At 39.3% G+C, this 144,179-nt stretch overlaps 4 protein-coding genes and 3 non-coding genes across 14 annotated transcripts; 6 read left to right on the top strand and 1 right to left on the bottom strand.

Annotated features, from left to right (window-relative positions):
- The first annotated feature begins 45,363 nt into the window (after positions 1–45,363).
- Positions 45,364–46,635, top strand: gpr101 (G protein-coupled receptor 101). The gene has a single exon (XM_062999815.1). It carries the CDS (start codon positions 45,364–45,366, stop codon positions 46,633–46,635), a length of 1,272 nt encoding a protein of 423 aa, XP_062855885.1.
- Positions 46,636–48,964: 2,329 nt separating this feature from the next.
- Positions 48,965–65,548, bottom strand: tm9sf5 (transmembrane 9 superfamily protein member 5). The gene is made up of 17 exons (XM_063000474.1): positions 65,340–65,548; positions 64,198–64,265; positions 64,017–64,110; positions 63,274–63,401; positions 60,937–61,066; positions 60,674–60,801; positions 60,089–60,197; positions 59,923–60,002; positions 59,726–59,831; positions 56,959–57,091; positions 56,744–56,863; positions 56,019–56,076; positions 55,774–55,933; positions 54,846–54,997; positions 53,999–54,110; positions 52,679–52,850; positions 48,965–49,946 (listed from the first exon to the last, which is right to left on the bottom strand). The coding sequence occupies exons 1-17, from the start codon at positions 65,469–65,471 to the stop codon at positions 49,879–49,881; spliced, it is 1,950 nt and encodes a 649-aa protein (XP_062856544.1). The 5' UTR covers positions 65,472–65,548; the 3' UTR covers positions 48,965–49,878.
- A 3,836-nt stretch (positions 65,549–69,384) lies between these two features.
- rbmx (RNA binding motif protein X-linked) lies at positions 69,385–78,134 on the top strand. 5 transcript variants are annotated; one of them, XM_063000472.1, is made up of 10 exons: positions 69,385–69,451; positions 73,247–73,359; positions 74,063–74,169; positions 74,351–74,486; positions 74,671–74,778; positions 74,859–74,955; positions 75,534–75,668; positions 75,757–75,854; positions 76,342–77,945; positions 78,025–78,134. In XM_063000472.1, the coding sequence occupies exons 2-9, from the start codon at positions 73,251–73,253 to the stop codon at positions 76,632–76,634; spliced, it is 1,083 nt and encodes a 360-aa protein (XP_062856542.1). In that variant the 5' UTR covers positions 69,385–69,451; positions 73,247–73,250; the 3' UTR covers positions 76,635–77,945; positions 78,025–78,134. The 5 variants fall into 5 exon arrangements, with proteins under 5 accessions (XP_062856542.1, XP_062856541.1, XP_062856543.1 ...); XM_063000471.1 differs by lacking the exon at positions 69,385–69,451 and adding an exon at positions 71,235–71,317; XM_063000473.1 differs by lacking the exon at positions 69,385–69,451 and having other exon boundaries at positions 72,868–73,359; positions 77,852–77,945.
- On the top strand, positions 73,919–73,991 carry LOC134319702 (small nucleolar RNA SNORD61). The gene has a single exon (XR_010013552.1). It is a non-coding gene; the product is annotated as a small nucleolar RNA SNORD61 (small nucleolar RNA).
- On the top strand, positions 74,198–74,270 carry LOC134319701 (small nucleolar RNA SNORD61). Its single transcript, XR_010013551.1, has one exon. It is a non-coding gene; the product is annotated as a small nucleolar RNA SNORD61 (small nucleolar RNA).
- LOC134319703 (small nucleolar RNA SNORD61) lies at positions 74,534–74,605 on the top strand. The gene has a single exon (XR_010013553.1). It is a non-coding gene; the product is annotated as a small nucleolar RNA SNORD61 (small nucleolar RNA).
- Positions 78,135–82,791: 4,657 nt separating the features above from the next.
- Positions 82,792–142,716, top strand: arhgef6 (Rac/Cdc42 guanine nucleotide exchange factor (GEF) 6). 4 transcript variants are annotated; one of them, XM_062999812.1, is made up of 23 exons: positions 82,792–83,025; positions 89,623–89,706; positions 96,680–96,764; positions 106,406–106,518; positions 106,636–106,834; positions 107,903–107,973; positions 108,076–108,170; positions 110,584–110,679; positions 111,486–111,608; positions 120,847–120,985; positions 121,064–121,123; positions 126,335–126,481; positions 126,837–126,923; positions 127,018–127,099; positions 128,462–128,577; positions 130,828–131,010; positions 134,281–134,301; positions 138,404–138,497; positions 138,628–138,714; positions 138,836–138,935; positions 141,654–141,708; positions 141,784–141,938; positions 142,021–142,716. In XM_062999812.1, the coding sequence occupies exons 1-22, from the start codon at positions 82,861–82,863 to the stop codon at positions 141,904–141,906; spliced, it is 2,325 nt and encodes a 774-aa protein (XP_062855882.1). In that variant the 5' UTR covers positions 82,792–82,860; the 3' UTR covers positions 141,907–141,938; positions 142,021–142,716. The 4 variants fall into 4 exon arrangements, with proteins under 4 accessions (XP_062855882.1, XP_062855881.1, XP_062855883.1 ...); XM_062999811.1 differs by having other exon boundaries at positions 141,784–142,716; XM_062999813.1 differs by lacking the exon at positions 134,281–134,301 and having other exon boundaries at positions 141,784–142,716.
- The last annotated feature ends 1,463 nt before the right edge of the window (positions 142,717–144,179 follow it).

Below are 144,179 nucleotides of genomic sequence, written 5' to 3'. Positions count from 1 at the left end.
AATACTGTTTGTTGGCTAGTATAACACTTCAGTTTCAGTTTAACTACATTTTTACTGATCAAGTCGTAATTTCTTGTAAGTATTTAAATCTTTCATTTAATTCAAGAACTTTAAATTATTTCAAATTGTATATTTTCCTACGTGCACAGTTTAATACAATATTTTTTTTAATCAATCTGCTATTGGCGGTTCGAGTGACGTGTCGGTCACACCAGTCGATTCTTCAATTCCAGCTAATTAAAAGAGTCGAGTTTGGAGTTGATTCCTCAAGAACACAAATCAGAACACGCTAGGTGAGCAATAATATGTTTTATCTAATATTATTAGTGTCACGTTAAACATGCGTGTTTATAAATGTGTTAATGATTTAACACAGCTTAATTAAGCATGTGGCATAAGCTATAAGAGTAATCAATATAAGCCCTTTATACTAATTTAATTATTAAATATTTTAAATATTATTTCATTAGTTTGTGTAATTGATTTCTGCTTAGTAAAATATCAGTTATATAGTTATGGAGTATAATAATAATAATAATAATAATAATAATAATAATAATCTTCTTCTTCTTCCTCAGCCTTTGTCCCATTCGGTTGCGGGGTCGGCTCTCGGCGGATCATGATCCGCATTGTTTTTGCACAATTTTTACGCCGGATGCCCTTCCTGACACAACCCTCCCTATTTTATCCGGGCTTGGGACCGGCACTACAATGGTTTGTGCATCTAGCGGCTAGGTATCTATAGGACAATTCAGTGTTTCCAATTAGCCTGGTGGCATGTTTTTGGACTGTGGGATGAAACCGGAGCACCCGAAGGAAACCCACGCGGACACGGGGAGAACATGCAAACCCCGCACAGGAGGACCCGGACCGCCCCACCTGGGGATCAAACCCAGGACCTTCTTGCTGTGAGGCGACAGTGCTACCCACTAAGCCACCGTGCCGCCCTAATAATAATAATAATAATCTTTTACTGTTGTCGTTGTAAATAAAAACATATTTTTTGCAGCCTAATGCAATTATTTGTATTTAGTAAATAAGTGGCATTAATAATGAATGTAGGTTCAGGTTACTTATGATTGCCATGCAATCTAGCTTGTGGCAGAGTTGTTGTTGTTGTTGTTTGGGGGGGGGGGGTAGTGTACTTTTTTTTACTAAACGTTAGCTTTACTGTAGCTGAACTTGACTATAAATCAAGCACACACTTGGTCTGAAAGGGCAGCTTTTCCTTGTGGAGAATTTTTTGGCCACTAATCATAAGTTAAAAAGTATGTTAGAAGCCAGTTCAATTATGTATTTTGTATCCAATGATATAATTGTATAGTAAATTAAGATACATTTCGTTTTAACTTTTAACATTGCTATTGTACATGATTCATAATAACTAAAGCTTGTTTTTTTCCTTTGCTGATAACTAAAGTTTTTCATCCCCAGCCATTAGTAAATAATTACTTTACTATAATAATAACTTTATATTCTGCAAAAAAAAAACATATATTCCTATACTATTTATTTTCTACTACTTTTACCCTTTTCTGCTTTGCTTGGAGTCCTTTATACATTTCTCAAAACTCTAAACACATTTTGCATATTTCAGTATATTCTGAGATCTATTCCATCTGTCATCTAAACCATCAATACTTTGTTCAAAATGAACTATTCACATAAAAATGCCAGATGAAAATAATATCCACAACTCTACAACAAGCCCCGATTTTCATAAATCATGGAGAAATTGAAAGCAGTTGAGAGCCCCTTTTTATGGCAGTTTTTATTCATGCATGAATTCTAGTCTGTTTTGTTTAAAAGCATCTCAGCAAACCCTTGGTAGGCAGATGTGGTCATGTCATACATTCAAATAGTGTTTGTGTTGCTTTTTTTCCTCTTCTGAAAGCAGTGAAACATGCCTTACGATAAGTTAGTGCTGGTCTTGCATACAAAATATAACACCATGAAGGATAGGACAGTATACAAATAAAAACAGAGAGCAGTGATTTAGAATTCGACTTCAAATAAATTTTAAAGTATTTAAATAAAACCAGTACATTGACAATATATTTAAGGTATTATCCTACTGCCATTTGTGTTTTTTCCAGCAGTAATTCTTGCAACATGCTTCTAAAAAGTTCAAGCAATTGAAGGCAAGGTATGCAATCATTCATTTGTACAAACAGAGCATCTAAGAAAGGTCTAGAGCAAGATCTACTTTTTTTAAACCTACTACATGCCTATTATTTTTGTTCTCTCAAAAGGACACTGCATTCAAAACTGCCATGCTTCTACGATGGATACCACCATGTAGGCTCTGGAGTATTTTGAGAGAGAAAATTGTTTCTAAACACTGTTTGTCATCCATGAATGCAATACTGTACAAGCACAATGGAAGACATATTCAGAAATGCCACCAGTTTATCTGGGATTGAGCTCACTAAAAGCACTGATGAAAGTGGAAGTGTGGTATTTTCCAAGCCAAATTAAAAAAAACATCCCCCAGATTGTTGCCAGCCAGAGTCTGTCAAGGTATGGGGGGTGTATTTGGTAAATTCCACATTTGTGAAGACACAATTAATCGTAGAAGGAACACCATATGACCAAAAGTAAACACGCTTCTAACCAAATGCATATGTTCCAGTCAACCCTTGTGCACAAAATCTGACCACTAAGGGTAGCTGAGTATTCCCAACCAGTCAAAAGCTACCCTAAGGCTTAAACATTCCCAAAACTATCACTTATCATTCTATTTTTCTGTTTTACCACTCCTTTATCAGAGAGCCTTGGCCACCCTCCCCCCAGGACATCAAGTCAATCATGTCTGTACATAGATGTCCGACTTGTTTTAGCACCGCTGTGGATTTGAACCCTAGATCCCAACAGTAGTGGGTTAGCGCAAATTGCCACTGCACCACCCTAAAGCAGAGGCATTAGGTTTAATTAGGACACTCACGCTCAAAAGTGAAGCATTTTGTAAAGTGATTTGAGTTAAGTTTAAGGTAAGAAAAAACACAATGATCACTCTAAAAGAGTGCTTTGCAGAGAATTGAGAACCGGTTGGATGGACAATCAACCACACCAATCAATAGATAAGGCTGCTTAGAGTTTGCTAGACAGCATGTAAAAGATTGTATGATAACACAAGACTTCAAAAAGTCGGGGGGAACAAGGCAAGTACCATCACTAAGGTGAAGCATGGTGGTGGTAGCATCATGTTATGATTGGTAAGAATTGAGGGACAGATGACTGCACCCAAATACAGGAATACACTTGAAGAAAACCTCCTCCAGTGTACATGCAAACTCAGACTGGGGCAACAGTTCACCTTTTAATAGCCAAAACAACACTGAAGAGGCTTGTAGCCAAGTCTATGATTGTCCTTCAGTGGCCCAACCGCAGCGTAGACTTAAAGTCCATTGAACAACTTTGGAGGGACATGAAGATAGGAGTTCACAGCCAATTAATCTGAAGAGCTTGAATGAATCTTCCATGAAAAATGGAATAAACTGCCCAAATCCAGGCTAGCAAACTTGTAGAGACAAATAAAAGAAGACTTGCAGCTGCTACCAAAGGGGCTACACAGTGTTAAATAAAGTGTTAAATAACGTTTACAGTTTTTGATTTTTTAATTAAGAAATGTAAAAAAGACTAAAATGTGTTTTCACGTCTTTATTATGGGTGATATACTCTAGTTTTTATCAGTTTATAGACTGTTGGGTAAAAATGGCATTTAAATTCATTTAAAATCAACACACTAAAGTGTGCAATAACAAAAAGTTTAGGACTTTCTTAATCCACTGGATTTGTATCCACCCTAATAAGTGTAAGATCAGCAGATATTAGAAATGCAAACTTTTTATGTGAGCATCTTCAGTAGCCCAGTCATAAAGGGACAGTGTGCTTTTGTTAGTCAGGATTTTGTTTCCTTAGTAATAGAAGTGAATATTATGTGAATTTCACCCGAACCCTCCCTTACTGCTCTCTCTTTTTCATGGAACAAGCCAGGATGGGGGTAAGCTGAGATGATCAGAGATCGGACCCCTACAAGGCACCATGCTTAAACCTGACTCAAAGTGACACCCCGCCCATCATACCCCCTTAATCATCCACACCCCAACCTAACCCCACCCAAACCTCTCTCTTACTGACTTCTTTTTTTTTTTTACCTTTGAACCCATGGCCCCCAAGGTCCATCTTGAGCCTATGGAGTGGCTCACCCCTAGCCACCCCGCTATGACAAATAGCCAACAGTCTGGCAATATGGCACAATATTTCAATTTCCTGCCTAGGCTGTGGTGCTCCAGAGGTTGAGCAGAGTTCAGCAGCACAGTGTGGTGCCAGCAGTAGACCCCAGTGCCCGCGCCTGAGACCCAAACACGAGTTTCCAGCACATTCCACAGGCCCTTTGTGTGTCAGTTAAAACAGCCCGGCTCTGTAGTGTAACAGAGCACAATGATACTCCTCCAAAACGTGTAGCTCAAACCAACCTGATGCTTTAGAGAAAATACACGGCACATATTTAGTAGTATTTCGGGTGGGGGTGGACGGGGGGCTACTACTTTTTTGTTTTGGAGAATACATTTTGAGGTGTTCTCCACATTCAAAAGTAAAAGTTACTTTAACTTCATCAATTTCTTCATTCCATTGTTTAATTTAACACTGCTTTATCCTGGTCAGGGTCATGGTGGATCCGATTAATTGGGCGAGAGGCAGGAAACACCCCAGACAGGTCACCAGTCCATTACGCGCACACACACACACACACACACACTTAGGTCCATTTTAGTACCTCTAGTTGGCCTGACTACACATCTTTGGACTTATGGGAGGTAACCAGAGAACCCAGTAGAAAATCCCAAACAGTCACAGGGAGAACATGCAAACTTTACACAGAATCAAACCCAGGTTCTTCTTGCTGTGAGGCAACAGTGCTACCCACCGAGCCACCTTGCCGCCTCATGTATATCAACAGATCAACAGAAACCATCTTTGTCCTCTTAACGTTTATAATAAAATGTGGTATCCACTGAGCAGCCACACAGTGCAACAATCCTTACAACCCAAACAACACAGCCAAAGATCATAAAGCCCTGGAACATGTGTGACTTTTACATTTGTCAAAAACAATCGCTAGCAAATAAAAATATACGCAGCGAGACGTCTGCCTCTCCAACATCGTGCTCTTTCCGAGCATATTTTGCAATTGGGTTTAAAATAAGCCAAGAATACAAATGGAAACATGAGTGGTGTCTTGAATCACACTGGGATGCATGTCTCGTGTTTTGACAGTGTTATCTGGGTCAGTTATATTCATGAGTATTACTGTGTTACTAGGAAATGTGATTACGCATGTTCATGTTATGTGACAAAACCAGGCTGAGATCCAGTAAGCACACACGCATATTTGCTCATCTATGTGGAATTGAGCATTTCATTTTTCTGCCTGTGGGCTGCAGAGAGGGGGGAAGAGGAGTCTGTTTTCAGTCGCAGCACAGCGATTAGGCAGGGTGGATGTGGGCAGGCACTGAAAAACAGTGCACCCTAGTGGTGGGGAGCGGAATCAAACGTGTGTCGTTCTTTGAAAATGATGTAGCCTAGCAAATTATGACTAAGCACTGTTATTGTACTTATTATGAGGAAGCTTATTCAGTTATAGGGCAGCACAGTGACCCAGATCTCAGATTGGGTGCCACAGTGCAACATACAGTAGTGTCTGACTAAAGCATGAAAGACATGCTAAAGGTAAACGGCATAGTTATTTGTCAGTAAGTATACTACAAAATAGAGTAGAATAGATAATCTATAGTCATATATACATATACAGATGAACAGTACAACGAAATTCTTTCTTCGCATAGCTTGTATGGAAGCTGAAGTCAGAGCGCAGGGTCAGCAGGGTTAGTGTGTGTTGTGCTGGTATGAGTGGATCGGACACAGAAACGCTGCTGGAGTTTTTAAATACCATGTCCACTCACTGTCCACTCTATTAGACACTCCTACCTAGTTGGTCCACCTTGTAGATGTAAAGCCAGAGACGATCGCTCATCTATTGCTGCTGTTTGAGTTGGTCCTCTTTGAGATCTTCATCAGTGGTCACAAGACGCTGCCCTTGGGGCGCTGTTGGCTGGATATAATTTTGGCTTGTGGACTATTCTCAGTCCAGCAGTGACAGTGAGGTGTTTAAAAACTCCAATAGCGCTGCTGTGTCTGATCCACTCATACCAGCACAACACACACTAACACACCACCACCATGTCAGTGTTACTGCAGTGCTGAGATCATCCACCACCCAAATAATACCTGCTCTGTAGTGGTCCTGGGAGAGTCCTAACCATTGAATAACAAAGCATGCAGAGAAACAGATGAACTACAGTCAGTAATTGTAGAACTACAGAGTGCTCCTACATGGTAAGTAAAGCCGATAAAATGGACAGTGTGTGTAGAAACAAGGAGGTGGTTTATGTTGCTATGCGATTGATTGGCATCCATCTACGGTGTGTTCCTGCATTTGCCCCTGTTTTCAGGTGGCCTTAGTACCCCAGCAACTCTTGCCAGGATAAAATGGCTATGGAAATAAATAAATTATTAATTTTCTTATTCTTGATTATTAATAATTTTCCTTCTGTATTTACAACAGCTTTGAGATCACCCGTGAGTGGAGGTGAGATCTACCATAGCATGTTTTCATGTAGATATTTCCAATAAGTAATGTCCCCACTGTGTACCTGCCAATATCCTGATCAGGTTTGCAGTGGGCCCAGATCCTATCCTAGAAATACTGGGTGCAAGGTGGGAATATACCCTTGACTAGGCGTCAGTCTATCAAATTATATCATGCACTTACTCTTTTATCTGGAGTTGCTAGGTGGCATGTTTTTAAGTTTTGGGATGGATGAAACCCATGAAGACATGAAAAGAACATTCTGTGGAAATGTGTCCCTAGTCTGAAGAGCCGTTGTGAGGTCAGGCACTGATGTTGGACAAAAAGGCCTGGCGGGCCTGGAATTAACATTCCACTTCACCCCAAAAGGTGTTAACAGGGTCAAGTCAAGACTCTATATAGTATGTCCAGCAGTCATGCTGGAAATGGAAATGATTTTTTCCAAACTGATTCCACAACGTTTTTTTTTATAAATGGTTCCAAACAAATATCGACAATTGCTGTATTTAAAACACCCGATTTATATAATGAGAAGGGGTGTTGATATACAAGACCATATCTAATATACAGTAGTGTATGCTATAGAATAGAATAGAATGGCTTTATTTGTCATACATACATATACAGGTGTACAGTACAACGAAATTCTTTCTTCGCATATCCTAGCTTGTTTGGAAGCTGGGGTCAGAGCGCAAGGTCATCCATTGCACGGCGCCCCTGGAGCAGAGAGGATTAAGAGCCTTGCTCAAGGGTCCAACAGTGGCTGCATGGCAGAGCTGGGATTCGAACTGTTCACCTTTCAATTGATAGCCCAAAGCCCTACCCACTAGGCTACCACTGTCCCTAGATAGTGCCCTCACTGACTGCCTAGTGGGTTAGTAAAGTGGGTTAGTAAGAAATTAAGGCATCTAAACCAAACGCTCTTCCAAAAGCCTCCACTGAAAATCAGCATTCTAATATATCTATTATTTATAGTGCATACAGATGAAAGAGCTAACATTAAAAGAGACGAGAAATGAGGGAGATGTGTATGCCCTGGATAAAACCGGTCCTGGATAGAACAGGTGAGGAGAGTAGATCCACCTCTTAGTGGCAAAGATAAGGTGTCAGCAATGGTGACTGCTATGAGTCTGTATCTGTCAAGAAGGGGGTGGGGTGCCTTTCACCACCAGACAGCCTAGTGCTGGCTTACCAGGCGGCTAAGTGCTGCGAGGGAGATGGGGGGTGAATTAAACAAATAAATACATGATAAGAAATAATCATGCTGGGAGAGCGGGACTCACTGGAGACAAAGAGGCTGAGGGAAAAGGTCAGGAATCTGGCCAAGGCCAATTTATTGTCTGGTTTACAGACTACAGTCGGGCGGCACGGTGGCTAAGTGGGTAGCACTGTCGCCTCACAGCAAGAAGGTCCTGGGTTCGATCCGGGCAGTCCGGGTCCTTTCTGTGTTTGCATGTTCTCCCCGTGTCCACGTGGGTTTCCTCCGGATGCTCCGGTTTCCTCCCACAGTCCAAAGACATGCAAGTGAGGTGAATTAGAGACACTAAATTGTCCAGGTCGGTGTTCGATATAACCTTGTGAACTGATGAACCTTGAGTAATGAGTAACTACCGTTCCTGTCATGAATGTAACCAAAGTGTAAAACATGACGTTAAAATCCTAATAAACAAACAAACAGAATACAGTCTGTTCTAGAACATATATGTGGGTTGTTAGCTTCCAGCACATTTTAAAAATTCATTTAACTCTAACCTCTAATCAGATTAATTTTTACCTCTGTACTAGCATTATCTGCTGACAGAGCTTAAATCCCAGGCTGGGCTCACAAATACAGAAAGCAAATAGTGTTACATGAACCTAGCCATTGAGGAGACACATCTCAGTGCACCCTTAGTGCTGGTCCCAAGCCCAGATAAAAAGGAGGGTTGTGTCAGGACGGGCATCCGGCACAAAAACTGTGCCAAATCAAATTAGCAAACAAATGATCCACTGTGGCGACCCATCATGAATCATTTGTTCATTCACTAGCATTTTCTTCATAAAATGGTTTTGTAGTATATTTGGCATGTTTTGCTACAATTAAATAAACAACTGAGGTCTGATGATAGTAAATCCCACTCCTTCTTACCTGAAACCAATGTGAGTTTGCATTTACAGTGTATCACAAAAGTGAGTACACCCCTCACATTTCTGCAGATATTTAAGTATATCTTTTCATGGGACAACACTGACAAAATGACACTCTGACACAATGAAAAGTAGTCTGTGTGCAGCTTATATAACAGTGTAAATTTATTCTTCCCTCAAAATAACTCAATATACAGCCATTAATGTCTAAACCACCGGCAACAAAAGTGAGTACACCCCTTAGTGAAAGTTCCTGAAGTGTCAATATTTTGTGTGGCCACCATTATTTCCCAGAACTGCCTTAACTCTCCTGGGCATGGAGTTTACCAGAGCTTCACAGGTTGCCACTGGAATGCTTTTTCACTCCTCCATGACGACATCACGGAGCTGGCGGATATTCAAGACTTTGAGCTCCTCCACCTTCCGCTTGAGGATGTCCCAAAGATGTTCTATTGGGTTTAGGTCTGGAGACATGCTTGGCCAGTCCATCACCTTTACCCTCAGCCTCTTCAATAAAGCAGTGGTCGTCTTAGAGGTGTGTTTGGGGTCATTATCATGCTGGAACACTGCCCTGCGACCCAGTTTCCGGAGGGAGGGGATCATGCTCTGCTTCAGTATTTCACAGTACATATTGGAGTTCATGTGTCCCTCAATGAAATGTAACTCCCCAACACCTGCTGCACTCATGCAGCCCCAGACCATGGCATTCCCACCACCATGCTTGATTGTAGGCATGACACACTTATCTTTGTACTCCTCACCTGATTGCTGCCACACATGCTTGAGACCATCTGAACCAAACAAATTAATCTTGGTCTCATCAGACCATAGGACATGGTTCCAGTAATCCATGTCCTTTGTTGACATGTCTTCAGCAAACTGTTTGCGGGCTTTCTTGTGTAGAGACTTCAGAAGAGGCTTTCTTCTGGGGTGACAGCCATGCAGACCAATTTGATGTAGTGTGCGGCGTATGGTCTGAGCACTGACAGGCTGACCCCCCACCTTTTCAATCTCTGCAGCAATGCTGACAGCACTCCTGCACCTATCTTTCAAAGACAGCAGTTGGATGTGACGCTGAGCACGTGCACTCAGGTTCTTTGGACGACCAACGCGAGGTCTGTTCTGAGTGGAACCTGCTCTTTTAAAACGCTGGATGATCTTGGCCACTGTGCTGCAGCTCAGTTTCAGGGTGTTGGCAATCTTCTTGTAGCCTTGGCCATCTTCATGTAGCGCAACAATTTGTCTTTTAAGATCCTCAGAGAGTTCTTTGCCATGAGGTGCCATGTTGGAACTTTCAGTGACCAGTATGAGAGAGTGTGAGAGCTGTACTACTAAATTGAACACACCTGCTCCCTATGCACACCTGAGACCTAGTAACACTAACAAATCCCATGACATTTTGGAGGGAAAATGACAAGCAGTGCTCAATTTGGACATTTAGGGGTGTAGTCTCTTAGGGGTGTACTCACTTTTGTTGCCGGTGGTTTAGACATTAATGGCTGTATATTGAGTTATTTTGAGGGAAGAATAAATGTACACTGTTATATAAGCTGCACACAGACTACTTTTCATTGTGTCAAAGTGTCATTTTGTCAGTGTTGTCCCATGAAAAGATATACTTAAATATCTGCAGAAATGTGAGGGGTGTACTCACTTTTGTGATACACTGTACATAGTACATATAAAATAGAGCACCAAGTGCCCAGGTGGCACAGCGGGATATTCCGCCGTCTAGTGGGCATAATTGGCAGTGACTGCGGTGAGGGATGACCGGAATATGTGGGCAGGGTCTTCAAACGCTATGTAAGAACCCTGATTGGCGGATAGAGGCGTCTGTGCAGGGTGCATGGGTGGAAAAGGGTTCAGTTAAGGGCTGCGCATTGGTCGGAGGAGGCGTGAGCAGCAATATACCCACCTTGACTGCAATCAGGGCTCCCCCAGCTGCAAAAGATAAATTGACTACGCTAAATTGGGAGACAATGGAAGAAATATATATAAATAAAATGTATTTTTTTAAAATAGAGCACCAAAATAGTAATGGGAAATTAGAGAGATATTAAAGAGTTCAGTTGCAAAGATATACCATATGGCCAAAAGTATGTGGACACTTCACCATACGCTTTTTGGGTATGCTTTACCCATCCACACAGCAACCCCAGGAACTAGTTTGTCTGTAATTCATTGTGCCTATTTAGTCAAAAGTCCATTTGTAAGATTAAGCATACAGATTGACATTACATTCAGATTCCTCTCAAAGATGTTCAGCAGGGTTGAGGTCAGGGCTCTGTGCAGGTCACTGATACTCCTTTACACTAAAATCATTAATCCACGTGTTTATGAAATGTACTTGCCCACTTTCCATTAAACATATAACATTTGTATATTGATTTGCACATTAGTTTTATTTGATTCCCTCAATTGATTATTCGCTCTATATATTTTTTATCTATCCTTCTTTTTTTTACTTTCTACCTTCTAGTTGGGCCAGGTCTCACATTTCAGTGCAGGTTGTGTACTGTATATAACTGTGTATGTGCCAAATAAATCTCGAATCTTGAATCTATGGATCTTGCTTTGTGCACATCTGTACAGTTATGCTGGAACAGTAAAGTGTACGTTCCTAAACTCCTGCCACAAAGTTGGAATATTTTTGTATATTGATGTAACTGATTTTCTGCAGCTGTTAACAGTGGGTGTGCCTGAATAACCATATTTTGACCATACAGGGCAGCATTTGGCTTTTAAAGCACTTCAAATTTAAAGCTCCCTTGACCCTCATTCTTGATTTTGAGTTCCAAAATCAAGCCATCTGCTTAGCCAAACTAAGGAACTCACAGAAGTACTTAATTAATCGTGGATTTAGTCACTTTTGGGTGCGTGGGCGAGATGAATAAAGAAAGAGAGCAAGAGTTGGCAGAAGGAGACAGCAGGAAGGTGGGAGAGGGTCGAAAAGTCTGGCATCAGCTATTAACCATGCTCACACGCCGAGCGAGATAAGACGATAAGATAAGGCCGGGCTGGATGAGTACCTCAACCAATGATCTTTATATTAACATAGATACCTGAAGATGATGGGTCACCTGAAGAGACAAGGAGACTTTCATGGTATCTCGCTTATCTGCATAGATACTTCTGGGTCTGCAAAAGGCCACAGCTGATTTTGGTCAAAATCTCATTTCCACATCACTGGAATCACATCACATCACAACTGGCAGATGTGCCACCCAAAAGAACCCAAAAGTTTTGTCAATGCAAACTGAGCATAGTTCAAAATACACATGTTTATGTTTAGAACTGATATTTTTAAAATATATATTTTAAACTTACTGTTGGATAGGGACAACAAGTCTGTTGAAATCACACCATAGTGAAATCACACTATAGTTCTTCAGAAGTTAAAAGGTAAATAAAAGGTGGGGTGGCACAGTGGCTTGGTGGGTAGCACTGTCACCTGACAGCAAGAAGGTCCTGGGTTCAATTCCCAAGTGGAGCAAATTACATTTTACATTTCTGGCATTTAGCAGACGCTTTTATTCAAAGCAACTTACAGTACATGGTCTAAGCAATTGAGGGTTAACAGTGGCAACCTGGTAGTGGTGGGGTTTAAACCAGCAACCTTCTGCTTACGAGTCCAGTACCTTAACCACTAGGCTATAACTGCCTTGATTCGGGTCCTTTCTGTGTGGATTTTGCATGTTCTCTCGCTGTCCGCATGGGTTTCCTCCCGGTTCTCCGGTTGCCAGACAGTAGCTTGCAATCACAAACCTTGTCTGTTTACTCACTCACCTAAAATCTGTGGGTAAATTAAAAGCAGGATAAATATAAAGTGACTGAAATAAGCTGATAAATACATGCAGTACATTTACCTAAATACAGATCATGACCATAGCTGAGAATTGAACCTAGGTCCCCCATGGTTTTTGAATGGATCTCTGTAGTGTCCATCTTAATGTTTTTGATGCACAACAGCTTAGATACTGTCCTTTGATATTCTCACTCACTCACTTTCTTAACCACTGCTGGAGCCTATCCCAGCTTTTCAGTGGGCGCAAGGCACACAGTAACACCCTGGACGGGGCGCCAGTCCATCGCAGGGCAGACACACCCATTCTTCTATATGGCAATTCAGTGTTTCCAATTAACCTGACTGCATGTTTTTGGACTGTGGGAGGGAACCGGAGCTCACGGAGGAAACTCATGCAGACATGGGGAGAACATGCAAACTCTGCACAGAAAGGACCCGGACCACCCCGCCTGGGGATCGAACCCAGGACCTTCTTGCTGTAAGGCGACAGTGCTACCTACCGAGCCACCGTGCCGCCTCCTTTGATATTTTGGGGGAAAAAAAGAATCAACTTTTAGGATGAATAAAGCTTAAGTCTTTGTACAGTGCACATAGTCATGTCAGGGAACTTCGCTCCTAATTTACAGTGGGTTAACAAAGTGGTTCACTTGAATTATCACCTGAAGACAGACCTCCCAAGAGGAAACCTACATTCTGCCAACACTGCAATGTTTATTCTTTTAAACTGACAACACACCATTTTGCCACACAGGGAACAAACTCATAAACTGTAAATTTAATACAAAATAACCAATTGAGGTTTTTGTCAGATTGGACTTTCCACTGTTCAAAGTCAAAATTGCCTCCACAACATCCCCACCTTGCATTTTTTATGGCAAATACAACAGCATCCTAATTATGTGTGTGGCCACCATGGTAAAAGCCATCTTGTAAACATGTACATGCTGTGAGTTTGTGTAAAAATGCTACAGCCGCACTTTGAGATCTTTTCTTCCTGCTTCATGTGCCACAGCTGTTTATAGGAGCCCTAATCAGAATCAGAACTGGATGCTACATCTTGTCAACATGTATGTACGACACGTTATGGTCAAAACTGCCTTGTTCATACTTTAGAAAGGCATTTTTACTGTGATATTTCCTTTTTATGGGATTATTTTACAGCTAAACATCTTGCATTCTTTATTTAACTATAAAACAGCCATATTTTATTGTATTAACATCTGGAGTGCTATATGGTGCATTAGGCATTGAGGTAAAAAAAAAATTCCATATAAGCAGCTTATATGAAACTAATATTATTATATTATGATTGTATGATATGATCCTAAATTATTTGTCTAAAGCTAACAGGTCATTTAAAAATCATTAAATACTAAACAATAAATAATAATTTGTAATAAATAAATAATGAACGGCACGTCGTAGCATCTAGTATTCCACAGCAACATCAGTCCTGGGGATCTGGGATCAATCTGTATGTTCTTTCTGTGTCCATGTGGAGTTCCTTTACTTCTGTTTTCTTCCCAAAGACCTAGCTTTAAAGGTTTAGCATTCTCTTCATATCCTAGTTGAATTCCTGAAGGTTGATTGCCCATCTTAAACTGTCCTTATTATAAATGTGTGTCACAAAACTAAATGTATGAGTGACAGTTGCCCTGTGATGGACTGGCATCCAGTATTCTTGCCTTATGCCCTATAATTTTGGCACGTTGTAGCATCTAGTATTCCAATGCAACATCTGTCCTGGGGATCTGGGTTTAATATGTATGTTCTTTCAGTGTCCATGTGGAGTTCCTTTACTTCCGTTTTCTTCCCAGAGACCTAGCTTTAGAAGTTTTGCTTTCTCTCCATATCCGAGTTGGATTCCTGAAGGTTCCAGAAGGTTGATTGCCCATCTTAAACTGTCCTTATTATAAATGTGTATCACAAAACTAAATGTATGAGTGACAGTTGTCCTGCAATAGACTCCCATCCAATATTTTTCCTTTATGCCCTATAATTTTGGCACATTGTAGCATCTAGTATTCCAATGCAACATCTGTCCTGGGGATCAGGGTTCAATCTGTATGTTCTTTCTGTGCCCATGTGGAGTTCCTTTACTTCCGTTTTCCTCCCAAAAACCTAGCTTTAGAGGATTTAGCATTCTCTCCATGTCCGAGTTGGATTCCTGAAGGTTGATTGCCCATCTTAAACTGTCCTTATTATAAGTGTATGAGTGACAGTTGCCCTGCAACAGACTCCCATCCAGTATTCTTCCCTTATGTCCTATAATTTTGAGCTGGACCCATTGGGACCAGTATATCAGTTAGTAAAATAAAAACAAAATAACTATTGGTTGAAATACTACATTTTCAAACAATGTCAATAGAAATTCATTTTTCAATCTGATGCAAAGTCATTTCATAGTTAAAAACTGAGTTGATGTTATTTCTTGTTTAACCACAAGGTCAGGAGTATTATAAGTTTCTTTTAAGGGCATATCAGAGCTTTATCCTAGTCTTCACAGTGTCTCTCCCAAGCTCCAGGGTGTCCAAACAGAAGTCTTTGAGTGTCCTAAAGACACAGAATCACCAACATGTTCATCCAAAGGCTTTCATTAGATTTCAAAGGCTTCCTGGTTTTGGATTACTGTGCAAACGTGCCTTGCTGAGTCCACTCTGAAAAACCCAGCAGACTGACAACCTGAGCTCTAAATACCACTGTGAATTCAGGACGAATCCATTTTTACTGCGATTTTAAAGCAAAAGCCTTGTCAAAAACAGGTGTGATTTTTATTTTTTAGCCTTTGTACTCTTCGTAAAACCTTTATAAAACATTTATATTGGTTCAAAGGCCAACAGGGGAGCTAGCAAGTGATCCACACAAGCAGTCGCCGGCCTGCCTGACCCATCCAACTCTCTGGTGGCATGCTGTCAGTCTTCAGCTAAGGATTGCAGGGGGTTTGGAATCACATCACACTTCATCAAACAGAGCTCTGTCACAGCCTCCAGAGTGATTTACAACCTATGTTAATGTATGAGCAAGCATGAGGTAAAAGGACCCTGAAAGATGCACCATTTACCTTATTATTTCCTTCACCTATTGTTTCACAGGCCTTATGCTGCTCTCAGTCTGTTCTTTAGAGGCATGTTAGGAGAAGAAGAAGTGGTCCATGACTTCTGTGGAATGGGCTACATTCATTATAAAAGGCCTTTAGCATGAGAATGGCTCCTGCCTGCATGCATAATTCTGCTGAGTAATTGTAATGGCTTTTTCTGCAGCCCACTCACAAAAAGCACCGGCACGGGGGCTATTGTTATGAACGCATCCATCTGCATCCAGGCCATTAAAGGATATTTGCACTTCCTCAGTGCTACTGGCCCGGCTGGTTTTTTGACATTCAGCAGAAGGCTCTGGATTTTGGCCACCGGCTCTTGAGGTGCAGATTGGGTTGTCACAAGGGGCCGTGCTCCCGTCAGACCTCCTGACGTACGAATGGAGCAGAGACAGTGAAGGAGGAGCCACTTAAGGGTGAAAGGGTATTGCGTTACGGTTATAACTTTGTTTAGCCTTTGTGGTGGAGGATGTTTTGACAGAGCTGGTACATGATAATGTCTGGCTGCATAGTGTAACGGATTGGACAGTTGAATTAGCATCAGACACAAATACACAGACAGACTGACAGATGGGAGAAGTGTGCTAGGGTCTTGGGATTCAGTGCATGCAGGAATACAGGATAGGAATACAGTGCATGCAGTGCTCATCAATAGTGCTGGATAATTCTCTATACTCATAGTCAAGGTTACATTTTTTATGATGCAGTGTGTACCCTGCACCCAGTATTTCCAGACCTGTTTCCCTGAACAGGATGAAGTGGTTAGTAAAAATAAAGAATTAATATAAATCCACAAAGGAAAAAATCTATCTTTCGATACATTGATTACTCCTGAGTACATTTCTAATTAATGAACCTTTAACCTTGCTCATCTGGTACATTTCTATATTTCTGCTTTTCAAACACAGATTTATTAGTCATGTAGTGCACATCTGACCAGTACATTTGTCCACTATCTTTCAGTTCATCCAAGATGACCTCATGGATTCAGGTGACATTGCCTGATGCAGCGGCGGACTGTGTTAAGTGACAATGGTGTTCCTAAGTAAAGGAAACCGATAGACAGAAAAATCACAAACTTTGGTAGTAGCTCAGTGGATCAGGTACAGAACTTTTAAACAGAAGGTCACTGGTTCAAGTCCCACCAACACCTAGTTGCCTGTTATGCCCATGAACAAGGTCCTTAAAGCTGAATTCTGAGTGTATTTGAAGGAAAGCATCGGCTAAGTGCCACACAGGTTGTAGCTAAAAGTAAATATTGAACCTGGATTGCTGCAGATGTGCAGGACCAACTCTACCAGCTGTGCCACTGCAATGCCCATTACTAATAGCCTCTGATAGTACAAGCAAGTGTAAAGTTTTAATGCAGTGTTTGCGTTCATACACTTCATTTAATGTCCAAATTGAGGGCCACTAAGTTTCTCCTCACACAATCTTAACACAGAAGCTGCTGAACAAGCTCAACTGTACAAATCAAATCTATAGACTCAGCACTAACCACAGTGTTAATCAAAAGTTCATGCTTAGTGTATATCAGGCATACAGACATTATTGGTAATATATGCCAACCTGAACTACCTGTCACTCCAAAGCACATGTAAGTTATATCCTTGTTGCTACACTTTCCATTGATGGAATGCTGACGAAGGAAGATAGATATCTTGATTAAATTATGAGGATGTGGAAAAGTCATTGTGTGTGGGTGTAAGCAGTTCTGCCATTGGGCTGGGGGTACCTGTGGGCTGGCTCCTACTGGGACTCGTTTGGATCTGACAGCTCCCAATGTGTTCATTAGGGATCTGATTGGGCCTTGCTCCTGTAGGGAGGGCCTGCCAGCCCCGCACTGAATAGACGTGATTGTGCTCAGCATAAATCGCCATCTGTTTCGACAGGAGAGAGAGATGGAGAGAGAGAGAGAGAGAGAGAGAGAGAGAGAGAGAGAGAGAGAGCAGCAGAAAGCCACTTAAATCCCAACTGCATTTTAAGGGTTGAAGTTAAAGTAAGAAGTGAATAAAGTAGTCTCAATGGAGCTAATGTTAATATACTAAACTCCAAGTATATCCATATAATTTGTCTTAATAATTGTAAGTTATATGCAAATTAGCCAATGAGCACTTTTTATGCAATGCATTTTACAGATTTTGAGAATCTGTGAACATTTAATGACCTAAGTAAGATTCTTAATCAAATAAATGCTGCTTTCAAAGTGTACTTTTCCCCCACAATGAGTTTTTGCCCATTCTTGTTTGATACGAGACTTTAGCTGCTTAACAGACTGCAGTCAATGTTGTCTGATTCTCCTCTTTATGATGTGGCATACATTTTAACAGGAGACAGATCTAGACTGCAGGCAGGCCAGTCAAGCAACTTACTCTTTCCACGAAACCCAGCATTTGCAGTGTGTATAGAATGAGGCTTGGCATTGTCTAGCTAAAATAACCATGGACGTCCCAGGAAAAGACAGTCTGTTGGAATCCTATGTCTCTTTTAAATCCCAATACATGGCTCTGCATCATATGTACCTTCACATTTGTCCACATCTTGGGCCCAGAAAACTGAGAGTTGCTTCTGCATGGAATCCTTGATGCAGCAAAGAACTATTTTAGTTGACAATTCAGCAGTAGTTTCCAGCCTTCCTCTACATTAACTGAGAGTTCTCCAGATTCCCTAAATCTTTTCCACAGTGCTGTGAATAGTAGATGGTGAAAGGTCTAAATTGTTTGTACTCTGGCTCTTTTAAAATAACTGACCATTCTCCTACGAAGTGAGCCACAACTCATCAGACTGAGATTTTGGTGGATCTTTTTTTATACCCAATCATGATTCTCTCACCAATTTAAATGCTTCCACTTCTCAATAATACCACTACTATGAAGGTAGGTAGTAATTTCTTAACATTAATTCAGCATACCAATTTGAGTTAAATGTCTTTGTATTTGGTATGACCTTCATTTGCTATAATACCAGCACATAATCAAACTGATACTGACTTCACATATTCACAAAATCTATTATTTCATTTTATCCCAGCATGATTGAACAATTTTATGAAAAGCATTTTGTAAATTCATTGGATAATTGGCTTTCTCTGTTCTCATGTGTCCCCAAAAATGCTCAATGGGGTTATGTGACTGTGGTCCTCGACTCACGACTAATTAGTCTGCACTGTATTTAATTTGGCAGCATAATTAAATTATTATTATATATATATTTTATAAATCTATTTTAAATCATGTGTGCTAAATTATAGAATTTGCTCTATAAACTTGGAAAGGAATTAACAGAAGGTATTAACAGAATCACTTTTTTTTCGGCTTAAATTCTTTAAGATGAAAGTAATGTAACAGGCCTACACACATACAGCACAAATACAAACACAAAATCGTGTTTTCCACTGTCTAGATTGTACGCAATGTTTACAGGTGACAGGTTGGGGTCAGTGTACTGTAAAATTAGGGCTAAGTCTTTAGCTCGCAGGTCAATGCAGATGAGAGGGACAAGAGAGGATTGGTTAATTTTATAAGGCATGGTTGTGAAAACAGCAATAATGCGATGCAACAGTTTAGTTCTACCATCACTGATTTAATGTTTTTGAATTTTTTCACTCAAACAAGAATTCTTGTGCCAATAATTTCATGCACAAAGCATGAAGAGCTAAATTTTAGTCTCTATTCTCTTAGTTTTTATTCTTTAGTCTTTTCTTTTTCACTCCAGGGACTTAAAACAGATAATAGAATGATGATAAATAAAATAAATGTGGACAGCAGGGCTGCAGCTTTCGCAGCTCAGGTTTTTTTGAAGCATCTTTATCGTGCATGGCAGCAGCGTTCAGCGCGTCCCAGGCTTGCTTTGCTTTTCATCCTTTGTACCAGTCAAGGTGTGTCCAATGCACAAAGTCTTTGTGCATGTTAGAAGAGGACACACTGCATTCGGCTTTCTGTCTAAATAAGGAAGGAGGCGGGGGGTTCTGAGTAGGGGGAGATGGGAAGGAAAAAAGGCACAGGTCCCAGGTGCTTTACAGCTCAGCTTCACAAAGGCTTGTGAAGCGTTGCTTCATGGAGAGTTGTGCCAAATGTAATTGCAGGGTTCTCAAAGATAGTGAATCACACGCGATGCATGACCCCACCCTACACATTTCATGAAAGAGGCTATCGCTAAAAGGCTCCAGTGGCAAAGAGAGAAAAAGTTTGCAGTAGTTTGATTAACTATAAACAAGGGTGTAAATAAGCTATCCTTTGGGACACCGTTACAAATCCCCACACTCGCTGACTCCAAAAGGCAATTTCACGCATTGACCTTTATTGAATGGAGGCCTCCACTGGAATTTATAGATGTTAAGTTCCACCAAGTATCAAGCGATTTAAATTTTTATCTCTGTTTGGGTCTTTTAAGTTAGACCAAGATAAACCATAATGTTGATTTGTCACTGATAAGCTGCCTGTTTGCTCAACAAGGGGACGTGCAGTCTGCTCTATTAGAGATACGCTTTAACTCATCTTGATGTGTTTCGTAGTGGCTTCCTGCTGCGATATAAGTGCGTGTGCCATGCATGTCTGAATATGCTTCTAGGCACTAACGATGGAGAAGTGGCATGTACTCAGCAAGCTCTGCATCTTTGTCTGAGCTATTGGTGTTTAATTGAAGTTAACCAACAAATGAGTGAGGGGACCAAGTGGCTTCCAAAAGCACGCAGATGGAGCTCTCTGGGGATCAAGGTATTCCTGTGCTGTTGGCAGCCAAAGTTCCATGCTCTCCCACATTGGCACTTCTTGGAACAGCTCCATCCGGCTCACCACGGGTGGGCGTGCAGTCACTGAGGGCATCTCAGGCAGCTGGCACCAGTTCTGCTTAACAGTGAAGAGTATGTTCACGCTCAGACGCTAGGGAGGAAACTCCTGAACTACGATCCAATTAGACCTTTAACTCCAGACCCCACACTTACAGTGACTGGTGGTACTGTTAATGGTAAATTGAGCCATGAGCTGACCATGTTATTCCTTGGCAAATGTTGTGCATTGATCATTAAAGTCCTTGTTGCAAAGTTATTCTGGCAGAGAACTATCAGGAGTAGTGTTTATCAAATAAATGGGAAAGTTAAATTCCCTTTTTGTTGAGTGTTGGGGAAAGAACGATGCCATTGCTTTTTAAAAATATTTTTTAGAGGTCAATGATGGTGCGATTATTAAAAATGTGGCCTTGCAAGGTTATACATAAACCATTACTTTATATCTAGGCTGAAGTAAAATGGTAATGTGATTAAAGTGGATATGAAAGATACCATGTACATCCAGGCAGCATTAAAAGGCCTGACTCTCTTTTGTATATCAATGACAAGGCAGCCATGAAATTGAATAATTTATCCTCCTGCGGCAAGTAAAGCCAGCATTATGTTCAGTAAGTGTAAGACACCATTAAGTGTTTCTCCTAAGACGAAAACAGCTTACAAACAATATCAGATTGAAGGACATCAAGAGTGTGCAAGAAATAAACCAAAGGGATGACATTTTAGCTCGGAGTTCAGATGTGTATATTTAAAAACATGATTGATTAATTCACATCTTTGGAAGACTTCTTTATGTAGGAACAGCTGGCCATAGCATGCCCAAATCAGTGGGAGGGATTGCTAATTTGGCTAAAACAGAATTTATTGATGAGCGTCTTCAGCCACTTTTGCAGAATAGGCACCTTGGATATATATTCCTTCCTCTCTAGTGTGACATGGACCTGGTCTTTCAACAACCAGAGGGAATCTAGAGGGCAGAGAAGACTTACAGTACGGCCAGAGAATGAACCCCTACTGTGTCTTCCCTAGTGACTCGATCAAGTTCCATATGGGGGCCTGGCAATCTGTCAGTGCAATATATCTCCTAATATAGCTCTAAAATACACTGTGTTGGTGACCTGTTCATCTCTCTGTCACCCTGACACAGATGGAAGCCTGTCATGATGGAAGAGCACTGACACACATTTCAAAATAGATTTCTTTAGAAACACTTTTGTATTCATATTAAAGTTTATACATTTTAATAAATTGTCAAAGTCATGCACAAGAGCCAATTAGGCAATATGTTGTTGCCCTGCTACCTTTTTTATTCCATTCACAATGTGCATATACAATAGACTATACAATAATCTTTATTATACCTCAGAATCAGCTTCCACACAACAAAGCCTGTTGGGTCTTTTAGGTGAAGGTATTAAAGTCTTACTTGTCACCGAGGTTCTCCACAAGGATCCTTGGTACCATTTTTATACAGCTTTTACTAAGGTTCACCTTTAACAGGCATTCTTAGGGTACAATAAGGTCAAATAATATTAAAAGGTAGTCTACACCACATTCATTCAGCCCTAATAATGACTTGATCAGTGTCATAGTGAATCTGGCACCACTTGGAAACACTGAGAATACACCCTGGACCACAATATATACACGTCATCACACTCTGTACCAAGTTGTACACCCTGGACCACACTATATACATTCACATAATCACACTCAATATACATTTTGCATGTGTTGCTGAGGTGAAAAGAAACCCATTTAGACACAAAGAGAACATACACCAAACAGAACAAAAGAAAGGTTTGACCTATGGTGCATTACTTTGCCACCCTACATACATAAGGTACAGAGAGTGTCGTCCCATCTGAAACATAAAAGCTACAAGACAAGTGCATATGACAAGAACCATAATGTCTTAATTATTGTTCTAGCATTATCATTTATGGAAACTATGAGTGTGTCAAGGATTCATGTAAACATCTATAGACTTGCTGCCTCCAAAATAGGTGATAAAAGGTTTTTAATTATTATTATTTTAATGGTAATACAATACTGCCTGTACATTTTTTGTTCACAACAAACTTCCTCTATGATAGTAGAAACATAAAAGTAAACAACCAAGAATCTTTCCCAGATCATCAATTTTGTATTATGTTATAGTAATGTTTAGTAGTGTTTATTTATAGGCTTAGAAAAAGAGGTGCTTCAAGCGTTTTTTTAGGGAACGTCTTAAAAAAATGAAGCCAAATCATTCTTTATGGCAGCAGGATAAATGGTCTTTTAAAAGCTATCAAATTGTCTCAAGCAAATCAAAAGTGGTTGCTTTATGACATAAATCTCATACACTGCCTTCAGACCAAATGGTTAATAGTAAAATGTTTTTTGGCTGTTTAACAAAGTCTGTTGAATTTGTTCAATGTTTTGAATTTTTACTTGCAGGAAAATGGCACAGACAAGAATTAGTCGGCTGCAAATCTAGACTTAAGTCTGCTGCCATATACTGATCTGTTGATGGTTTGCTAGTCAGTGCTGGTTTTGTGTTTAAAACCAGAATACAGAAACAACAAAGAATGATCAGTGATCAGCCAGAAATATAGCATACATCATAAAACACAACACATAGGGTATTAGAAACCGACATTACCAAATAAAACCTCAAGACGTGCTTGTCTGACCAGTACATCCAGCATTAAAACACAGCAAGTCACAGCTACTCAGTAACCAGCAAAAACCAGCATATTTAACAGTGATCAGTGATCAGCGAAAACAGCACAACTGCCATCATTACTTATAACAATCATAAAAACACAACACGTGATGGCAGGTGACTAACCAAAAGTGTTTTTACTCTGTTTTACTGGCTTTATCCTGCAATTGCTGTAATATAAAAAAAAAAAAATTGCCCAGCTTAAACCAGTTTGTTTTGCAATCTTTTGTTGATCAAACAAAATAGTTTTACCGTCCTGAAATTCCTCTTTTTTGGTAAAAAAAAATAATTATTTACAAGTATTCATGTGCTTGCCTGTAAATAAAAAGGCCACAGTGCTGTTCTAACAAAACCATCTAGAAGCTCATTTATAGAGACCTCAGATCTCAGAATGGCATAGTGATCAATGTTAAATAAAAACTTATGACATTTATGAACAAGACCGGTTTACTGACAAAACGGTTAAGGGGTTTTCACTAAACTAACATCAAATACTTCACTTGACCTAGAAATCTGAACTTAAGTCATAGCTAAATGCATTAAGGGGTAAACATGAAGGCAGTTTTAGCATAAGGCTGATGAACATATGCATACATAACATGTTGAGGCCCAAGCCTCCTGCTGGGAGCATTCACGACAAAGCCTTTCTAACAGGAATACCTCTGGGATCGCTAATGATTAATTAGCTTGTGTCATTAAGTGAAGCAAATGTCACGCTAGCTTCCTAGGAAAGCTGTCACACAACGTGTGTGCTAAAGCTCCCCAAGGGATTGTAGCAGGTAGCTAGGCTAACACTGACATCTGGTGGTCTTATCCTAAAGTCAGTCTTAAATACAGTCAAAACCTTGTAGACTAGTCCAGAACTGGTCAATTATCTGCTGTAAGTCTTTCACTGTCACTATTTATTCATATCTGTTAAAGCAGAGCATGAGGTCAAACGTATAGAGTTAACCTGACCATGTGCTAGTTGGACATTCCAATATAAAACCATAGACAATATGAAGTTGTCCAATTTACAGTTGTAAGAGCATCCACCTTTCTCAGAGATCTGTCAAAACATTTGTGCTTAGACGTTATTTAAACTTTACTACAACCATGTGGTTGTAGACTTTACACTTGACACTATTTGCCCAAAGTCATACTGCATTAAAGCAGCCATACAAACTGCCATAAACATCTGAAAACATTTGACATGTAAATGACTATTGAATGGTCATAACAATCTAAAACCCTTTTCTCTGGTGCAACACAAACCATGCACACATTTGAGAAATTAAATACTAAAAATAAAATGAAATTAAAATCAAAACTGACTTTGTTCGTGAAAGAGTTTAACAGTTTATAGTGGCTAATGCAGCATTGAAAATAAAACCCTAAATGTCAATGAAAATTTTTGCTATTGTCTCTGTATATGTAAAAGGATGGAAAAATCTATTTGCTCTTAAAAATAATACTAATTATTATTATTATTATTATTATTACAATAATAATAATAATAATAATATCATTATATTACCATTATTTATTATTATTATTAGGTATTGTTATTATTATTATTATTTTCATTTAATTATCAATTCAATTAATTCTCCTGCAAATTGTACAGGCCATTTAAAAATTAAGCATTTAAAATGAACCCAAAATATTCTATACAACACAATATTTACTTACAACATCTTGCACTCTTTTTTCCCTTTATTTATTATGAAGCAACAAATAGTCCTGTATCTGACTAATCTAAATATCTAATATATCCAGAATATCTGAATACCCAATGACTTTTTTCAATTTCTATAAATATTTAGTCCTAGAATCAAAACCAGAGCTGTTAAGTAGACAATCTGCAATCCTGGAATATTAGCTCTAGAATCCAGCAGTGGTTATAGGGCCCTCTGGTGGTTACGAGCCCTTGATCAGCTTCTTTCCTTGCTTATGCTGCTTTATAAGATTTTACTGTAGCTTTACACCTACAGCCATTGAGCTAATTCAACGCATGGACACCTATGTTTAACAATCATCATTATTATTATCATTCAGTTTTATAAAACTGAAAATATTCTTACCCATGTGCAGACAAGATCTCTCAACTTCAACTGGTGCAGCAGAGTTGGTGCGCATGTAGAAACCAGTTCCCTGGTGCTCTTACTGTGCAATGGCCAACAATAGCCTGGATTTCTCATTTCTTTTGCATGTCTGGCAGACAAAATAGGCTCTAGGGCTAATTAACAGAGGTTCAGCCAACTATAAGAGAACTCTTTTCTTTTCAGTAAGGTGATGAGGGCAACGGCGGAAGTACACAGAAGGAGAGGCAACTGTTGAAATAGCCTCTTCTATTAAAAATGGCTGGGCAGCTCCATGTATAAAAACTACATGGGCAGCCACAAAAATCCCCTGGACCTTCAAACACACAATGGTACACCTGTCAAAGCCTTTCCACTTTGTAAGCACAAGCAAAGCATCCAGGCCCACCCTCTGATTCGCTGTATATTGCACAGCATGGCCTGCGTATGAAAGAAGACTATTCAGTTGCTTTTCTCATGTATAACCCTGATGTAATAGCATTTGCAATTTCATGTCACATTCACATTGTGTATTTACATTACTGTTACATGAACATACTTACCTTTAGGACTGTTTTTTCAGTCAATATTATAATGGTGTCTTTTCTTCTTTTTGGCCCGTTCTCTACTTTCTTAGATTAAATGCTTTCTTTTCCACTTTCTCTTCCGCACCCAGACCCATAGTTCGAAATTGGCTGTGATTCATGTTTCAGTGCGTGTATGTATGTGCGTGCTTGGCAGGATTTCCTTTGTGGTCAGGGCGGTCGTACGCGGCCTGCAGGAGGCAAAGATGAACATGGCAGATGGAGGTTTGATGGCGTCATGCGTCCCAGCACAAAGCCATCCACAGTTTTTATGTGTGAGGGGGTGGAGGCAAGCCGGCTCTAATCCTCATGATTATTACTTTGATATTTTGATATTTGCATCACTCTGTACCACAGTCTTAATAGTTTATTAATAGTTTTTGCCAAATACAAAATTGTCCTAACCACTCACAAACTATAGCATATTTCCCATTCTGCATCATAAATCTCAAGTGCCCAAAGCAGATAAATAAACATACAAATTTATAATATATTTATACAGATAACTGATTGCAGTTGGACTGTCTGGCATGGCTGATCGTAGCATCCCTGGATCTTTTCTAGCAATTTATTAGGAAGCAATAATGATAAATGAATCATAAACTTAAAAGTTTAAGTGGTGTTTATGTACTAAACTTTATCAAACATTTTACAAAACACATGATGAGTTTTAATTTAGTGAGCTTGTGTGTCATAATGATGAAAGCCATGCTGCTGCAGTTCCAGGGATTTATTCATAGCTGGGCTCACAAATACAGAGGATGGGGTGGGCATCAGTGCACCCTTAGTGCTGGTCCCACACCCGAATAAATAGAAGAGTTGCATCAGGAAGGGAATCAGGTGTAAAAACTGTGTCAAATCAAGTACGCAGATGAATGTGCTAACCCCTTACAGGAGCAGCCAAAAGGAATCTTCATCATCACGTGATAATGACATTTAATTTACTTACTTCTCACAGTATTGTATGAGCCTAAAACAGGGTATATTAGAATGGTTTTAAAACGGTTTAAAGCCTTCAAAGTCAACTACATGTTTAATGTTTTCATGTTCATTGTTCATTGTTTTCATGTTCATTTTAATGTTCAAAGTAGCTACCACAATTAAAACTACCTTACAATGCAGTAATTACAGCTGACTGTATTGTTTAAACATAACCTATGGTCAAAGGTGAAACAGGTGAGGGCACCTTATCTGTCAATGCATAACAAAAAATCACAGCCTTTACACTTTCATGTAGTCAGCAACATTTCATTTAGCTTCTTTCATTTGCCCATTCTTAATATTTTATTGATAGTTATTTTAACCCTAAAATCAGAATAATTTTTTGACATCAAAATAATTCCATACATTAAAACAGTGAGGATTTTTGTGTAGACAACATTTTTATAGCCCCTCTCTGCTTTATAAAAGTCTAATTTCTTTATTTATTTATCATTAGTTGCTCCAAATAAAAATGTCAATGTTTAAGCTATAAGGTCTTCACTTGATTCAGGTTAATGCAGAACGTACTGATTCAGGTATGCCTAAATCAGATTTCTTTATTGTTCCCCATGGGGGAAATTCAAGTGTTACAGCAGCTACAGCACAGCGTAAATACAGTAAGTACACTAAATAGAGGTAATAAAATAAAAAAATATTGACCATGTAATGTAATTACTATTATACATCAGTATTAAAAATTCCTAACTACATAGGAAAATATTATTGAGTTAACTGGAGTTAACTGGTAAACTTTTGCATGAACTTGTTCTCTTTTAGAAAATCAACAAAACTGAACACTTTTTAAACAATATTGCTCACACAGTTGGTCACAACAGAAGGTGTGAGTAAACGGTCAGGTTATTCTAGGCTCATTTTGCATATTAGAACTGCATATAGAATTGTTTTGAAATGTGTTCAACTACAGGGAAGCTTATCCAAAAAAGGCTTCATTAAAGTCTAGTTTTATCTTCTATGCTGCTTTTACTTTGCCTACGTGGCTTTTCTAAGATTAATCAAGCTGTGCGCTTTGGTAACAGCTACACAGATCTTCAGTGGTAAACAGAGGGAATGAGTTGTATGAATGGGAAGCTAGCATCTACGAAGACACTATTTTTGTTCACTTGAGATTTGTTGTCTTTTGTGAACCATTACCCTATTCAGCCCTGGTTTTCACACAGCTGTGGCTTTAGCTGGAAAAATCCCTTTGTGTTAGATCCTTGAATATAATTCATGGCAGGTAGCCCTCAGTGCAAGTTAATCTCCTGAAAGAGCTGTATACAAGTACTTTTAAATGTCTTCCTTTTGCCTAAAGAGGAATGTCATCTATTGAGTACCCATCCGTTGTGGTGGCAGTCCACTAGTCTGAATGGGAAGCTCCAAAGAAGTGGCGAGTAATTACATCTAAACAGTTTCAGCATTAGAAACAAACAGTGTGACTGTGTGACTGGAGATCCTTTCTATAGATGTTTATGCTCTGGTGGTTACTAGTAGACTCTCTGTGTAGCTGTGTGTTTATCGGTCAGGAGAGTACGCTGTATCTTTGTGTCTGTGCCTTTTTAATCCAAAGCAAAAAACAAAAGCATTTTAAGTGTAAGACAGTGTGAAATGAGAATTTTTTTTGGTATTTGGGACATTTATGTTATATGTTTACGCATTGTTAGTCATTACAAGCTAAAAATGCTATTTACAAAGATTTCTTTTAAAAGATTAGTTTTTTAATTAATGTGTCCACTATTTAAGCATAATGCAAGGTTATATTAATTAACATAAATACTATGTATACTATATATATATAAGACTCAGCTACATTATATAACTATAATAATAAAACATTTGTTTTGTGTTTTCAATGCATTTTTAGTTTCTTTCTTTTTATTGAGTTTTATAACAAGGTGATACAACAACAATCGGGAATAAAAGGACATACGTAAAACAAGAGATGTGTTCACCTAATCCCCTTATCCCACCCTCCCCATCAACAACCATTTCACCAACACCCAAACCATTATCAGGCAAGGTCCCCCCCATTGTAAAAGAAGGAAAGGGGAGGAAAAAAGAAAAAGAAAAAAAAAAGGGAAAGAGGCCATTCTCCGGTATAGCAAATATATCAAATTAATAGTACCTATGGTATATTTTAATCCTCTGGGTCTAGTATGTCTATTTTATCCTTAATATAATCAAGAATAGGATCCCAAATCAAGAGATCCCTTCAGGGAAAATCTTATTTTCTCCAATTTAACACATGCCAAAACCTCTTTAACCCAACGATCATATGAAGGTGGGAGACTATGTTTCCACTTAAGCAGGATAGAACGCCTAGCCAACAGTGTGGCAAAAGCAAGAACCCTTTGCGAGGGGACTGCTATTGGCGCCCCCGGGTGGACACCAAAAAGGGCTGTTAAAGGATTAGGTTCAATATCCAGGTTTAGTGAATGTTTCAGTGTCAAAAATCTGCAGCCAGAAATCTACCAACTTAGGACAGGTCCAAAACATGTCTGACCTGGAAAAAACGCAAAAGGTGAGTATTAGGTAGATTAAACTTGGACGCCAGGTTTGAAAAAGACATAAAGATGCCATCAGAGTACAGATGATCAATCTTATAAACACCCTTCGTGGACCAATTACGGAACACTGGGTCAGAACGTGAAGAGGGAAACATGGGGTTATTCAAGATGGGCATATCAACAGAGGCACAACGCAATCCAAAGTGTCGCCTAAATTGAGACCAAATTTTAATGGTATGCATAACGCCAGGGTTAAGGAATTTATTACTGGGTAGAGGAACCTTTGCACTAATCAGAGCATGCAGCGAACATTGAGATGTAGCGATCTCGGTCAATGCCCAAGGACAATCTACAGCGGAATGTTCGCCCTCAATCCAAACCAAAAGCTTCTGTATGTTACACGCCCAATTGTAATGTCGAAAATGGGGCAGTGCTAGACCGCCCTCCGATTTGGGTAGTTGTAAAATGGATTTCCTCAGACGTGCTGGTTTATTGCCCCACAGAAAAGATCCCATCAGCCCATCCAGATTGCTAAAAAAAGACTTCTTGATAAAGACAGGAATATGTTGAAAAAGATATATAAATCTGGGGAGGATAACCATCTTGATCAAGTTCACCCTACCCGCAAGAGACAATGGAAGAGAGGACCATCTTAAAAAATCTGACTTACTTTGGGCTATTAGAGGCGTGAAATTTTTGACAAAAAGCTCCTTAAAAGATTTAGTAAAGGTAATTCCCAAATAATTAAACCCATCCGCTACTGTTCTGAATGGAAATATAGATTTCGATAATGACGCCGCAGCTGAATTAACAAAAAATAATTCACTTTTCTGCAAAATTTATTTGTAGCCAGAGAGTTTTCCAAAAGTATTAAGGGTTTCCAGAATAGGAGGGAGAGATGTGACAGGGTTCGAAATATAAAGTAATAGGTCATCTGCATATAAGGATAGCTTATGTACACAACCCCCTCTTTGTACACCCTCAAACTCCCTCAGACTACGAAGTAAGAGAGCTAGAGGTTCGATGGCCAAGTTAAAGAGAAATGGGGAGAGAGGGCATCCTTGCCGGGTGCCACGTGCCAGAGGAAATGTAGACGAACACATCCCATTTATTTAAAGGGAAGCAATTGGTGCATTATATAAAAGACGAATCCAATTAATGAAATCAGAACTAAAACCGAATTTCTTTCAAATAAAAAAAAGATAGTCTCTCTCCACTCGATCAAAGGCTTTTTCTGTGTCTAACGACACTACAATTTCAGGGACAGATGATGATGGGAAATATAAAACATTGAGCAGCCTCCTGGTGTTAAAAAAAGATTGTCTCCCCTGAATAAAACCGACCTGGTCAGGGTCAATTAATTTGGGCATTATAGGCTGAAGGCAGTTAGCCAAAATCTTTGCTAAAATTTTAACATCTACGTTTAAAAGGGAGATTGGCCTATAGCTATTACAAAGATATGGGTCTTTACCTTTCTTGAGCAACAACGAAATAGAGGCTGTAGATAATGTGGGTTGCAGGGTTCCAGCTGAGAAAGAGTCATTATAAACCCTAGATATGGAACCAACAAATCAGAAAATAATTTGAAAAATTCTCCCGTAAAGCCGTCTGGGCCTGGAGATTTGTTATTAGACAAGGACCTTATTGCCTCACACACCTCCAAGGCTGTAACTGGACAGCCCAAATTGCTCAACAGAGCATCGTCTAATTTAGGAAAAGTCAACGTGTCAAAATAATCATGTAATTTCTGAAAAGTGGGAGGATTATCCGAACTATACAGGTCAACATAATGATCCAGAAAAGCTTCGTTAATTTTAGTGGGGTCTGAAACTATGTCCCCCGCTGCTGAGCGAACCCCGGGAATTGATCTGGCGACACTGAGTGCTCGCGCCTGTTATGCTAGCAGTTTCCCAGCTTTATCACCCTGCTCAAAGTATGACTGTCTAGTCTTCTTTATTAATGTCTCCGTCAAACGAGTAGTCAATAAATCATACTCAGAATGTAACTGGAGACGTTTTTTATATAACGAAGGGGATGGGTCTGAAGCATAGTCAGTGTCCAACTGAAGTAACTCCTCTGAGGGTTAAATCTCCAAGGCTTATAGGGGGAGATACATAGGGTAAAATTAACATCTAGTGAAACGGGGGCATGATCAGAAACAACTATAGTATGATATTGTGAAGTGCCAACCTGTTGAATAAGCCCATTATCCAGTAGAAAAAAGTCAATTCTCGAAAAGGTATGGTGAACCGGTGAGAAGAAAGAATAGGCTCTTCCCCGAGGATTACCAGCACGCCAAGGATCTGACAAGCCCAGCTGACCCATGTTCTCCAGTATGGTAGAAACCGATTTGGATGGAGTGGAAGACGAGGACATTGACCTATCTAAAATTGGATCTAACACCTGATTAAAGTCACCTCCAATAATTATTCGGTGGCTGTCTACATTAGGTAGATGGGAGAAAAATTTCTCAAAAAAGGAAACATTATTCCCTAAAGGAGCATAAACTGAGGCCAATATTACTGGCATACCTTGTAAGACACCTGATATAATTACGTAGCGACCACTAGGGTCGATGATCGAATGGGATAGTTCAAACATGATGTCTCTGTGAATAATGATTGCGGCCCCTCTAGCCCTCTCTGAATATTTAGAGTGAAAAAAATGACCCATCCAAGCCCTCTTGATGCGCATCACCTCGGAGGAACATAGATGTGTTTCCTGAAGAAAAACTATGTCCCCTTTAAGATTCTGTATGTGTGTTAACACTTTGTTCATTTTGGTGGTGTTGTTCATACCTTTAACATTCCACGAGACAAAACGCAGTATCCTACCTGCTTTTGGCCCGGTATTAGCCATTAAAGGATTATAAGAAAAATAATAGTATTATGACCCTCGAGGTGGAAAACAGGAAATAACAGAGAATGGCACAAAAAAAATTTAAAAAATTAAAAAATAAAAATTAAATAAAAATTAAAAAGGGGGGAGGGGGGGGGGGGGTGACCATACCTGTGCACCTGGTACAGAAGTGCTTAGTGAGCCACTGAGCTCGTTGCAGAAGGAACTGTGCTGACTGCATTGCCTCCAGGACCTCGCCCGCACTGAACAGTTCAATATAATACCCCTACTAAAATTGTACATAAGAAGAAAAGAAAAACATGTCCAGTTTAACAGTTTACACAACACAAGCAATGTCCCTCAACATTATAAGAACATTAGTAATTATGATCAAATAACTCGTTCGGAAATAAAAAAAAACGTGCTTTCTCTATAATACAAAAAAATACTTTTATAGCAGCGACTATAACAGCGAAAAGCTGCCAGTACAAACCAAAAAAATTCACTTTACCTGTTTAAGGTTCAGATTACACGTTTATCCAAATATTGAAAATAAAAGACCAGGGTCTGTTTTAACGAAAAAGTCTTTACCCGACGCCGGTAGCACGCAATTTCACTGGGTCCCTCAGTCACTGTAATTCGAGGATGTGTAGGCCTCAGAACAAGAAGAGAAAAGGTCTGTTTTAATGAATAAACCATGTCCATCAATTCACCCTCACTCAGGAGCACTCCGGAGACCCGACAGATAGTCCTTAGCTTCCTCCAACGAGGAAAATCTTTTCCTTGCACCGTCCTTAGTGATCACGGAAAGCTTTGCGGGGAATAAAAGTGCTGGTTTAAGGGTCCGTGTAGGTCCGTGTACCTTTGGTAATTCGTTTTTCACTTTAAATCCCAAAGTTGAAAAACAAGAAAACAGGTCGTTTTTCATTTTTCGTTTCAAAAACCAATACTGGAAAACGGGGCGTCATTCGTTTTTCATTTTAAGATCAAAAATCAAATAACAAATAAGCAGAAATTGAAAAACGGGTCGTATTTTAATTTTCCAAAATCAAAATTTTTTATCAGTTCAACCTGAAATAAAAGTGCGAGCGCGTGCACGTGCTGACGTGCGTATACATGCTTCATATAAAGTGTAAATCAGGTACAAGTGTTGAGAAGACGGAGCAAAAAGTCATAATAACGTTACGCCGCGTCCCCTGTTCTATTACCGTATAGAACTCAATTCTGTAATAAGAACTAATCGTACATGTCACGGTGAAACTATTACAAATATATTTGATAGTTATTGCTCCGTGTTTACTGCAATTTTATTAATTTTTGGATGTCTTTTTTTTTTTTTTTAGGCTGACGTACTTATTTACTAACATTTTGTTCCATTCTTTTCCATTTAAAAAAAAAAAAAAAAAAAAAAAAAAAAAAAAAAAAAAGGCACTTTGGTTCTAACAGGTTTTAGCAGATTTGTGTTCTTTGACTGTTGTTTACCTAAACTTGAGAAATGAAATGTTCACTATAGAAGCACTTCTGTAAGTCGCTCTGGATAAGAGCGTCTGCTAAATGCTGAAAATGTAAATGTAAATGTAAATGTAAATGTAAATGTAAATGTATTGGCCGAGAACAAGAAATATTGAATCGCCTCGGTTAAGGATTCGAATCTTCGTACTGAATCAGGAATCACGAGTCCGAGATCTCAATTAACCCGGATCCTATGAGCATGGCTGGATTACTGACCGGGCCAGCGCCCTTGAGGTCAGGGGGCCCCGGGGGGGGGGGACTTTTGCGATGCCTATCAACATCCTATTTAAGGATCCTCTGACTATTAGGGACTTTGACCCCAGGGCCTCTTGGGGGCCCTAGCCATGCTTTTGGGCCCCTTATGAAAATGGATGAGGCGTTGTGGCACTGCTCTGACTTCGACTTCTGGCTATTAGGGGTCCTAGGAAAGAGGGGGGCATATTTTTAGAGGGCCCTGGTTATGAGAGCCCCTACCAGGGGGCCCAAGAGAAGAGCAGGGCATACCATTAGAGGGCCCTTGATCACGAGGGCCCCTGCTATGGGGCCCTTGACTTCCATAGAAGTCATTTACCATGGCTCCTTGACTTTCTAGGGACCTACAAATTGCCAGGCAAGCTACCATATTTCATAACAGACGTTTTGTTGCAAATATGCGATTCAGGCCCTTACTTAATGTTTCTGAATTTGTATTGTTTCAAAATTATTATGTTCAATTTCTCTTAAGCGCAGAGACACAAATTAATTTAGCAATTTTGCAATTATTTAAATTTAAGACAAGCAATTTCAAGCAGTTTGAATGCATACACACACTTAACTGAGCTATTTGATGTTCTTTTCATGCCTGACAATATGTCCAACAGTGAGCTCACTTTAAAGGCTAACTCACTCGCTGCAGCATATCCTTCAGATCTGAACATGAGCCTGGCGGATGAATTGATACAATACAAATCATTCATAACAGAAAAAGAAAAATGTCCTAGTAAAATGCTCAAAACCATGATAAATTTGAATTTACAGTCAACCGTTCCAAATGTCTACATAGCACTTAGACTTTTTTTGACTGTGCCTATCACAAATTGTGAAGGGGAGCGTTCATTCTCCAAACTGGCTCATATCAAGAATGAACTCAGGATTAGGATGCGCCAAAACCGCCTGAACTCACTGTCACTTCTGGCCATTGAATCAGATTTGGTCAGACAGCTTAATTTTGATGAATTAGTGGATGACTTTGCAAGAAAGAAGAGTAGAAAGAAACTTATATAAAATAGATTCTTGTGTTAGGGTTAGTTATTGACAGGTTGTTTAATGTATTAATTTATTTATGTTTTTGGAGGGGGGGGGGCGCCTGGGGTTGCCCAGGGGCCCAGACTATCCTTAATCCGTCCTTGCCTATGAGTCCTCTGATTGGCACTGGCTCTGAGTGCATGGAAGACAAGTGATATTTGGATGTATTTTCATGCAGTAAATCAATCGCAATCAAGATGTCAGTACAAGTGACTCAAGTGAACCGAATCACATCACTGACTGACTCAGACTAACCCGAGTCCATAAAATGAACCGAATTTACCACCACTATGTGACATGTACAATTAGTCATGCCTGTATTACAGAACTGAGTCCTATACGGTAATAATAATAATAATAATGTAAAAAAATAATGCAGCATTCTTTTTCTTAGGGATAAATAGTTCTTGTGTGAATTACAAGGGCAGGAAAAAGTACGACAGACACAAAAGTCAGAACAGGGGACGCGGCGTAACGTTATTATGACTTTTTGCTTCTCAGCACTTGTACCTGATTTACACTTTATATGAATGTATAAATGTATGTATACGCACGTCAGCACGTGCTCGCACTTTTATTTCTGGTTGAACTGATAAAAAATGTTGATTTTGGAAAATTGAAATTCGACCCGTTTTTCAATTTCTGCTTATTTGTTATTTGATTTTTGATCTTAAAACGAAAAACGAATAACGCTCCGTTTTCTTGTTTTTTCAACTTTGGGAATTAAAGTGGAAAACGAATTACCAAAGGTACACGGACCTTTAAGGCCTAACTTGTAAAAGGCCCCAAGCACCTCCCGATACTTCATTCTCTGCTCAACAACCTCGGGCGCATAATCCTCATAAATAGCAATCGAGTTACCTTTGTATTGAAGAGTGCCCCGTTTATTCCTGGCTTCGCGTATCATTTTGTCTTTATGCTGAAAATGGTGCAGACGAATAACTACAGCCCTCGGCTTTTCCTCCGGCTTTGGTTTCAAAAATCTCCCATTAGTAGCCCTGAGAAGAAGGACGATGGTTGAGGACCCTCGATTGACTCCGGTAAGCCCACAATTCGAATGTTATTCCGGCGACTGCGAGACTCTAAATCGATAAGCCGATCGGTTAGCTTAGCATTGATGCTCTTGAGACTCGCGCATGAACTCTCGAGAGCTTGCATGCGGTTCTCGACTGAGTTCGCATGAGTCTCTAAAGACGAGATTTTTTTGATTGTGTTCCAGTACCGTGGTCTGAATCTGGATGAGTTTACCGAGGCAATCACTGTCTTAAACTCCTCCGTAATAAGTTTTATGGTGCTCGTCAAGCAGACGGGTGAGAGTCGCCATGTTGAGCTCATCACTCGGTCCACCTGTTGCGTCAGGTTTTAAAGACGGTTCCTTCTTAGTGTATGGCGTCTTCGTTGTTTTGGTGGTCATAGTTCTTAAAATGTACACTACTCACGCCTCTAGTAAAATATAAGGACAATATAAGAAAGAAATGGGGTAAAAATCGTGAAATTATACAAAAATAGCAGGAGCGAGGTTCAAGCCTCTTACTCCATCCTCATGCTTAACCGGAAGTTTTCAATGCATTTTTAAAGATATAACAGTAAAATCATTTTCCCTCAATCTTGCCACATACCTACAATCATCAACCCCTTTACTGTAATCCAGAAACTAATACTTAAAGCAAATGAACCTAAATTAAACTAGTCCAGGGTGGCACAGTGGCACAGCAGGTAGCATGGGTCCCACACAGCACCACCTTCCTGGACACTTGGGTTAAATTTTCATAACTCAAATCTATAAATGGGTAATTTGAAATGGTTTAAAATGGTTCCACCAGTGTGTCTGTGTAGGATTTCTTTCAACCTCGAAAAACATGCAGAAGATGAATCTGCACTCATTTTTTCATTTTCACTAACTGCTTCAGCATGATCAGGGTAAAAGTGGGTCCAGCGACCTCAGGAAACACTTGTCTCAGGCCATCCATTGCACTTTTTACACACACTCATTCACTTATACCAAGGAGCAAGATACAGTAGCCAATCCGCCTACTGTCACATTTTTGGAAGGTAAAAAAGAATAAGATTTCCCAGAGCAGGAAGAGATCCCCAGGATCCTGGAGTTGTGCGGCACCTGCTGTCCACTATGTCACACTTATCGAAAAAAAACAAAAATAGGAGTGTGCAGTGGTAAAACATGCTAGCCCAAAGTGATGAGACCTCAAACTCTCACCACCACTGAGATGACTGTCTGAGAGGAAAGGTGGTCAGATGGGTTCCTTGTAGCTGCTGCAGTTGTGACCTCTGCTGGCTGGTCAAGGTGCCTGCATGAGACTTGGGAAATGTCATAGATGGTTGTGTGTGACTCTCCATACGTGATAATGCTTTTTGTGTGACCCCATCTCTGACAGGTGAAAAGATGCTGTGTATGTCAGAGAAGGTGGTTGTCTGCAGCCCAGTTCGGTTGGGGTCTGCAGCAGCAGAGGAAGTTACAACTAGGTAATTAGATACAACTAGATTGGGAGGGAAATAAGAAAATGTAAAAATAAAAAAACATTCCTGCTAAATCTTTCCAGATTGTACAGATTGTTAAATTAAGTGTAATCAGTTTACAAAACATGAATGTATCTGACAATTTTAAGAGAGCATAAAGACCCTTGCAAATGGTTTATTCTATTACCAAATAAACTGTTGATCTAAAGTGCCTAGTTCCTTGCTGAATACCCCTGGTGAAAAAAAAGTATACTTAAGTATACTAATCTTCAATATGCTAAAGTGCACTAAAGTGTATTATTGTCACACTAATGATCAATACACATAAAGAGTGCTAAAATGGAACAACTATTTTGTACTTAATATACTTTAGTTGTACAAAAATAATACAAATGCTCAACTTTAATTGTATTAAGTATACTTAACTGTACTAAATTGAGACTATTTTAAGTATATTTAATTCGACTTAAGTATACTACTACATGTGTATTTAATTCCATGTTTCAAATACACTTAAAGTGAAATTGAAGCAGACTTAATCAGTGTTTCAAGTGCACTTAGAGTACATTAAAATATATTTAAAAAAGGCTTTAAATATATTTAATATATAAAAATATACTTCCACTTCCTGTCTTTCTAGACCCGATTTTTTATAGTTTATAGCAAAACCGAACAAGCCATGCACTGATCTCTGAATTGTAACCAGCAACCAGTAGGAGTAGAACTGACATGTCGAAGTCTGGGGTTCGAACCTCACGTCTGCTAAAAGTCTCAACACCACTTCAAAACATAAATAAATAACAACTCCTACTGGTTGATTACAATTCAAAGATCAGTGCATGGCTGTGAAGTTTTGCTACAAAGAATCAGGTCTAGAAATGCGAATAAATATATTTGTGGCCAGTTGTAGCCTAGCGGTTAAGGTATTGGACTAGAAATCAGAAGGTCACTGGTTCAAACCCCACCACTACTAGGTTGCTGCGGTTGGGCCCTTGAGCAAGGCCCTTAACCCTCAATTGCTCAGACTGTATACTGTCACACTACTGTAAGTCGCTTTGGATAAAGGCGTCTGCTAAATGCCAAAAATGTAAATGTAAATATATTTGAAGTCTATTTTTAATATATTTTTAATGTACTCTAAGTGCACTTGAAACACTGATTAAGTCTGCTTCAATTTCACTTTAAGTGTATGTGAAACATGGAATTAAATACACATGTAGTAGTATACTTAAGTTGAATTAAATATACTTAAAATAGTCTCAATTTAGTAAAGTTTAGTACACTTAATACAATTAAAGTTGAGATTTTGTATTATTTTTGTACAACTAAATTATATTAAGTACAAAAATAGTTGTTCCATTTTAGCACTTTTTAAGTGTATTGATCATTAGTGTGACAATACTACACTTTAGTGCACTTTAGCATATTGAAGATTAGTATACTTAAGTATACTTTTTTTTCACCAGGGTACACCAGTCTACCAGACATATGCAAATAAATTGAATAGGATGGTTTTATTTTTCTCAATGGTTTGATTTTTTTCTTGAATAGTTGAATTTAAAGTAGCTATCAAACAATATTACTATTAACCAGCTTGGTAGAACTAAAAAGTGACAGTTATTTAGCTAGGAAGAACCCGCATTGCAAATGTGGCTTTACATAAGTCATATGTGAAGAGACTCACCTGAGACAAGCATAATAATCTTACAAAATTATTTTTAATTAGGTAACTAGGTGCGGGTGCTAGACTTTCTTTGTCTTGGATTAAAAACGTGTGGAGCATTACAAAGAATAATATATCACAGTGGAGACATAAAGTGACATTATACAGGGGTTAAATTGCCCCTGTCCTAACTTTCTTTGAAATTAAGATTAAGCATATATGCAAACCATAATGAAAGGCTGATTCATTAAAACAATAAATATTTTGTCTTTATACTGTTTTAAATCACATACAAGTAAAAGGATTTGCACATCTTTGCTGTCTAATTTTATTTATTTATTTTTCCAACAACTTTTTTGGAACTCTAATTTGGCTTTGTACATCTAACAAGCAACTGTTTGAATTTGCTTTTTCAAACTTTTTTAAAGAACAAAGACGTTCTTCCTTCAGAAAGGAAGTTTAGAGATTATGCAGAAGTGAAAGTTAATCAAAGCAAGTGAATCCAAGGTAAAGGAAGAAGGCAGCTGATGAAGAACAGAACAGAACGACACTGCTATCTACTGTCTAAAGTAAACAATGACTTAGAGAAATGATTAAAAGATTCATCGAGTTAAGAAGATAAAATATATCAACATTAAAGCTGTTTGGAACTCTGGAAATGTTCTATTTCCATCCAGAACTAATTCATACCAGGAGACTTGGGATAGTGTCGTCTACCCTGAGTTAGACATTTAACAGCAAATCAACATGGTCGCTGATAAAGTTGCATTCCAACTCAATTGAAGTTTAAATGTTGCTGTTTTAATTGATTTCATAGTTTAGCAGCTTCATGCTAAGTAAATGCTTCTCAGGGGCAAGGTCTGTCTGAAAAAAAATTGAGGAACAGATAAATGCAGCCAAATTCAGGAACTTAATTGAGGAAAACCTCCTTCAAAAAACACAAAAAGTCAGACTGGAGTAACAGTTCACCTTTGACATTATAATGACCTAAGGCATACAGCCAAAACAACACTGGAGTCTTCTCTTGTCAGGGTAGGGGTCTACAGCAGTGGAGGAAATATACAACAATAGGTAATTAAAAAAATAACTCGACTGTAAGGAGAAAATACATGAACACAATATATAACAAAAACAAAAAACAATATAAAACAAAAACTGAGGGAGAGATGAATGCAGCCAATACAGTTATACATCCAAAACAACAATGATGTCTCCAGTTCACCTCACGTGCATGTCTTTGGACTGTGGGAGGAAACTGGAGCACCCGGAGTAAATCCACACAGACACGAGGAGAACATGCAAACTCCACACAGAATGGACCGCCCAACCTGGTGATCGAACCCAGGACCTTCTTGCTAGTTAGCCACTTAGCCACCGTGCCGCCCAGGAGGAGTAGTAATTGGTCGTGTCTAAGAGACTGAGAGACACTTATAGTCAGGATTTAGCGCCATCTGATTTCCACCTTTTTGGACGCTTAAAGAAGCTTTGAGGGAAAGAAGAATTTCATGTGATGATGATGTGAAAGCAGTGGTGCATCAGTTACACGCTTAACTAAAAACATTTTTGCTGATGGCATAAGTTGGTACGACGCTGGAAAAAATGCATTGTAAGGTGACTGTGTAGAAAAGTGATGTCATTTGTTTTTGAAATTCTTAATAAATAGAGTTTTTAAAAAAAAGTATATACTGTATATATGTATATATACACCGCCTGGCCAAAAAAAGGTCACACACTTTAATATTTGGTTGGACCGCCTTTAGCTTTGATTACAGCACGCATTCACTGTGGCATCGTTTCCACAAGCTTCTGCAATGTCCCAACATTTATTTCTGTCCAGAGATGCATTAATTTTTCCTTGTATTGATGATGGGAGATTTGGACCACTGCGCAAAGTGTTCTCCAGCACATCCCAAAGATTCTCAATGGGGTTCAGGTCTGGACTCTGTGGTGGCCAATCCATGTGTGAAAATGATGTCTCATGCTCCCTGAACCACTCTTTCACAATTTGAGCCTGATGAATCCTGGCATTGTCATCTTGGAATATGCCTGTGCCATCAGGGAAGAAAAAATCCATTGATGGAATAACCTGGTCGTTCAGTATATTCAGGTAGTCAGCTGACCTCATTCTTTGGGCACATGACGTTGCTGAACCTAGACCTGACCAACTGTAGCAACCCCAGATCATAGCACTGCCGCCACAGGCTTGTACGGTAGGCACAAGGCATGATGGGTGCATCACTTCAGCCGCCTCTCTTCTTACCCTGATGCGCCCATCACTCTGGAACAGGGTAAATTTGGACTCATCAGACCACATGACCTTCTTCCATTGCTCCAGAGTCCAATCTTTATGCTCCCTAGCAACTTGAAGCCGTTTTTGCCGGTTAGCATCACTGACAAGTGGTTTTCTTAAGGCTACACAGCTGTTTAGTCCCAATCCCTTGAGTTCCCTTCACACTGTGCATGTGGAAATGCTCTTACTTTCACTATTAAACATTTCCCTGAGTTCTACTGTAGTTTTTCTACCATGTGATTTCACCAAACGTTTAATTGATCGCCGATCACGATAATTCAAGATTTTTTTCCGACCACATTCCTTCCTCGAAGATGATGTTTCCCCACTGTCCTTCCACTTTTTAATAATGCGTTGTACAGTTCTTAACCCGTTTTTAGTAGTTTCAGCTTCTCCTTAGATGTTTTCTCTGCTTGATGCATGCCAATAATTTGACCCTTCTGAAACAGATTAACATCTTTTCCACGACCACAGGATGTGTCTTTCGACATGGTTGTTTAACAAATGAGAAGCTACTCACTGCATCAGTTAGGGTTAAATAACTTGTTGCCAGCTGAAACATAATCAGCCATGCAGTAATTATCAAATGGGAGGCTCTTACCTATTTGCTTAGTTAAATCCATGTTTTTTTGGCCAGGCAGTGCGCACACACACACACACACACACACACACACACACACACACACACACACACACAAAAGTTTGGACACACCTTCTCTTCAATGGTTTTTCTTGATTATTTTTATTTTCTACATTGTAGATTAATACTGAAGACATCAAAACTATGAAGAATTATGTAGTGAACCAAAAAGTGTTAAACAAACCAGAATATGTTTTATATTTTACCAACTCTACCTCTGCACAACCCAACTGATGGTCTCAAACACATTAAAAAACCAACAAATTCCAGAAATTCACTCTAGACAAGGCACAAACATTCATTGAAAACCATTCCAGGTGGATACCTAATAAAGCTGGTTGAGAAAATTTCAGAGTGTGCAAATCTGTCATTAAAGCAAAAGATGGCTACTTTGAAGAATCTAAAATATAAAACATATTCTGGTTTGTTTAACACTTTTTTGTTTACTGCATAATTCCATATGTGTTCCTTCATAGTTTGGATGTCTTCAGTATTAATCTACAATGTAGAAAATTAAAAAAAAATTCAAGAAAAACCACAGGAATGAGAAAGCATGTCCAAACTTTTGACTGGTACTGTATATACAGTGAAGCCCGAAATTATTCATACCCCTGGCAAATTTTGACTTAAAGTTACTTTTATTCAACCAGCAATTTTTTTTTTTACCAGAAATGACACAGGTGTCTTCCAGAAGATAATAAGACGATGTACAAGAGGCATCATTATGGAAAAAAATATTTCCCAGCTTTTATTTACATTTCAACAAAAAGTGGCATGTCCAAAATTATTCATACCCTTTGCAAACTGTCACAGTCTATGGGAAAATCCAAAGTTCTATACCATTCCAAATAGTCCAAGCTGTTCTAAAGCATCCTAATTACCCTGATTCATTGGGAACAGCTGTTTTAATCAACTCAACAGGTGAAAAACAGCAACTCTCTGCAGTTGGTTTGTGGACAGTCATGGCTAAGACAAAGGAGCTCACTAAGGACCTGCGGCTGTGCATTGTGGCAGCTCACAAGTCAGGAAAGGGCTATAAGGCCATATCTAAATGTTTTCAAGTTCCAGTGGCTACAGTGCAAAGTATTATTAAAAAATACAAGACATTCCGCACTGTGGAAAATTTCAGAGGACGTGGTCGGAAGCCAAAAGTGACACCTGTGCTGGCCAGGAGGATAGTGAGAGAGGTGAAAAAGAATCCAAGGATCACCACCAAGGCCATCCTGGTGAATCTGGGCTCTGCTGGTGGCAACGTCTCAAGGCAGACAGTCCAACGGACACTGCACACTGCTGGGTTCCACGGACGCAGACCAAGGAGGACGCCACTTCTCCAGAAAAGGCACACAAAAGCTCGCTTGGCCTTTGCAAATGCTCATCTGGACAAAGAAGAAGACTTCTGGTCTTCTGTTTTATGGTCAGATGAAACAAAAATTGAATTGTTTGGCCACAATGATGTATCCTTCATTTGGCATAAAAAAGGAGAAGCCTTCAACCCTAAGAACACCATCCCCACTGTCAAACATGGTGGTGGGAACCTAATGATTTGGGGGTGTTTTTCAGCCAATGGACCAGGGAACCTAATCACAGTAAACGGCATCATGAAAAAAGATCAATACATCAAGATTCTCAACAACAACATCAGGCAGTCTGCAGAGAAACTTGGCCTTGGGCACCAGTGGACATTTCAGCACGACAACGACCCAAAACACACAGCAAAAGTGGTGAAGAAATGGTTAGCGGACAAAAACATTAACATTTTGCAGTGGCCCAGCCAGAGTCCTGACTTGAATCCAATTGAGAATCTGTGGAGGGAGCTAAAGATCAGGGTGATGGCAAGGAGACCCTCCAACCTGAAAGAGTTGGAGCTCATCGCTAAAGATGAATGGGCAAAAATACCAGTGGAGACATGCAAAAAGCTGGTCAGCAATTATAGGAAGCGTTTGATTGCTGTAATAGCCAATAAAGGCTTTTCTATTAATTATTGAGAAGGGTATGAATAATTTTGGACATGCCACTTTTTGTTCAAATGTAAATAAAAGCTGAGAAATATTTTTTTCCATAATGATGCCTCTTGAACATTGTCTTATTATCTTCTGGGAGACGCCTGTGTCATTTCCGGTCCAAAAAAAAAATTGCTGGTTGAATAAAAGTAACTTTAAGTCAAAATTTGCCAGGGGTATGAATAATTTCGGGCTTCACTGTATATATATAATGTTTTACATGTTTTATATTTATAATAATGTATTCATAATAAAGTTTTCTTTATCTGGGTGGCACAGTGGCATAGTTGGTGAGTTGGTGGATTAAGTGCCTTACAACAACATGAGTTCGAATCTCACCTGTCTTTTCACCTTTAAAAACATAAAGAAAGTTGGTTGGCTTCTCTAACCTCCCCTTAATTGTATTTTTTTACTTTGATGCCCTGTGAAATATAAATGAATAAATCAAGTTAACCTATGTTTACGTTCACTTAAAATCACAACAGGTCTCGAATACAGAGAACATCTGGCTACACCGCTGTACAGAACACAGGTTCCGTCTATCAGTCTGGACGTGTATTTAAACGGCGGATGCTCACTTTAACATCTGGAGCGGGTTAATTCGGGTCTGAATTTCGGAGTAAAGGATAAGAGAGGTTGAAGAGAGGAATCAGATGAAAGAAGGAGGACAGTCTCCCGCAGTGAATGATGATCAGAGGTGTGCGCTGTATGAAGAAGAAGCTCAGCGCGGCCATTGATTAGCGCTGAAACGGGATTTCAGCACACCGGAGGAAACACAGCAGTCAAAAATGGACGAGGACAGATACAGGATATAGAGATGATCTATGTTTTTCCAGGATAATGCTGGTCATGTCAAGGTAAACGCCATTTATTGTTCGTGAATGATGTGCAGAAGGACGAGCGCTGTCGCTTTGCGTCCAGGGAATCCGCGCCTGTAATATAACCGACAATGGAATCTGGCAGCTGTTTTTTTCCAGCTGTTTTGTCGCCCTTATGAGAAAGAAAGCCGCAAATAGGATGACCTGAATGGAGTTACCTTGATCATCCGTGTGTGGTGTAAGAAATGATAAAGAATGAAGAAAAACATCTGTGTTCTTGCACTGTATGTAGATTCGTAGCTAATTATCAAGACTTTGATGCCACCATCACAGAAATGCCAATGGTGGAAATGACTGAATGAATTACAGACTGTGTCCTGAAGAATAATGCTTTTCCAGGAGGGACTGTCGTGTAATGGAGACTCACAGCCCCCTCAGGGCTCTTCTATTGTGTGTCAGGTAAACACAGCGACACAGGCAGACATTCGGGTAGATGAGGTGTGAGCGTGCACCACATGAGCTATCACCCACATCATCGTTGCCACCATGCCTATTATGGAGGCTCTTGGCATAGACTATAATACTAGCACAGTGCCCTGGGACCCAGGTGCCCTCCAGCCACCTTCTCAAGCAATCAGTGCGGTGAAGATGGTAGCCATATCAGTCATAGTCTGTACCTCTCTCTTCGGCAACGTCGTGGTCCTTCTGGTGTTTCAGAGAAAGCCACAGCTGCTGCACGTCGCCAATCGCTTCGTTCTCAACCTGCTGCTGGCCGATTTGCTTCAGACTGTGCTCGTCATGCCGTTCGTCATCGCCGCCACCGTGCCTGAGGTATGGCCTCTGGATGCTCACCTGTGTCAGGCCCTGGTGGTCCTTATGCACCTTTTTGCCTTCACCGGAGTAAACACCATCATCGTTGTGTCCGTGGATCGCTACCTGGCCATTATCCACCCACTGTCCTATCCCACACGCATGACACCTCACTTGGGAACTAACCTGATTGCCCTGACCTGGCTGCTAAGTCTGCTGCAGAGCACACCACCCCTCTATGGATGGGGAGCTATTGATTTCGACCGCCGCCACAACGCCTGCACTGTAGTGTGGTCCTCCAGCCACTCATACTCAGCTCTGGTGGCCACACTGTCTTTTTGGCTTCCCGTGGCCATCATGCTTTGCTGCTACTGGATGGTGTTCAGAGCAGCCAGGAGGCAAAATGCTCTGGTGCACCCCGTCCAGACCAGCCAACCTCCAGACTCATGCTCGAATTCTCAACAGCAGCAGCCTCAACCTGAGACTTTCTCGGCAGCATATCCTGCCAGGTCCAGACACAGACGCTTTCACTACCACTGCAAGGCAGCCCGGGTGGTTTTTGTCATCATGGCCTCTTATGTGCTCAGCATGGGCCCTTACAGTGTTCTGAGCACCATTTCAATATGCTCCAACACTTCTGTGCCACCCTGGCTCACCTCACTATCACTCGTCCTCTTTTTCCTGCAGTGCTGTTTGCATCCGTACATCTATGGTTACATGCACCGCAGTGTGCGCAAGGAGTTTCTGGCGCTGCTCTGTGGGCCACGGTGTGGACAGAGCCAGCCCGGTCAAGGTTTGGCCGTAGACAGCTGTTTTACAGTGACGGACGGGCGTTCAGGGCAGCTGCACATGCCTAGCCACGTGGCACGTGTGTGCCCGCTCCGGACATGGGAAGAAGGGACCACGTCATCCTCACCTACAGAACGCAGATCAAGGGAAAGCCAAAAAGAGACAACGTCTGTGAGTTTGAGCTCCGAAAGGGAGCTCATTGTCCACAGCACCAAGTAATACATGTGTTGTGTGTTTTGTGATGCATTTTACAAGGCAGTGTGTCCAGTAGGTAAAACTCTAGTTTTAAACACTCTTTGCAGATGCTTTATCGATCAGTTCTACTCTGATTTATCACTAGACAATCAAAATAGCCTGGATGACTAAAACTCCTCACAGACTAAAGCTCAATGGACTGGCGGCCCGAACCTGGTATTTAGGTTCTTACAAGTGAAACCCGAAAGGACAAATGCATAAAAAGTGGTATCAGTATTTGTCGTATTGCTATTGAATGGTGCCATAAAATATTGCACAAGTTTAGGTTACTAAACCTGTAATTCTGATGTATTTATAATGCAGATTAAGTGGTGTATTTAATGAGATGTGCTTATAGAATTATTATAAATAAGTGATACGTATTTGGAATGTACTATATTTTTACTATTTTTGATATAGTGATTAGTAGAAATTTTACTTGTTGTATTTTGTGAAACTATGTTTAATATATTGTACTTCAGGTCAAAAACATAAGGCGATAAAAAGACAGATCAGTCATTTAGTAGTTTTAAAAAAACTGTTTTCTATGTTATTTACTGCAGAACATTTGTTACTTTAAACAGACAAATCATGCACTGTTTTTTTAAAATCATTGTTTGTCATTTTGTGGACAGTATACAAAACTTTAACAGGGTCTTATTAGGGACTAGATATATAGTTCCAAAAAAAGTTTGTAACCTAAAGATATCTTCATTTTAATAAATGATGTTGCTATATTTGCTACACATTATACATAATTGCTTTAAGAATGTTGATGAAACGGTATAAGGAGGGCCAGATGGAATTGCATTGTGTGTTTACAGATCAAGGCCATAGCCAAGAACTGAACATTGGATAGCTTGAGGGTGCTCCTAAATTCTCCTAAAGTTAACAGGAGTAAAACTAAGTACATGTGCGTGAACGAGAGGGAGGGTGGTGAGAGAGCTAACTTGCATGGAGTAATGGAGCGTGTGGTAGAAAGGTGAAGAAGAGAGTGCAGGCAGGGTGGAACGGTTGGCGTAGCGTGGCAGAAGTAATTAGTGATAAAAGGATATTTGCCAGGGTGAAAGGGAGAGTTTACATGATAGTAGTAAGACCTGCTATGTTGTATAGCTTGGAGACGGTGGCACTGACTAAAAGACAGGAGAGTGAGCTGGAGGTGGCCGAGATGAGGATGCTGCAATTCTAATTTAGAAGTGTGCAGTGCAGGTAGCATGTGGGGGTTCCTGCCATTCTAAAAAAATCCTGACAAAACAACTGATGGGAACAATGACAGATCCTAACATTACGCAAAACCCATGAGTGGATTATGTTTATTTATCGTTTTGATATCAGTATACTGGGGGGACATTTTGAGCAGATTTGAATATTGGGGGGACGGGTCTTGACACTGCTCAGACAGGAGGTCAATCCATTAAAGGGCCTTAGCCACCTTCTTCCTTAGACAATGATGTCTGTCAGCATGTAGATGTCCAACTGGCCGATAGCACCGTTGTGTAATTTCGAGGGAAAATATAAGCCGCATAAACATGTTGCTGCTAAAGGATGTTCTATAAGTTATTAAATACGAGACCCTTTTTTAGTCTGGGCTATGCATAAATAATAAAGATTTCGTTGGTCATTTTCAAGGGTCTTTCCTTAAAACTGCAAAAAATGATTATTAGTTTTACTAGCAAAATCAAATTGATTTTGTTTAATAAATGTACAAATTACTTACATTATTAACGACTTAGTTAATAATAATGTACTTTAAAGGGACTTATTAAAATACTTTCCTTACTATAATCTACCTGCAGTTGCTCTGCACAATTTTCCATCCAGACTCTACCTTGAGACCACCATCAGACCACCACTTACAAGACATTGTTTGGGTAGTGGACCATTCTTATAACAGCAGCGACGCTGTCATTGCCAAGCTGTTTGCGACACTCTTCGATGCTCTGTAAGCTCTTTACAGACTGTGGCTTTTGCTGTAAGATGCAACTATTACTAAATGTCAAAAATCTTAATAGAAGAGCTGAACTTTATATGGGGGATAATCAGTGTCACTTTAATTGATAGCAGGTGTCACCGACTACTATTGACATGAGTTTACAAGGTGATTGGCTCATTTTGAACACAGCCACATCTCCAATTATAAAAGGGTGTGCATACTTTTGCAACCACATTGTTTTTTATTTTTCCCGTCTACATTATTTCAGTTTGTTTTTCAATTAAATTATACAAATCAAATCACATTAAAATCTGAAAAGCTGAAATCATTGATCTTGGTCTGATTTTTTACATCACAAAAAAACTGCCATTTTAGCAGAAGTGTGAATTAATTTTTAATAGAATGCTGTACAGACAGACAGGCTAAAAAGCTGTCTTTTTGTGTGTGCGGTCATACAAAAAACAGTGGACCTGATTACAGTGCTGAAATTTAAATGGCTTTATCATATGCAGAACAGATTGATAACTGTCTTATTTCATCTTGTTTTCATGAGCAATTCAATACTCAAAATCGCTGGTAAAATCAGATGATTGATCGTTAATGTGCATGTTGCATTTTGTTTGGTTGAATTGTTAAAGTTCGCTTAGTGCTGCAGATACACTTATAATGCTACTGATATTATATCCAGACTTCTTATCTTTCATCTAAAGCTATTTTATAAATCAAATACAAATGAAATCACATTTTTATACAACTTCTAGGTTGTAACATTCAAATGATAAACATGCACCAGAACAGGTTTAAAAAGGGAATGAACATATTTGGATATCAATATAAAAGCATAAGATACTTATTTATACTTCATATATATAAGGAATTACAATGTCTTTGCTCTTGGGATCATTATGCAGTTGTGCTTCAGGTTTAGGAAGTACACAGTCTTCCTACAGGTGTACGGATATTCTTTTGATCACAGTCACTTTAGTCTTTCTTCCAGCTCCTGGAGTCCACAACGAAAACTGAAAAATTTATCTTAATGTGCAAACGTGGTCCAGCTCAATTCTAATATTCGCTCTGGCCAGCAAGTCAATCAAAGCTAACCATGAACACAAAGATCTTCACTGTGCAAACTAAACAAAGTGAATTATAAAACAGACTGCTAGTTTCCAAACAAAGAGGCACATGTTCCACTCATGTCTCCCAGTTTGCCTATCAATATCAGAACAGTGAAGAGAATATGGTGGTTTCCTTGCGCTGGCCGGGGTGCTGGGCTGGGATTCACCGGGATTTAGATCTTAGTCCACTTTCACCACACTGTAGATTTTATTTACAAACCAGAAACATGCGAAGAAACCAATGGTACCTGTTGATAAAAAAACAGATGCATAACTATATGCAATGATTGTTAATGCACTCTGTAAGGTCACAAGTATGTGGATATCTCACAATGACCTTTTTGAATATTCCATAGCAAAACATGGCATTGCTTACCCCCTACCCATTTAGTCAAAAGGGCATTTGTAAAGTCAGGTACTAATCCTAAAAGGCCTGGCTCACAAAATGTTCCAGTTTATCTCAAAATGTTTAAGAAGATTAGTTTTTCCACACAAAAATCATTAAACCAGACCTTTATTAATCTATGTCCCAAACTGTTGCCACAAAGTTGAAAGCATATAAGTGAACTTAAATAATAGGTGTGGCTGAAACATCTGAACTTAAGAATTAGAAGGAGTGTCCACATACTTTCGGCCAAACAGTGTACTTTATGAAATAAGGATGCCTATTTAGGTATCATTGTTTGGGAGTTCTGCTGGGATTCTCCATGACTGCTCAGAGCTACTCTCTAGCTTCTAAATCAGGCCTGTGTTGACACATCAGGAAGTAACGCAGGGCTCTACATACAGTCAAATAAGCAGAGGTTCATGATTATTGAAGGAAGCACATGATTGACCTAAACCTAACCCTTCTGGTTAAAAATCTGAAGATTCAGATGTTGGGTGAAAAGTACTGGTCAGTTAGTTCGCTGCTCTGAATATGATCCTAATTCAACAGAAAACGGACACAATGGGATGACTATGCTGTGGAAGAAAGCACAGAATGAACATGTGATCAAAGGCAGGCTGGCAGGAACACAGATACACAAACACACACAAGCTGCATGTAAATAGGCGAACAAACAGATCAGAGCTCGGTCATCAGCTAGGGGAAAATAGCCTATTTTTAAAATGCAGCTACTTTCATACCAGTTGATGCCTTGATCAAAGCAGATCCACACAGTGTTACCATCGAGCATGAATACAGACAGACAGAAAATGTCTAAAAAATGAAAAAATTACAACACTGCTATTTATGTTCAGACTATTGGTTTTTGTTCAACTTGAGTGGGTGTTTTCTACCGGGAAGAGCTAGAGCGTGCTGTTACCATGTCAACTTCAGACCACCTCTACCTGCGAAACGCAGGCACACTGAGATGAACACATCACAGACTGCTCACATTTAGTGGGGGCCAAAAGTCTGAGACCACTAGTGAATTTCTCCTTTTACAAATGACAAATTGTATTATCAGCAAATAAAATGAAACAATAAAAAGTTAAATCTTACACACAATTATACACGCATTTCAGAATTTCTTAGTATATGGCCACTAAAAAGCAAGTATGAACATTTGTAAAACTGACCATGTTGGTTTCTGTGTCCAAAAGGTCCGATTTTCTACAAGTCTTATCCTTTCCGTTAAAGTGTTTGCTTAAATGACTTCGAGGTGGATTTGATCTACTCATCGGAAGCTCATTTAAGTTCATTAATGCAATGAGAGAGAGAGAGAGAGAGACCCTATCCGGCTTAATCAGACCCTATCCGGCTTAATCCCACCCATATCTGAACAACAGGCCAATCGTTGTTTATGTGGCTGCTCAGCCTAGCTGGCTGGCAGGCAGAGCTGAGATTCGATACAATGTATTACAGATCCCAGCTCTGGTTCCAGCGTGTGTTTTTACCGCTGTGCCACCTGAGCGGCCTGTTCACCTATTATAAATATGGCCATACCAAAAATTAAGAAATCTGAAATTCATGCACATATTACAAAAACAAGGACAATCCAGTCCATATACAGACAATATACTGTATATAAGTGCACACACACACATACGTACATACATACATGTGTACTGTATATCCCTGCTTCTTTGTAAGCTGGGTTCGGAGCCATCGTACGCCACCCCGGAGCCAAGAAATTTAAGTGGCTTGCTCAAGGGCACAACAGTATCTTCAATTCTAGAGCTGAAATTCAAACCCACATCCTTCTAGTTGGGAACCCACAGCTCTATAACTACCACTGTCCCATTTCTTTATAGAGATTATAGGAAAAGTGATGAGAAAAAGGCAATATATACAGTAGATCCAATATGGCACTCCTAGAACCGAGAAGGTTAAATGCCTTGCTCAAGGACCCAACAATAGGATTACAACCCACAGCCTTCTAGTTGGTAACCCACAGCTTTATAACCACCACTGTTCCATATATTTATAGTGATTACATGAAAAGTGATGGGGGAAAAAAGCAAAATGCGAGTATTTTCATTAGTGGTCTCAGACCTTTGGCCCTCACTGTACAAATTTTGAGTCTTTACGTCATACGCAGCAGCAAAAACAAGATACCATAAGGGTTCGTGAAGTATCTATTAGAAGCCATGGCAACATGCACGCCAGAAGCCTGGTAGTTAGAACATAAACGGCAATAATAGCACATGCATAGAGAATGCAGCAATCACATGATTATAGAGAGCTCTATGTAATGGCAAAATGGTTCAGTAATGATCTGAAGCACACTAAGCCTTTATTATCTGTGCAAACTATCAGCATCGTTGAGGAACGTTAGACATTTAGGATGAGCAGCTTGTGGCTGAAGCTATTTAAACTAAAGCACAGACCTTGATCTAGACTGGAATTGTATTTGTAACTAAATGCTAAAGGATTTTGTTTTGGGAATATGACGAATAAATTCCAAAACACATACACTATATGGACAAAAGTATTGGGACACCCATTCTAATCATTAAACTCATGCGTTTCAGCCAAAATCAGTTTTCCACTCACCTGTAAACAGGAAGAATATGAGAACCATGATCAAGGTGTAGCCAAAGTAAAGAATGGTGCTGGCAGCTCCTTGAATCTGGAGTTTGGAGAAGAAATAATGGACAGCATAGACGAACAGATAAACTGCAGTAAATCCACTTGTAAGAAACGATCTCCACCACCAGTGATAATCCTGTGAAATGGGAATTAGGAAAAAATTAAGCAAGACAAAACAGAAATAATGTACAATAAATATTGTTCATAACAGGATTCATTTGCCCAAGTTTCCTGGTGTTAACACAGGGCAAATCATTACTAGTTGTTTTTATTTACACAGCATATTGCAAAAAGGCCCATGGCCATACCATACAATATCTATGATAACGCGTATGGAGGGTCACACTATGCTACGATCATCCAGCACTTGTGGAGGCGCCTCAACCAGACAGCACAGGCTATCTTCGTGCAACATCAACAAAACCTGTTTGACCTCCCTCCCTCAGACACAGCCAACTGAGTCTGTTATATGTCTGGCCAGGTTGACAGCACAAAATGCTCAAGAGGGATGCATTTTCATTCTTTTATGTTTTACTTTTTAATGTTCAAGAAATCAAAATGCCTAGGAACAGCTCTCCAGCTTAAGCCACATTTAAAATAACTACAGGCACTAGAGTGGAGCAGCATTCTATCATGCTAGCCCACCACCACTGAGATCCAGGTTTTAATCTCAGCGGTGCTATCAGGCAGCTGGGCATCTACACAGACATAATTGGTTATGTCTGTTGGTGGCCAAAGCCCTGCCATGATTTTGCTCCCTGTCCAGGGCATTTCTGCCTTGCGTCCAGTATAGAACTTTTTCAGGTAAAGTGGATGATGAAAATACATTAAAATACACTACTTCTTTAATATGTAGTTTGGAAATACCCAATTTCAGTATCCAGCTCTTTATTGCATCATCATATTTATTCTGATTTATCTAGTAAAACCTTTGTCCTTCCTGATTCTATTTTATCTAGGCTTGGGACCAGCACTGAGAGCGCACAGAGAAATGCACTTCCCAACTGCTGAGCTGGTCGCCATCCACTTCCCAACTGCTGAGCTGGTCGCATGACATCACAATTTTACATAAAACAACATGCTTTCCGGAAACCTTTTTCTTTTCTTAAAGACTTAGAAAATGACTTTTGTGCAGTGCAGTAGTAAGTGAATAAACCCAATGACCTCTGATCTAACATTCTACTTGAGAACCAAGTAAACATTTTACATACGTTTGATTATAAATGTCCCATATAGATTTGAAGGCCTTGTGGCTAGTTAGACCAGCCCCATGTACATCCTTACCTCAGCGCACAAATGAAAGTAGCACAGCAGAATGGTAGCCTCAGAACAGGTGATAAGGAGAATTATAAACACCAAAAACAGGAAGCCAAACATGTAGTACATCTGATGAGACCTGCAGGGAGGTAGAGAAATCAGAAATACATCAAAACTCTTCAATTTATAATTTTTTTTAGCTGGAGGTACTGCAACAGTAAAACAGGGTGTCTAGTGTAAAGTTACATTTAAGACATTTTATGACATCGCAAAATGTAATATGGAAGACGCTGGAAGGGGCACGATGGTCTACAACACTCCTTAGCCAGAATGGAGGTAGTGCAATAGGTAGTGTCATATAAACACATATATACATATACAATACAATGAAATGCTTATTTTGTACTTTTTAGCTGGTTTGGAAGCTGGGGTCAGAGCACAGGGTCAGCCATTATGTGGCACCCCTGTCGCTGTAAAGGTTAAGGGCCCTGCTCAAGGGTCCAGCAGTGGTTGCAGAGCCGGAATTCTCACCCACAACCTATCGATTGATAGGCCAGAGCTCAATCCACTGAGCTACCATTTTCCAAGTGGTGGTTTGTCGAATGGAGCGTACGACACATACTGATGTGAAGTCCTCATAGGGGGTTGATATGAGGACCAGTATTAGAGGCCAAAAATGGCAACAGGAGTTTTACTAACTGTTGTATAGCTTTTGTGCCTATTCGTCTGCATAAAAGATGCCACACTGTGTGCTGTAGTTTAAACTCATACAGACACAGATGTTAGTCGGCAGGAATAAAAGACTATTCAGGCATTTTAAAGCACATCAGGATAATTATTGAAGTGTGTTGATTATTCAATTTGAGGACTCTACCAGATGCTGTTGAGAATGAAAAAGAGCTGGATGAAAATGCAGCCGAAAGGTAGAATGCCACCCATGATGATCCCTGGGAGAGGTTTGGTGAAGAAAGACTGCTCTGGGATTTGCCGTGGGATCTGGTTCGTTCGCACTGGCTGCTCAATCACCTGGAAAAAACAACCACAATTAATATAGGCCAGTGTGCAACAGATCAGCAGCACAGACAACACAAAGGCTAAAAAAGATATTAATATAAAGAGATCAAAGAGAAACATAAATTCAATGAATGAAAAACAAATTAACTACAAGAACATTTGAGGACCTTTGAGCTTCAATTTGCATTCCATGCAAACTGCAATATGCATTGAATGCAAATTGCAACCCATGATGAATACTATCATATCCCTGACACAATTTCTACTGGAATGATTTACTATTAAATCAGGATCTTTTTATGCATAATTCCCTTTATTTCCCAACCTAGTCATATCCAGTTATCCAAATTTCACTCCTCATTGCTGCAGACCCACACCTTTACAGAGGAGGGCCAGCCATAAAACATGCCTCCTCCTACGTGTGTTGTAGCCAACCACTTTTTTACATCTGCCGAGTACAGGTTCACACAGACAGCAATATCGTTATTCCCCATCTCTATGCAGGGGCCTTTGACCAGCTAACAAAGGGACTGCAGCACTACCACGAATCCTTTCAGCCTTCCTACCCTTGGACATAACCAATCAGATTTGTGTAGGTGTCCAGCTGGCTGACAGCAGAGCTGAGATTTGAGCTAGGGAGCATTAGAGCTTAGTGGTGGTGTGCACCCGATTGACAGGTTTGAAGAAATGCTTTTGCTGAATCTAGTTGTTTAAAAAAACAAATGTCTTTCACAAAGAAAAATTCAAGTAAAATCTTTTGATGTAGTGAAGCTAAAGCAGCAACTCACCGTTTTCTTAAAACCAAAGTACGCTCCCACGAAGGTGAGTGGTACAGAAATACCAAACCACAGGGCCAGGATGGCTACCAGCGTACCAAAAGGAATGGAAGCGGAAGAGCCCTTAGCCCAAAGGATCAGATTCATCAAGAAGAAATCCGCAAACACAATGCTGTTTAAAACAATACAGCATGAGATGATCTCAGTTACTCTTTATAATAACATATTTTACTCAACATATTAAACAGTTTACATACCCAGGACACAAAAGTGCTGTCAGTAACACATTAGTCTTCCATTTTTCACCACCAAAACCTAGGGGTGTAAAAATAAAATTAGATAAAGCAGGCAGAGGTGTGTGCAAGAAATACACAGCATAAAACCATAACAATCACATATAATGACTCCATTCAGCTGCTCCCTTTAGGGGTCACTACAGTGGATTATTCTTCTGAATTTTTTATCAGGCCCTTCCTGACACAACCCTCCAATTTATCAGAGCTTGGGACCAGCACTAAGGGTGCACCGATGTGACCCCCAGTGGTTAGGTTCACATACTACCATGCACTTTTTTATGAGTCAAGCAGAGGATTCGAAGCCCAGGAACTTTGGTTCTTACCATTATGTCACACGAGCACAAAATCACATAATTATGTGATTTCTGCTGTAATTCTGCTGTAAATGTACCCAATGTCACATAGCTTCATTGTTTTGGAATGAGAATTCAAAAATAATAATAATAAATGATTATTAATAATAATAAATAATTAATGTTTGCTACTTAAACTGCTTAAGCAAATGGTACAACAATTTAACACCATTTCGCTCCACACAAATGTCAGGATTTGGGGAAATTCATTACCTATCTTGTCTTTGTACTGTTTCCCAAAAAATATTCTCAAACAGACTTAATATTCTCAACAGATGTAAATACTTACTAAAACCCTTTTCCCAATTTTTTGGAAATATTCCATATTCTTACTTTTATAGAGTCTGGCTGATACATATCCAGCAGGGGTGCCCAGCAGGACCCACAGCACAACTGCACAGGTCATAAGTGCTCCACGGTTTGCCGGTGACAGAAATCCCAAGCAAGCGAGAACTGAAAAAACAAGTTTAGCAATGTTACTGCAAACGAAGAGCAGCCCTTAAAAAATTAGCTACAAATTTGTTAAGATTTGTTCTGGTGATCCTTACAAAGCGTGATGAAGGTCATGATGAAGATTTGTGTGCCCTGCCCGAGAAACACAGACAGCAGCATGCCCATCCTGGGTGGCCTGAACACATCTCCGTGTACCTGCTTCCACCCAGACTCCTCCTGAGCATCCTCCTGCACCAGGGATCACAAAAACATGTCAGATTATAATGACAAGGTCAGCGTATTCTCACTGCTAGTTTTAAGTTCTGAATGTTTTATTATCATCACAGTAAGGTCTGATAACAGTTTTCAGTGTTTTCAGAGTTCCCTCTTGCCAAGGACAAGCAGGCTGATGAATCACAAAATGATAAAATATGGTGCAGATTATAAATGTGATGTGTAGCACTGATTTTTCTTTTTCCATTTTCCACTATAATTACTGTGAGAGCTACGATCAGCACACCATGTTTTATCACACAAAGAAATCTCCCAGAAATTCAAGAATCACCAAAATCACCCTTGAGAAGATATGCAAACAGAGCCTGAAAATAGGCTTACATATGCAATGCCTGACTTCAGGTGGATCTTAACCAAGTCTGCCTGCAAATGGCACAAATGAGATTGTAAAACACATCTATGAGACACAATGAGAATATTGGCACAGGATTAGAAATGTAATCCAGTTCAGTGGCTTTTTCTTTCAAAACAATAATAATATATGCATTAGAGGGTGCATTTGAACAGGATGTAACCAAAATCTCTCATTAATAAAACAATGTAGACACTTTTTGCTATTTTTAATATTAAGAGGTGTCCCACTTAGCCCACTTGCAATAAAAGTCATATAATTGTATGAATATTATTATTCCTGTTGTTTAATTGCTAACAAAGTAGCAAAATGAAATACATGTACAAATATTTACAGAAAATAGTATGACCTACATATACATGTATCATACAGAAGGAAAAGGGTGTTTAGTACATTCATCAACAGATATTTAAAAATAATGATGCATTAAAATAATTGCTTCAGAGTTCATGTGTTGGTGTCCCACTCTATCTAAATCATCAGGGTTACGGAAGGTCCGGTTTCCCCGGAATCACTGGGCGCCACACAGTAGCACCCCCGGATAGGATGCCAATCCAATTCAGACTAACAGCACAGTGTTTAGATTGAGTGCACCATTACTCAATTTTACTGCATTGTTCTCACCTAGTGATTTTTTACTCCTGCCAACATCATTTACAAATGATTTTCTGGCTGTGTTCCATTCCGGATATCCTACAGGCTGTAATTTGCATCTATATTGAATTTAATGCGTCACCTTTCAGGATTCATAGACTGGCTTGAACAATTCAAACTAAGTTTGTTTGCTTTATATTGAGTGCTTGTTTGCATTATATACACCTTTCCAATAATAAAAGATAAAAAAAATCACCAGTTTCTTCTGGTTTCGTCTGTGTGGTTGTTTTTACAGAATGTTTCAGAGTAAAATGGCAAGCCACCATAACATTAAGATAAGTATAACATAGCACATGAACACTACCTAAGAGAATCGTTTAAGGATTTTTTTACACAAAATTAGGTCAAAAACCAGACTGTGTCCAGAACCAAATAGTTCAAGCCAGCATTACTGAAAAAGCAGGTCAGGTCAGCGGACTAATGTTATGAAAATAACATTATTACAGTCATTATTAACATCAAAATATTCCAAAAAAGTGGATACTTTTAGAAAAGCTGGGCTTTGGTTTGGTCTGGACTTAAGTAAAATCCAAACAAATCCAAACAGAAGATAATGACACACCATACTTTAGGGGTGGATTAATTTAATTCTCTGCTTTATTTATAAATGCAGACTTCTGCACTATGCTTTGCTCATACACTTGTTCATCTAATGTGAGCTGTACAGAGTCAGAAACCTTTTAGTGGTAATAAATGCTCCAGTGAATGAATGGAATGAATGGCCAAAATAGAGAGATGCATTTCTAAATTCTGCATTAGTTTACATACTCTTGGCAGTCTGGGGATTTCAATTATTTCTGCAGCTGTGACTGAATAAATGAAACTTAAACATCTGTCCAAAATGGAAATGCTGGACTAAAATACACATAACACACCTAATATTTCGGTAATATATGTCATTTAGCTCTTATCTTGATCAGCCACTTAAAAAACTTCTAGCACACATCTGGTTGGATATATGGCCACCCTAATTGAAGTCCAATCATATTAGCTGGCTTTCTGGGACACACTCAGGTACAGTCCTTATATGTTTCAACAGGGTCAGTTTAGCCATTCCAAAGCCATGATGAGTTTTGATGAGTATTTAGGTCAATGCCATGTAAGATGGTGTGTAACCTCTTCGGTGATGGCTTATGAATGTGCTGAGAAAATTAAGGTGAACTTCAGTTCAGTGTTAATATGCTGATGTACAGCTTGCTTCACCACGAGCAGTGACATTCCATAAGATTCTAATTCAGGGTAGACCTGTTATATCATAGTTTTTTTATACTATCTGTAAATCTTGACAAATTTTCTCCTTAGCATAGAGTGAGAGTTTGCTTTCAAACCTGGCAATAAGAGAACTGCCAAAGATTTTTATTGGATGGAGATAAACTAAAACCATGCATAGTCATCAGCCTTTAACCCCAATAAATAAATGTCACTGTATTAATAAGCTGACCCAGCAGATCTATACCAAACCCATAAAAGTACTGAAAGAGGGAAATGTATGCAATGTTTCTATGATGCTTGTAATATTGTAAGAATTTGCATTTAAAGATGTAATGAGTTGACCGAAGATGAAGAATTAAAGTAGACTGTACCTGATCCACCTGGTTGTACTTGGCAATGTCCCTGTGTAATGTTCTCAAAAGGATCATAGCCACCATGCCAGAGAGAAAGAGCACGATGACCAAAGAGTTCATGATGCTACACAGAACAGGGTAAACAAAGGTCATTTACATGAACTGGGACCACATTTGAGAAATCGAGATAGCTGAATAAACAAAGAAGCCCTTACCTAAACCACTGGATATTTGTATGGGGCATGGAAACCAGAATATAATCCCATCTTGAAGCCCATTTGATCTTATCTGTGGACTGGAAAAAAATCAGAATGTCAAGCTCACATAAAAACACTCAACAGGTAGATGTTATAGCACACAATACTATTTTAAGAAACTTGCCTCAAATTTGACTGAGTACGAGTAGGTCACTTTCAGTTTATTAGAAGACTCCACAGGTATCTCCATGGGTGGGCCTTCACACAGACTATTTTCATCACTGTGTTTCACACTGAAAAAAAAACAAGATGGGGAAAAATAAGAAGGCTGGTACAGGTACAAGTACAGCACGAGATCCAGATTTGAATCTCAGTGGTGCTATTGGCTGGCTAAAGACATGATGTAGCAGCTAGTGTGGGTTCCAAATGATCTAAATGACTCTTTCAAAAAAAATAATTAATTTAACAGACACTTTAAATGCATGTGGTCAATCATATTTAATGGCCTTTGCATGGACGAGATCTCAACCTATGCAAGAGTCTGAACTTATGTGTTAGAAAGCAATCTCCAGCACTATCAAAACTAAGGGAATATCTTTTTTATACAGCTCCACAGCTCTAGACTTGTGCAATCTACACCAAAACACATTAAAGCTAGTCTGTCAGTTTATAGTGGTGCTTAACTTTTTCCTTTTATTTGTCCCCAAGCTGTATTTGTTAAGGGTAGCATTGACTAGTAAGTCAAGAAATTCTGGTTGAAATGGCTAACCTTTTAGGCTCCAGTCTAGCGGCCACCAGTCGAGCACCACTCCAGCTCTCTTTGTCCCCGCTGTGGTACGTTATGGTAATATCCACATGGTTGAAGATGTAGTATGTATTTTTCTTGTTGAACTCAGACTTAAAGAAAAACAAAACAGCGCAATTACAAAGACAGCACTATTCATGCACACTGTTACAGAACAGAAGTAATCCCACACAGAAACAGCTCTCCTTTCATGAGCTTACAGGTCAACAAGCGGTTTGCTTACTTACACTGATCACACAAGCATCTTTAGGCTTTCCATCAAGGGTTACTAGGCAACCAATAGGAAATCCAGGGTTGCAGTACTTTTGACCATCCTCGACATCGTAGCACCATGTTACAGGCATATTGTCCACAATCCTGCAAAAAAATAGTTTAGGGAGCCTTTCCTTCTTCCTCAAATCAAAATTGCAACACAATTTCATTGCACACGACTGGTTCAAGCCCCACCACCGCCAAGTTGTCACTGTTGGGCCCTTGAATATGGTTCTTAACCAGTATACCACAGTCACAGTTCTGTAAGTTGCTTTGGATAAAAGCTTGTGCACAAAATTAAGCATACAGCCTAGGGTTGGGCGATATTGCCGATTTTCATACCGCCATACCGTCTTCAAAAAATACCGCGGTATACGGTATTACCGCGCAGGCGCGTAGGGGGCGTGTCTGTCTGTTAGTGATGGGTCGTTCGCGAACGATCCGATTCTATTGAACGGCTCTTTGAAATGAACTAAAGGAACCCGAGTCGCGCCTCTGGGAGCTGTTATATAGGGTGTGTTCGAAAAGCTAGGGAGCTCTCTACATATATTTTTATTTTATAATGACTGATTAATTTCGTCTACTGATGCGAAGCGGAGTGGGTGAAATACAGCCGATTAGAACTGCGCAGTTATCACGGGGAGCGACACACACACACACACACACACACACACACACACACACACACAGACACACACACACAGACACACACACACAGACACACACACAGACACACACACACAGACAGACACAGACACACAGATAAAGAGAGCGCTAGTAGTATTATGACAAATAATTGAGAAAAAACTCGTTTAATGATGTTAAATCTGATTGGTTCATAACGTGTATATTTAAAAGCAGAAACAAACACAGGCACAAACACAGGCACAAACACATCTCTGCACAAGAGAGGATTTTTATGAAACTTAATGCAATGTAACCAGTCTGTCTCTTTCCTGTAGTTTCCTTTTAAAATAAATCTTTTTTCTCATTGAAGTGTTGTTTGAATTATGCCTACATTTAAGGCAAGGTAGCAAAATGTTCATGATCGTTCATCATTGATATTAATATCGGGGCTGTCTTATACTAAGCTAACAGTTAGCTTTTTGCCATTCAAACCAATGGGATGGGATAGCACAGTGTGCTAGCATGTCAACTCACAAGCTCGATTTTGCAAATCATTTATTTACTTTTGAAAATAATTCCGTTTCTCCGCACTGTCAGCTATGTTTTAAGCCAAGGACACTTCCGATGCTCACTCGTTCTTGAAATGTTAAGATACCGAACTACAGCTTATTAAGGCGTCTAAGGTTTCAAACAGCCTCCTTCTCGGGAGCGCGCATAGGATGACGTAAAACGCGTCTATGTAGAGCGCGCACTAGTTTTCGTGTTATCACCTCAGTGATCACCTCCACAACCAATCAGCGAGCTCCAACCGCCTACCCCTCCCACCCCTCCCTTACTGTGGATGCGCGCATGTCCTAAAGTCTCCGTTTTTAAGGTAAACCTGAAGCAGAAATTTGGCGCTTCACATTTTTTTTTTTTTTATACCGTCACCATTTTTTAATACCGCGGTATACCGTAATACCGTCATACCGCCCACCCCTAATACAGCCTACACTTAACTGCACCCAGGCCCAACAATCACAAATTATTTTAGGATATCAGGCTGGTCTTTTTTTCCACAGATTATTTCACAATTAGGTGTGTATACTCTGATACTCAAAATCTAGTAAGGGCAGCTCTGATCCCAAATATCTTTTTTTTTTTTTCTTCATTTCATTTTCATGTTTTACGGCTTCCCCGGAATCACTAGACCCAATGCAGTAACATCACTGAATCCTAATCCATTGTGAGGCCTCAGTCAATCATGTCTGTATGTAGATGCTCGTCCAGGCAAAAGCACTGCTGGGGAATCCAACCCTGGATCCCAGCGGTAATGGGATAGCACAACTTACTGCTACGCTACCATAATTATGACTTAACATCCTGTAGTGTGGGGGGCACTGATGGTCCTGTGTAAAATGCACACTGCAAATTAGGAGTGTGTTGTAACAGAATTAATTCTTTCTAGATGCTAGCACTCTAGCATGGAGAGCACCATGATACTCAATACTTCTTATCTCATTTCATGCTGTTCCTTTTTGTGAAAAGTTTTCTTGACCCTTTCATTTTATCTATTACTTCTTACTTAAATGATATTAAAATGCTTTTCTGTAATCATAGTGTTGGGTGTCTGAAAACTTTTGGACAGATATGCATTTGGTAACAATTCAAAGAGTTTCGATAAATTACAATTATGACCAACTTACCAGTGATGCTGGTAATTTAACTCCATGCCTCTCTTTAAAAAGTCCAACTTCACGTTATCTTCTTGTTTAGATGTGTCATACACTTTGGTGCACACTCTGTGGCAAGACTCATCTTTTCTAAATGTAAACTAAAAAAAAAAAAAGAGCTAAACTGGCAGCACACAAATCCAAGCAAAAACATCCAACAATATACAATCAAACAGAAGGGACAGGTTGTTTAAACAGTGAGTCACAGAAATAACCACATAAAAGTAGTATCAAGAATGCCAAATGACTAACAAAGTCCAAGGCAAATAAAAAAAATTTCACTGCCCTTTAACATAAAAACAAGAAAAAGTTTTGAATTATAAGGAACATCTTTGGCAGAGTGCATACACCATACGTAACTGGTCAGGACTGCACAATTATTTGATGACTTCCAAGTCCTATTAGTGTGCAGGATTTAAACGTAGGACAACAAAAACATATAAAAACTACAAAGAGTGGTTAGTATTAGGACAGGTTAATTCCATTGTTTTTGCTCAAATAGCCACATGACACATCCCCTGTGATACCTTAATTATGCCACCAGAATTCACTACTCCTGCCTGGAAACAGAACTGCCCTATTAAAGAACACTGCTGAATGTAGGTCTATAAGAAAACATGCTTGTTTAAAATAAGAAACTAATTGTATACCAATTGCCTGCTAGAGCTAATCAGATTCACCCATTCAGCCAAAGCCTTCACCAGTGATTGTCCTACCTTGTAAGGTGATGTCTCAATTCTCTCTCCAAATAACACTTGACCAAGGTTCTCTGAAGGCCTCTTTTCTTCAGCATCTTTGCAGAAGTCAAACCTTAAACAAAACATTGATCCTATTACAATCAGAACCAGTTTAGCAGGTGTCACTGGCTGAGAATTAGGGAGGTATAACTCCACTTACACGTCGTACTCGTAGGGCAGGACAGATTCCACAGAGTCCAACCGGTTGACAAAGAGCTGGATCTCATTCTGTAATAGTAATTATGAAGTTACACTTAGTATATCTTAATAACATTTAATTGATATTTTAATAGTTGCATAGTTAAACATATAGAGTTCTATATGGATAATTGAAAGAGAGAATTTAACCACTGGTGATTAGATATTATTAAAATACTTGTACTGTGTAAAAGTAAAAATACAGTACAGTATGTACAGAATACTAAGTTTCTCTTCATTGCATTGCCTCTATCACAATAAATAAAACTTTTTGTAGTGATATACTTAAAGTGATTTCTTGTGTGAATTTTGTTCTGATCTGGGCTGGATTCACAGTACAGATGTTGTGCCTTTTTTTTAATTACAAACTCCTGTCAGGTTCAAATGAATAAAATGAATTAAATCTCAATGCACCTTTCTTGTCTTCTCAAATATTTCACGTGGAAATGTATTCTACTGTAATAGCATCTGTCTGTGGTATACACGGCATATAAAAATATATTATCCAGTACACTTTGGTTATAAACAAGGTGTACGGATTACCGTGACGTGTTTTCCCTGTTGTAGTAACTGTGTTCCGTACAGCGTCCCAGTCTGTGTCTAGGCTCTTGTTTTAAACGTGACCCGTCGAAAGTTAATAAATCAGAACTTCAAATACACCCAAGACTCCAGATTTTAACCCCCTTTAACCCAGCTGCTGTATCGGTGCACTGACGTTTGGTTGCAAAGGAAAGTAAGCGAAGTCTGAATGAAAGTGTACGGAACACCGCGACCTGAACGTGTGCTGTCAGTTTTTGGAAAGGAAATGATGTGGTGTTAGGTTTGTTCTCATGACTGAGTGAACTTGGTCGGAAAAAGGCAAAAATTCAGTCACATAACCTGTCATGTTTGACCCCCTTTCAGTGTAACATAAATGTATTCTGTAATATTGCTTACTTTAATATTTGCTAGCTACGTGCTCAAAATGTAACGTTTAGCTAAGCGAGCTAAGCAGCTAGCTGTCCGGCTAAGGTGCATCAGGGTGCTGGTGCGAATTTTGTCAACGAACCAGCAACATTATCCAGTCGTCCTAAAGACAAAAATATAAGAAGTATTAAAGGTTACCTGACAGTCAGAAGTTGTTTTTCCCTCGTCGCAGAAATTAACCGGAGCTAAACCCGGAAGGTAGAAAGCTGACACCGCGCTAACAGCAACTAAACTGCACAGTAACGCACAGCATAGCTTCAGTAGCTTCATTGTTGTGTGTTGGTACCGCTGGAGCTTTGGCTTCACTACACAGCCGCTCTAATAACAAGAATGAGAACAGATAGTAAGTGTTATTGTACAAGTGAGCCAGAGTCAGATTAAAGCTCCGGGTTTTCTTGTAGTGTAACACCTACCTCTCTCTCTCTCTCTCTCTCTCTCTCTCTCTACCTCCCTCTACCACCCCTCCTCTCTCACATTTAAATTCAAATTCAAAGCTAGCTTTATTGGCACGACAAATGCAGACATTAGTGTTGGTTACATATTTAAGAAACATTAAAAACGTATAATAAATAATTATAATTATAAAAACTACAAAACTTAATTACAAAACTATTTCGGCAAATTTGACAGACTATCTGAAGGTAATTGTTTCACTTGTACTGGAATACTACATGCCTTGCTTGGAGACCTGAAGCTGCAATGTCAGCTGAACATTAGCACAGCATTCAAACTTTAGCACAATTTACACTAATCCTTGTTAGTTTATTTGTTTATTAAAGCAATAAGCCACGAGAGGCCGTGCATTACTGTGCATTAAACTTCTTTCCCCGTGCTAAAATCATAACAGTAATGCACGGTCTCGAGTGGCTTATTGCTTTTATAAAACGGCGGTCAACATAAAATATAATAAATACAACAATGTTTAATTCATAAATGTATTTATTGTGTATAAACTTACAATAAAGCATTCTTCCGCGACGCAAAATAGTTCGATTAACAGTGTTGCTAGGCAATATGAGGGCGAAAATAACATTAATTTTTTCTATTCAGTGGCGCATTAATATGGAATGATGTGAGGTGGTCCTAGGTGTGCGTTTATCGGGGATTTTACAACGGCTTCGAACGCGGCTCAGCCAATCAGATTTTAGGACCGGAACTATCCGTTTTATAATAGGATTTTAACGTCATGTTTTACACTTTGGTTACATTCATGACAGGAACAGTAGTTACTCATTACACAAGATTCATCAGTTCACAAGGTTAAATCAAACACAGTCTTGGACAATTTAGTGTCTCCAGTTCACCTCACTTGCGTGTCTTTGGACTGTGGGAGGACACCGGAGCACCCGGAGGAAACCCACGCGGACAACATGCAAACTCCGCACAGAAAGGACCCGGACTGCCCCACCTGGGGATCGAACCCAGGAACTTCTTGCTGTGAGAGGCGACAGTGCTACCCACTAAGCCACCGTGCCGCCCAAGCCTTGTTAGACCAACATATATTAAAATGTCACTTGACACATTCATTTTTAAGATGCCCCTAAAAACAACAGAACAAGTGCTGACAAAAAAAATGCAGTTATGGTTAACCTGTCCTAAAATGCAAGTTTGTTTGTTTGTTTATTAGGATTTTAACTTTGGTTACATTCATGACAGAAACGGTAGTTACTCGTTACACAAGGTTCATCAGTTCACAAGTTCAATGTCAAACACAGTCATGAACAATTTTGTATCTCCAATTCACCTCACTTGCATGTTTTTGAATTGTGGGAGAAAACCAGAGCTCCCAGAGGAAATCAATGCAGACATGGGGAGAACTTGCAAACTCCACACAGAAAGGACCCGGACCGTCCCACCTGGGGATCGAACCCAGGACCTTCTTGCTGGGAGGTCACAGTGCTACCCACTTAGCCACAGTGCCGCCCTAAAATGCAAATATCTTGTTTTGTTTGAGTGGCAGTCTTAAAGACTTTAGTTACATCATCTGCAACCCAACACTGGATTTACATAACAAATTGGGCGGCACGGTGGCTAAGTGTGTAGCACTGTTGCCTCACAGCGAGAAGGTTCTGGGTTCGATCCCCAGGTGGGGCGGTCCGTGTCCTTTCTGTGTGGAGTTTGCATGTTCTCCCCATGTCTGCATGGGTTTACTCTGGGTGCTCCGGTATCCTCCCACAGTCCAAAGAAATGCAAGTGAGGTGAATTGGAGATACTAAATTGAGTAATGAGTAACTATCGTTCTTGTCATGAATGTAACCAAAGTGTAAAACATGACGTTAAAATGCTAATAAACAAACAAACATAACAAATCCAGAAAAACATACCAAATTCCTTATCAACAAGCTGAACCACCATGCAGCATTGGATCTCTCTGTATGGATCAATGTGTGCATTGATCTACTCATTTGATAATTAATTATTCCTTTATTTTCTTTATTATTCAGTGATAATCATGCAGTTTTTTTTGGAAAATCTGGAAATGCCAAAACTTTTTGTTCAGGACCAAGAATATTTAATCCTTCTCTTGTAGTTTAATATGATGGTTTATTTTTTACCCTCCTTAGAATTAATTATCTCCATTAACCATCCTATTACCTTTGGGGTCAATTTAACCCCATTCAATGTTTAACGTCTTTAAATAAGTGATGGACATAATTTTTTTTGCTTCATATTTAATGACTTTTCCTAATTTAATGGGGACAACTGGGTAAACATAAAATTAACATGATGATATGTTTTCAATGTCCTGTACACATGTTGTACGCATAGGTGTTCTTTGGGGTCAATTTGACCCCAGGCTGTTTTAGCTATATAAAACATATAAGAAATATTAACATTTTACACACATTTGATTTGGTTGTTTAGGATGATATTGAGGTCACTATGACATGCAATTTTATAATCTTCAAAAAACTTTAAGGCCCTAACCTAACATAACTGTAGTAGTGCGAGAACCACTGATAGTTCACACAACATGGGGGAGGGGAAAACATCATTCTCATGAGATTTTTGATATTTCCCATGCTATGGGGACAGGAAAATATGGTTCCCGCGAATAGAGACAGAGGATGATGTTGAGGAGGACCCTGATTATGAGGCATCCTCCTCTGATGAGAAGGAGACCCTCAGTGTTGACCCTTCTTTTGTCTCTCAACCACCAGCAAACACACTCCCTTCCAAAAATGAAAAGTTATTATGGTCTGTCTCTCCACTTGAACAACAGGGTAGACTTAGTGCTGCTAATGTCATCAAAATGGTTCCAGGCCCCACCAGATATGCTGTCAGCCATGTCCAAGGCATAAAATCAGCATTTGAGCTCTTCATAACTCCATCAATTGAAAAGGATATACCTGAGATGACAAATTTAGAGGGGAGGTGTGTGTATGGGGACAGTTGGAAAGACTTGAATGTGACCCACTTGCAAGCCTACATTGGGTTGCTCATTTTGGCAGGAGTGTACAAGTCAAAAGACGAAGCAACAGCAAGCCTTTGGGCTGCTGACACTGGAAGGGCAATATTTCCAGCCACCATGTCTATAAACACATTCCATGTTTTCTCCCTTGTCATACGCTTTGATGACAGAGAAACAAGGCAGGGCCGACAAGAGTGTGACAAACTTGCAGCAATATGGGATGTATGGGACAAGTGGGTTCAGCGATTACCCTTTCTTTACAATCCAGGCCCCCAAATTGACCCCAAACATAATACATGTTACTATTCTTAATAAAAGAAATTGTTTTTAATTCCAAATGTTATAGATAACAAAAATATGTACTTACAAATTATAAGCCATTAAAACACCAAATAGATTTCAAATTCCAATTTTAGGTCAATCAATGAGATTTTATGGTGATCTGCATATTTCTCCATAGTCGTACAACAGGTATTCTGGATGTATAAGGGGGGTGGGGGAGTTTTTTTTTTTTAAGGCTATTTAAGTGGTCAATATACAAACATAAAGTATGTGACATAAACTTGGGTAACAATTTTAATTATAATCATTTTCTGGAGGTTTAAATTGCTGGGGTCAAATTAACCCCAAGGAAAAAAGGTGTTAGTAAATTTGAAGGTAATAGGAGGGTTAAAACTGGAAGGGTTAAAACTTTCCATTTCCATTGTTCATTGAAAAGAATCGATTCAAAGAACCGAATCATTTATAAACGACACATCCCTAGTGGGCGGGACATAAAGTGAATAAAAGCAGTGGGAGAGCGCCTCTGTTAACGCTGTTGAGCTTCAGACATATTCAGGTGAGTGTGTTTTTATTTAGCATAACAAAAAACAAGCATGCTAATTATTAAATTAGATTTTAATGTAACGTTTTTAAACTTGGGTGGCGATGCAGAAACGTGGTTAATAACTCGTTCAGTTTCCGTTGGGAATTCCGTTAGCTTTATCGTAATGGCTGGGCAGCCATGCTTGGACTGTTAGCCTGTTAGCTCAGTCGAGGTTTCGTTATCATATAAAAGACAGTTAGCATACAGGTAGCATTTATGAAAATATAAAATACATTTTGAAGAGTTCTAAAGCATTTAAAATGTTCTACATACGCAGCTAGACTATTATTTGAAATTATTGTGTTTGACGTGCCTGTTAGTGAGGCCTGTGGAGGTCCCAATCCGCCATTTTGTGACCCATTTTGACTAAATGAAATAAGGCATTGTGATTAGTTAAAAACGAATTCGCGCATTCATGATTTACATTACAAAGCTTATTTTTAATAGTTTGCCCCAAATTTGTTTTTGCTTTGTTATATCCGTTTATATTAATATGGTTCATGTCCATGCAGTGTTTCGTACAAAGCATGTTCCATACGGTTGCCCTTTACTGACCTGGTTTGAATAGCTGTACAATGTTTATTTTTTATATGTTTTTTAAATAGGGTAGCATATTTGGTTTATTAATGTAAGTCATATATGAACGATTTTAAACTAATATAAAACACGACGGTGTTACCTGTATGGAGCACAACGTGCACGGAGCGTGGTGCCACTTTTCAGGCCAGTACCACCTTTGGTAGATTTTAGGTTAGGAGCTTTTGCACAGTGTTCCGTACAGTTAATTATCAAGTTTGTTTCTAAAATGAAGCTCAATAAACATTTACCTTGACATGTGCGAGTCATTACAACAAAATCTTGTTCTGTACCCATGATCATGTATTGCCAGTCAGTAGTAAAGCAGTCATTTGGCACTCAAGGGGGAATTTAAATGAAATGTAATTGATCACTGCTTTAGAGCAGGGTTTCCTCTAATAGTAGTTAGTAAAAATCTATATGTTCGTGGTTGCATTGCAAGAGTAATATCTTTGTCGTGCTAAAAATATAATGTAAAACTATTCTGACAATGTGATATCACCAATGGCATGAGGTGGCATAACGTATACAGTGGGTAAAATAGATAACTAGTAGATAAAGCATAATTTTTAACCAAAAAAAATGGTGGAAAGAAATAACTAACAATCAACTGCAACAAAGCTCCACAGCAGCATCCCCAGCAATGGGTTTATTTACATTGGTTTGAATTTAAAGGTCTTAAATAAATTCTGCTTGCTATCTTATTAATATAATAAGATAAACATGCTGGGATGTTATCACTAGGGATGCATAGATTGCCAAATTCCTTTACTGATAAACCAACTCATTCATCAACAGTTATTCAGCTTAGAGTTGCATATCATCTGGTTACATGCTTTACTGAACTTTTTTTTTTTTTTTAATGTAGAGCAGTAAGATGAACAAAGACCATGTATAAAATGTACAGGGTGGGCCATTTATATGGTTACACCTAAATAAAATGGGAATGGTTGGTGATATTAACTTCCTGTTTGTGGCACATTAGTATATGGGAGGGGGAAAACTTTTCAAGATGGCTGGTGACCATTGTGGCCATTTTGGATCCAACTTTAGTTTTTTCAATGGGAAGAGGGTCATGTGACACATCAAACTTATTGAGAATTTCACAAGAAAAACAATGGTGTGCTTGGTTTTAACGTAACTTTATTATTTTATGAGTTATTTACTAGCGTCTCTTTGTTTACAGCCATTGACATGTCACAGAGGTTAACACGTGAGGAGCGGATGGAAATTGTGTTGATGTCTGGTGAGCGCAGTACCCGGGTAATTGCAGCAGATTTCAATGCAAGACACCCTACGAGACCACCCATCTCCCATGCTACAGTTAGCAAACTGCTTGCCAAGTTTCGTGAAACTGGTTCAGTGTTGGATTTGCCAAAATGTGGACGCATGAAAACTGTCACTAATGAAGAAACATCAGTGGCTGTCCTAGCTTCATTCAGCAAGAGCCCACATTGTAGCACTCGCCGCATGTCACTGGAGAGTGGCATCAGTCGAACATCCCTTCGGCGGATATTAGCTACTCACAAATGGCACCCTTACAAACTCCAGCTGCTGCAGCATCTCAACGAGGATGACCCAGATCGGCGCACTGAATTTGCAGAATGGGCAAAACAAAAATTGGAACAGGACCCTCAGTTTACACAGAACATTTTGTTCAGTGATGAGGCAAACTTTTATGTGAATGGTGAAGTTAACAAACAAAACCACCGCTATTGGTCTGACACTAACCCACATTGGATAGATCCCTCCAAGACTGTTGGAACACAAAAATTGAAGGTTTGGTGTGGTATATGGGGTACAAAGTTGGTGGGGCCATTCTTCATCAATGGAAACCTCAAGGCCTCTGGATATTTGAAATTGCTACATGATGATGTGTTTCCCTCTTTATGCACTGAAGCTGGCACGTTCCCTGAGTTTTTCCAGCAAGATGGTGCACCACCACAGTATGGGTGTCAGGTCCGAGCATTCCTAGATGAACAGTTTCCTGGAAAGTGGATTGGTCGTCGTGGGCCAGTTGAATGGCCCCCAAGGTCTCCCGATCTGACCCCCTTAGGCTTTTATCTTTGGGGTCATCTGAAGGCAATTGTCTATGCTGTGAAGATACGAGATGTGCAGCACCTGAAACTACGGATACTGGAAGCCTGTGCTAGCATTTCTTCTGCGGTGTTGCTATCAGTGTGTGAAGAGTGGGAGAAGAGGGTTGCATTGACAATCCAACACAATGGGCAGCACTTTGAACACATTTTATAAGTGGTCAGAAACTTGTAAATAAAAGAAAGAATAAAGTTACGTTAAAACCAAGCACACCATTGTTTTTCTTGGGAAATTCTCAATAAGTTTGATGTGTCACATGACCCTCTTCCCATTGAAAAAAACTAAAGTTGGATTCAAAATGGCCGACTTCAAAATGGCTGCCATGTTCACCACCCATCTTGAAGTTTTCCCCCTCCCATATACTAATGTGCCACAAACAGGAAGTTAATATCACCAACCATTCCCATTTTATTTAGGTGTATCCATATAAATGGCCCACCCTGTACATTGGCTGCTGAGTCATTTTACTCAGAGTTGGTAGTGAACCGTTTGTTAAAGCATTAACATGAAACTCATAAAGTAGGAATCAGTGACATTACTGTAATTATTATAAGATTAGTGTTACATTTCTTCAAAAAGATAATGCAAAATATCCACGTCATTGTATTAAAAAAAGTTACACAGATCCACATGTGCAGAGTTTAACATGTCTCACGCTTATGCAAAACATCTTCACCACAAACTCCAAATGCAGATGTGCACAGAGCTGACACGTGCATACACAGGGTGGTTTCGGGTGTGTTTCAAATCAATATTATCAAACTGTACAGACTACAGCTGCATCTTATCATGCATCAGCTGTTGAAATAAATCATCGACATTCCTAGTATTTTTTTATTTATTTAACGTTAGCATTATTATGTAAAGCGGTGCTCAGGGCAAAACTTTAGTTAAGATGGTTTCGCTGACAAAAATGTTTGAATCCCAGAGTTAGAGAATTGTCCAACAGTTATTGGCTTTTATTTTTTAGGTTGCCTTGTAAATCTTAGTCCAGGCATTGAAATGCTGATATATGCACTTCTACATACCACTATTACAGCTACATGCAGCCTCTAACATGAACCCGTTTTTATTTGTTTCATTGTATACAAACAGAAACATGGCAGAGGCGGACAAACCGGGAAAGCTTTTTATTGGAGGATTGAACACAGAAACGTCTGAGAAGGCCCTTGAAAGCTATTTCGGCAAATTCGGCAGACTATCTGAAGGTAATTTTCACTTGTACTGGAACACTACTGCTTTACATCGTGACCCGAAGCTGTGAATGAGTAAACTATATATGAATCTGATTCTGTATAAAGTGCAAGTTACCCCAATGCTCCCTTTATGTCAAGTCTTCTTTTTTTTTTTTGGTTAATTTTCTTTTCATCTTTTACAACCACTTTATCGTGGTCAGGGTTCCAATGAATCAGGTTTCCCAGTATGTAGTCATCACTGGGGATTCAAACACGAGATCCCAGATATAGTGGATTAGTGTAATTTACTGCTGAACCACCTGAGCACATGGTAAATCTTGTTGGCTCATCCAACACTAAATCCTAGTAAATGATCCAGATCAATAATAGGGTAACAGGAATGTGTTTAGTTGCACCCCAGATAATTTTCCAGTCTCCTTAAAACTTAGCACAGATATTTTGAATGAGGGTGTAATAGTTTGTGTACACTTTGTGTACTATTTTCAATTTAAATAAAGTAGGAAATATCTGTTGGTAAAATGGATAAATTGTACAAAATTGTGATTGAGTAATGTAAGCAAGAAATGTGCAAGCTATGATGACTCTGATTTTCATTGATTTAAGCTGAAAATAAATCAGTTATACCTCTAAGAAGTTCTGAGCTTGCGTAAATGCAGTTGCTATTACTGAGGTTTGACTAAGAGGCTGTCCTAACAATTTTTTTTCTTCTCAAAAGTCCTGTTGATGAAAGATCGTGAAACGAATAAGTCACGTGGGTTTGCTTTTGTGACCTATGAAAATCCTGGTAATGCTAAAGATGCTGCAAGAGAATTGAATGGAAAGGTAAGGATGCATTTAATTATGGTTGTAAGCTGTGATGACTTCGTGGCAATGATCAATTTGAATTGATTTAGTCCACATGTCCTCTAAGAAGTTCTGAGCTTACTTGTGTACAGTCTGTGTAATTGTATGTTTACCTTTTGATAACGATTTTTCAAATTCATTCGTTTCTCGTTTGTCCCAGCCCCTGGATGGGAAACCCATCAAAGTAGAGCAGGCAACAAAACCTCAGTTTGAGACCTTCGGTCGCCGTGGCTCGTATTCACGTGGACATGGGTCTTCTCGAGGGCCTCGGGGAATGCGCGGCCCACCGAGCAGAGGTACTAAACCTAAGATTTCAGTGTTTTACATTTTTATTAGCATGTGGGCCATGATGCAATCCTATTAGCTGATCTGTTTGAGCTGATTGTTTCGTTTATCTCTAAGAAGTTCTGAGCCTGCACTGTGTACTTTTTTTTTTTGGGTCTGTCTGTCCAAAGATTACTGTGATAACATAGATTGTAGAACCTTATTTTAAAGGGTCACCTAGAGGACCACCTCATAAAAGGGGGCCACCGATGTATAATGGAGGACCTTCACCAAAGAGATTTGCACCCTCATCAATGGGCAGATGTAAGGAGATTTAATGTTAAGTTCCTGTTGGGGAGGTGGCACTCGAACTGTCTCTCACTGATTTCTTTAATCTGTTTCAGCCCCAGTGTCTAGAGAACGGGATTCTTATGGTCCTTCTCATCGCAGAGACTCATTTATGTCAAGGAGGAATGACTATCCATCACCACGTGATGACAGGTAATTCATGTTTATTGTAGCTTCTTCTTTTAAATACATTGTTAGAAATTCTGCAGGTGCATCGTGGTACAGGAACCTAGCCATTGGGGGTGATGCATTACTTGTCCCTAGTGCCGGTCCTATATCTGGGTGCTGTAAAGCCTGTGCCAAATTAAATATGCAGCCGAGTGGTCTGCTGTTGTGACCCCTAACGGCAGCAGTCAAAATGAAGGTGGTCAAAACATCCTCTCTAAGTCAATAGTGCTTGTTAATTTTAAGCTATGCTACTGTGTACATGTTGGCCTCTCATTAAACAGGAAACCCCAAAACACTCATTTCTGGTTCCATGTCATTCAGCCAATGACCTAGAAATTGTTTGATATGGGCTATCTTTAATGCCTCTTTTTTTAGTCAAGTAAGAGGGTCAGTGTATGACTTCACTTTACAGTCAAGGTTTTAGCAGGGATGTCTTATTTTTGTGATCAGCCTATGTTCCTGTGTCTTTAGATTTTTCCCCAATTCACCCCAAGAGTGTAGCTGAGGTATTCCACCTAATAATACTGCTTAATTTCATGTGTTTTTGTATCCATGTTTTACAGCTATTCCAGTCGAGACTACATGAGCTCACGAGACAGCAGGGACTATGGTCCTTCATCACGTGATTATTCATACCGTGACTATTCATCTCAATCCAGTTCCAGAGATGACTATGGCTCCATGTCTAGAAGCTACAGGTATGGATTGTTTCTTTTCCTCTTATTGATTCTAATATCCTCAACAACACTTTACTTATTTTATCTATTTTTTTCTTTTTGGTCATAGTGATCGTGATCGTGATAGTTATGGTGGAGGTCGGGAACCTAGGGGCTATATGGAGCGACCAAGTAGAGTTTCCTATGGAGACTCTTATGATGATTATGGTAAGATCTAAACTTGTGTTTTAGAAAAGGGTTTAGGATTTCTTCCCCAGCTGCAATTCAAGCTTCTGGAACAAGGCCACCCCATGTCAATAAATGTAGCAAAGAGAAAATTCAAAGCTTCTTTTCAACTCGACTTTCAGCATTGAAAATCCTAATTAACAAGGAATCCTTCATGGGCTTATTCCTCTTCCGGTAAGCCTTTCCACTAGTCCTGTCTAAATCAGTCAAGAAAAACTAGGACAAGCCTACAATCTGCTCAAATGCTCAATTTCTATGGAAACTAGTTGGACCAATATTAGTAATTTGGAACCCTGGATTATCAGTGCATCCCAATTCAATCCTAAAGTGTCACATTCTGAGCACATAATGGCCCTGACCCATAAGTCCAATGTGCCAACAGTGGGAAGTTTATGTAAGAAAGTGGGCACTTGACATGCACAAAAATTTCTGTGAATTTTGCCAATTACATGACCCGTTGACCCTGCAGGTAGTTCACGCAGTGGCCCACCCTCAAGGGGTCCCCCTCAGTCCTATGGTGGGAGTGGCGGAGGCAGTCGCTATGATGATTATGGCAGCAGTTCCAGAGATGGATATGGCAGTCGTGACGGTTACAGCAGCGGTCGGAGCGAGTCATACTCTGCTAGCCGTACAGAGCGCCCAGCCAGACAAGACCTAGAGAGAGGCTACCCCCCACGCCATTACAGCAGCTCAAGCCGAGGTGCGCCTCGGGGCCGTGGAGCCAGTCGAGGTGATAGAGGAATGAACCGGAATCGATACTGAAACTGACTCTGCCGAAATGACTCGCATTGTGCACATACAGAGAAAACGGAGAGTTGAAATATTTTAACTTCTAGATGGACATTTGAGTTTCGTTTTCAAGCTGTACTCAACCTTGTGGATTTGTTTTTTTCCTTAAAGTGTTAGATTTTTTTTTATATAATCCTGCTTGGCTCTCGTTTAATGGTCCTGCTGCTGATTTGAGTAAAGTGTTCCTCACTGTAACGTTATGTTAAACCTGCAACGCTCAAGAGTATTGTGCTTATTTACCAATAAAAATTTTAACAAAAGTGCTCGTGGCCAACTACTGTTCGAAGTGGACCAAGGAAAAAAAAAATCAATGTGCCAGCTCACAGCCTCTATCTTTTATGGTGAGAGAAAGCTAAAATTGATCCAATGTAGTGTGGAACGTATACATGTTAATGTTCAGTCTGTTGAACGGGGCCAATGTCTTTGCCAAACTCTCTCAGTATAGCTTTCCTCAGTGCAAAAGGATCCCACGCCATAAAGCCTAAACTTTGATGGCTTGCAACGACCAATCCAAAGACATCCAAAACGCAAGAAACAATCCAACACCTGATAAAACGTGTCAACAGCTGGTAAGCAAAGCGAACCCTTTTGTCTCTGGTTTAAGTGAACTTGACTCATTGTGTGAGTGGCAGTCTCAAATACAGGTTAGTTAAAACATCATCTGCAACCCAACATTGTATTTATTTCTTCATTTATCAACTTGACAAAAAAAAAAAAAAATCCTTTTTCAAGCAAAAGATCAAGCAAAATTTTAACTACCAATGGATTCGTCATTTTAATGTCCAGTATTCTCAGGAATGAATGACAAGGAAGACTTAATGAAAAGGATTTTCCCAACTTTACCACCACATTCAGTGACATGGTTTTTAAGGATATTAAAACGAAGCCCTCCACCAGTGGACCACTTCAGCAATTTATTTTACTTCTTTAGATTTTCAGTGCAAGATAATACTGGCTCATTTATTTTAGAAAATTTACCCCAAGTTTATCAAAGCCAAAACTTCTGACAAGCATACCTGTTGAAACCAAGGAGACCACTGGAAAAATGCAATGTTCAGTAATTCAAACCTTAAGGGGGGGGGACTGGAAGCCAGACACAGGACTGAATATTTTAACTTTCATAAATATTTTTACATACACTTGTTTCTGACCGTAACAGTGCAGTAATTGTTGTTTTTTCCTATTTGCAGGATGATCATAACCTGAACTATTAATACTGCACCACTTTTTTACTGCCAGTGAGCACTTGTTTATGTGCTGTCTGGACTGCTTTGATTGCAGCAGGTATTTTCAGTTCTACAGACATTAATGTACATTACTGGTTTATTGTGCATCTTTTGATTTCTCTTTTATTTTGCCCCAGGTCCAGATTGAACGTGACATTGGTCAAAGGAGGTCCTTCAGAGGGAGTCTGGTCTGCGTATGAATGCATTTAGATTGCATATCCAAATAAACATTTGGTTTTTAAAACTACTTGTTGTGCATTCATGTTTAGTTCTGTCTGACATTTTAGCTTTGTGTTCCCCATTCTTTGCTTGGGTTTTACTCGTGTACTAATGGGTTTTATTACACCCCTTCAAACTTGCAAAGATTTGGGCTATTACTTGTGAGTGAGGGTTAATGTATGTTTCTACCAAATTGATGCACAATCCACTCTTCTGGTGCCATTAATCAAGGGTTTAGTTAAAGATAAAAGCTGTTTGACTACCAGCTTTTAAGAGCATACAGTGGGGACAAAAAGTATTTAGTCAGCCACTGATTGTGCAGGTTTTCCTACTTAGAAAGATGAGAGAGGTCTGTAATTTTCATCATAGGTACACTTCAACTATGAGAGACAAAATGAGAAAATAAATCCAGGAAATCACATTGTAGGATTTGTAAAGAATTTATTTGTAAATTATGGTGGAAAATAAGTATTTGGTCAATAACAAAAGTTCAACTCGATACTTTGTAACATGACCTTTGTTGGCAATGACAGAGGTCAAACGTTTCCTGTAAGTCTTCACCAGGTCTGCACACACTAGCTGGTATTTTGGCCCATTTCTCCATGCAGATCTCCTCTAGAGCAGTGATGTTTTGGGGCTGTCGCTGGGCAACACAGACTCCACAAATTTTCTATGGGGTTGAGGTCTGGAGACTGGCTAGGCCACTCCAGGACCTTGAAATGCTTTTTACGGAGCCACTCCTTCGTTGGCCGAGCGGTGTGTTTGGGATCATTGTCATGCTGGAAGACCCAGCCACGTTCCATCTTCAATGCTCTCACTGATGGAAGGAGGTTTTGGCTTAAAATCTCACGATACATGGCCCCGTTCATTCTTCCCTTAACACGGATCAGTCGTCCTGTCCCCTTTGCAGAAAAACAGCCCCAAAGCATGATGTTTCCACCCCCATGCTTCACAGTAGGTATGGTGTTCCTGGGTTCTTCTTCCTCCAAACATGACGAGTTGAGTTTTTTTACCAAAAAGTTCCATTTTGGTTTCATCTGACCACATGATATTCTCCTAATCCTCTTCTGGATCATCCATATGCTCTCTGGCAAACTTCAGATGGGCCTGGACATGTACTGGCTTAAGCAGGGGGACACGCCTGGCACTGCAGGATTTGAGTCCCTCTCGGCGTAGTGTGTTACTGATGGTAGCCTTTGTTACTTTGGTCCCAGCTCTCTGCAGGTCATTCATCAGGTCCCTCTGTGTAGTTCTGGGATTTTTGCTCACCGTTCTCATGATCATTTTGACCCCACGGGATGAGATCTTGACCCCAAGGGAGATTATCAATGGTCTTGTATGTCTTCCATTTTCTTACAATTGCTCCCACAGTTGATTTATTCACACCAACCTGCTTGCCTATTGTAGATTCACTCTTCCCAGCCTGGTGCAGGTCTACAATTTTCTTCCTGGTGTCCATCGACAGCTCTTTGGTCTTGGCCATGGTTGAGTTTGAATTCTGACTGTTTGAGGCTGTGGACAGGTGTCTTTTATACAGATAATGAGGTCAAACCGGTGCCATTAATACAGGTAACGAGTGGAGGACAGAAGAGCTTCTTAAAGAAGAAGTTACAGGTCTGTAAGAGCCAGAAATCTTGCTTGTTTGTTATTGACCAAATACTTATCTTCCACCATAATTTACAAATAAATTCTTTAAAAATCCTACAATGTGATTTCCTGGATTTTTTTTTTTCTCATTTTGTCTCTCATAGTTGAAGTGTACCTATGATGAAAATGACAGACCTCTCTCATCTTTCTAAGTAGGAGAACCTGCACAATCAGTGGCTGACTAAATACTTTTTGACCCCACTGTACTTAGTGTTGTGGGACAAAGAAGGGTTTCGTTCATGTAGTTAAAGAAAAAAGGAAAGCAATTAAAATTTCAAGACTGTCATGAGGTTATTTAAAAGTTAATAATATTAGTTTGATCCTACTGATGAATGTCTGTAATAAAAAAAAAAAAACATTTAAACGTGTAGGGGGTAGTAGTACAGTGCCTTGCAAAAGTATTCAGTCCCCTTGAACTTTTCAAACTTTTGCCACATTTCAGGCTTCAAACATAACGATATGAAATTGTAATTTTTTGTGAAGAATCAACAACAAGTGGGACACAATCGTGAAGTAGAACGAAATTTATTGGATATTTTAAACTTTTTTTAGAAATAAAAAACTAAAAAGTGGGGCGTGCAATATTATTCAGCCCCTTTACTTTCAGTGCAGCAAACTTACTCCAGAAGTTCAGTGAGGATCTCTGAATGATCCAATGTTGACCTAAATGACTGATGGTGATAAATAGAATCCACCTGTGTGTAATGAAGTCTCCGTATAAATGCACCTGCTCTGTGACAGTCTCAGAGTTCTGTTTAAAGCGCAGAGAGCATCATGAAGACCAAGGAACACACCAGGCAGGTCCGAGATACTGTTGTGGAGAAGTTTAAAGCCGGATTTGGATACAAAAAGATTTCCCAAGCTTTAAACATCTCAAGGAGCACTGTGCAAGCGATCATATTGAAATGGAAGGAGTATCAGACCACTGCAAATCTACCAAGACCCGGCCGTCCCTCTAAACTTTCAGCTCAAACAAGGAGAAGACTGATCAGAGATGCAGCCAAGAGGCCCATGATCACTCTGAATGAACTGCAGAGATCTACAGCTGAGGTGGGAGACTCTGTCCATAGGACACAATCAGTCGTACACTGCACAAATCTGGCCTTTATGGAAGAGTGGCAAGAAGAAAGCCATTTCTCAAAGATATCTATAAAAAGTCACCTGGGAGACACACCAAACATGTGGAAGAAGGTGCTCTGGTCAGATGAAACCAAAATCGAACTTTTTGGCCACAATGCAAAACGTTATGTTTGGCGTAAAAGCAACACAGCTCATCACCCTGAACACACCATCCCCACTGTCAAACATGGTGGTGGCAGCATCATGGTTTGGGCCTGCTTTTCTTCAGCAGGGACAGGGAAGATGGTTAAAATTGATGGAAAGATGGATGGAGCCAAATACAGGACCATTCTGGAAGAAAACCTGTTGCAGTCTGCAAAAGACCTGAGACTGGGACGGAGATTTATCTTCCAACAAGACAATGATCCAAAACATAAAGCAAAATCTACAATGGAATGGTTCACAAATAAACGTATCCAGGTGTTAGAATGGCCAAGTCAAAGTCCAGACCTGAATCCCATCGAGAATCTGTGGAAAGAGCTGAAAACTGCTGTTCACAAACGCTCTCCATCCAACCTCACTGAGCTCGAGCTGTTTTGCAAGGAAGAATGGGCAAAAATTTCTGTCTCTCGATGTGCAAAACTGATAGAGACATACCCCAAGCGACTTGCAGCTGTAATCGCAGCAAAAGGTGGCGCTACAAAGTATTAACGCAAGGGGGCTGAATAATATTGCACGCCCCACTTTTCAGTTTTTTATTTCTAAAAAAAGTTTAAAATATCCAATAAATTTCGTTCCACTTCACGATTGTGTCCCACTTGTTGTTGATTCTTCACAAAAAATTACAATTTCATATCGTTATGTTTGAAGCCTGAAATGTGGCAAAAGGTTGAAAAGTTCAAGGGGGCTGAATACTTTTGCAAGGCACTGTATATTAGTATATTCTAATTTGTGTTTTTATGGGCTTAGTTTCACCCAAGTGATTACAAACACTTGAATGATTGATCATGACTTCATGTTTTGGTTTATATGTATAAAGTTATTCACAAGCATAACTTTTTTTTAATAACTGATCTTTATTAGAAAGATAGACATTAGTTAGATATTTTTTTTGTAGTATCACCAAAATTCACTTGGCACTCGAGGACCAACAAATTCAAGCTCCAGCAGCTGGCCAGCTGTTTTTCGAACTTTCATTGGGATTGCATTCAATTGTCATATGGTAACATACAAGAACGAAGCAAAGGCTGGTTTGGTTGAGATGCAAAGACCGCCATGCAGAAGTACCGCATCTTTAATGTGAACCATGGTTGTAAATCTGTGATGCTGTAGGGCTGTTTTTCTTTCCTTGTACAGACATGGTATTGTGGTCTAAATCGAGTGCTAACAGATATTTAGTCAAAACCTCAACCAGGTTGCTTAACCTGGGCTGTAGTTAAATCTACCAGCAGGACAATGATCCAAACCACAGCTCAAAATCCACTGAGTTCAAGTTCTGCCATGGCAATCCCAGTCCCTGATTTAACCCATGCCCAACCTTCCCAAAAGAAAAAACTTTGGGATGACTTCAGGATCTAAAAGTAATGGGGAGATTCTGTAGGGAGGAATAGTCTCAAATGGTTAATTTGCCATGTGGTCGTTATGGTCATTAAGTATTTGAACTGCATAAAGAGTAGCACACAGATTTTATGTTTTTTGATGGTAACATTCTGGTTATTGTTTTCAATGATTTTACAGTACTTGAGAAGTGGAAATCATTTATCAGAAGGATAAGCAGCAGCACGTTATGTACAGGGATTTATGGGATTGTAATATACTCTCAGCTCAGAGTAAATCAATGGCAATTGAATATGAAAGAGGGATGGTACAACATCCTCATAGTGAGTCAGGCCAAGCCACTGCTGTAGGTTCACTGCTGTTCCGCAAAGCAGAAGAAGTGTTGCGGATGTGGGCAGCAGCGATAGCAGCCGTAGCAGCAGCACTATAGCAGCAGAATAAGCAGCACTGCGCAGCGGCCTGTGTGCTGCAGCAGCGCCGCCAGATCAGCCATGAACCCGCAGGAGCAGACCGTCACCTGGCTCATCTCCTTGGGAGTGCTTAATTCCCCCAAAAAGAACATCTCCGACCCCGAGGCTTTTCTGAAAACCGCTCTGAGAGATGGGGTCGTCCTGTGCAAGCTTATGGAGCGCCTGGTACCGGGATCTATCGGAAAGGTGAGTAGATAATGGATGAAAACATGACAGAGCTGGTAGAGAAGCGGTGTTTCGGTTAGGATTGTAAACAGCGCTCACAACTCCTAATAAGGTAACAATGTAGCGGGAGTGATGCTTTAGCTATGCTGCACTAACCGCTTTCCACATACATACTCAGTCGCCTACATCGCCTGGATAGATCCTGCTTACTATGATAACATGGACGCAATAAACATTCAAACTAGGCTATATGCGTCTTATCTGGATAATATCATTTATCTAAGGATCAAAAAATGCTTAAGTGAACTGCTGTGTAAACTCAGACTTCCTGCCTCAGGAGCAAGTGTTCCGCATTCTGTAACAAACGCTACGTCCTGCCCAGCTCACGTTCCAAAGCAAAGTAAACGTCCTTTGTATTATTGGCATTCAAGCAGTTAGTGTGTTCATTCATTCATTCATTCATTCATTGTCTGTTTTATTATTTATTTATTAGGATTTTAACATCATGTTTTACACACTTTGGTTACATTCATGACAAGATTCATCAGTTCACAAGGTTAATGTCAAACACAGTCATGGACAATTTTGTATCTCCAATTCACCTCACTTGCATGTCTTTGGACTGTGGGAGGAAACCGGAGCTCCCGGTGGAAACCCATGGAGACCCGGAACGCCCAACTGGGGATCAAACCCAGGACCTTCTTGCTTTGAGGGGACAGTGTTACCCACCATTGTCATTCGTTGTCTGTTTTACCACCGCCTTATTTTATTCAGGGTCGCGCTGGGTCTGATTTACTTGGCAAAAGACAGGAAACACGCCAGACAAGTTGCCAATCCATCAAATCCAAACACACACAAACACTCATACGCATGTCTTTGGACTGTGGGGAAAAAAAACTGGAGCTCCTGAAGGAAACCCACACATTTACATTTACATTTTCAGCATTTAGCAGACGCCTTTATCCAAAGCGACTTACATTACAGTTACAGTACACAGTCTGAGCAACTGAGGGTTAAGGGCCTTGCTCAAGGGCCCAACTGCAGCAACCTAGCAGTGGTGGGGCTTGAACCAGCAACGTTCGGATTACTAGTCCTGTGCCTTAACCATTAGCCATTAACCATTCCCACACACAGACAAGGGGACAACATAAAACCAATTCCACACAAAAAGTACTCAGACCGCACAATCTGAGAATCGAACCCAGGACCTTCTTGCCGTACCACCCCAGTATTAGAATTCCATACATTTGGATTCAGGTTTACCCGTTGCCTTGTTATACTTTATTTTGCTGTTTGTGTTTATTCAACAAGACCCCCGTGACTGCGTGGGTTTCCTCCGGGAGCTCCGGTTTCCTTCCACAGTCCAAAGACGTGCAAGTGAGGTGAATTGGAGATACAGATTTGTCCATGACTTTGTTTGACATTAAAAGACTTGAACTGATTAATCTTGTGTAACGATTAACTACTGTTTCTGTCATGAATGTAACCAAAGTGTGTAAAACATGACGTTAAAATCCTAATAAATAAAATCCTGTATCTTCATGATTCATCCAGTACTCAGTACTCTTTCTATAATGCTTCTGTCATACAGTAAAGCTGTTGTTTAATTTTTGTTTTATGCCATTACTGTTTTTAAATTAAAAATATTGTATTTATGTAAACAACAAGAGGCGATCAGATAACTAGCCTATTTTAATGTCTTTGTGCTCAGAGCTGGATCATGGCAATCAGGCACCCTAGGCAAAATTGTTCACACTGTCCCTAAATAGATTTAGCCATGTCATCTGATACATGCACATGGCATTCAATAGAATGCTTCTAGCAAAGGATAGCACATATGCAAATAAAAAAGTAGGCCTAGGATACCAGCTAAGTTGGAGCCGAGATAGCAAATTAACCGGGTAGATAAGTGACTCAACCTAGAAGTGATTTCTTTTCATTTTCAAGTCACATAATAGTACTAAGTAGTGTATTAACAGACAATACCAACATTTACACACCTTGCAAAGCCTTGCATGACTGATAGGGGAGACAGGAATGCCATCCCTCCCATTCAGTAAGCAAAACCTGTCAATGTCCAGTTAGACCAGTTAGAATTTTCTCTGCAGAAAAAAGGAAGTTCATTGCAACTCGAAAGAACAGACGGCTTGAATCCAAATTTCTGCATTGGATCTGAATATCTATGAACACTGACGGACTCGGAGAGTAGATGAAGTGTCCTAATGGCTGGCCTTCACACGTGAAAAAATAATTGGGTGTGATGAAAATGTGATGTGGTGCCCTCACAATAGGATCAACTTGACGTTTCATACAGATGCCTTTTTAGCAATGAATTATTATGTTGTGAGAAAGTTCAATAATTTGTCTTAAAATGTGTTGTATGCTGCCCCTACTTGACAGTGTACCAAAGGGTGCCCTTTTTAGTAAAAAATGGGATGCAGTGCAGATAGTACTTCTTCAGGTGAGAAAACATAATGAAGTGCCCAATTAGGTGCTCTTCTAATGAAGAGGTGCCCCTCCAGTGTATAAAATGCAGTGCTGTAAAGGTTGTCCCTATATGCGTGAGATGAACCCTCCAGTGAAGAAAATGTGATGTAGTGCCCTCACAATAGGATAAAGTTAAGGTTTCCTACAGGGCTATTTATGATGAAAAAAAAAAGTTGCCCTCTTGGATGCCCTTTTAAATGAGAAAACATGATGGAATGCCCTTGCAATAAAGAGAAAAAAACACGGAAGAAAATAATATGCAGTGCCCTAAAGTCTCTCTGACAGGGTGCCCTCTAAGCCCTCAAGGTATTTCACTCATCATGTGCTCACCCATGAAGCAACGCCAAAGCTGTGCCTTAAATACAACAAATTTCCCTAATCTGACTATGCTCCTCAAAACATATGCTATAATCCCAATGACAACTGTTTCAGTAGGGCAATCCTTCTCTAAATTGAAGCTGATCAAAACCCAGCTCAGAATCAGATGTGGGGAAACGACTTTCTGCTGCTGTCAACTGAAATTGATATTCCAGTTAACCATATTGAGGTCACTGACATTTACAGTGGGTATCAAAGTCATCCCTGTTACAATGCCCTGTTAAGTTTTTGTGATGTAAATAAGAGACCAAGATGAATCATTTCAGACCTGTTTCCATCTTTCATGTGACAACCTGAAACTTAAGGGGTTAAAGTCTCAATAATGTGGTTGCACAAATATGCACACTAATACTTTGTTAGCACAGTTTGATTTAGTGTTCTTTTGGTGATGCACAGTGTTGTTTTTGCACCAGACAGACCTTTTGGAATTATGGCTAAAAGGTTCAACCTTGGGTGTCATCACACCATAATATATTTTCCACCCATGCTTTTGGCAGGCTCGATGTAGGTTTTTGCAAAATGCAGCTGGGCTTGGATGTTTCTGCCACCCTACCCCACAATCCAGACATATGACATCTTAGTTTTTTGTTTTTCCCCTCTAAATGATTTCAGTTGGTTTTCAATTGAATAGGTCACATTAAAAGTGGAAATAAATCTAAAATGATTTATCTTGGTTTTTTACATCACAAAAATCTGGCATTTTGGGAGGAATCCACTATCCACCATCTTCCTACATTGACTACTAAGATCCTACCTCATAGCTTTCTCATTTACATTATCACAGTTGTGTGTGTTTGTGAAACAAATGGTAATCGTTCCCTCTGTTTTATAACTATAACCTCAGGGCTATAGTTCCCTTCATTCCAAATCATATAATCAGCATTGTTAAGTCTTTGACAAATTTATTATAATGGCTGAACAACTGCTACAAATTCCTTACCTTACACAAGCTTCTGATGAGTAAATTAAATCAACCCAAAGTTTTAGGAACATGTGCTTAAATAGAAAGTAGAAGACACAAGGAAGTGTGAAAGTGTGTACATAAGAAATGACATGGTCAATTTCACAAATTTGCTTATGTTTTTTTTTTATTAGTGCCAAATACTTCTAAAAGAAATGTACATTTTATAGATTAACCTTTTAAATCAAATATGCTTATTATATGATTTATAATAAAAAAACAGCAAATAATAATAAACAAACAATCTTGGACTATCATTCATTAGCTATCAGTATCTAAAGTTGACTGAAACATATGTAATAATTTTTTCCATACACTCACAATGTGCTGCATTGATTATAGTGAATTTAAATTTGTACAAAATAGTAATTTTTTGGCCAAAAAAGTTAAAAAATCAGTGATGCAGATTTTTCACTCGAAAAAACATTAAAAACTATACAAACAAGTGCATTTTTATGTTAAAACAGGTAATTAATTAGAAAATTTAACACAATATTTAGTAGGGGGGGAATGTTTTATTATATTATTTAAAAAAACATATAGAGATATAATCCATCTTTTAATATATGTAGGGACAACAACAAAATGTTTAGCATGTTTAGCTTTTCCTGTCAGTGTAGCATTGAGCACTATAACAAGCTAAAAAAAATTTCATACACTCACAATGTGCTGCATTGATTATGGTGATGTAAAAAAGGCTATATATTTATATATATATATTTACGGAAGCGTATTGCTGCCACACAGATAAAAAAATACCGTCAGTATGTCGTTATAACGAGAAAAGGATGTCGTTATAACGAGAAAGTATGTCGTTAAAACGAGAAAGGATGTCGTTATAACGAGAAAGTATGTCGTTTTAACGAGAAAGGATGTCATTATAACGAGAAAGTATGTCGTTATAACGAGAAAGTATGTCGTTATAACGAGAAAAGGATGTCTTTAAAACGAGAAAAGGATGTCGTTATAACGAGAAAAGGATGTCGTTATAACGAGAAAAGTTCATTACATTAAATGCTGCATATCTGACGGAAGTGTATCTGCTGATGGAGAGACAGTTTGCACACATGCATGATGCTGTAGCTTGTGTAACCTTGCAGCTTGGCATGCCGATCAAGATTCTCCTTTAGGAACAACAATGTCTAAACTTTAATATTCAACATTTGTCTGACATTCAGCATTCCGATCTAAATAAGTGGTTGAAAAAACACCTAAGACCTTCTTATTTTATGATTTCTTACACTAATGAAAATAGTCAACATACTACAAAAACAATTTTATGTAAATTTTAAGATTACGTCTATTTATCTAAAAATTTTTTTATAATGAAACCGTTTATTAAGCTCCCACTTCATCTAACGAGTTAGGGACCGTCATAAAACTAACTGAGAAACGTAGGAAACATTTACTCTGCACTTATACAGACTAATAAATCCATTTAAATCTTGTATGATTTGATGAATTAATGTCAAACAATTTTTACACAAACACATCAATGTTTCTCACCTACTACACAAACCTTATTTTTTGAAATAACATAGTATTTATTTTACATTGCATTTAAATAAAAATCAATAAATCTGTAATAAATTTATTTCAAATATACAAATTATATTTCCAAAAATAAAAATCATACAAGATTTAAATGGATTTATTAGTCTGGATAAGTGCAGAGTAAATGTTTCCTACGTTTCTCAGTTAGTTTTATGACGGTCCCTAACTCGTTAGATGAAGTGGGAGCTGATAAACGGTTTCATTATACATTTTCTTTAGATAAATAGACGTAATCTTAAAATTAACATAAAATTGTTTTTGTAGTATGTTGACTATTTTCATTAGTGTAAGAAATCATAAAATAAGAAGGTCTTAGGTGTTTTTTCAACCACTTATTTAGATCGGAATGCCGAATGTCAGACAAATGTTGAATATTAAAGTTTAGACATTGTTGTTCCTAAAGGAGAATCTTGATCGGCACGCCAAGCTGCAAGGTTACACAAGCTACAGCATCATGCATGTGTGCAAACTGTCTCTCCATCAGCAGATACACTTCCGTCAGATATGCAGCATTTAATGTAATGAACTTTTCTCGTTATAACGACATCCTGACGGCTTTTTTTTTAATCTGTGTGGCAGCAATACGCTTCCGTAATACAGTATATATGATTATATATGATTATATATATATATATAGGTTGACTTATTGAGTGTACCTTCCAGGTCGGACAAATTCTACTGTATTTCCCAGTTCAAAGGACCACTCGATCAGTATATTCTGTACTTTATAAAGTACAGCTGATTGGTTTGTGCAGGGGAACTAACTGTGTTAATAGTGATTAGAGAATTACAATCATTGCCACTGCTTTGAATGTGAGCTTCTGTATTAGTCAGTATGGTGGAAGTCTGGTGCTGCTGTATGTGTCCATACTTGTATGAGCGCTACAGTGCTGAGCAGATCGTCACTTCCTCCACACAGCGAGCTCATGTTCCTGGTATGACGGGGATGCGGGATCAGTTGTGCGTTAAGGACAAGTAGAAGATTCTCAAACAAAAATGAAGCCATGAAAAGAATAACGTTAATAGACTGATCATGAACGGGGATTAATGCACCTAATGGATTACAGTGGCTGAACCCAGACAGAACAGACTCTTCTCTGAGATTATGCCTATATAACAGTTGCAGTAACGGTAGCAGTTCCAGCAGCAACAGCAGGAGCTTCTCACCCCATACAGGGTGCTATTATTAATTCATATACTTATTTATTTATGTTCAGTTTTTACCCTGTTTGTTGCAGTATTGCCCGGATCCCAAATGTGAAACCGACTGCATTGGCAACATTCGGGAGTTTTTAAAAGGATGCACGTCTTTAAAGGTTGAGGTAAGCTGTCACTGCTCATTATTCTAATCAGAATATTGTTCTGTGGATATATTTTCATAAATACTGTACAGCCTAGTGCTAAAGTTTGAAAAACCCTTTCTTAGATTTCACTTTTAATCATAATAATAATAATAAAACTGAAGTTACACTCAGTTACAATAAGTTCAGATCCTGTACAACATCCTATAACACCAACTCAGTAAATATCAGTCATAATGCATTAAGATGTGCAAAGCTTGTTTCATGATGATGATGATGATGATAATGATGTGTTGAATTATTTGTATTTGGAAAATAAAAAAAACATGCAATTTGACCAGGGTGGTCATGTGGTATGTGGTGCCAAATGCCAGAGAATGATCATTGTTTTCTTCCTGACATTTGTTAAACATTTGGTCCCATTGCCCTTCATTAAGACAAAAATGTGTACAAAGTTTGCGTTGGATTATTAAAGGGCAAAACATACTAATAGAGAGCAAACATGCATGACATGTCAGTCTTGTGACATTAATGATTTCTGCAGCTGTTCTTTGTCTGTGACTGATCGGTTGGAACACATCTGTCTATGATCAGCTTTCAGGTGTTTTATAGGTTTATTGTGGATCTTTAATAGTATGCATGAAAATAACTTGCAAGATAAAATTCATGCACAATGTATTGCTCATCAAATTTCTATAAGAAGCCAATTGCCAAATGTTGTGTTTATACAAATGGCTTTGTTGTGTTTATTAACAAAGTTAATACAAATGGCAGAAATGTCAACTTTAGGGTCCTTGGGTGGGTCTAATGCACTAGCACGTGGCTAAAGAGTATATAAACTCTCAAGTTTGAATCTCAGTTCAGCCACTGACCTGATCGGTCATCCACAGAAATGGTGTTTGAGGCAGGGAAGGTTGGACAATGTCTGGGCCAAGGTGAGACTGGTCTGGGCAGTTGCATGAGTTGGGGGGGGGATGATGCATCCCCCATGAGTTGGGGGGGGATGATGCAACCATCATTGGATGGTTGACTAGACAATCTAGTCAACCATCCAATGACTAGATTGGATGGTTAAGCAGTGTATTGGCTGAGATTTAAAGAGTTGTTGTCTAATGAATCTGCAATTGATCCTGGTGTTACCTAAAAAATTAACAAAACTTTGAATGTGTTGTAATGTGAACCAGTGTTTTCCTGCATAAACTGCAGTATTTCCTGATAACAGTAATAAAAAAAAGCTGCTTAAGCTGTAGTAAATCCTCCTTCCGACTCAATTTGTTTAATTTGCTTAAACAAAATAGCCCTCTTATATTTAAGGCCTGCTGTGTTTTTCCCAAAATAGAAAGGTACATGCCCAGGCAACACCATCACCTGGAAGTGTAAGCTAAGGCTAGCAGTGACATGCCAGAATTTCATGGAAGTATGTTATGGTACTTTCTGTCCAGACCACTTTACAAATATTAGCATTTTTTCAGAACACATCACTGTGGAGTGTTTTTGCAAGTTTGAATCCCAGCAGAGCCACCAACCTGGTCGGACATCCACACCAACACAATTGGCTGTGTTTGAGGCAGGACAGGTCAGACTGGGTCTTTTACCTCTGTTACTGTGATATACAATCTCCAGCCTGGGTGATTTCTGTGGAAGTCACTTGGAGCTTAGCGTGGCTCTCCGTATACGATATGGCTCTGTGTTGGAACCCAACACTGGCAGATGATTGGACACGTTGGAGGGGGGGTGTGGTGATCCTGCTGTCCATAGTATCGGAAGTTGTTTAAGCACCACTGGATTCATAATCAGGAATTGGTAATGACCACAGTGGGAGAAAAAAAGGAAAAATCCAGAAAAAGCATGGTCCACATGTTTTAAAATATACTGTTAGAGCTAAAAGGGCAGCTGAAAAGAACTCCATCATGTACTGCTCAAACCCAGAAGTGCATATTAGGAATGCAAGTCATGTGACTTGACAGAGCAGCCGCTTGTACAACTTTCACTTCTGCTTTTGGGGAAGTTTTTAAAATGGGAAGTAAAGTACATAAAGCACAAAGTTAACATATGTATTTGTTTTTAACCTTTCTATCTTCATACATTTGAAAGATACATTATGCAAATATATATTTATGTAGCATATGTGAATTTTATGCCATCTTACTGGTGTTAGGGCTAAAAAGCAAATAATAACAATAATAATAATAATAATAATAATAACAACATTATTATTATTATTATTGTTACATACTGAAATCTCTTATTTACAAAAGTACTTTTTTGGAAAGGCGCACTCTTAGGTCCACGAATTACACTGCATCATCAGGACATAAACCAACCCATGATGATCAAGGAACTGTCTGTGAATCTCTACAATTGTGTCAAAGCATTGATAAGGGCAAGAATATAAAGCGCTCCATTTTTGGCACACAGTGGCTTCAGTCATTTTGAAATGGAAGAAGCTTGGCCCAACTTTTTTTTTGTATTTTGTTTATGCATTTTCTCCCTTTTTAGCGCGTCCAATTGCCTGTTTGCATCATTCTTCCTCTCCACCAATGCTGATCCCCGCTCTGATTGAGGAGAACGAAGCTAACCCACGCCCCCTCCAACACGTGAGCAGCAGCCGTGTGCATTTTGTCACCTACACTTTGACGAGTGCATATGCGGATCATCACTGTGTACGGAGAGACACACCCTGACAGCAATCTTTTCTCATCTCTGTGCATGTGCCATCAATCAGCCAGCAGAGGTCGGAATTGCATTAGTTATGAGAGAGTCTCTATCCGGCTTTTAATATCCCACCCCTATCAGGCTGCTCAGCCCAGCCGGCAGGCAAAGCTGAGATTCGATACGATGTATCCCAGCTCTGGTGTTTAGCGTGTGTTTTACTGCTGCGCCACCTGAGCGGCACCTTGGCCCAACTTTAAACCTTGAGTTTGCCATCTGGCCAAATTGGGCACTCGAACAATAAGGGCCATGACACCATTTGATTGTGGAGATCCACAGACAGTGGATAAATTACCTGAAACAATACCACAAAAGTTATGTTTTTAATAGTGTTCCATCATTTTTCCTTTATATAATATTGCTTATTAGTGTCAAGGTGGATCACAGCGAGAAGGTCCTGGGTTCAATCCCCAGGTGGGGCGGTCTGGGTCCTTTCTGTGTGGAGTTTGCACGTTTTCCCCGTGTCTGTGTGGGTTTCCTCTGGGAGCTCCGGTTACCCCCCACAGTCCAAAAACATGCAAGTGAGGTGAATTGGAGATACAAAATTGTCCATGACTGTGTTTGATATTAAACTTGTGAACTAATGAATCCTTGGTAATGAGTAACTACCGTTTCTGTCATGAATGTAAAACATGATGGTAAAATCCTAATAAATAGGTAATATTATTGCTTATTAGACTAGTTTTAGATTAGTTTTAGTTGTTTTACTTGTGATCATGTTGTGATATTAGTCTCAGGTATTTGGGTATGAAACCCAACGTTTTTGTATGTATTAAAAAATAATAATAAGATATTATTATATTAAAAATAATGCATTTGTTTGCTTAGAAACTACTTCGAGATTTTTGTCCACATTTTTATTTAAAGCACTACAGCCTTAATTGTCTAGGGAATGTCATTTGTAAAGAATACACCTTACAGCCTACAGTACTATAACCTGGTAAATGCATTATTCAGTAGATCCTCTAGCACAGCATTCTACAAATGCAAGTGAGGATCACATGTACATTAGTGAAAACAATTACTGACCATCTGTAAATGTTGTAAATCATTTAAAGGAATAATGTTAAAGCTATTTTTGGATCACTGAAAATTGCCTTTCTAAATAATTAAAGAACATTTGTAATCCTATTACACTGTCAGAAAGTGTTAGATTAAGTGTGTAAATAAGTTCTAAATTTACAAGACAAACTTCCTGGAATAAGGGTGGAGAGATGGGTAATTAGTTTACCAGTAAATGCTTTATAGATAAAAACACATCACTGTTTTTGTCTAGTGTTGGACACAGGGTCAGCATTTCTCATAATAAATGGGTAAAATAAGGAATGAGAAGTTGCAATCCGATTTGTGACTCTTTTAAATGACTCAGTTTCTTATAAATCTTCTAATGGACTACAAACAGATAAGATCTTGGAGAAGTAGGAGGAAGAAAAGTGGAAAACAATCATTTTCCTTGCTGGATGAGAACATAAACAAAACTAGGCCGTGTAGATAATCACGTCTTAGACTTGGCTGCTCTAAAGGAGCCTTTACATGTATGTTTAAAGCTTTGATTTTGATCATAAACTCAGTTTATGATTATAAGCCTATCTTTGAACCATAAGCTAAGACACTTACTATTTGAAACATAGCCTAACACGACTACATTAGAAGGATTATAAAAGGCGGTCTTATTCAGATTAACCAAGGGTTTCAGGGACAAGAATGCAAAGTCAAGATTAAATATATAAACTCAGCTTTACTTGTTTTACCCAAAACAACTTGCAGTGTAATTTAAAAAGTGAATTACTGCTTACAGGCGGCACGGTGGCTGGGTGGGTAGCACTGTCGCCTCACAGCAAGAAGGTCCTGTGGTCTTAAGGCCTTCAAAGACCAGGCGTATTTATATTAAGATGATACTACAGCTGAATGGCACAGAGTTAACGACTCCTAATGACTACCGATTACATTTATTTATAAATAATTTTGCAAACCTTATATATCCCCTCTGTAATTATATAGAATATGTTGTGTAGATCTATATACATATGGGGACAGTGGTAGCCTAGTGCGTAGGGCCTTGTGCAATCAATCGAAAGGTTGAGAGTTTGAATCCCAGCTCTGACATGCAGCCACTTTTGGGCCCTTGAGCAAGGCCCTTAACCCTGTCTGCTCCAGGGGCGCCGTACAATGCGCTCTAACCCCAGCATCCAAACAAGTTGGGATATGCAAAGAATTTCATTGTACTGTACATGTGTACGTATATGTACAGTGTATCACAAAAGTGAGTACACCCCTCACATTTCTGCAAATATTTCATTATATCTTTTCATGGGACAACACTATAGACATGAAACTTGGATATAACTTAGAGTAGTCAGTGTACAGCTTGTATAGCAGTGTATACTGTCTTCTGAAAATAACTCAACACACAGCCATTAATGTCTAAATGGCTGGCAACATAAGTGAGTACACCCCACAGTGAACATGTCCAAATTGTGCCCAAATGTGTCGTTGTCCCTCCCTGGTGTCATGTGTCAAGGTCCCAGGTGTAAATGGGGAGCAGGGCTGTTAAATTTGGTGTTTTGGGTACAATTCTCTCATACTGGCCACTGGATATTCAACATGGTACCTCATGGCATAGAACTCTCTGAGGATGTGAGAAATAGAATTGTTGCTCTCCACAAAGATGGCCTGGGCTATAAGAAGATTGCTAACACCCTGAAACTGAGCTACAGCATGGTGGCCAAGGTCATACAGCGGTTTTCCAGGACAGGTTCCACTCGGAACAGGCTTCGCCAGGGTCGACCAAAGAAGTTGAGTCCACGTGTTCGGCGTCATATCCAGAGGTTGGCTTTAAAAAATAGACACATGAGTGCTGCCAGCATTGCTGCAGAGGTTGAAGACGTGGGAGGTCAGCCTGTCAGTGCTCAGACCATACGCCGCACACTGCATCAACTCCGTCTGCATGGTCGTCATTACAGAAGGAAGCTGACGCACAAGAAAGCCCGCAAACAGTTTGCTGAAGACAAGCAGTCCAAGAACATGGATTACTGGAATGCCCTGTGGTCTGACGAGACCAAGATAAACTTGTTTGGCTCAGATGGTGTCCAGCATGTGTGGCGGCGCCCTGGTGAGAAGTACCAAGACAACTGTATCTTGCCTACAGTCAAGCATGGTGGTGGTAGCATCATGGTCTTGGGCTGCATGAGTGTTGCTGGCACTGGGGAGCTGCAGTTCATTAAGGGAAACATGAATTCCAACATGTACTGTGACATTCTGAAACAGAGCATGATCCCCTCCCTTCAAAAACTGGGCCTCATGGCAGTTTTCCAACAGGATAACGACCCCAAACACAACCTCCAAGATGACAACTGCCTTGCTGAGGAAGCTGAAGGTAAAGGTGATGGACTAAACCCAATTGAGCACCTGTGGCGCATCCTCAAGTGGAAGGTGGAGGAGTTCAAGGTGTCCAACATCCACCAGCTCCGTGATGTCATCATGGAGGAGTGGAAGAGGATTCCAGTAGCAACCTGTGCAGCTCTGGTGAATTCCATGCCCAGGAGGGTTAAGGCAGTGCTGGATAATAATGGTGGTCACACAAAATATTGACACTTTGGGCACAATTTGTACATCTTCACTGTGGGGTGTACTCACTTATGTTGCCAGCCATTTAGACATTAAAGGCTGTGTGTTGAGTTATTTTCAGAAGACAGTAAATCTACACTGCTATACAAGCTGTACACTGACTATTCTAACTTATATCCAAGTTTTATTTCTATAGTGTTGTCCCATGAAAAGATATAATAAAATATTTGCAGAAATGTGAGGGGTGTACTCACTTTTGTGATACACTGTATATATGACAAATAAGGGCATTCTTCTATGTCTTTGTTCGAGGTGGTTGGACAAATACAAGGGATCTTCAAAAAGTTTCCGCACTTTTATATTTTGGTTGGAAACATTGAGGGCAAGAGGGGTAGTAACTGAGAGTCTGAGAGACAGAGAGAGTTTAAAGTCCGGATTTAGCGCCAACTGATTTACAACTTTTTAGACATTCAGAGCTTTAAGGGGAAGAGGATTTTCATGTGATGATGATGTGAAAGCAGCGGTGCATCAGTGGTTACGCGCTCAACCAAAAACACACTGTTACGATGCTGGGAAAAATCACAAAGGAAGGTGACTGTAGAAAAGTGATAAGTAATTCTTAATAAACAGTTAAAAAAAGTGCTGAAACTTTTTGAAGAACCCTCATATATAATTACAAATAATCCTCTAATTTCTGGTAATTTCTCTTTTCCAGGGCTTTGAACCAGAAAGCTTATACACCGGGGAGAATTTTAGCAAGGTTCTCTCTACACTGTCAGCAATAAACATCGCCACACAAGGTAATTTGTTTTGTTGTGATCTCAGCATTTTTTGTACTGTATCCTACATCTCATTCTAAAACCATGGACCTTAATATGGAGTTGGTTCTTTTTGCTAAAACAGGCTTCACACATTCTCTAGATTTTGAAACAGAAGTACTGAGATTCATTTGCAGTTAGCTGTAAGCGCATTAGTAAGTTTGGGAGCTGATGTTGGGAAATGAGATTCTGCTCTCAGTTGGTTGTTTAGTTCTTAAAAAAGATGCTGAATCAAACCAAACTAAAATAAAAAAAAGGCACTTCATGGGCATAAATATCTTAAGCATCATTAATCTATGCTCAGATCTCTGTGTAACGTTTTTAATTTAGCATCTGCACCAGTATTAAGCAGGGATGTCCCGATACAATCTCAAAGATCGGAATCCCAAACAAGGCATTTTTTAACTGATCGGTATCGGCTTTACGGTATTCGTTACGGTAATCGGTATTCGTTTTATTGGTCAAGCAGGTGTCGTAAATGGAGAGTCCAACAGCGAAGTGTAATGTCTGCAATGTGAGCGTTTCACGAGGCGGTAGTAGCAGAGCTGCGTTCATTACTGTAGAATTCTACTATTTATATTGTGTGTGAGTCAAGGATCACTCCGGTTTACAAAACAATAACTTTTAATCTGAGTATGAAAGGAGCATAACATACAGCACGAGTTACAAGACTGAACGACATCTCAGTATCAAGCACTCTGATTGGCTTAGTTACAACATGCCTACAAGTACGGTGGCTCATAAACAAACCAGATATCATTTAACCAAACGATCTACCAATTTGATACGGCACCTAAAAAATAAACACTTAGCCGAATACAGCGAGTTTATTATTATATGATGAGAAGAGGAACCGACTGTCCTCTAACACGGCAGAGATGCAGATTTTCCTCAAAAAGAACCTTCACTTTATTTTCATTGTTCTAGTTTTACTACTACAATGCTGCACTAAGTTTGTTTACTTTTATTTTGTAAAAATAAAGGAACATTAAGCAATAGCTTGAATTCAGGCAATTTTTTTCCTACAGCACTGCAGAGCTATTCAGCTATACATTGGATTAATTTGAATAACTGTAATGCACTTGAAGTGTGCACTGTGTGAACAGTATTATCTAGTTCTTATCTAGGCAATATCTAGAAAAAAGTATCGGTTTGAGACTCGGTATCGGATCGGAATCAAAATTAATGATCGGGATCAGGATCGGGAACAATAAAACGTGATCGGGACATCCCTAGTATTAAGGTAGAACTCAGTCTATAATCTTATAATAACTACACTAATGTTGTCAGGAAGAGCTTTAATATACTGACTGCATCTCTGTTCGTGATAAGCATGTTTAGTTAGCACTTGTAGTGAATAGGTGCAGGTGAAAAGATGCAGTTGGCTACTGCACACGTGTCGGAGGGGGCATGTGTTAGTCACGGCTCTCCTCAGTCAGAGCGGAGGTCAATGTCAGTAGGAAGAGGAAGGGTAATGCAATCGGGTAATTGGATACAACTAGATTGGGGGGGCGGCACGGTGGCTAAGTGGGTAGCACTGTTACCTCACAGCAAGAAGGTCCTGGGTTCGATCCCCAGGTGGGGTGGTCCGGGTCCTTTTTTTGTGGAGTTTGCATGTTCTCCCCGTGTCCACGTGGGTTTCCAGGTTCATTTACGAACCTGTTAATGATTTGTGTGACTAAAACATATCAAACAACTCAGTAATCAGTAGGGGTGTCCACATACTTTTGCCCATATCGCATACATGTATGCATGCATTCCGAACAGCTGATTTTGCATTTCTCTCTAAGTCTTTGGCATGGCTTGGCATTGGCACTCAGGCACAAATGGCTTGGCCATATGTGAGAGTCTTGTGTTCAGTAGCATTTTTTGAAAATTGATTTTTTTTTTTCTTGAAGAAAATTGAGCTCCAGTGGTCTCTCATGAACCACAAAATGCTGCTGTGTTTCCTGCCAGCTCGCAGCATCTGTAATACATTTTGCTTTTAGATACCAAGAAATGCTTTGTGACACATATTTGGATGGGAACATTTCGGGTCCCATATAGCATGGCTGGTTAAATGGCTCCATTTTTAAGATGACCTGCGCTGCTTTGTTTACTAAATCTGTGTTTATGAAATGGTCATGACTTGGATGATAATTGATTTACTGTAGCCCACAATAATTTTTTTAAATGAATGCACTGGATTTAGTGTTTTTATCATACTTACTTATACATACACTATATGGCCAAAAGTATTTGAAAACCTGACCATAAGCTTGTTGGACATTTAGTTTAAAAAACAAGTGACTTTTATGTGATCTTTTAGCTATAATCTTACAAGACTTTGAAGAATGTCTTTGGGATGTCTTTGTGCCCATTTGGTCAAAAGAGCATTTGTATGGATCTTGAATACATCGTATCAAAGCTCAGCTCAGCTCTGCCTGCCGGCTGGGCTGAACAGCCACATGAACAGCGATTGTCCTGTTGTTCAGATAGGGGTGGGATATTAAAAAGCTAGATATGGACTCTCTCATAACTAATGCAATTACGACCTCTGCTGGCTGATTGATGGCTCCTGCACAGAGACGGGAAAAGAGAGCTGTCAGGGTGTGTCTCTCCGTACACAGTACTGATCCGCATTGCACTCGTCAAAGTGTGGGTAACAAAATGCATACGGCTGTGCCCACATGTTGGAGGGGGGGTGGGTTAGCTTCGTTTTCCTCAGTCAGAGCAGGGATCAGCATTAGTGGAGAGGAAGCATGACGCAATCGGGCAATTGGACGGTCTAAAAGAAAGAAAAAGGGGAGAATTATTACATTATTTTTAAACAATATAAATTGATTCCAGTATTTTCCAACATAAAAGGTTCAGAAAAAAAATTGCAGGTTTGAACTTAAACTACTATAAAATGTAAATTTTTTAGTGGATGAAATTCAAACATTTCTAAATATAGAAATGTTGTAAACCTTGCTCTACATTGCTCTTGTACTAATCCCAAAGCTATGACATGTGCATTTGTGCATACTGCCTTCCTAAAGTCCTCCCACAGCATTCCAGCCAAAATTAGATTTAACCTTTGACTTTGCTCTTTCCAAAGACTCCAGATCATCAGTCTAAGCTGCAGATCATAAATTTTCTTAGTGTCGTTGATAGATTTAATCACGGTTCAGCTTCAGTTTTTGAAACAGTTTCACATTCTGCTTAGATCTTCTCTGGCTGATTGTGGAATTCATAATCGATTCAGTAACTGCGTGTTGCTCAAACAGCCAAACCAACATAAAGCTTCCACTGTATGAAAAGAATCAATACTAAGACTAAAAGCTTGTTACTTCTGGCTGGTGTGTGCTGCCAGATTTAAATGGATTGGGCAGAGATTCAAGTTTAGTCAGAAAGAAATCTGTCGAGTGTGCCAAAAATGGTCACAAAACAAGATGAATCCCAAGTTTGAATCTTTTGACTTAAATTTCAGTGTCAGATGTAGTGTAACATTTCTCATTTTAGTGGTGAGGATCAACAGTTTTCAACCTTTTTTTTCTCCCAGACCAGTGGTCCCCAACCTTTTTTGCAGCACGGACCGGTTTCATATAAAATATAATTTCACGGACCGGTGGGGCGGGAGGATTTAAAATAGAATAACTATAGAATGGAAAATCAGTGTGAATCCTAAGCTTTTTTCAATGCAACAAGACACTGCTCCCACCTAGTGGTGATTGGGGACAATAACACCTGAAGAGTACTGGAAATTGAATTGCTCTTGTAGCGATCTCTAAATATTTATTCTTTCTGTGCGGCCCGGTAATAAATGACCCATGGTAGTTGGGGACCACTGTCCTAGACCACCTTGTGTTCCAAAAATAACCATTCTGACATGGGTTATGATATTTTTCTTACTCTTTCAGCAAGGATGACAAAAGGTATTGTGTTCTTTTTTAAGGTAAATTATCTTGGTATTTTCTGATTTTGGTTGTTGTATTGGGTGGTGGGAGCTTCAGCGAGATCTTCATTACCAACTGATTCTGATTCTTTGTAGTCACCGTCTGTTGACTTTTGCACTTTTGGCAAAACCCAGTGTAGGCTATAGGAAGTTTAAAACGGATCTATATAATATATATGTCAGTACCCTACTGATTTTCTGTTCCATTGCATGTGATTGTTTTTTTTACTTTTCTCAATTAAAGGCAACAGGACTCCACCAGAGCACCTCTGATTACTAAATTTGATTTAATTCAGAAACTCAGGAATTGGCAACCAAGCAGCGACTTTAAACAAAATCTCATTCAGCGGGAGCAGCTGCCATTTCCGGCAAAAACAGTTGTTTATTAAAGAGTCTTTTAGAGCAACTGACTACATCTGCCAGACCATGCTGGTTCTATGCCCTCTCTGCTTGCTGTTTGGCAAGGTCTGTTATGAAACTTTGCAATTGGCACACAGCTCTAGGTGTGAAGTGGCGCAGTGGTAGCTGAACATTCATTGATAGTGTAAGCTCATTCAGAACAAATGAAAATTTTGTGTATTTATGTATTCAGCGTATTGTAACACAGATTCATAACGTCTGAATTCGAAAATGAGTTGTAGTTTATTTTTGGTGGACTGCTAGACAGTTGTTGTCCACTGGTCTGTACGCTGAAGAGACAACTGTGAAATTCTTATCAAGCCCATGTACTCATGTCACATCTTTGGTGTTGTAACTGTTGAAAAGTCAGAGGAACTCTCACACTACAGGGCTGTAAAATAATTTGGAATTTTGAAACTATTTACACACACACACACACACACACACACACACACACACACACACACACACACACACACACACACACATAAAGTGTATCACAAAAGTGAGTACACCCCTCACATTTCTGCAAATATTTTATTATATCTTTTCATGGGACAACACTATAGAAATAAAACTTGGATATAACTTAGAGTAGTCAGTGTACAGCTTGTATAGCAGTGTAGATTTACTGTCTTCTGAAAATAACTCAACACACAGCCATTAATGTCTAAATGGCTGGCAACATAAGTGAGTACACCCCACAGTGAACATGTCCAAATTGTGCCCAAAGTGTCAATATTTTGTGTGACCACCATTATTATCCAGCACTGCCTTAACCCTCCTGGGCATGGAATTCACCAGAGCTGCACAGGTTGCTACTGGAATCCTCTTCCACTCCTCCATGATGACATCACGGAGCTGGTGGATGTTGGACACCTTGAACTCCTCCACCTTCCACTTGAGGATGCGCCACAGGTGCTCAATTGGGTTTAGTCCATCACCTTTACCTTCAGCTTCCTCAGCAAGGCAGTTGTCATCTTGGAGGTTGTGTTTGGGGTCGTTATCCTGTTGGAAAACTGCCATGAGGCCCAGTTTTCGAAGGGAGGGGATCATGCTCTGTTTCAGAATGTCACAGTACATGTTGGAATTCATGTTTCCCTCAATGAACTGCAGCTCCCCAGTGCCAGCAACACTCATGCAGCCCAAGACCATGATGCTACCACCACCATGCTTGACTGTAGGCAAGATACAGTTGTCTTGGTACTTCTCACCAGGGCGCCGCCACACATGCTGGACACCATCTGAGCCAAACAAGTTTATCTTGGTCTCGTCAGACCACAGGGCATTCCAGTAATCCATGTTCTTGGACTGCTTGTCTTCAGCAAACTGTTTGCGGGCTTTCTTGTGCGTCAGCTTCCTTCTGGGATGACGACCATGCAGACCGAGTTGATGCAGTGTGTGGCGTATGGTCTGAGCACTGACAGGCTTACCTCCCACATCTTCAACCTCTGCAGCAATGCTGGCAGCACTCGTGTCTATTTTTTAAAGCCAACCTCTGGATATGACGCCGAACACGTGGACTCAACTTCTTTGGTCGACCCTGGCGAAGCCTGATCCGAGTGGAACCTGTCCTGGAAAACCGCTGTATGACCTTGGCCACCATGCTGTAGCTCAGTTTCAGGGTGTTAGCAATCTTCTTATAGCCCAGGCCATCTTTGTGGAGAGCAACAATTCTATTTCTCACATCCTCAGAGAGTTCTTTGCCATGAGGTGCCATGTTGAATATCCAGTGGCCAGTATGAGAGAAACGCCAAATTTAACAGCCCTGCTCCCCATTTACACCTGGGACCTTGACACATGACACCAGGGAGGGACAACGACACATTTGGGCACAATTTGGACATGTTCACTGTGGGGTGTACTCACTTATGTTGCCAGCTATTTAGACATTAATGGCTGTGTGTTGAGTTATTTTCAGAAGACAGTAAATCTACACTGCTATACAAGTTGTACACTGACTACTCTAAGTTATATCCAAGTTTCATGTCTATAGTGTTGTCCCATGAAAAGATATAATGAAATATTTGCAGAAATGTGAGGGGTGTACTCACTTTTGTGATACACTGTATATATACAATGGCACCTTGAAACTCGATGTCGATTGGTTCTGGGAGTGGCTTTAAGTTTAAAAGGCGTAGAGTTTCAAAGAATGTTTTCCCAATAAAACCTGCACTTTACCTTTCCTTATTTATTGTTTCCTTAAGCTTCTTAATCGTGGAGATTTCGTATTCTTTTTAGTAAAGGCACATTCACATGAGAAGCGGTTGTGCTGTTATTTTCTATGGAGTGTGATGGTGCACAAAGCTTAACGTGACGTGTTGTACTAAAACAATGAGCGAGGAATTTAATTAGTGGAGAGAACCTATGAGGAGTAATAATTAGGAGAGGTTCAGTGTTCCTGTGTCGTTTTTTAAATACATGGTCACGTCAAGCTTTTTTTAACGATTTTGGGCTCTCCTGGTAAAGCTCACAATTTTTCAGAACCCTGAGCTAAAACACAAGTTTAAAAGTGAAACAGGAGGAAAATCTAGCTAAACACAGATACATGTGGATGCTTTCAGAGTGAATTTGACAGTTATTTTACACAAATGCATACACAAATTGATGGCTGAACAAAACGGCAGTTGCACACACGTCGAGTTTAAGTGAAACGTGGAGTTTAAGGCCACAAATTTCTTGACGGGTGTAGAGTTTCAAAGATTCCGAATATATATATATATATATACAGTGTATCACAGAAGTGAGTACACCCCTCACATTTCTGCAGATATTTAAGTATATCTTTTCATGGGACAACACTGACAAAATGACACTTTGACACAATGAAAAGTAGTCTGTGTGCAGCTTATATAACAGTGTAAATTTATTCTTCCCTCAAAATAACTCAATATACAGCCATTAATGTCTAAACCACTGGTAACAAAAGTGAGTACACCCCTTATTGAAAGTTCCTGAAGTGTCAATATTTTGTGTGGCCACCATTATTTCCCAGAACTGCCTTAACTCTCCTGGGCATGGAGTTTACCAGAGCTTCACAGGTTGCCACTGGAATGCTTTTCCACTCCTCCATGACGACATCACGGAGCTGGCGGATATTCGAGACTTTGCGCTCCTCCACCTTCCGCTTGAGGATGCCCCAAAGATGTTCTATTGGGTTTAGGTCTGGAGATATGCTTGGCCAGTCCATCACCTTTACCCTCAGCCTCTTCAATAAAGCAGTGGTCGTCTTAGAGGTGTGTTTGGGGTCATTATCATGCTGGAACACTGCCCTGCGACCCAGTTTCCGGAGGGAGGGGATCATGCTCTGCTTCAGTATTTCACAGTACATATTGAAGTTCATGTGTCCCTCAATGAAATGTAACTCCCCAACACCTGCTGCACTCATGCAGCCCCAGACCATGGCATTCCCACCACCATGCTTGACTGTAGGCATGACACACTTATCTTTGTACTCCTCACCTGATTGCCGCCACACATGCTTGAGACCATCTGAACCAAACAAATTAATCTTGGTCTCATCAGACCATAGGACATGGTTCCAGTAATCCATGTCCTTTGTTGACATGTCTTCAGCAAACTGTTTGCGGGCTTTCTTGTGTAGAGACTTCAGAAGAGGCTTCCTTCTGGGGTGACAGCCATGCAGACCAATTTGATGTAGTGTGCGGCGTATGGTCTGAGCACTGACAGGCTGACCCCCCACCTTTTCAATCTCTGCAGCAATGCTGACAGCACTCCTGCGCCTATCTTTCAAAGACAGCAGTTGGATGTGACGCTGAGCACGTGCACTCAGCTTCTTTGGACAACCAACGCGAGGTCTGTTCTGAGTGGACCCTGCTCTTTTAAAACGCTGGATGATCTTGGCCACTGTGCTGCAGCTCAGTTTCAGGGTGTTGGCAATCTTCTTGTAGTCTTGGCCATCTTCATGTAGCGCAACAATTCGTCTTTTAAGATCCTCAGAGAGTTATTTGCAATGAGGTGCCATGTTGGAACTTTCAGTTACCAGTATGAGAGAGTGTGAGAGCTGTACTACTAAATTGAACACACCTGCTCCCTATGCACACCTGAGACCTAGTAACACTAACAAATCACATGACATTTTGGAGGGAAAATGACAAGCAGTGCTCAATTTGGACATTTAGGGGTGTAGTCTCTTAGGGGTGTACTCACTTTTGTTGCCGGTGGTTTAGACATTAATGGCTGTATATTGAGTTATTTTGAGGGAAGAATAAATTTACACTGTTATATAAGCTGCACACAGACTACTTTTCATTGTGTCAAAGTGTCATTTTGTCAGTGTTGTCCCATGAAAAGATATACTTAAATATCTGCAGAAATGTGAGGGGTGTACTCACTTTTGTGATACACTGTATATATAGTGGTCACATGATTTAAAACTCATTTATTATTAGCTTGCTGGATAACCATCATGTGAAAAACATCCATACATTTAAAATTATACTCTTTCATACACATTGTTATTCCAACAAATAAATCTAAAATACTGCTAAATTTAAATGTCACATACTTTTTGCCAACATAATGGATGTAGCAAATTTGACCGGTTACCCCCGACCAGCCAAACTTTTCCCCCTCTTGGCTCAGATTATGCTATCAGAGCAGGGGGGAAGCAGCAGTGTGTGAAATTAATAAAAAAAATCAGAAGGCCCCTACAGAGAGAAGTTCTGTTCATCAACAGTAGCAGAAGTGTCTGTAAACAAGGAATGCAACTAGGAGGGTTCTGCTTCATGTTTGCCGCCATGTTATCAAGGCCAAAGATCGGCATGCAGATGAGGCTGTGGCATTTAGGGCTGCAGCCATGAAAGGGGAAATGTGACTTCTGATATGCAGGGCTCTCTTGAGGTGCCTGTAAATAATGTTTGCTGTCGTTGATAACAGTCTTTCAGGATGTAAATGAATTGTGTGGGCTGCACCAAGATTTATGCCTGAGTATGTATTGTACTGAATGACTGATATCATTATTATGTGGGCAGAAGGGCCATAATAATAACGTTAAAATTATAATATTATATATTTCCTTTTTGCAATTTACCTTCTTTTCTACCAATCTAGTCCTTCTAATCCCCCGCTACAATTCCTCTGCTGCTTTTACAACCCTTATACTAGCTGAGGAGAGATGCAGATTAGCACCCGTCCCCTCTGGCGTGTGTGCAGTACAGTATATAGCAAAGGTGGACAATTAAATTTTCCAGAGGGCCACATAAGAAACTGGGACTGTTGTGGAGGGCTGTATCAAATGTATTTGTATTAACATGTATTAACACCTCTTCTCCACTGTTACTGTTAGATAAACCTGAGAGATCATGTCCACAGACCAGCACTTCTGCTCCTAACCTGTCAACCTCCACGTCGTCCTCCTTCAAGTCCAACAAATCCTTACGGAGACAATCAAAAGCAGTGGTAAGACCTCTGTACAGAGTCTGTAAGCAAATCCTCAAGGCTCTCGGTCACATGTGCATGAACTGAATCACATCTGTATGAACCTTCTGTTTGTCTTTTGTTTCCTATTTGTTACAGGAAATGTCAGAAAATGGGGGTCAGCTGGTTGTCAAGGCTCGTTTTAACTTCAAGCAGAACAACGAGGACGAGCTGTCATTCAACAAAGGCGAGCTGATTCACGTTACCCGCCAGGAGGAGGGCGGGTGGTGGGAGGGAATGCTCAACGGCAAGACGGGATGGTTCCCCAGCAATTACGTCAGAGAGATCAAGCCATGCGGTGAGTGACCAATACAGCATGAGAGGTCATGACTGCTGAAACAAGGACTTGTAACGTACATGCTTATGGCTGTATTAGAATCAATTCTGCAGCTGTGCTATATGTCTGTATGTAAAAATGAAGCTGATCAGCACTGGTCTACTTGTATACACGGTATCTAGTCTATTTCCTGACTTCTTTCAGTCATAACATTAAAACCACCTCCTTGTTTCTACACTCACTGTCAATTTTATCAGCTTTATAGAAGCACTGTGTAGTTCTACAATTACTGACTGTAGTCCATCTGTTTCTCTGCATGCTTTGTTAGCCCCCATTCATGCTGTTCTTCAATGGTCAGGACCCCCACAGGACCACTACAGAGCAGGTATTATTTAGGTGTTGGATCATTCTCAGCACTGCAGTGACACTGACATGGTGGTGGTGTGTTAGTGTGTGTTGTGCTGGTATAAGTAGATCAGACACAGCAGCGCTGCTGGAGTTTTTAAATACTGTGTCCACTCACTGTCCACTCTATTAAACACTCCTACCTAGTTGGTCCACCTTGTAGATGTAAAGTCACTGCTTTATTGCTGCTGTTTGAGTTGGTCATCTTCTAGATCTTCATTAGTGGTCACAGGACGCTGCCCACGGGGCGCTGTTGGCTGCATGTTTTTGGTTGGTGGACTATTCTCAGTACTATTCTCATACCAGCACAACACGCACTCACACACCACCACCATGTCAGTGTCACTGCAGTGCTCAGAATGATCCACCACCCAAATAATACCTACTCTGTGTGGTCCTGGGAGAGTCCTGACCATTTAAAAACAGCATCAATGGGAGCTAACAAAGCATGCCGAGAAACAGACTACAGTCAGTTATTGTAGAACTACAAAGTGCTCCTATATGGTAAGTGGAGCTGATAAAATAGACAGTGAGTGTAGAAACAAGGAGGTGGTTTTAATGTTATGGTTGATCAGTGTATATTCTATTTCCTAAGTAGAGCACATTGAATCTCATTTATTTCATTTAAATATATTGATGTGTCTATAATTATGTTTATATTAAATTATTATATTTGTTTTCCAGACAAACCAATCTCTCCTAAAGCTGTGAAAGGTTTTGACGTCCCACAGTTGACCAAAAACTACTACAACGTGGTGAGTTTCATTACGTTTAGAAATAAGGTCAAGTCTTCATTGCTGATGAGCTGTAGGGGGGAGACCTCGAGCTTGTGATGTTATTGTGGTTTTGTTTCTCAGGTGGTACAAGACATCCTGGAGCATGAGCGCGAGTTTGTGAAGGAGCTGCAGACTTTACTCACCTGCTACCTGCGACCTCTACAGGCCACTGATAAGTAAGCGTGAGAAACTTAGCAAAAATGTGTAGGCAAGGTCACATACTGTACATACATGCACTATATGGCCAAAAATGTGGAAACTCATCCTTCAAAGACGTGAAAATCCATTGCTAACAGGTTTATACAATGAATTATTGAAAATAAACTATAAATAAAATAAATAAGCTCTTCCTGTTCTAGCATGACTGCACCCCTGTACACAATGATATAGTTTGACATGTTCGGTGTGAAGCAACTTCAGTGCCCTCTGATTTTAAACATCTTTGAGCACCTTTAATATAAACTGCATTGTCGATTGTAAAAACAAGAAAACCTCACAAATGGTCTTTTGAATAAAAGGCCACAAATTCCCACAGACAAACATTGAAATATTGTAGAATGTGTTATTAGAGAAGTGGAGGCTGCTATTGGATTTGGAATTGGATATCCAAAAAGCACATGGCCAGGGTGTCCACATATTTTTGGTCATATATTCTGTGTATGTCATGGCAGTTTTGGTATTCCACTGATTCCTACATACACTGATTAGCCATAACATTAAAACCACCTCCTTGTTTCTACACTCACTGTCCATTTTATCAGCTCCACCTACCATATAGAAGCATTTTGTAGTTCTACAATTACTGACTGTAGTCCATCTTTTTCTCTACATACTTTTTTTAACCTGCTTTCACCCTGTTCTTCAATGTTCAGGACCCCCACAGGACCACTATAGAGCAGGTATTATTTAGATGGTGGATCATTTTTAGCACTGCAGTGACAATGACATGGTGGTGGTGTGTTAGTGTGTGTTGTGCTGGTATGAGAGGATCAGACACAGCACAACACACACTAACACACCACCACCATGTCAGTGTCACCGCGGTGCTGAGAATGATCCAACACCCAAATAATACCTGCTCTGTGGTGGTCCTGGGAGAGTCCTGACCTTTGAAGAACAGCATGAAAGGGGGCTAACAAAGCATGCAGAGAAACAGATGGACTACAGTCAGTAATTGTAGAACTACAAAGTGCTTCTATATGGTAAGTGGAGCTGATAAAATGGACAGTGAGTGTAGAAACAAGGAGGTGGTTTTAATGTTATGGCTAATCAGTGTATATTTACATACGTCTTTGTCCTAATACAAAATCAAGAATTTAGGTTGTTTTATCTCAGTTAATAAAGTCATAAATATACAGACAGCACAATAAATGATTAATTTGGTGGTGTAGAAACCAACTTTGTGTTATGGCCTTTAGATACCGTGCTAATAATAGACAGCTGGTGACAGAACCAAAACCCAAATTGTAACTTTGTAACAAATTGTAACAATTTAATCAAATGCAAATATGTATGCATTAACACAAATGTACCTATTGCTTTATTGTACAAAAATGTTTTCCAATCATGTGTTCAGAAAAAAATTCAAGATCACAGAGGCATGGACTTTACTGCTTACAAATACAAACATGGCAAACTCCTTTGCTAAATTTCTACTTTTAATGCCACTATTGTAAAACCGCAAAACATCTGTTGCTGTAGTTTATCTGTAACCACTTCAGTTAAAATCCCACACTTACGTGCAAACATTTCAGTAAATAATGACCCAGGTATTTTCATATTTGTCACTGTGGACACAGAAACAGAGTCATTTTAACCACCTATATGAACTTGCCATTTAAATCATGACGTGAGTCCAGCATGTTTATATTTTGGAACTTCAGCTTATTAGAAGTAGTAGTTTTGCACACATCTTTGTATAAACGAAACTGGGTTGTCGGTAATTTCTCTGTGTTTGCAAGAACGATAAATATAGAGTTCCTGTTAACATATTGCAGTTTCTACATACTGCACTTTGAGCAGATTTATCACTGGTCTGTTGAGTTGTGTTGCTTTACATTGAGCACAGGCTGCGTGGTACTGGTACCTGATCAACATCACTTATTTAGTATCACTTATACCCGAATTTAAAAATGGTTCCAAACACTTTATCAAGTGATCACTAGGTGTGATTATAAAATATGTTTATGTGGGCGGCGCAGTGGGTAGCACTGTTGGGTCACAGCAAAAATGGCCAAAATTGATTTCTTTATGTGTGGAGTTTGCATGACTTTCCTGTGTCCATGTGGGTTTCTTTCTGGTCCTCTTGTTAAAAATATGCAATATTACAGCTAATACTTGTGAAATGTGGAAAATACTTGCAAATGTAATCAAATACAAAACTAGAATATTTTTCATTATTATGAATCATCAGTTCAGCCTCAGTCGATTTCATCTATTTCAGTAAAGGTGTAAAAATATTTGGATATTACTGAGATGGATAATACTGGATAAATGTTATTAGTATATCATATATCGGCACATAGCTATATGAAACGTGTTTGCAATTTGGGGATTAATGATCTACCTCTGTGTGCTTTTACTGGACAGATTGTCGAATGCAGATAGCAGCAGCTTATGTGGAAACTTGGAGGAAATTCTCACTTTCCAGCAGGGACTCTGTGTGGCTTTGGAGGAATGCAACAAGTAAGTTATCGTTTCTACTCATCTTGCCCAACAATAATAATATTTTACTGTACCAACAGTGCAAATATTTAATTACAATAGCCTTCTATATTGATTTTTTATCTGTATTTAATGCTGAAATAAGAATGCATTGATGTTCCAGTGGACATGCGAGTCAAGCCATTTCTAAGAGAGTTAAAATAATCTATTTCATAAATAATTACAGGTGAAGCAATAACTTCATTTTTTGCAGTAATTTAACATTGAAGAACTACCTTAAAACAGACACTGATACAGTCTGCTGTTCATATCTACCATCTGTTACTGTTTTGAAACAGGATACCCCATATTTAACTCAAAAATGCAAGTGCAATGAAACTGTTTTTTTTTTTTTTTCAATTCCTGTCCTCAGATTACCCTTGCATGTTCTCGGCTGCCTCTGTTATTGCATATTGTAGCACTAAATGATTGAGACAATAAGAACTTCTAAAAATATTTTTCAACACAATTCTAAATTTACTCTATTTGGAGGTGATGGCTCTCATTGTGTTTTGGTGGAGTCCTGGAGCCATAGAAATGGCTTTCTAATCCTTTCGAGACATATATAAATATATTTTTATGTGTTTTTTTTTTTTTTTACCTTATCTGGCATTTTATTACATTGTGGCATAGTGATCTTTGTTTAAATGTTAATCAGTTAATGTACAATTCAGAATTTTTTTTCCCCCTCAAAGTAAAGAAGGACTTATAACACTAACCTAGATTTTGCTTTAAATGAACTCTTTAGGACTTCTAACTAAGACATTGTTGGATTTTTGGTTTTTCAGGATGCCAGAGAGTCAGCAGCGTATTGGTGGCTGTTTTTTGAGCCTGATGTGCCAGATCCGTACACTGTACCTGTCCTACTGCTCCAGTCACCCTTCCGCAGTGGCCGTGCTCACTGAACACAGGTCTGTTCTGTCATACAAACTGATGCACCTATTAAAATGTTTAACTAAGAGGGCATTTGGGAATTTGTCTTTTTAAATATGAATAAATAAATAAAATAGTTTAAAAGTCTAATATAAAGTATTACTTTATATCAGTATTTAACTGACAAAAGTTCATAAGGACATATTTTGTGAAGGTGGCACTCAGTTGGCGCTGCGATCTCTAATGCTAGAGTCAAATCCCTGGGTTTGTGAAGATAGCCAATATCCTCTGATGGATTGGCTCCCTGTCCAGGGTGTTCCTGTACAGACCCTGACCAGGATAAAGCCGTTGATGAAACTAATAAAAAAAGAGATCTATTGTTAAGAATATTTCTATTCAGCTGTAGTGTCTTATTGGCACCTACTTTATAAATAAGATTCTGCTATTAGATAATTTGGTTTATACTATTTAATACTGAATGCAGTGCACCCCTACTCGTACCCTCAGATTATAAATAATTAACTCTTATAATTAAGTAATAATTTTACAATTATAATATATTTATATTGTTTGTTTATTAGGATTTTAACGTCATGTTTTACACTTTGTTTACATTCATGACAGGAACAGTAGTTATATTACACAAGGTTCATCAGTTCACAAGGTTATATCGAATACAGTCATGAACAATTTGTCTCCAATTCACCTCACTTGCATGTCTTTGGACTGTGGGAGGAAACCGGAGCACCCGGAGGAAACCCACATGGACACGGAAAGACATGCAAACTCCACACAGAAAGGACCCAGACTGCTCCACCTGGGACACACTGTATATAATAGTTAATTAAATTGTATTAAACAAAACAATATAAAGTGACAATTTACACCCCCACTTTGGGAACCACTGTCCTAATACATTGAAGGTTGCCTTTATGTAATTGTAAGAACTCTCCACCAGATGGCGCTGTAATGCTTGTAATCTACCTGCTACAGTCAAACTCGTGTTGGCTGAGAGTACTTCTACCAGTGCTTTACTTCTGCTTTTTGTAACCTAAAAATATAAAATAAACACATCTGGTGGCGTGGTGAGTGTGACACTATTTATGAATGCCTACATTAGAATCTAAATCAAGCAGCAAGCATTAAATGCGAGCCCCACACACACAGGAAGCTGGCCTTAACCCAACAGGATATCTATAGTTGCGGTTCTGCTGATGAAGGCATCTTCACATTTTTGTTTGCACTCAAACAAAGCATCTATTGTTGCAACATTTTGCAGCATTTTCCACAGCGAGTACACTGAGTGAAAGCGAGTGTTGTGATGAATCATCTCACTTTTGGATTAGGTGAAAGACTCGGCTTTTAAAACTTAACCAAACAGTTGCTTAGATTCAGCATTTTTGATAACGAATCTAAAGGCCATGTGTGTGTCATAAACCACCGCTAGAAATAGATTCTTCTTTGGAAATCTTACTGGATTAAATGTGTTGCTTTACACATAAAAAAACATGTCTTTTAGGCATACATAGAAGAGAATTGTTTTAACAGGGTAAGCAGGTAATTCCAAACTGATTTGTATAAATTAATAATTGTGCAAATAGTATTACTTTTATTACCTTCTTTTATCAAGCATTAGAATAAGTAACTTACTGGTACAAATTACTGGAATCAGTATGTACATATAGTTCTACAATATATGAACACGCATATTGGGACACCCCATCTAATTATAGAAAATGATATGCCTCCAATTTTGCAGCAACAGTTTAGGAAAGACCCTTTTCTCTGTGCACAAAGCAAGCTCTATAAAGACATGAAGAAAATCGTGGTTTCAAGAAACTCCAGTTCAGCCCATCTGAACAGCTTTGGTATGAAATTGAACATCCAACATCAGTGCCTAGCTGTACAAATGCTCTTTCAGATGAATAGGCACAAATTCCAAAAGACATATTTCAAAATCTTGTAAGAATCCATCTCAGAAATGTAGCTGTTGTTGTAGCTGAAAAGATCACATAGAGGTCACTCGATTTCAACACCGTTTGTGTTTTTGAAATGGGCGTCCAGCAAGCCCATAGTCAGGCGTCCAAATACTTTTGGCCATATAGCGTATTTTAAACATATCATACCACCCACTGTGCCATCTGAGTGCCCAGTTCCACCAGGTGAATAATCGAAATTATAATAATAATAATACATTTTATTTATATAGCGCTTTGCAAAATACTCAAAGACGCTTTACATAAGACAAATAATCAAAACAAATACATACACCATACAAATCATAGTACAAAATCAAAATAGTACATCAACATCAAGAATAATTAAGATAAAAACAAAGAGAGCAGCATAAGACAGTTCATTTAAAATTAGCTAAATTATGAGAGAGAACAACAAATATAGAACAAATTCTTAAAATTAGACAGAAACAGGACAGATTCACATGCAATCAGGAAACTGAAAACTTTACAAGTTTTAGGACTTCACATTTCTGTCGTGATCTAAGTATAAAACTATTAAAAAGAATAGCAAAAATAAAAGCATTTATTTCGTGTTGTTACAAGTTAAATGCCACTCTGAATAGATGAGTTTTGAGAAGTGACTTGAATTTGGACAGGTCAGGACAATCTCGTAGGTGTTTGGGGAGAGCATTCCATAAAGATGGAGCAGCTATGGAAAAGGCCCTGTCACCCCAGGTCCGGTGCTTGGTCCTAGAGGGTATGGACAGTAGGTTAGCCTCAGAAGAGCGAAGGCTACGGGAGGGAATGTGCTGATGGAGCAGGTCGGTGAGGTAGGATGGGGCCTGATTATGGAGAGCTTTGTGAGTGAATAGAAGAATTTTGAATTGAATGCGTTGAGCAACGGGAAGCCAATGAAGTTTTTGGAGAACAGGTGTAATATGATCACGGGAGCGAGTATGAGTAAGGAGGCGAGCAGCTGAATTCTGGATATACTGAAGTTTTTTTAGGATTTTGTTAGATGTACCATAAAGGATGCTATTGCAATAATCAATTCTGGATGTAATAAAAGCATGAATCAAGGTTTCGGCGGCAGAAAAGGAGAGTGATGGACGTAGACGTGCTATGTTTTTTAGATGAAAGAAAGCAGTTTTGGTGATGTGATTTACATGGAGGTCAAAAGAGAGGTTGCTATCAAAAATTACACCAAGATTTCGGATGTTAGAAGACGGAGACAAAGTGTCATTATCAATGGTAATTTAAAATTTTTTTGTGGTTTTTGCCAGGGATGTAGGACCTACGATGATCATATCTGATTTTTCACAGTTTAATTTGAGGAAATTAGCTTTCATCCACAATTTCATTTCAGTGATGCAATTTGTCAGAGTGGAGTGAAGTTCAGTATTAATGGATTTGGAGGAGATGTAAAGCTGAATATCATCAGCATAGCAGTGGAAATGTAAACCATGCCGACGTATGATGTCACCAAGGGGGAGCATATAAAGAATAAACAAAAGGGGACCTAACACTAAGCCTTGGGGAACGCCTTGGGACAGTGGAGCAATGGCAGAACTACAATTGTTGATATTAACAAACTGTTGTCTGTTTACGAGATATGACCTTAACCACAAAAGGGCAGTACCAGTGATGTTGACAGAGGATTCAAGGCGGGACAGAAGAATGGAGTGATTAATGGTGTCAAAAGCTGCAGTAAGATCAAGGAGGACGAGAATATTAATTTGTCCAGAGTCTGAGGAAAGAAGAAGGTCATTTGTGACTTTGAGGAGGGCTGACTCAGTGCTGTGCTGGGGGCGGAAACCAGACTGAAATGATTCAAATAGATTATTGGAATTTAGGTGATCTTTGAGCTGTGAGGCAACAACACGTTCCAGTATTTTCGACAGAAATGGAAGATTGGAAATGGGCCAAAAGTTACTCATAATGTTAGAGTCAAGTCCAGGTTTTTTAAGTATGGGAGTAACAGCAGCCAATTTGAGTGATTGAGGGACTGAGCCAGAACTAAGAGAGGAATTGATTATCTCTGTGATAAGTGATGAGATAACTGGAAAACAACCCTTAACAAGTTTTGATGGAGCAGGATCCAAAACACAAGTGGAGCTTCGCATCCCTGTCAAGATCTCAGATAGGTCCAAATGAGACACAGGTGAGAACTGAGACAGAGGCTGGGAAATAAATTGAGGTGAGACAGGCGGAGAAACAGAGATGACAGGGGAAACTGTCAGAAAATTGTGGATATTCTCAACTTTTGTTAGAAAAAATGAGAGGTAAGAGTTACACTTGTCAACTGTAAAGGAATTGGTAGTATTGTCAACTGGTTTGAGAAGTTTATTTATTGTGGAAAAGAGAGTCTTAGGATTTGTTGATCCAGCATGTATGAGTTCGGAATAGTAAGTGGATCGGGCTGCCGTAAGAGCGTCTTTGTAATGTTGAAGATAATCAGAATAAATCTGATAATGTACTGTTAGACCGGTTTTCTTATAAAGTCTTTCAAGCTGGCGTTTACGGGATTTCATTTGGTGAAGCTCAATTGTGTACCATGGTGCAGAATGACTAAATGAAACAAATTTGGTTCTCAAAGGAGCCAGCTCATCAAGACATGAGGCGAGTGTCATTATAGTAATCGACAAGGTCAGATGAATTACTAGACAGTACAGGACAGACAGACATCTTTTTAACAAGAGAATCTGAGAAAGCAGAGGGAGAGATATATTGAAGATTCCTGAAGGATATTTTATGTTTAGCTCTAGTGATGGGCTTAGTGACCTCAATGTCCATGATGATTGTCAAATGATCAGAGACAGTAAGGTCATGGCTGGACGGCTGATGAACTAGGACACCAGTAGAGCAGACAAGGTCAAGAGTATGACCTTTTTTATGAGTTGGAAAATTTATATGTTGTGTGAAATTAAAACACTGTAACAATTAAAACACTGTAACAATTCCAAAAATTCCCTGGCAAATTTACAGTTGTTGTCATCAATATGGATGTTAAAATCACTTATAAGCAGTACAGAGGATGAGAGGGCACTAAGCTGGGTTAAAAAATCTGAAAAATCAGAGAGAAAGGAAGCGTTTGGCTTTGGCGGACGATAAACTACAGCAGTGACCAGAGGAGTAGGCCCTGACAACTTGAAAGCCAGGTGTTCAAAAGAAAGAGCAGCAGGAAAAGACAAAGTGGTTATTTTAATATCATCCCTATAGACTGCAGCAACACCACCACCTCGCCCTTCCATACGAGGTTCATCAATATACGAGTATCCCATTGGCGTGGTCTGATTTAACGTAAAATAATCCAAGGGTTTATGCCAAGTTTCAGTGAGACAGAAAAAGTCTAGTTCACTGTCAGATATAAATTCACTAAGTACAGTACTTTTTGTGTTGAGTGAACGAACATTAAGCAATGCCATTTTCAAGTGGTATTGTTGTGTAGTTGGCTGTGAGGAACGAGGAAGAGAACGGAGATTTGCAAAGTCCACTCCGTGGACAGCGTTGTCATGGAGACTACACCGCTACTAGTGTGCAAGGCAGCAGTGCTCTGAAGATGTGTTTGCGGAGCGGCAGTGCGCACGGCTGACCAGAAGGATGAAATAGCGTTACCGTTTCGAAAATAAACAAGCTTTCTCCGGGAGCCCCTGTGAATATAAGGAGGCCGGCGAAGGAGTCCAAGCTGTTTGATGACTGAAATACACGATGGAGTAGTGCAATTGTTGAACTTCCTCAGCTGGTCAACAGAATAGTTCAACATTGTGCCGATCCCAGGAAAACTCATCCACCGTTCACCACCGGCCGCAGACGCGATGTACAGTAGAAAGAACAAAAAGTATCAAAAAAACAAATAAAAGTATCAAAAGTAACATAAAAGAAATAGAGCCACAAGGTGTGTAAAAAGATGAAAACGAAAAACGATAAAAATACAATAAAATACGATAAAATACGGTAACGGTAGCGGCAGCCAAATGCGCCAGCGTCCACCATCACCATGGCCATAGAAATTATAAATTGTGTTGTGTATATTTGACTGGTCATAAAGTACATACATTAAATGTGTGTGTATTGTTTTAATTATTCAGTCAGGAAGAATGAAATTCTCAAGACTTGCATAGCAGACTTGTTGTTTTTAAGTGAATAGAAACTTGATTTTAATTGTATTGATTCACTAACAAAAGTTACTCATAAGACCCTTTTCTGCCAGAAACATCCGATGTGAAATTATTGGAACGCCTGAATAATAATTTGACATGATAATTTGAGATTGTCATGCATTTAAACTAGGGCTGTCGAAGTTAACGCGATAATAACGCATTAACGCGATTTCAATTTAACGCGATTAAAAAAAATAGTGCCGTTAACGCAAATTCTAGTTCATGTTGAGACTTGACTGGTAGAACAAACGTTTTAATGTCGGACTTGCCACCGTTTTTCATTTGCGGTTTGTTATCATAATGTAACCGAGCGTTGTAGGGATGCACTTTCTTAATAAAGAAATAAATACACGCTATATTCACAAGTTGTCGGGAGCAGGACACTTTTTTTTTACTTATTCTGTTACGGTACCAAATACCGGAAAGCTGAGTCAAGCACGTTAGTCCATGAACTATGGAAGCCCAAAAGGGTCAAAACACACTCACTTCGTGTAGAAACGTCCATCAAACCATTGTCACAATACAACCACAGAAAAGTCTGTTACAATAACTACGCCTTATCCCACCTAAAGCACCGCTGATCTACAATGTTTGCTGATGGAGAAATTTTAACCTAAAATCTGACATTTATACGAAGTCGAGGGTCTCTGCTGGATAGTATTACTGCCTAGTATGTGAGTGAATAAAACTCCCTTACAGTTTTCTCTTGTCCCAGCAGTTTTTAACATCAGTACATATAGCATAAAATGTGTTCACCATTTTAATTGTAACATTTCACTTAAAAAACCTTGTTTTCTATAACATTTACACAGATTTTTTTTAATGCGATTAATCGCGATTAACTATATGAAATTCTGAGATTAATCGCGATTAAAAATTTTAATCGTTTGACAGCCCTAATTTAAACTATTCTAAAAGACTAAGAATTCAACTAAAGACTTATGAGATATTACACCCACCTATAATACAGATGATGGTTAAGGTGTCAAGAACCCAATGATCATGGTTTCAGTAGGCAGTGTTACCATGAAAAATATCAGTTTTCCAACAAGCATGTATGTAACCATGTCTGTTGTGTGACTCCTTTAAAATTTTCCCTCAGTTTGATCTAATAATCTATTTAAAGAAAACTAACTTTCCAACTCCAGCTAGGTTATATCAGGGGGCATATCTGTGAGAAAAGCCCTATATTTAGAACAGACCATATTACTTCACAGCTCCCACCAAACATTACACAAAGTGAAACTACACTGTCCCACCTCAGACAGATTACAGATCTCTGGGAAACTTAATGTTTTGTTGAAATATAATTGCACAGCATCTGTAAAGGTTTAAGTTCTAAAGATGTCAGCTCACCATTTAAAATTTAAGCCTATCAAGACAGAGCTGTTACATATTCATTTACATTTACATTTACATTTTCAGCATTTAGCAGACGCTCTTATCCAGAGCGACTTACAAAAGTGCTTCTATAGTGAACATTTTATTTCTCAAGTTTAGGTAAACAACAGTCGAAGAACATAAATCTGCTAAAACCTGTTAGAACCAAAGTTTTTTTTTTTTTTTTGAAATGGAAAAGAATGGAACAAAATGTTAGTAAATAAGTACAAGTTAGCCTAAGTGTTTAGTAAAAAGGTGGGTTTTTAATCGTTTTTTAAAGACAGCAAGAGACTCAGATGTTCGGACAGACAGAGGAAGTTCATTCCACCACTTCGGCGCTAGAACAGAGAACAGCCTTGATGCTTGTCTTCCTCGAGTCCTGGGTGGAGGATCAAGTCGAGTGAGACTAGTAGTAGTAAGCTTCTATATTCCTGGAGATTAATCTCCAACCCAAGACCTAGTCATCTCTCTTGATGACTTCCAGATCAGACCATATGATAATGTACGAAATCTAAGTGTTGTCCTAGATAACCAGCTAACAAGATCATGCTGGTTCCTCCTCTACAACATCAAGAAGATTCGTCCCTTTCTCTCCTTGGAAGCCTCTCAGATTCTTGTATAATCACTTGTAATCTCACAGTTGGACTACTGCAACTCCCTCCTGGCAGGTGCTCCTATGTCCACTATTAAACCCTTACAACTCATCCAAAATGTAGCTGCTCGCCTGTTTTTTAACCAACCTAAACACTGCCACATCACCCCACTGCTGCGTTCCCTTCACTGGCTTCCTGTAGCTGCCCGCATTCAGTTTAAAACACTGATGCTCGCCTACAAGGCCAAAAATGGACCAGCCCCAAGCTACCTTTGAGGTCTAATAAAACCCCACTCTGTACCATGCAACCTTCGAGCCACTACTTGATCCTCCACCCAGAACTCAAGGAAGACCAGCATCAAGGCTCTTCTCTGTACTAGCACTCAAGTGGTGGAACAAGCTTCCCTTGTCTGTCTGAACATCTGAGTCTCTCGCTGTCTTTAAAAGACGATTAAAACCCACATCTTTACTAAGCACTTAAGCTGAGAACTAACAACTTACTAATGTTCTTATTTATTTCTTGCATTATAAAAAAAAACTTTGGTTCTAACAGGGTATTCAGCTGATTTGTGTTCTTGGACTGTTGTCTACTTAAACTAGAGTAAGGTGATGTTCACTATGGAAGCACTTTAGTAAGTCGCTCTGGATAAGAGCATCTGCTAAATGCGCAAAATGTAAGACTGTGAGTCCTATTTCATTGCATTACATCCTTACTCAAACAGACTGGCATATTTTTGGGAGGTGGGAAAAACATACTGGGAAAAGAGCAAAAGTTTATTTTGCTTCTATTAGTTAGACCAACTCAGCCATGCAGGCAAATGAAGGGAAGGCCAAAGAGGAGGTTTATGGAGGAGGTTGGGGTGACAGAGGTGGACGCTCAGAAAAGGGCAAGATGCAGACGAATGATCCACTGTGGTGACCCTTATTGGGAGCAGCTAAAAGGAAAAGAAATAGAAGAAGAGATGATGTTAACTCATTATTCACTAACAAATCAACATAATGTGAAATTGAGATGAAGTTTAGGTATGTTGGAGAACCTAGGAGAACACTGACGGCGTTCTGAGGACTGACCACCACTGGGCTAAACTGCTGTATTTTGTCTTATACATATGAACATGTCTGTATTGACAAATCCAAATCAGAGACACAATAACATTTCATTACTTTGGTTTGTTTGTGTTGCCAGTGAGGAGCTGGATAAATTCATGGAGGGCCAGGGTGCCAATGCCCCCGGCATCCTGACTCTGACCACCAGCCTGAGCAAGCCCTTCATGAGGTTGGAGAAATATCCCACCCTCCTGCAGGAGCTCGAGAGGCACGTTGAGGTAAAATCAGACCTTAAACCTCTTGTTAAAAATGTTTTTTAAATGTGAGCCTCTAAACCATTTCTTTTTCTCCTACAGGAAGCTCACCCAGACTACAGCGACATCCTAAAAGCAACAGTTGCTTTTAAATATCTGGTGGTATGTAACTGCTATGAGTGACTCATCCCTCTGCTTAACAATGTGTCAAGTGCTCACACACACAAAATCTGACTGCTGTGTTAATGTGTTACTTTCAGTTGGCAGCTCAGCTAGTCTTTGTTTGCATCTTTTATTGGTTTGATATGTTAGATTAAAAAAATCTTTCACTTTCATTGTGTAGATTTAATTTTACATCAGTTAGGTAAGGTGGAAAGTAATAAAGTGAAAGTACATTAATATTGTTATCACTTGGGCATATTTTGCTCTCACTTCATTCATTTCCCTTTTACTCACTGTGCGACTCTTTAACAAGGCCCTAAAACACGACCGGAACAGTTCCCAGAAACCAAAACCAAACCAAAAAAACGCTGACATCTGGCTTCAGAGAAAATGCAAGTGTGAGCTGGCACACAAAAAAGAGAGAAGCCATGATACATTGGAAACCTTCCACTTGGAACAAACTACCGTTCATGAAGCCAGTCTGGGGAATTGATAGATCACACACCTCCGTGCCTTATCTGCAGGCCAAACTAGGCAGTGCAGAGGGACTCGACTCTTAATGTGAGTGACAAAAGCACAGAAAAGCACAAAAACATCCAAATTCTGAATTGTGGGAATTGAAAGCTTAGATGTTCTGTCTAGCTAAAATCTTACAAGTTTATAATACACAGAAAAGTTGAACAACCCCAAGTCAGAAATTATGAACCCATATTCATGTTATAATCTCTTTATTAGATCATTTTTTTACTAGATCCAAAGCACTTAGCAGCTACAATCCTCACTAAACAAACAATAAGTTGATCTTTCAAATCTTTCAAATGGCAAAGGTTTCAGGTTATAGCTTATATTCTCTACAACATCTAAATATTTTCAAAATTTAAGGTCATTTTGATTGCATTTATTTGATTCCGTTACTGCATTTTCATAGTCTGGTCCATATACAAACCCTGTTTCCAGAAAAGTTGGGACATTCAATTCAAATGTTGACATTTCTCAACATTTCTCTGATAACTGTTATGTCGCAGACGTGCAGTGTGATTTCAATTGTTTCCATTATTGTGTTTCATCATGTTCTCCAGAAATTTCATATTTTGTCCGGTCAGCTTCATTTTATTTGTTAATAAACATACATTCATTCCTGCATTTCAGCCACTTGAGGACTTTTGGGCTTCATGGTTAGGTTTGTAGCTTCTGAAATAACAGTGGAAATTGGGATTTTTAGAAGTCTCTTTTCATTTGTCTATTCTCTAAAATTTAACATGTTGATAAATGATAAAGAATTTGGCCTTTCTATCCCCTTATATCTCATGTATGACTGTATGAGAGTTCCTAAATATGCAAGTGAATTTAAAAACTATTCCTGCATACATTACAAAGGCATGGCTGCGAAAGAAAAGGGTACGGGTACTGGACTGGCCTGCCTGCAGTCCTGATCGGTCCCCAATAGAGAATGTGTGGAGAATTTTGAAATTAAAAATAAGACGACAATCCCATTTTGTTAAGACGTGTTTGCAGGAAGAATTGGTCAAAATAACACCTGATCGTTGGGTATCCTGCCAGAATTGTGCCAGAATGAATGGTAACATTATAAAGTGGTAAATGCTTTACCGTCCCAACTTTTTTTGGAATGTGTTGCAGGCCTAAAATGCAGGAATGGAGGTATATATTAACAAATAAAATCAAGTTGACCAGGCAAAACATGAAATATTTTGAATTCATACTGTCTGCAATGAAATTGAAGTAAAAAAAAAAAAAAAAAAAAAAGGTCAGCTCTACTCCAGACCTGTGGTTTTGATTTAGGACTCACATTTGTCAGGAATCCATCTAACTTTACTCAGAAGTTTTATTTCTAACCTGTAAACATTTCTGTAACGTATTGGGCTAAGACGAGACAAGAGGGGCGGACACACTTGCAGAGACTTTTTAACAAAATGTTTTAATAATAACAAAAGACACAAGACAAGACTCACAAACACATTACCTAAGCTAATTGCTAAGCTAAACTAACTGCTAACAAAAGCTAAAGCTACACATGAACTAACTAACACAAAACTTGAACACGACTATCCCTAAACAAGACTTAAACATGAGCATAAACATAAACAAGAGTATAAACAAGAGCATGGACAAACAGACAAGAGCATGGACAAACAGACAAGAGCATGGACAAACAGACAAGAGCATGGACTAACAGACAAGAGCATGGACTAACAGACAAGAGCATGGACTAACAGACAAGAGCATGGCAGAGCATAACAAACCAAATCTACTAAAGTCAAATTCAAAATAATCTCCCATGACTGTTCCCAAGCTGCCTTCTTAAATCCCATGAGTTTATTACCTCAGACGAGTGAGGGGGCATTGGCTTGCCAACTTAAACAAAACTTCTCTTACATGTGCTCCTGGAGACACCAATAATTAGTTTCATGCTTGTCTGTGACCCAGTTTTGGTTTGCAATCCACTAAACCACTGTTCTAAACCTCAGTGTGTTATGACTACAGAACCTTGCATTCAGTTAATTCCTGAACTCGGCAAAGAACACAATTTAAATAACTTTTTAGAATTTGTTGTACTTTTAAAGGTTAGTATAATTTAAGATCAAGCTAATTATGCTTTATTTTTCCAAACTGTGCACTTTCTCCACTACTGTATGACAACCCTCAGACACTGGGACAGCATCTCTTATGCAAATAAGAAATGCTGACTGTTTCTATGGCTGTTTCTAATGCTTATGTAGGAGAGCAGGATTTGTATAATTCAGCCACAGCCAACCTCAGTGGGTGTATGTGTTACAAAAGTGGGTGTTCAGTGACTGAGTCTATGCATTCTTCTACTTTTCCTATTAGATTTAAAGCATCTCAGAAAGGAAAGAAGACTTAGTGAGTCATCCCTAAAGCTTTTTAGAGAATCCTCAGTGGGAACACATCTAACCTCAGCGCTTTCATTACGCTGGGTTATTTATAAGAACAGCGTTACCTTGAGCGTTCTGCGGAACACCTTGCAGTTAGGTTACATTTTCCTGCCAGTTCAGGGAATTTCCCTTCTTTTCACAGTAGTGCACCCCGATGTTGTTGCTGCTCCTTTTTGACTTAGTCTACCCCCGTGACTGAAAAAAACTGCATGTGCAAGCTATATCTGATATGTCAAAGAGCTGGTTGCCTTTCCTACACCTTTCTATCATCACTACAAATGATGAGTGCAAATACCACACAGGCTGACTTAATGCTTCTTTCCATACCAGTACTGGCAAGGAGCTTCTGCTTAATGAATGTTGTAAATGTAACGTCATGGTTGGGTCATGTCACAGTTTGATTTTTAGTCACATTAATTACGTCATTCTATGAAAGTACTTGTTTATACAACTAACTTTTTATATCAGCGCTGACTTGTGCATACTGTACACTAGACATTCTTGTTGTTTGAAATAGCTGGATCATTGAACTCAGAATCAAATATTTATATCTACTTTTTAACTGCAGCCAAATTAATAAATTCACTCACTCACTGTCTTAACCGCTTATCCAGTTAGGGTTACGGGGGGAGCCTATCCCAGCTTTTCAATGGGCACAAGGCACACAGTAACACCCTGGATGGGGCGCCAGTCCATCGCAGGGCAGACACACACACTAACACACACCCATTCACCTTCAGGGCAATTCAGTGTCTCCAATTAACTTTAATGCATGTTTTTGGACTGTGGGAGGAAACCCACGCAGACACAGGGAGAACATGCAAACTCTGCACAGAAAGGACCCGGACCGCCCCGCCTGGGGATCGAACCCAGGACCTTCTTGCTGTGAGGCGACAGTGCTACCTACTGAGCCACCGTGCCGCCCCAAATTAATAAATGAATGTACATTATTATATGCACACTGCACGTCTTAGTTACTCCAGTTGTAGTTTGTAAACTAACACTGAAAAAGTGGGTATTTTTAGGAGTGTTTATTAATGATAAGACTCCACACGTTTGTCTCCTTTCATTTGTTTATTCTCTAATATTTAACATGCTAACAAATGACATGGGGAATTTGACCTTTCTATCACCTCTTATTTTATGTATAGGGCCCTACCAAATTTGCGGGAAAATGTGCTTAATTTCAAGGACCTTGTTTTTCAGAAATGACAGCTTTCACTTATTTATAAAGAAAAGTCCCACATTTTACACCAGTCATTAAATAACACTCATAAATTGAATGCTAGAATAAATGAAGCTACAATACACAGCACAGCTTACCTTAATGGTTGAATGTAAACCTAGAACATCCAGCCACCGCGCTAGGCAGAATTGGTTGTGAGTTTTCCAAACTTAGTTACCCGAGTCGTGTTTTTAGCTGCTTTAGGCTTCGACATCTTGGGCATTTTGACTAATTGATTGCTAACTGAATTGCCGTAGGATTGCTAGAACCACCTTACAGTGCAAATTAACCAGTAAACATAAGGCACTTAAACGCAACACGAATGAAAACCATTAAATCGCTAAACACAAACCCTTTTTTTCCCATTTTTTTATGCATTTTCTCTCTTTTTCTTCTGATTTAGCATAGCCAATTTGTCTTCCGCTGATGGGGATCCCGATTGCGTTTGAGGAGGGTATATTGGCCTACTCCACGCCCCTTCCAAAGCATGCGCAGTCCCTTAACCCCTTCTTTTTTGCCCGTGCTTTGATGGATTCACACATGAGGCTCACCCACTTCTGCACAGGCGCCTAGGTCTGCTAACCAGGGTCCTTGCACAGTGTTTGTAGACCCCACCACTTAGGCCGCCACTTAGTCCGGCCTTTTCCCACCCAGCAGACATGGTGGCCAATTTTGTCTGCTGCAGGCACTGCCAATTGTGCCCGCTAGATGGTGCCCAGTCGACCGGTAGCAGAGTCGAGATTCGAACCGGTGTGTTTAAAATCTCGATGCTGGTGACAAACCTTAAATTTGCAAATTGCATATTACACGGTAAAAGGCTAATTTCACGGTCCGTGATGCAATTTTCACGGCCTTGAATTAGGTAGGGCCTTAGTCATATGTAATGTATAACTGCATGAGTTCCTAAATATGCTGATGAATTTTAAAAATATTTAAAATCTAAATAGAAGCAGGCTTTTTGTTCATAAGAATTTCTGAGGGTGCCATATTTTCTGATGTGTGGCTTTGTTAAAAAAAAAAACATAACCACAGTGTGACATTTTTCACCCTTTTTTCACCTCTGACTTTTTCCAGACGCAGTGCCAGGAGCTGCGTAAGAGAAAGGACCTGGAGGTGCAGATCCTGTCAGAGCCGGTGCGTGGATGGGAGGGAGACAGCATTAAGTCTCTTGGGCAGGTGTCCTACATGTCCCAGGTCCACGTTCAAAACAGCTCTAGTGAGGTAAGGAAATGAACGAGTGGAACAGCCTGGGCTTCTCTGGAGTTGGCAGGGTGTCAGAATGAACAAAGCTTTGTTCTCAGCAAATGTTTTGTTCTCAGCCATGTGGTTTCAAAGATGGTGTCAAAGTTTGGTTGTGCTGCCAAATGTAAAGGTCTCTGTTTGTATTGACTTGTTAACAATCTTTTTATTTTAGTGGTCATTTCCAGACAATAATAATAAAAGACTAAGGGAAAAGCACATAATCGTACTTTTATTCTGAGCTATTTTTTTACATTTACATTTGCGGCATTTAACAAAACTACACCGTAAATGTAGCGTGTGTTTAATTGTTAGCCATGTTATGTGTTTGTTACAGGACAAAGACGAGCGTTACTTAATGCTGTTTTCCAACATGCTAATTATCTTATCTGCCAGCCCACGAATGAGTGGCTTCATTTATCAGGTAGGTCCACAAATCACAGCAGATAATGAAAACTTCTATTTTTGTGTTTAAAAGTCCAGTCAGGGTCATCTCAACAACTCCTGTTCCTTCTTAGGGTCGACTGCCTCTCTCAGGAACCACAGTGACCAAAGTGTTAGATGATCCAGAGACGGGTCAATATGCCTTTGAGATTGGAGGTTTGTTTCAGTTCTTTTTAATGTGCTTAATGTGTGTTTTATTAAACAAAAATAATTTAGGCAATTTGATATATTGTATGAGCTCCATACACTGACTGCACACATTATTAGGAATTACACTATACACATTATTCTGTGGGTATACAATTACTGACTGTATGCCAATTGCTCTGTAGATTTTGGAACAACCTGTATTTAAATAATCAATTAAAAGAGACCCCCTGATCAGATGATTAGCTATGATGACACTAGCAGGGCAATAACATGTGTTGGTTGGGTTTGAGTGTATGTTGCAGCAGTGTTGTTGGGATTTCTGAATACAGTTAAAACATACTGGCCCCTTTATTATTGTAGGTGTTTAAAAATCCCAACAACACTTCTGCATCTGATACACAAATTAGATGCTGCTAAAGGCAGTTGTCTCTGTCTACAGCAAAGCATGCTTTACATTGCCATGGGCTAATAGAGTGCTGTGAAAAAACTGGCACATTACCTCCATATTATTGCTGATGGTTTTGGAATGTTTAACCATGTTCTCAGATGTCCACAAAGTTTGACTTATTTTCCATTGTCTTTAGAAGAATAAGTGCACTTTTGACCTCAACTGTAACTGAAGAACTTATTAAGCAAAAGATAGACCACGCATAGTTTCATCTTACGTGTATCGGAAAAAAGACCCGAGCTCTCTCTAAGCCCCCTGTACTGTTTTTGCTACTCTCACTAATTTAGTTAGTAGCAGAAAATGCAACTTGCTCCAAACAAAGCATGGAAACTCCTCAAGGAACAAAAAAAACACACACTATCTTGGTAATACCATGTTAGTTGTACTTACAACAGGCACGTTGAACGAGGCCTGGCTCACAGTCAGCATGTTGATTCATCCTTATAGTGTTTTTTGGCTGCGTTCAGGGCTCTGTGCAGACCACTAAAGTTTTTCCACACTGAACTTGAACCATGTCTTTATGGACCTTACACCTGTTCCATGGTGGAACAGGAACAGGCCTTTTCCGAATTGTTGTCACACCAGTTAATTGGTGTGGCTAAAACACCTGAAGTCAATAACTAGATGGCACGTTGACATACTTTTGGCCATATTAAGTGCATCTCAGTTTGACGCTTGCAAAAGTGCACAAAAGCCAATGCTATTAAACACATGGCTTCTGGGCATCTTAAAATATCACTGTCTGCTTTAGCCTTATAGCTAATCCCTAGCTAAAAACAATGTTGGCAGTTTGTTAGTATCTATGGCTGCTTTGTTTGCCATATCACCAAACTTCTCCATACATTGGCATGTTCAGGTTTAAATTCAAGGATGTTTTGAATCACAGAGCTAAAATTATACACGCTGTGGTTGTTTTGTAGGAGGAGGGATGGACCGTACCACAGTCTACTGCAGTAGCTCTCAGGAGTTACAGGAGTGGCTGGAGCACCTCCATGCTTTCATCAAAGGTGGCAGCCCAGTTGGAACCATCATTAAGGTACGAGCAGCACATTAAAGTATTGAACACTCATGCTTGAGTGAAAGTGACATCAAAGTGACATCAAAACTCAGCATATTAAGCCCCCAACCTTAGTTAGCCACAACAGTTGCCACTACATTGGGTTTGTATCAATTTATTGCAGTAATACACCCCAGACAGGGCGCCAATCTATCAAAGGGCTCTGGCCATCATCACCAAGCAAGGAGAAAAAATTCTTCAGTTTAATTGAATTGTAATTGAGGCCATTATTGCCCCAGCAACAAAGAACCCTGTTTCAGCCATTGTCCCTCCCCCTTCAGATTGCATGTCTGTGTAGATGCCCGGCTGACTTTAGCAGAGCAAAGACTTGAACTTGAGATCTTGAAATCTCAGCACTGGTGGGCTGGCATGTTTTACCACTGTGCCACTCAAGCACCATCAAATTCCATGTTTCGTTGATATGTTAATGCACGTCCTCTATAGGGCACTATTTCTGTTTGTTTGCTAAACAAATTGCGTTGACAAAATGTCCCAACTTTTTATGAAACGGAGTTTGTTTTACTTGAAAGTGTAAGAAGTTCCATATTGTCATTTAACTTTGTGACATGTTCTTATTTCTTGTCAGTGATTATAACTGACTTCTATAACATCCTGTGACTTCTCTGTGCATGTACTGTATAACTATGCACCTGCACCTTTTAGACTGAGCCACAACCAATACCATAGAAAAGATCTCAGAAATCAGATTATAGACTTCAGGAATGTCACCTGAACATAATTTGGGTGCCAAGGTTGTCTGTAGCAATGATTGTCCAGTTATATAAAGTACAAGGAGAAGTGGTCTTGGTGCCGAGGTTATGTATACAGTATAAATGCTTAGATCTAAACCTAGAATCACAAAAAACTTGAGCTTAACAGCAAAAAAAAAACTTAACAGCAATTAGATGCTGCTGAAGGCAGTTGTCTCTGTCTACAGCAAAGCATGCTTTACATTGCCATGGGCTAATGGAGTGTTGTGAAAAAAAACTGGCATATTACCTCTATATCAATGCTAATGGATTTATAATACAATGTCCAACAAGCTTATGGTCAGGCGTCTACATAGTTTGACTTATTTTCCATTGTCTTTAGAAGAATAAGTGCACTTTTGACCTCAACTGTAACTGAAGAACTTATTAAGCAAAAGATAGACCACGCATAGTTTCATCTTACGTGTATCGGAAAAAAGACCCGAGCTCTCTCTAAGCACCCTGTACAATTTTGCTACTCTCACTAATTTAGTTAGTAGCAGAAAATGCAACTTGCTCCAGACAAAGCATGGAAACTTCCCTCCCCCTCCCTCAGGCTCTGAGTGAAGTGAGCGTTTAATATTAGAAAGATGTTTCTGATGATTAACCACAAAGACTGACTGTACACCGATCAGCCATAACATTAAAACCACCTACTTGTTTCTACACTCACTGTCCATTTTATCAGCTCCACTTACCATATAGGAGCTTTTTGTAGTTCTACAATTACTGACTGTAGTCCATCTCTATCACTGCATGCTTTGTTAGCCCTCTTTCATTCTGTTCTTCAATGGTCAGGACCACTACAGAGCAGGTATTATTTAGGTGGTGGATCATTTTCAGCACTGCAGCGACACTGACATGGTGGTGGTGTGTTAGTGTGTGTTGTGCTGGTATGAGTGGATAAGACACAGCAGCGCTGATGGAGTTTTTAAACACATCACTGTCCCTGCTGAGATGAGAATAGTCCACCAACCAAACCTGTGATCACTGATGAAGTTCTAGAAGATGACCAACTCAAACAGCAACAATATATGAGCGATCGTCTCTGACTTTACATCTACAAGGTGGACCAACTAGGTAAGATGGTCTAATAGAGTGGACAGTAAGTGGACACGGTATTTAAAAACTTCATCAGTGCTGCTGTGTCTGATCCACTCATACCAGCACAACACACACTAACACACCACCACCATGTCAGTGTCACTGCAGTGCTGAGAATGATCCACCACCCAAATAATACCTGCTCTGTGGTAGTCCTGTGAGAGTCCTGACCATTGAAGAACAGGGTGAAAGCAGACTAAAAAAGTATGTAGAGAAACAGATGGACTACAGTCAGTAATTGTAGAACTACAAAGTGCTTCTATATGGTAAGTGGAGCTGATAAGATGGACAGTGAGTGTAGAAACAAGGAGGTGGTTTTAATGTTATGGCTGATCGGTGTATATTTAAATTCTGTATTTTTTTTCTTTGTTGGCAGAATGTAGAAGGCAAACCCATTAGCATTATGGGCCCTTCCTCCCACAGTCACGTGCCAGGCTTTGGAACACCCACAGGTGTGCGATGCTCCCTGGAGCCACCAAAGATAACCAAACCATGGTCCCTGAGCTGCCTGCGACCTGCTCCACCGCTTAAACCGTCGGCCGCCCTGGGTTACAAAGAGGTAAGCAGTTCTATGCCCACTTCTAACACTGTCGGAAAATAGTGAGTCAGACGAAAAGTGGTTGAGTGGGAGCGTAATTCACCCCTTAAGTCTTCTAAGTGGTCCTGCGCGGAAGCGTACGCGGCCCACCACCCATGCACTTACTGATCTGAGTGTAAACAACTCTTTACTGTCATATCTGTCATACCTTGTGAATACTGCTGATTAACCACTACCTGAACTCTACCAAAATCCTTACCACACGTTTCAGTAGTGGTCTACTCTGAAGATAAACAGATAACTTAAGAGTGTGTGTGGTTTTGTAAGGTTTTGCTCACATGTACTTTTATTTATGTTAGGATTTTGCATTATTTATTGTTGTCTGGAATAAATGAATACAAAACATTGACAAAATAATGAAAACCCTTAATTATATACAGTCGAATCCGGTTAATTGGACCACCGGTTAATCGGACCAGCCGCTTATTCGGACCGAATCCTAAAGTACCGAAACAAATCCTATTATGTACGTGTAATGTTATTCGCTTATTTGGACCAAAATTCCGTTTAATCGGACCAAAGAACGTGAGAGCGAATAAGAAAAAGAAGCCACAAGTCGCCACTTAGAGCGGATGCAAAGCGGGTCAGCGAGATGTGGGAGGATTCCTGGGCTCCCCGGGAGAATTTATGCTTTTATCAAAGGTCAGGAAATCCGAAAAGTTGTGTTGACAAGAGCAAAACCAGCGGGAGGTGAACACGCCCACCACTTTCTTTCCCACAACGAAGCACCCAGTAGCCAGCAGCGTGGTTATTGGATCCATCTGCATCTTTAGTAAGAACTTTTTTTTTATTATGCTTCGCATGCTGAGTACCTATACATTGTGTTGTAGATCGTTTCGAAAAAGTTGTTTGCAAATTTATTTTTCAATGAACAAAGTTCGTAAGCAACAGTAGTTCTTGTCTGTACGTTCGCTATACGTGTACAGTATATCGCACAATAAAGGTTTAATAAACATTTAATATGTTACATAAATTATAGCACTTGTAACATAGGGCATGTTCGTGTAATCGGACCAGCCGGTTATTAGGACCAAAACGATCGCGTCCCGATGTGGTCCCGATTAACCGGATTCGACTGTATAACAATGATTTTATATCCTTTTTGACATGTATTCAACAGAACAAAAACAAGATGTAATGTTTTGATCATTTTATCTTTTTAATTTGTTGTATATATTCACGGTTTCTAAATTTATTTCTAATACATTTTAGAGTTAGAACACAGGCATCATTACCCCTTTTTTTGTTTTGCATTTTTCTGCAATTTTTCTCCCAATTGAGTCATATTCAATTGCATTACACTTGCATTCTACTGATGTTGATCTCCACCCTGACTGAGGAGAGCTGTGAGTAACACACGCCCCCTCCGACATGTGTTCAGTAGCCGACTGCATCTTTTCACCTGCACGAGGCGAGTTCATAAGTGGATCAGCTTTGTGTACGAAGAGACACACCCTGATCCCATTCTCCCTCGTCTTTGTACAGGCGCCATCAATCAGCCAGCAGAGATCATAATTGCATCAATTTTGAGATCCTCTTCGGCACCCTCCTTGAACAACAGCCAATCATTGTTCATGTAGGTGCCCAGCCTGCTGGGTGGCAGAGCTGAGTTTCGAACCGACAAGCTCAAAATGTCAGCTCTGGTGTGCTAGCATGTTTTACCGCTGTGCCACCTGAGCGTCCATTACCCATCTTTTGATAACGTTCTGTAATTGTTTACTTTGCTTGATGTAACACTTTAGCTGTTCAACAATACAGAATCTGTGTTGCTCTGTAATGTGCTTCATACTGCACCAAACATTTTCAGTAGGAGACAGGTCTTAAATACAGACAGCCTAGTTTAGCACCTGCGCTCTCAGTGTGCACAATGTGACTGGGCGCTGTCTTGCTAAACAAGTGGGGATGTCTAGCTGGCACCATAGGTTGCTTCAAAATGTCTATGTACCCCTCAGCATTAATGGTTTAAGTTAGCCATGCCTCTGGCACTAACACACCCATACTGTAACGGACGTTGTCCTTTGTTGTTATTATTCATTATTCACAAAAACAATTTAAAAGTTGTACTTGCATCAGTCTTTGTTCAAAATTCTTAAGCTGAGAGAAGTTGGTGTCCAATTCTAAAAAACTTATAATATTGTTATGTACTGTAAATACAGGATGAGTCAAAATTATGTTAACACTAATGGATCTATTCCCCGCGAAATGTGTGTCCGGGCTTTAAATGGTACTGTTGCTCGCTGGTTTTTGAGTGTTGAACATAATGGTGAACAGGTTGAGACTGTCCTGTAAATCATCTTACACATACAGTATGCATGTTTTGTGAATAAATGGTTTCCGCCATTTTACGTGTTAACATAATTTTGACTCACCCTCAATAGTAGTCAGTAGTAATCATGCATTAAGAAACATTCTCAAACAGGGTTATTCACTCACAGTTTTTTTGCAAACCTTGAACTTTCTGTGCCTTGTACATTCTTCTTATTTTATTATTATTATTATACATTTTTGGAGTGTGTTGTTTCAAATTAGCAATTAATGTATACATACGAACGATCTTTAAAAAGTTTCCGCACTTTTATATTTCGGTTGGAAACAGTGAGGGTGGGAGACTGAGAGAGATGCTTATAGTCCGGATTTAGCACCGTCTGATTTCCACCTTTTTGGATGCTCAAAGATGCTTTAAGGGGAAGAAGATTTTCATGTGATGATGATGTGAAAGCAGCGGTGCATCAGTGGCTACGCGCTCAACCAAAAACATTTTTTGCCGATGCCATTAAAAAAGTTGGTACAACGCTGGAAAAATGCATCAGAAGGTGACTGTGTACAAAAGTGATGTCATTTGTTTTTGAAATTCTTATTCTTAATAAAGAGTTTTTAAAAGTGCGGAAACTTTTTGAAGAACCCTGATGCGCATATTAGCATTTAATACACAAGTCTTCGGAATGGCCCTAGCATAAGCTTTAGAGTTTTTGTTGAGAGTTAATCACGAAGATGCAGGGAGCTTTTATGAATTATTCATGTTGTTAATGTCAATCAATTTAAGCAATTTATAATTGCCAAGTTACTTGATATGATTGTTCTGTTGATTTTTCCACCCATTTCACTTCTGTAACTTTCTAAATATAAGGACCCATTTAATATGTTCACCTCTTACTGTTCTCTTCATCATTTTCCTGTCCTGTTTTTCATACATTTTCTTACACCTTTTCTCTCTATTTCCTGCTTCTTTAGAGGATGTCTTATATCCTGAAGGTAAGAGTAGACCAGTCTCTTTGTGAATATGTGTAAGTGTATGTGTGTGATTGTTTCTTGTGTGCTTGGCGAGCTTTGATGTCATAAACTTTATGCTTCATGCTTTTGTCTTTATTTTCTTCCTCTTCTACCCCCCCCCCCCCCCCTCCCCAGTAAACCACTGATTTCCTGTTTATTCATTTGTCTTGTGGCCTATTTTGTTCTTTTACATTAGTGTCTTGCCCAGCGTTCTGTAGATTGCAACTGCTATGTTTTTGTTCCTACCAAATCATTTCTGTTTAGAAATTAATAATAAAATGTTTGTTTGCGCCTAATAGAAAAAAACATATAATTAAAAAGCACAAGATGATTACAGTATGGGACATGTTCTGCAGAAACAAGTATGCTTACATTTCTTTTCACGTTTTTTTATTAATTAATTTTTTTATTCATTTATTATTATTATTATTATTATTATTATTATATTATATTATATAACAGCTTCATACAGTTACTAAAGATAAATAAAAATGAAGAAAAAATATGATAATAAATATAAGCACAATTGGGATGGGGGTGGGATTGTGAGGTGCACTTGTCGGTGTGCTCTCAGTGCAGGTCCCAGGCCCAGATACAAATAGAAGGGCTGCATCAGGAAGGGAATCCTGCAAAAACTGGGCCAGGTTTGATATATGGACCAGAATGAGCCAGTGTGGCAACTTTTAAGATCAATAAACAAATAAATACTACTGTTAAATGTTAATTTTATCCATATGCATTATTTTAATAAGGCTGCAACATATAATTTATAAAATAAACTTATTGGTAATGGATTTAATCTATGTCATTTAATCTATGACAGTTCACACTAATATGGAAAAATTCAAAAGCACTAATTTTATGCTTCGGCCACTAAAGCAATGTTGGTGAATTTCTTGATGTTTTCCAAAAAAATCAGCTGTCTAAGAACAAACTGTTATGTAATTTCTGCTATTTTATTCGTAATCGTTCAACAGTCCAAACTCCAAATGGTTTTTAAGATTGTAATTCGGTGCTGTACACATGAACCAGGCAGCACAAACAATGCATCTTACTGTACAATCTGGTCCCACTGTGGTTTACAAGATGTAACGTCATTCACGTACAAGTCTATTTAATTATTATTATTTTTCTCTGCTACCCTTTTCCCAGGGTTTAAAAACCCTGCTGTACATGACACCTGGTCGATACTACAACTCAATTTAATGACTTTTCTGATTTACTGTCTTTTCTTCAGCATATTTCATCAGTTTATCTTTATACAGGTAAAAGTTGATCCTACAGATGTGGATAAAGTGTTAATTGGCCAATGTATTAACCTTAAGAAAACTATATTTCATAGGATTAAGAACAGTTTGGACATCTTTGGAATGTGTGCATAAGGTCACACATTGTAGTGTCCATTCAGTGCAACACACTTTTTGGGGAGGTGGAAGAAAATACTGGAATACCTAAAAAAATAAAATTAAAAAAACACTATGGACTCGAGGAGATCATTCACAACAGTGAATGGAGGCCTGGATTGAACTAAGATTATTAGGACTCATGTTGCTGTGCTGCACACACTAACTGTAATACTGTGCAGTAAAAAGTAATATAATCATTAAACGGATTCATTTAATTACGGCAGCCCGATCCACTTACTATTCCGAACTCATACATGCTGGATCAACAAATCCTAAGACTCTCTTTTCCACAATAAATAAACTTCTCAAACCAGTTGACAATACTACCAATTCCTTTACAGTTGACAAGTGTAACTCTTACCTCTCATTTTTTCAAACAAAAGTTGAGAATATCCACAATTTTCTGACAGTTTCCCCTGTCATCTCTGTTTCTCCGCCTATCTCATCTCAATTTATTACCCAGCCTCTGTCTCAGTTCTCACCTGTGTCTCATTTGGACCTATCTGAGATCTTAACAGGGATGCGAAGCTCCACTTGTGTTTTGGATCCTGCTCCATCAAAACTTGTTAAGGGTTGTTTTCCAGTTATCTCATCACTTATCACAGAGATAATCAATTCCTCTCTTAGTTCTGGCTCAGTCCCTCAATCACTCAAATTGGCTGCTGTTACTCCCATACTTAAAAAACCTGGACTTGACTCTAACATTATGAGTAACTTTCGGCCCATTTCCAATCTTCCATTTCTGTCGAAAATACTGGAACGTGTTGTTGCCTCACAGCTCAAAGATCACCTAAATTCCAATAATCTATTTGAATCATTTCAGTCTGGTTTCCGCCCCCAGCACAGCACTGAGTCAGCCCTCCTCAAAGTCACAAATGACCTTCTTCTTTCCTCAGACTCTGGACAAATTAATATTCTCGTCCTCCTTGATCTTACTGCAGCTTTTGACACCATTAATCACTCCATTCTTCTGTCCCGCCTTGAATCCTCTGTCAACATCACTGGTACTGCCCTTTTGTGGTTAAGGTCATATCTCGTAAACAGACAACAGTTTGTTAATATCAACAATTGTAGTTCTGCCATTGCTCCACTGTCCCAAGGCGTTCCCCAAGGCTCAGTGTTAGGTCCCCTTTTGTTTATTCTTTATATGCTCCCCCTTGGTGACATCATACGTCGGCATGGTTTACATTTCCACTGCTATGCTGATGATATTCAGCTTTACATCTCCTCCAAATCCATTAATACTGAACTTCACTCCACTCTGACAAATTGCATCACTGAAATGAAATTGTGGATGAAAGCTAATTTCCTCAAATTAAACTGTGAAAAATCAGATATGATCATCGTAGGTCCTACAACCCTGGCAAAAACCACAAAAAATTTTCAAATTACCATTGATAATGACACTTTGTCTCCGTCTTCTAACATCCGAAATCTTGGTGTAATTTTTGATAGCAACCTCTCTTTTGACCTCCATGTAAATCACATCACCAAAACTGCTTTCTTTCATCTAAAAAACATAGCACGTCTACGTCCATCACTCTCCTTTTCTGCCGCCGAAACCTTGATTCATGCTTTTATTACATCCAGAATTGATTATTGCAATAGCATCCTTTATGGTACATCTAACAAAATCCTAAAAAAACTTCAGTATATCCAGAATTCAGCTGCTCGCCTCCTTACTCATACTCGCTCCCGTGATCATATTACACCTGTTCTACAAAAACTTCATTGGCTTCCCGTTGCTCAACGCATTCAATTCAAAATTCTTCTATTCACTCACAAAGCTCTCCATAATCAGGCCCCATCCTACCTCACCGACCTGCTCCATCAGCACATTCCCTCCCGTAGCCTTCGCTCTTCTGAGGCTAACCTACTGTCCATACCCTCTAGGACCAAGCACCGGACCTGGGGTGACAGGGCCTTTTCCATAGCTGCTCCATCTTTATGGAATGCTCTCCCCAAACACCTACGAGATTGTCCTGACCTGTCCAAATTCAAGTCACTTCTCAAAACTCATCTATTCAATATGGCATTTAACTTGTAACAACACAAAATAAATGCTTTTATTTTTGCTATTCTTTTTAATAGTTTTTATACTTAGATCACGACAGAAATGTGAAGTCCTAGATCCTAAAACTTGTAAAGTTTTCAGTTTCCTGATTGCATGTAAATCTGTCCTGTTTCTGTCTAATTTTAAGAAATTGTTCTATATTTGTTGTTCTCTCTCATAATTTAGCTAATTTTTAATGAACTGTCTTATGCTGCTCTCTTTGTTTTTATCTTAATTATTCTTGATGTTGATGTACTATTTTGATTTTGTACTATGATTTGTATGGTGTATGTACGTATTTGTTTTGATTATTTGTCTTATGTAAAGCGTCTTTGAGTATCTTGAAAAGCGCTATATAAATAAAATGTATTATTATTATTATTAATTGTGGAGCTGCTGTGCAGTTGTTCATTTTGTAACATTTAGGATGTCTTGTGTAATTAGCAGTGTGTTGCATGTTCCTAAGAAATTAATAATAATAATAATATAAAGAAATAATTGGTATAAGCTAGACATGGTTTTGTTTGTTAGTTGCATTTTTGTTTCGCTCAGAGCTTTTTTGTTTGATTGTCTTTGAGATTTGCTGTAGTATGTTTGCTTCTTCACGGTCTGTTTGTCTCTTCAGGATTCCAGCAAAAGCCCAAAACCCATCAAGAAGTTCCTAAACAAGAGAAAGACTGAGAGGAAACCATCCGAGGACGAATATTTGCTCAGAAAAAGTAGGTGGGATGAAAAGAGAAACGAAACCATCGGTAGAACCAAAGCCTGCCATTGTGGTATTGATCAGGCCATCAGTTTCATCATAGCTTCAGAAGTCTCAGATGTGGGTTGTGGTCTTGTGATTAATAGGTACTGCTGCATTGGAAGAAGATGCCCAGATTTTAAAAGTGATTGAGGCCTATTGTACTGGAGTCAGCATGCACCAAACCACAACAGGTATGCCGTAACTCGTTTACTACTGTCTCTTGAGTAAAAGATCAAAAAGGTTAGGTTAACAGAAGCAGATTTCAGGAAATGAAAACTACAACTGTATCTAACCTTGCCCATATGTACACAGCTGTGCGGAAGGAAGGTGTACCTCAGGTCCTGCTACCAGAGGAGGAAAAGATCATTGTAGAAGAGACCAAGAGCAACGGACAAACCATCATTGAGGAAAAGTATGTAAAGACAATCTGCAAAAATAAATCTTTGCATATCATTGGCTGTTACATTTCTGATTCTGTCATTTCACGAGGTTCCTCAAAAAGTTTATGTACTTTTTAACTGTATTTATTAAGTATTTTAAAAACAATCTACATCACTTTTCTACAGTCACCTTCTGATGAATTTTTCCCAGCGTAGTACCAACTTTTTAATGCCATCAGCAAAAAATGTTTTTGGTTGAGTACGTAGCCACTGATTTTACATCATCATCACATGGAAATCTTCTTCCCCTTTAAGCTTCTTTGAGCAGTCTAAAAAGGTGGAAATCAGATGGCGCTGAATCCGGACTATAAGCGTCTCTCAGTCTCTGAGACCCGACCAATTACTACTCCTCCCACCCTCACCGCTTCCAACCAAAATATAAAAGTGCGGAAACTTTTTGAAGATCCCTCGTATTGGATTCATTAGCATTTAGACATATTTAGTCATTTCATTAGCAATTCTGAATAGTTATAACTTTCTTCTTGTTGTGTTTTATTTGGCAAGAGTTTTTATTCAAAATTACTTTTACATTAGATATAATTTAATCAAACTTAGAGCAGTTAAGGCTCTTGATTTCAAAGTCCTAGTATATAAAGACAGGTGGGATCAAAAAGGCTAGACCTGCACCGTTTAGTCAAAATATTTGGACCACCCCCTAAAAATTGGCATGGCAATTCCTATTTCATAACATTTATGCATGTCAGTTAGGGATGTGTTAAATTTTGGGCTGATGATAGTTACTTGTACAAACCCCATTTCCAGTCAACTTTGTTGTATTTTGTAAATATAAACACATTTAATGCCTGTAACACATTCCCAAAAAGTTGGGACAGAGGCAAAATAAGAGTGAAAAGTCTATAGAATGTTAAAGTTCTAGTGTTCCACAATTAGCAGGTTTATTGGTAACAGGTGAATCATGATTGGATAGAAAAAGAGGATCCACCAAAGGATCAGTCTGTACAAGCAGTGATGGGTCATGGCTCACCACTTTCTCAGGTTTCATTGTTTCCAGAGAACACAAAGTCAATTGTATATGGTATGGTATGGTATATAGTATACCACAGAGCTCCTTTAGATGTCTTGATTGAACCATGTGTCGCTGGGACAGCACTGTTTTGACAGCAGATTAGGCCGGAAGACAAAATTACTAAATCCTGTAATAATATTTAGATCCAAGGAGTTGACACACTTTATCTTTAACTTCAGTCCTTCATGGTCTGTGCTGAGATGTTAAAGCCATTCTTTAGCAGTATGTTAGGGGCATTGTCATTCTGGAATATGCATATAAAAATGTTGGGACAGAAGCAAAATAAGAGTGAAAAGTTTATAGAATATTTAAGTCGCAGCATTCCACAATAAGCAGGTGACTGATGGGTCATGGCTCACCACTTTCTCAGGACTCATTGATGCCAAAGAACAAGAACACAAAGTCTATGGTGTCTTGTATCAGATACCACAGGGCTCCTTTAGATGTCTTGTGTGCACCATGTGTCGCTGGGACAGCAGACACATTTAGAGGCCGAAGGACAAAATTACAACCTGTGATAATATTTAGATCCAAAGAGTTGAACCACACTTTGTCTTTAGCTTTAGTCCTTTATGAAATGCTGTCATACAATATTTAAATTGTTTTGAGTGAAAAGTTTATAGAATGTTAAAGTTATAGCGTTCCACAATAAGTAGGTTGATTGGTAACAGGTGAGGGAATTATGACTGGGTAGAAAAGGAGGATCCACAAACTGATCAGTCTGTACAAGCAATGATGGGTTGAGGCTTCCTCTGGACTCACTGATGCATATCAGATACCACAGAGCTCCTTCTGATGTCTTGTGTGGACAATGTGTCAGCGAGTTGTAGCCTAGCGGTTAAGGTACTGGACTAGTAATCAGAAGGTCGCTGGTTCAAGCACCATCACTGCCAGGTTGTCACTGTTGGGCCCTTGATCAAGGCCTGTAACCATCAATTGCTTAGACTGTCACTGTACTGTAAGTTGCTTTGGATAAAAGGTGTTTGCTAAATGCCAAAAATGTTAATGTAAATATATAGGAAACAATGTGTTGGTTCTTATACAACCATCCAGAGGAAATATTGGATCTATTCATTTTCTCCAGTTGAATGATGAACCGTTATGGTTCAACCAAAGTACTGCACTAGTCATTGTGGGTTTAAGGTGTTGTTTGGCTTCCTTCAAACATAAATCCGCCTAGATGAAGGGAATGTGGTTGACTCATAGCTCATTAACATTTTTCCATTGCGCAGTGGTCAGGGTTTTGTGCTTCTTACGTAAGTAAAGCTGTGTCATTAGTCACTAAACATCAACAAATTCTGCAAGTTCTGCATATAATTATAATTATTAAAATCGGCTTATCTTTATTATGTACACAGGAAGTTCTAAAACTGTGGATTGGAGTTAATTCTACTGAAATAAATGCAATAATTTTTTGCTCTTGGAATGTTTATTCTAAATGGCTGTAAGGCTGGGACCTTTATACATATGCTGTATGAACCTTAAAACTGGAAATTGCTGGGAATCGTAGTCAATACCTCAAAATTATACTAATAATAATACATATTACAAGAGACCCAAAGCAGTTTAGCAATGCCTAATTTTACCATATTTGATTTTCTTTGACTAAACTACACACAATATTTAGTTTTCAATAAACTGCTGTCTGTTCTCTGTCATGCAGAAGCCTGGTGGATGCTGTATATGCACTGAAAGACGAAGTTCACGAGTTGAAAAAGGTATGATCTATTTGATACAGTATGTGCTTAATAATGTCTTTGCTGGTTCTGATGGGTTGTGTATTCTGTCTGCAGGAGAGTAAGTTAATGAAGCAGTGTCTGGAGGAGGAGCATACATCCCGCAAAGAGCTGGAGCGTTTGGTCAGAAAGCTGGCCAAGCAGAAGAATGACTGTACATGGGAGGACACAGGCCATTAAAGTCACACTGTAAAAGTTCACTGCTTCCACAGGTGTGTGTGTGTGGGTGGATGAGTTGTTAGTTTTAAGTGCGTGCTGAACTTTGTTTTCAGTAATCCTCCCTACTTTGTTCAGCTTTTAAGAAAAAAAACCTTTCTTTGAGGATTTCTTGCTATGAGATCATCGACCGCTTTCAGTTCTGGGTTTCTTTCGGCTCTGAGTAGACCATGCAGTGCTCGACGAGCTCCTGTGATGTGGGCAGCATTGCAAGCTTGCAAGGAAATGGCTTGGAAAAGCTTGCAGCAGAACTACTACACGATACAGAAGCAAAGAGTTTCTGGTGGAAGTTGTGAAAGTTTGCGGCTGCTGTTTGGATCATGTCATGTGACCAGACTCTTCATTATTCTTGCTGGATCTATCCACACTCTGATGTCCAATGTGCACTATGAAGTGGATGAATTATTGAATTTGACCCTACTTTTAAGTGAAGAGTTTTCATGTTGCTGTTCACCTGAATGACATTGAAAACTGTAAAAAAAAAAAAAAAAAATCTGAAGACTTTAAGAATCTGTCGAATCTGTCAGATTCTACCCTTGATCAACAGCTGGAGCAATTTTTGTACATGCCATAAAACCACACGTGTGCACTCTGGTGAATATATAATATAACGAGCGTATTAGTAAGCACAAAACCTGATGGATTTCTTATTGGAAACTATGTTGGTCATACATTTTTAATTAATGTGGACTTATTTCTACAGCCTTCATTTCTGTTACTGTATGTTTATAAAATAAAGAAGAGGATTTCGGTTCAAGCATTTGTACTTGATAGGATGAGCAGAAACTATAGGATTGGTTTTTTTTTTTGTGTCTTCATGTCTGGAAATGTTTATTATTGTTTGCTTGTTTTTCTTATAGCTTTTTTAAATACTCTGTGTGGTACCAGTATTGTATTATGTATTATGCCAGCTTCCAATAATATTCCCATTATAGTATGTCAAAAAATATGTATGTTCAAATCTGCAATACATGATCGACTGTACAGTGTTCTGTACCATTACCATTACATAATCTGACATGCTATCTCAAAGATATCACAGAAATATCAGTGATATCGCAAGATCTAAATACTTTTAAGCTATAATGTGTGTGTATATATATATATATATATATATCATATATACTTATATACAGTATATACAGTAATAGCTAGTCTGGCCAAAAACGTGTACACTTTCATATTTAGATATGATATAATTGAATCTTTCCTTCATGTTCTGAGGTTTTAAAAGGGGTATTTATTTTTCTTGAGAACGTGGTACTTGGACCCCATTGACGATTCTCCCTACAGATTTACCAAACATGTTCACTTGCATTTTTGCCTCACTGCATCTGAGGAGCAGGTACCACTTAAACAACTGACTTATTTTGGTTTGGGTTATCAAGTCCATCAAGATTTCATCCCGGGCGTAGTCGCCGGTGCACAATTGCTTTATTCATCTTTCCTGTCACACGGTAGTTTCATCACACTCATGCCGGCTGAGGCGCACAAACCTACTGCATTAATTTACCAGATCTGCTCTAACTCCACTTTCCTATAAAGCCAAGAAGGCATGTCGAGTACAACTTTATACGCAACTTCGTAGGCATTGTTTAAAAGCAATAAATGCATGCCACTAAGCATGTCAGTGAGCATGTGCTGACTTGATTAAAGTGTCTATGCTGCTCATTGTAGCACTGGTTCTTTGACCGCCCACTCTCACCTGTAACTCTCGTTCTGCAAGTTGTTGTGTCCTGTGGGAGTCTTATACTACTCCAGGCTCCACCTTAACATTAAACCAAAAAACTGTGAGCATATAGATGCAGAGAGAATTAAACATGCGAGTGAAAATGTACCATTACACCTGATTCACCAGTGGCAGGTACTTTTTAAAATGTGGTATGAATGAACCATCCAATTTTGGCCCTTTGTTCCTGTTATAATTCTTTGTACCTTTTCATATGAGCAAGTTCTCAATAATTATCAGTTAAAAATATGTATCCCCTTTATTCATTATTTGATTGAGCAACATTTGGCAGCTTTTAGATATTTTAATTAATTCTTTTACATTGGGATGGAGCATTTTCAGCCCATTTCTCTTTATTCAACTTCTGACAGGTTTGTTGGGGTTAGTGGTCTACAGCTATTTTGAGCTCTCACCATAGACATTAATTAGGACATTAGGACTATGAACTGGGCCACTCTATGACATAAATTATACTTGTGTGTTTTGCTCTATAACTATAATCTATTCT

The sequence above is a fragment of the Trichomycterus rosablanca genome, chromosome 8 (assembly GCF_030014385.1).
Source record: "Trichomycterus rosablanca isolate fTriRos1 chromosome 8, fTriRos1.hap1, whole genome shotgun sequence".
In the NCBI taxonomy this organism is placed as follows: Eukaryota; Metazoa; Chordata; class Actinopteri; order Siluriformes; family Trichomycteridae; genus Trichomycterus; species Trichomycterus rosablanca.
Note: the sequence above shows the minus strand (reverse complement) of the source record. Positions and strands in the feature narration are given on the sequence as shown.

Bases quoted from the DNA above. Each gene is read 5' to 3' on its own strand.
- gpr101 (XM_062999815.1), top strand. From the start codon at position 45,364: ATGCCTATTATGGAGGCTCTTGGCATAGACTATAATACTAGCACAGTG.
- arhgef6 (XM_062999812.1), top strand. From the start codon at position 82,861: ATGAACCCGCAGGAGCAGACCGTCACCTGGCTCATCTCCTTGGGAGTG. The intron at 126,482-126,836 runs GTAAGGAAATGA...TGTTTGTTACAG, and splicing joins TTCAAAACAGCTCTAGTGAG to GACAAAGACGAGCGTTACTT. The intron at 128,578-130,827 runs GTACGAGCAGCA...CTTTGTTGGCAG, and splicing joins CAGTTGGAACCATCATTAAG to AATGTAGAAGGCAAACCCAT.
- rbmx (XM_063000469.1), top strand. From the start codon at position 73,164: ATGCACTTCTACATACCACTATTACAGCTACATGCAGCCTCTAACATG. The intron at 73,360-74,062 runs GTAATTTTCACT...TCTTCTCAAAAG, and splicing joins ATTCGGCAGACTATCTGAAG to TCCTGTTGATGAAAGATCGT. The intron at 74,487-74,670 runs GTACTAAACCTA...CATAGATTGTAG, and splicing joins GCGCGGCCCACCGAGCAGAG to AACCTTATTTTAAAGGGTCA.
- tm9sf5 (XM_063000474.1), bottom strand. From the start codon at position 65,471: ATGAAGCTACTGAAGCTATGCTGTGCGTTACTGTGCAGTTTAGTTGCT. The intron at 64,266-65,339 runs GTAACCTTTAAT...TTACTATTACAG, and splicing joins AAACAACTTCTGACTGTCAG to AATGAGATCCAGCTCTTTGT. The intron at 63,402-64,016 runs GTAGGACAATCA...TTTTTTTTTTAG, and splicing joins TTGAGACATCACCTTACAAG to TTTACATTTAGAAAAGATGA.